Source organism: Chanodichthys erythropterus, chromosome 9, assembly GCF_024489055.1.
Source record: "Chanodichthys erythropterus isolate Z2021 chromosome 9, ASM2448905v1, whole genome shotgun sequence".
NCBI lineage: Eukaryota > Metazoa > Chordata > Actinopteri > Cypriniformes > Xenocyprididae > Chanodichthys > Chanodichthys erythropterus.
The window spans coordinates 36,912,865-37,057,043 of NC_090229.1; the positions used below are offsets into that span (position 1 = coordinate 36,912,865).

Consider the following 144,179-nt stretch of genomic DNA (forward strand, 5'->3'; position numbering starts at 1 on the left):
GCGTGAGGAGGGACCCGGAACTTCAACCAGTATTGCAAAGGCCGCATCCGTAAGAAGGCAGAGCTGCAGAATCGGGAAGGCGGAAGCCATCAGCCCTAGCATTCTCTGGAAGTACTTCAGAGGGAGACAGGCTCTGTTCCTGACCAATGCCGCGAGCTGCTGAATGGCCAGAGCGTGCTCTGGCGATACTACAGCCGTCATACGGGCTGAGTCGAAGACTGCACCCAGGAACATTATACGTTAGCTGGGGAGCAGTGAGCTCTTGGCAAAGTTGACCCTGAGACCCAGACACTCCATGTGGCTGAGTAGCACGGATCTGTGATGCTCCAGCTCAGCTCGTGACTGGGCTAGGATGAGCCAGTCGTCGAGAAAATTGAGAACCCGGATTCCCAACTGTCTCAGTGAGGAAAGCGCCACGTTCACGCACTTGGTAAAAGTGCGAGGAGCTAGGGACAGCCCGAATGGAAGGACCAAATATTGGCAAGCCACGCCTTCAAATGCAAATCTCAAGAATCGCCTGAGATGGGGGGGGCTATCTGGATGTGAAAGTATGCATTTTTCAGGTCCAGCAAGCAGAACCAGTCCCCGGGGCAAACCTGCGCGAGGATCTGCTTCAGCGTTAACATCTTGAACTTCCATCTCATGAGGGAAAGGTTCAGGAGTCTGAGGTCTAAGATGGATCTAAGACCGCCATCACTCTAGGGAATGAGGAAGTAATGGCTGTAAATCGCTCTCTGAGGGGAGACCATTTCTATAGGCCCCTTCTCGAACAGAGACATCACTTCGGCTCGGAGGACGTGAGCGTCGTCCGTGTTTACTGAAGTGGGAAGCACCCCGCAAAAACGCAGGGGTCTGCGAGCAAACTGGAGCGAGTAGCCTTGAGATATTATCCCCAGAACCCACTTGATACTCCGGGGATGGCCTGCCAGGCCCGCGTGACAAGGGGTTGAATGGTGCCGGTTGGCGGGCCGCTGGAAGGGGGCCTGCATACCGGCTAGTTTTTAGAAATGCTCATGCATCCTCATGAACGTGGCTTGCGGGGTGAAACCGGCAAACGACACGCTGAGAAACTCAGTAAACAGATATATGCTTCTTGGAAAAATATACATGTGTCCCACCTGAGTCAGGGGAGAGCATCAAGATATATTCCACAGAGCGGTGTCGGAAGTGAGACCGCTCTACCTCAATGAACATGGCTTGCAGGGCAGAGCCAGCAAGTCACATGAACAGAGGTCCAGCATAATGAGCATGTTAGTTCCACCAAGCACAAGTGAGCATTGAGCTCGCTTTCAGTGAGCGCATACATCCTCATGAACGTGGCTTGCAGGGGCAGGGCCGGCAAACGACACGCAGAGAGACTGGAATAATATGCTACATCAACTGATATGCTGAATATAAATAACATAGGTCTCACCTAAGACAGGTGAGAGTGTCGTTATATTTCTCAAAGGACGCTTGCAGGGCAGAACCGGCAAGCAACGCGCTGAGAAATTCAGCAAACTCGGCAGAAATACGCTGTATCAACTGTATATATACACATATATATATATATATATATATATAACATATGTCTCACCCGAGACGGGGGGAGAGCGACATGTTATATTTCTCAATGAAGCGGCTTGCGGGGCAGAACCGGCAAGCAACGCATAGAAAAACTACAGAATCAGCTCCATTAATACAGTATAAAAACATGTTTCTCGCCCGAGTCGGGGGAGAAGGTCACGTTATATTTCTCAATCGACGCGGCTTGCGGGGCGGAACCGAAGAGCGACGCGCATTGAGATAAGGAAAAATACACTCACACAAATAGAAAATGTATCATGAGTCTCGCCTAAGTCAAGAGCATCATGTCAAATTCAGCTGAGAGATTGTTAACTTCTGCAAAAATCTGCTATATAAACTGAATGTTTATAACATGGGAGTCACCCAAGAGGGGGAAAAGTGACATGTTATATTTCTCAAACGCGGCTCGCGGGCAGAACCGGCGAACAACGCATAGAGAAGACTGAGTGCATACAGCAGAAAGATGCTCCATTAAATTAAGCATATAACATGTTTCTCACCCAAGCTAGGGAAGAAAGACATGTCATATATCTGAATTAACGCGGCTCGCGGGGGAGGGACCGGCGAGCGACGCACATAGGGAGAAATAAACTCACTCAGATAGAAAATGTATCACGAGTCTCGCCTAAGTCAGGGGAGAGTATCATGTCAAATTGAGCTGAGAGGGCGAGAGCTCGCATCCTCAACGAGCGCGGTTTGCGGGGGAGGACCCGGCAAATAACGCGTTCGGAGACGGCATTTGAAGCAAACGCCAGCAAGAAAGTAGAAAAATAAGCTCTGTACTCACCTGACGGAAGACGGCAGGGAATAAGCTGAATGCTCTCAGATGCTGAAGGCGGCACGAGGGCGGCGCGGTGAACAGCTGCTAGAGAACGAAGATCCGCGGAGCGATTGGCTCTGCATGTGCCACAGTTGTGGCGCGGCATTGAGGCAACGCCGCCGCCATGAAAACGGCGATTGTAGCTCTTTTAGAGCAGCGAGAGCCGCTGGGAAAGCTCTTTAGAAAGCGGCGTTAAGCCGCGGGAAAAGCTCTTTGAACGGCGCCGGATGGCGGCAGGAGACGCGCTGAGAGGCGGCCGGAAGCGGGAAGCGGGCGGCTCGAGAGCGGCGCTCGAAGCGGCAGTCTGCGAGGGCGCCGGCGCTGTCTTCGTTCGGCGGTCTCAGCTCAGTCCGCTGCGGGAGCCTCTTCAACGGCGGCGAGAACTTCTCCCAGGCGAGCTTCTTCCAGGCGGCGAAGGCTTCAGCCGGAGATCAGCGAAGAGTGATATGAAGTCGTCGCTGAAGGAGAGAGAACTGAAATCCTATGGCGACGCGCCTGCTTATATAGCTACCCCGCCCATTTCGGCGGGAATATTCGCGGGCTTTGTCGCCATAGGCCGAGCGGCTATGCCGCGCCGTCATTGGTTCAACAACTTGTCTATGAGTGAACCAATGACGATGCAGTTACACTGCGTTATTGAAAAAGGCTTCAGTAACGGGGAAAAAGGAGACCTTTCCCCATACGCAGTACGAGTGAAGTATCGAAAGGGAACCAGTTTATCAGTCAAATATTAACTGACACACCCTGAATCGGATCGATCGGACGAGCATGAAAACCTTCCCACGCCTGTGGAGGGAGACAACACTGATCTGAGAACAGCTTATCCTGCTGTTTGCGTCACACAGGAAGAGGAAGTGAGTGAGTGTTTGAGATTAAGGATGGAAACAGAGCTACAGAACGTAGCATTTATTTACATGAAGTACAGCTAAAGGCGATGGACGGGTTTTCCCTGCTAATGTGATTGTGATCTGAAAGACAGACTGCCATTATTACCAAGGTGAGGCTTTTTAAAGCTTTAACATTAGCCATATTCATAAACATCACACATACAGCATAACAATTAATATATAGAAAAACCCTAACGAAGTATAGCTGCTGGTTATTATTATTATTTTATATGACGAAAAATAATGTAAAGTGAGCGTGAAATATATTTCACATCTTTATTTGATTCTGTCAGCCACAGAAAATAATTCACTACTCAATGGTTACTCAATAGTGTAAGAATGTACACATACATTAACACCTGGGTTTTATTGATCAACGTATAATGCTAGTAAATGTTTGCAACAAAACATTTAATTTACATGATTGTTTCTCTTTCTCTAAAGTAAACGTTTTTTGCTACTGTGCCTTTAAGACTAATATATGTAAATGAATTTGACGTTTATTAAAGAGACAGTTTAACCAAAAATGAAAATTCTGTCATCATTTATTCACTCTCAAATTGTTCCAAACCTGTATGAATGTCTTTCTTCTGCTGAACACAAAAGAAGATATTTTGAAGAATGTCGGAAATCAAACAGTCGTGTTTGACTTCCACAGTATTTTTTTTTTCCCATACTATGGAAGTCAGTGGGATGCATCAACTTGTTTGGTTAACCATACTCTTCAAAATATCTTCCTTTTAGTTTAACAGAAGAAATTCATACAGGTTTGGAACAACTTGAAAGTGAGTAAATGATGACAGAATTTTTAATTTTGTGTGAACTATCCCTTTAAGTTGCTGAGTTCTTATGTGTATATTAAAGGATTAGTTCACTTTCAAATAAAAATTTCCTGATAATTTACTCACCCCCAATGTCATCCAAGATGTTCATGTCTTTCTTTCTTCACTCGAAAAGAAGGTTTTTGATGAAAACATTCCAGGATTTTTCTCCTTATAGTGGACTTCAATGGCTTCCAAATGGTTGAAGGTAAAAATTACAGTTTCAGTGCAGCTTCAAAGGGCTTTAAATGATACCAGACGAGGAATAAGGGTCTAATCTAGAGAAACCATCAGCCATTTTCTAAAAAAAATTAAAAGTTATATATGTTTTAACCATAAATGCTCATCTTGAACTAGCTCTCTTCTCTATTTGAATTCCAGCAGTGTAGACACTGCTAAGTGTATTACTGCCCTCCACAGGTCAGAGTTTGAACTAATTGTTATATACTTTCACTAACATATTGTATATGACAATTTAGTTAAACTCTGACCATTGGAGGGCAGAATTACACTTAGCAGTGAAGAAGAAGAGAGCTAGTTCAAGATAAGCATTTATGGTTAAAACGTATATAGCTTTTTAGAAAATGACAGATGGTTTCTCTAGATAAGACTCTTATTCCTCGTCTGGGATCATGTAGAGATCTTTGAAGCTGCACTGAAACTGTAATTTTGACCTTCAACCGTCTGGAGGCCATTGAAGTCCACTATATGGAGAAACATCCTGGAATGTTTTCATCAAAAACTTTCATTTCTTTTTGACTGAAGAAAGAAAGACATGAACATCTTGGATGACATGGGGGTGAGTAAATTATCAGGAAATTTAATTTGAAAGTGAACTAATCCTCTAAACGTAGTAAACCTTAGAATAAATGTTGAACTCTTTCATACAGAAATCGTGTTTTGTCTGTAACGTTTCCTCACAGGGTTGAAGGCCTAGATTGGGGACATTGCCCACATGATGTTGGACCACTCCGATGTGAGTTTGACCCCAGAGGAGCGGGTGCGGGCCTTGACGAAGAAGGGCAGCACGGTGGACATGAACGAAGCCGTGCCCGTCCGCAGATACTTCCGCTCGGGCATGGAGATGATCCGCATGGCCCACGTGTACGGCGAGGAGGGCAACACAGAGCACGCCTTTGTCCTCTACAACAAATACATCACGTAAGAAGACCTCTGAACGCTGCTCTAGTGCTTTCCTTTCTGTGTTAAAGTGATGCTCCACCCGGAAATGAAAGTTCTGTCATTTACTCATTACAAACTTGTATGACTTTTGTTCTTCTGTGGAACATAAAATATGTTTTGCTTGGGGTTTTTTGTCCTTACAATGAAAGTTGATTGGGTCTAATGTTGTTTGGTTGCTTCTTCTTTTCTGTTCTCTGCAGAAGAAAGTCATGAGGATGAGTAAATGATGACAGGACTTTAATTTTTGGGTGGAGTGTCCCTTTATCTTGAATGGGAGTCTCAGTTATGGGAGTGTGAGTGATATTAGTAATGTTCCAGTTTAAATGCAACAGGTTTAACTCCTGTTCTTTTTAACCCGGCAGGCTTTTCATTGAAAAGCTTCCTAAGCATCCAGAATATAAGCTGTCTAATATTCCTGAGAAGAAGGAGACGTTAAGGGTAATGTAGTCTAGTGAAGTCTAGATGGGAAATTATTGATTTGAATGTCACCAGACTGATCATTATTCTCATCATACCATGGTAGTTGTCTTAGTTTGTCTGTTGCTCCTCACACAGAAGCTGAAGGAGACGGCTTTTCCTCAAGCAGAGCTGCTGAAGAAACATTTACTGAGAAGATATGAGAGAGAATATGCCGAGTACATCAACAAAAAGGTGAGGCACGCTGGTCATATTTCACCCCAAAATCAAATATTATATTTTGCATGAAGAGAATGACTCGAAAATTAGGACCAGTATTGTTTTTGTGCATTGTCACTTTATTTCCGTGACGGTTTTAACACAAAAATTTCTTCCCCTATTATCTTTATCATAATGCACATTTATTTACCTATAATGCCTCTTTCACAAGATGTAATAGAAGTCTCTGGTGTCCCCAGAATGTGTGAAGTTTCAGCTCAAAATCCCCCACAGATCATTTATTATAGATTGTCAAATTTGCCCCTATTTGGGTGTGAACAAAAACACATCGTTTTTGTGTGTGTCCCTTTAAATGCAAATGAGCTGCTGCTCCAGAAGAGGGTGGAGCTTTAACAGCTCAACAACAACAAAGCTGGAGAATCTCACACAGCCAAAATGAGGATTGTCAGTAACGGTGTTCAGCCTTATTTTGTGCAAATCCAGTGTTGAATTGACTCTCGTTTGTGAAGCAGTTTGGTGTAAAATGACGGCATGACAACAACACTCGACTACAACAACTCTTCCTCTTCTCTAAAGCAGCCCAACATGGCCCCGCCCCCTTTGTTGTGTGTTCTCCGGGGCGGGGTTTATGTAAATTTTATGGTTTGTGATGTCACCAACCCAAGAAAAGTCGTTGTAGTCCCTACCAGCCGTTTGTTGTAGTCCTTAAAAAGTGATTCCTGTAAAAGAAAATATCTCCCTTTGCATTGATCTTTGAGCGTCATAACTTTGCAGATGTTGTTTATGCTCAAACAGCAACATTACACACTAACCAAAGTTAAAAGTGTGAAATCATAATCAACCACCCATTTAATTTTCAGTTTCCATAATTCCACATGAGTGGATTCTATACACATGTATAAAAACTTGAAAAAAAAAGTGATTATATTGTTACAGTTAAACAATAAGAACCATTATTAATAATTGAGCACCAATAATAATAGTATATAATAATTGAGTAATAATTGTCATATTAGAATTATTTCTGAAGGATCATGTGACACTGAAGACTGGAGTAATGATGCTGAAAATTCAGCTTTGATCACAGAAATAAATTATATTTTACTATATATTCTCATAGAAAACTTATTTTATATTGTAGTAATATTTCACAAAATTACTGTTTTTACTGTATTTTTAATCAAATAAATGCAGTCTTGGTGAGCAGAAGAGACTTCCTTCAAAAACATTAAAAAACTTTTGACTTCCAGTGTACATATTCTACATTAAATTAAAACATTAAAATAAAATCTTAAAAAAAAAAAAAAAAAAAAAAAAAAATATATATATATATATATATATATATATATATATATTAAAATAAACTAATTATATATGTATTGCAGTAATATTTTATTCTTTTTAAATTAATGATCAATTAGCGTCACACACCTGTAGGTCATAGATAGGTGCGTAGGATAGAGGACTTGTGTAGTCAAAATACAAAAAAACAAGGAAAATCCCACACACTATCAACTTGCAAAACCGTAAAAAAGTTCTTTATTGGCAACGTTTCGATCATATGATCTGCATCTGGCATCAACCTGGCCTGATGAAGATCATACGATTGAAACGTTGCCAATAAAGAACTTTTTTACGGTTTTGTAAGTTGATAGTGTGCGGGATTTTCCTTTTTTTTTTCATTCTTTTTAAATTAAAAATATGAGTAACAGTCTGTTATGTTTTAAAATAATAGTCAAATAGTAATTTTCTGTATGTGTTATTGATTTTGGGAATGAAATATGGATGTTTTTGGTGCGTTTCATCTCAAATTTAAAGATGCACGTGTTTAATTTGATGAATCTACTTCTGTCATCCACCAGCGTGCGGAAGCACAAGCACTGGAGCGCGAGTTGTCTCGGCAGCGAGAGCTGGAGGCGGAGCGGCAGCGTGTGGCGGACATGCAGAGGAGGCAGCTGGAGCAGGAGCAGTTCAGCATGTTCGAGGAGATGATCCGGCAGAAGGACCGTCAACAGCGTGTCCACGAGTTCAACTCGCCAGCGTCCCCACAGCACGACACGCTGCTCATCCCTGGGATCCAGGGTCCACCGCTGCCCTACCTAGAGTCCCCCACTCCTCCTCAGAGTCCGCACTACCCCTCGGCCAATAACAGCACTCCGTCAGCTCCCAGCCCGGCTGCTCCCCCGACCTTTGACCGCTCACTTAAACCGGGTCACCTCAGCACCAACAGTACGGCTCGCTCTCAAACCTCACTAGACATGAAGCAACCTCTGTTTCTGTTGTCACAGTGTTTGTCTTTGTGTTTCAGCTACAATGGTTGATGGTTTACGGCACATTGCTGTTCCCGCTGAGCTTTGTGGCAAATTTCTGCGAATAGCCAATAACAACACCATAAGAGCAGTGGAGACCTGTGGGATACTCTGTGGCAGACTGGTATGACTTTATTGCGATATCAAGTTCCGAAACACTTAAGATTATTTCAGATAATTTGATGTTATCAACAAATTGCGATGAAGTATGATTAACTCACCCTTATCATGCCGTCCCAGATGTATATGACTGTCTTTCTTCTGTGGAACACAGAGATTTTTAGAAAAATAGTCCATAAGTGTGCAGGACCCCCAAATCTGATGCTTCAAAAACCACACAAAATGAACATGGCGGAAATCCTTGATGTAACACTTTGCGAAAATAAATCTTAACAAATGTCAGCATGTTGTTATTCATGACATAAGCATGTTTTGTATTGCAAGAAGTGATGTGGGAGCACTGAGGACAGTCACTTCTCGCACGAGTTTCACAATGCGCTTGCTTCAGACTTCACAATATGCTGACATTTACCTCAAGTGTGAGCTTATAAATGCACGTATGGAAGTTGGCCGATGGTTTATAAAAGTTAAAAATTGGATTTTTCTCACACACACTTATTGTTTTGCTTCAGAAGACATTAATTAATCCACTGGGTTGTTTGGATTACTGTCGTGTTTTTGAAGCATCAACTTTGGGGGTCCCATCCACTCAATTATATGGGCTCACAGAGATGGATTATTTTTCTAGAAATCTTCATTTATGTTCATCTGAAGAAAGAAAGTCATATCCATCTTGGGCGGCATGAGCGTGAGTAAATGATGAGAGAATTGTCATTTTTGGGTGGAGTATCTCTTTAATGTGAGCTTTCAGATGGACACGAACCTTCGTATGACATCAAAACGACAGATTTTTAAAATATCAAGTAAAACTACAAATAGGACTGGTCAACCAATAGAATTCGTGCTTTTGGCCATGTTCCCAGAGCTGCCGCTGTTACATAAAACTATATTGCTGCATCCTACTTATACTACATCCTAGAAGTATGTACATGTTGAATAAAGTCTTTATTTTTGTTTTGTTTTTTTGCGCACAAAAACTATTCTCGTCTCTTCATAACATTAAGGTTGTACCACTGCAGTCACATGATTGTTTTAAAGGTGCCCTAGAATGCTTTTTCACAAGATGTAATATAAGTCTAAGGTGTCTCCTGAATGTGTCTGTGAAGTTTCAGCTCAAAATACCCCATAGATTTTTTTTTTGATTTTTTTTTTTTTAACTGCCTATTTTGGGGCATCATTAAATATGAGCCGATTCAGCGCGCTGCCCCTTTAAATCCTCGCGCTCCCCGCCCCCGGGCTCTCGACTCTATAATCGATTCATAAACAAAGTTCACACAGCTAATATAACCCACAAATGGATCTTTACTAAATGTTTGTCATTCATACTGCATGCATGCATCGATTCCTGTGAGTATAGTATTTATTTGGATGTTTACATTTGATTCTGAATGAGTTTGATAGTGCTCCGAGGCTAAAGCTAATATTACACACTGTTGGAGAGATTTATAAAGAATGAAGTTGTTTATGAATTATACAGACTGCAAGTGTTTAAAAATGAAAATAACTACAGTCTCGTGTCCATGAATACAGTAAGAAATTATGGTAACTTTAACCACATTTAACAGTACATTAGCAACATGCTAACGAAACATTTAGAAAGACAATTTACAAATATCACTAAAAATATCATGTTATCATGGATCATGTCAGTTATTATTGCTCCATCTGCCATTTTCTCACTATTGTTCTTGCTTGCTTACCTAGTCTGATGATTCACCTGTGCAGATCCAGACGTTAATACTGGCTGCCCTTGTCTAATGCCTTGAACATGAGCTGGTATATGCAAATATTGGGGGCGTACATATTAATGATCCCGACTGTTACGTAACAGTCTGTGTTATGTTGAGATTCGCCTGTTCTTTGGAGGTCTTTTAAACAAATGAGATTTATATGAGGAGGAGGAAACAATGGAGTTTGAGACTCACTGTATGTCATTTCCATGTACTGAACTCTTGTTATTCAACTATGCCGAGGTAAATTTTCAATTCTAGGGCACCTTTAACAATGTCTTTAGTACCTTTCTGGACCTTGAAAGTGTCTATGGACGAGTCATAAACCTCTCGGATTTCATCAAAAATATCTTAATTTGTGTTCTGAAGATGAACGAAAGTGAACTGTGGGTGAACTAACCCTTTAAGTTTATATGTAATCTCAGTGTTTTAACACTGTACTTTATAAATCATATTTCTAATCTAGTTGTCTAATAAACCTTTGGATAAAAGTATTGGGACACACCTTAATTATTGAATTCATGTGTTTTAATCAGATCCACTGCTGTTATAGCTGCAAACTCCATATTAATGTCTGTGTAATTAGAATGCGATGTCATTACAGTCCCTGTTGGCATAATGGTCAAGTGTCCCAGTACTTTTTTCTGTGTAGTATTTTATGCATATATTTTTGGATAGGCTTTATCAATACAATGCATTAAGACATCTAAATGGAGCATGTGTGTGTGTGTGTCTGTTGCAGAATAGGAACGCGTTCACGGTGACACATGTGATCGTGCCGAAACAGTGTGGCGGTCCAGATTACTGTGACACAGAGAATGAAGAGGAGCTGTTTCTGGTGCAGGATCAGCACAACCTCATCACCCTGGGCTGGATACATGTCAGTCTCAACCTTACATTTCTGCCTTCTCTGCTTATGTAATTCATATCAACCATAGAGATCCAATAGCATGCAGTGTCATGAAGCGAGTTTGAATATCATGTTCACCTCCCACTCCCTATTGTTGAGCTGCATGAGCAAGTAATGATCTTAAAATGATTATTTCCCCATATGTCCGTCAGAGGCTTACAGTTCTCTCAGATGTGTGACAGATCAGATCTGCTCCACAGACGCACCCGACTCAGACCGCCTTCCTGTCCAGCGTTGACCTGCACACCCACTGCTCATACCAGATGATGCTGCCGGAGTCCATCGCCATCGTCTGCTCTCCCAAATTCAACGAGTAAGTCCAGCAGTGAGAGAGACGAAGTGGCACCTAGTCGCACAGTTTGATTTCAAACTGAAGTTGGCTTGAAGAAACCAGGCCAGAAAGATGGAAAAAGTTTTAAACCCTTAAAGTTTGAATGTTTTTGGTTTGAAGACGTTTGAAGTTTAACGTAGTTTTAAAGTTAGTTTATTACCTTCAAAACATATTACCTCACAAGAACAGTTTAACATGTTGCTAGCATGATTTTGCATGAAATAACATGTTGTTAACATGAATAAGCATGTCAATAGCATGTTTCAACATGTTGCTATCATGAATTAGCATGCTAACATGTTTTAACACTGTTAACATACATAAACACGTGTTTAACATGTTGTTAGCATGTTGTTAACATGAATTAATATGATGTTAGCAATTACCACATTGTTACCATGTTAACATATTCCTAGCATAAATTAGCATGTTTGCTACCATGATTTAACATTTTAGCATGTTCTTAATTTGAATTAAAATTTTTTGTTAACATGATTTAAAATTTTGCTAACATGATTAGCACATTGTTAACATGTTGCTAGCATGATATAACACGTTGCAAGCATGTTGCTAGCAATGTGCTAACCATGATAGAATTATTAACATTTTGCTAGCATGATTTAACATTTTGTTAACATGATTGAACATGTTAGCATGATTTTGCAGTGAAATAGCAATTTGCTAGCATGAATGTCACTAGCATTATTTAACATTGCTATCATGAATTAGCATGCTAACATGTTGTAACACTGTTAGCATAATCAATTTTTTATCATGTTGTTAGCATGATTTTAGCATTTTTTGCCAACATTAATATGGTGCTAGCATTATTTAACATGTTCACGTCAACAATTAGCATGTTGTTACCATGTTAATATATTGCTAGCATTAATTTGCATGTTTGCTAGCATGATTTGGCATTTTCATAATTTGAATTAGCATTGTTTGCTAACATGATTTAACATGTTGTCAAAATGATTAGCACATTGTTAACATGTTGCTAGCATGTTTTAATGCGTTGTTATCATCAATTAGCACGCTAACATGTTTTAACACTGTTAGCATAAATAAACATTTTTAGCATGTTTTATCATGTTAGCATGATTTTAGCATTTGTTGCTAACATGATTTGGCATTTTGTTAACATGACTTAATATTGTGCTACCATTATTTAACATGTTCAGTTCAACAATTAGCATGTTGTTACCATGTTAACACATTGCTAAAATAAATTGGCATGTTTGTTAGCATGATTTAACATTTTAAATAAGAACATGTAGTTAATGAGATTTAAGATGTTTAGCACATTGTTAACATGGTTAACACATTGCTAGCATTATTAACATGTTAAAATGCTAAATCATGTTAGCATGATTTAACACATTGCTAATGTGTTGTTGATATGGTTAACACATTGCTAGCATTTTGTTAGCACGGTTTTGCACATTGCTAGCATATTGTTAACATTATTAGCACATAGCTAGCATATTGTTAGCATGAATAGCACACTGCTAACATTTTTACCATGTTGCTAGAGTGATTTAACACGTTCCCTCAACAACTGTCAATGTGAGAAAAGTGTGGTTTTGTCAGTGCCGATAGCCTCGTGGGCAGCGCGACAACAGCGTTGCGCATCGGGCGACCCGAGATTGAGTCCCGGCTCACGGACCTTTCCCTCTTTCATTTCACTTCCTGTCTACATATGAAGAATTTGGTTCCAAAACATTATAACTCCATTTTGATTAATTTGAGTAAAAAGAATGAATTTTTTCTACAAAAGAAGAATTTTTTGTAGGTACTGGGCTGATAAATGTGTGTACCGAATTTCAAAACCCTAGTGTAATGTAGCGAGCGGGGCTGTACATTAGATGGCGCTATCGAGCCATTTTGCCACGCCCAATTCCGAAACCCATAAAAGACGTACATTTTCACCACTTCTGACGCGTGTGCAAAGTTTCATGAGTTTTCGAGCACGTTTAGGCCCTCTAAAATGCGATTCACTTTTGGAGAAGAAGAAGAAGAAGAAGAATTAAAGCTGCAAGCAGCGATGAAAGGGCCCTCGCACCCGGGCTCACCGCCACCCGTTGGCCTCAGAAAAAACAGCGAACAGTGGGCGACATGCATGTGAGCGAGTAAATACAGGAGAATTATGGCAAAATCATGTAAAAGTGCCACACTTCCTGCTGCCAACAGGTGGCGCTATAGCTAACTGAATATTGTCATATAGATGTCTTTAGGCCAGGACTCTTATCACTCATGTGAAGTTTGGTGCAGATCAGACATAGTATGCCTGAGTTACAACAGCTAATATCTGACTTACTGTTCGGTTTCGGATTTCGCTCCAAGAAAAAAAGAAAGTGGCAAGATAAAAACCACTATTTTCTGTTTCAAACTTTCACATAGCATCTTTTGGTTATAAAAACATTAAACATTCAAATCTACATTTTAATTTTACAAGGTTTATTATAAAAATTGATTACTTTCCCAATAATATAATAAATCCATGACACTTTTTTTTTTCAAAATGCAATTAATCCATCAATATAAAAGTTATTTTTCAAATTGAAAATACACAACAAAGTAAGTTGATTCACATATATGACAGAGTCTAAACTTTGTCAATCTTATATACAGGCATTTTACTAAAAATACATTCAGCAGTCACTCCCAAAGTGAATTCAACGTGTCATCTTGTTAATGTTATAAATTAATTATATATAAAGAGTATCTGGTATCTAAAGAGTATCTAAAAACGGCTTTTAAAATCTGTTCATGATTCAGTTTTGGGACCGTGACAGAAGTTTGATGCTGTCGTGGAACAGCCGCATTTTTCCTCCTCCCGACTCGAGTGCCTCATCTTCTCAATCTCCTCACATAAATGATTAGATTTCGATGACTTGCGTTTCTTCCCCACCGCAGAAACCACCACAGGTTCATCAATGCAGCCAAAATTATCGTTTTTCTGTTTTAGTTGATCACAAAGTAATGAAAACTAGGAAGCCGGGTGTATTCAGAGCACCGCCATTATGATTTACAGTGCGTGGAATGGTGCGCTGTGATTGGTTGAGCTGATATATCGCATTCTGCAGAGAAGGGAGACTGGCGTTTGTCGCGTTTTGGAAAGAAGGGGAGAAAACATAACAGAAATCGTATTTTGCGCACAATTAATAATTGACTTTTCAATACCGAGCAGATACAATACTTATTTTGGTGGAAACTCGTTTTTTTTTTTTTTTTTTTAAATGGCGTTTATCGCTTTTTGGAACCAAACTCTTCCTATCATAATAAAAGGCAAAAATGCTAAAAACAAATCTTTAAAAAAGAAAAAAAGTGTGATTTCATTTTATAGGGTAGATATAAACATTATAGCGAATAAAAACAAATCTGAATGACTTTTTGAAAACATGACTTACTTCGTGACATACGGGTGTCAGAGAGAAATTTGTGCAGTGCTGCGTTTAGCATATTTCTGCTTTTTTATAAGCGCCATCTACTGTCAGGGAGTGCAATTGCATTTTCATTGAGCCTGTGTGCCGTATTGGTCTTGTTGACCAATGTTGACGTGTGCGCAGGACCGGCTACTTCAGACTGACAGACTATGGCCTGGAGGAGATCTCAACCTGCACGCAGAAAGGCTTTCATCCTCACCCCAAAGAGCCTCCTCTTTTTACGGTAGTGACATCAACTACACCATTCATTCATTTGCATGTGTTCTGAAATGACATGAAATGATCCGTTCGATGTTTTCCCTCAGGGCGGCAGCCACATTATAATCACAGAAGGCACTGTATCGATGCTTGACCTTCGATGAGCCCTCTCTGGTGTTTACACAGCAGTACCAAGAAGCTTATTTTTCATACTTTTAAACAGCTTTCAGTGGTGGAGGGATTTCTTGAAGAGACGGACATTTGCCTACAGCAAGCACTTTTTGGAAACTATGAACACACATCTGTTGGGAGCTCAGGAACACAAACTCCTCCACAGGACTGCAGCTCATACATGTTTCAGTTTGCTTTGTCCTAATGATCTAGTGAGCAGTAAGCTAATATTTTGTGGTTATTTATGCTCTGATCATGCACACTAACATATCTCATCTGTAGAAACCGCATTAAAGCAAAGGGTTTTTTAAACTACTGAGTATCTTTGGGAGCAGCTGAACGGGTCAGTCCTGTCATGAATGCAGCAATATCACCTTAAATATTTTCTAAAAACAACTTTTTGATAAGATCAATAAGTAGTCCATGATGATGTTGAATTTTTGCTTCTGATTGGTTCACAGACTTTCTGAGGGGCCGTTCACACAATGCGTTTTAACATTTAAAGATGCAGGGCAAAGGAATGAAAAAAATTAGTAAGGTCTTTAGATAGGGATTTTAAAGTCAAACTTGAGCCATGTGTTTAGAATGTCGTTGTCGTGTGAGATGCTACAAAAAGACAACGCATTTTTGCATTTAAAAATGCAAGGTATAGAAAGTTTAACTACTTTAAACTTGACATGGCATTCTAAACACGGCTCATGCGTGAGACGGCAAAAGATACGAGACCTGAGCACTGGTCAAAGGGTGATTCACACTGAATACCTTTTTGCGTTTATTTTTAACTTGAGTTGCATTTTCAGAACACTTTGTCGTGTGCAAGATGCTGAAAAAGACGATCACAGCGGTCAAAGGGATGATTCACACTAAATAAATTTTATTGTTTAAATGTACATCATGTAACTTTTTTTTTGTTCAAAATTAACAAATTTTAATTTATTATCAATCCCTCTTCCAAATCGTGTGTGTCTTACACTTAGGCTTACCATGGTGAATCAGAGTAAGTGTATTTTAGACCTAGCAGGATGGTTTTTGTGGGAAATTGCGTATATGCATCACTCGCCAGTGTGTCTTGTCATATCCCTAATTAGAGAGACGTTTCTCAAGGTGCATTGTCGTGTGTCTGGTGTGGGAGTGGCAGAGGTTAGTTGTCACAACGAGAGAGAAAAATTGACATGGAGCTGCTAAATGTCCAAGGAATCAGCCATTTTAAACAAATGCTGAACAAAGGAGAGTCTGCTGGTGAAAAGAGAATGAGACACAGATCGTAATAAAACAAGAATAAACATTGGCTTGGCTTTTCAGAGATGACGAGAACTGAGGGATTTGAAATGTAAAAGCAATGCAGAGACGATGCCATTTTTATTACTCAATGGATAAATTGTCATATGTAGCTCTCTAAGAAAGTTCATTGTAAAGCATCATCTATTGTGAAAGCTCATATTTATCAGCACAGTTACGCAGACCTGAAGCACAAACAAAATGTTCTTCCACAAAATGCAGTTTTGTTTTTTAACCGCAAGAGTTACATGGTGTACTTTGAAACATTGAAAAACTTTGTCTAACGCTGCATTTTTATAATAATGTATAATGTGCAAGAATCTGAAAAAAATCTGGGCCTCATTTATAAAATGTTGCGTAGAAATGTTCCTACATTTGATCTTGTCATCATTTCTAGTAAATGCGCATATGCCTCTCTTTCAGATGTAAAATCTATAAATCGCAAATGATCTTGAACTTGCGCGCAGCTGAATGGTTTGTTCTTCGCCTTGTAAACAATGCCTAATGTAATTTACATTTTAAAAAGACCACCAGTCATCGTCCAAATCTTTTATTTCAGAATAAAGAGCTGTAAGAATAGCTCAGATTTCCAAAAACCTGCAGTACTCTAACAAGGAAAAGTGTGCGCAGACCCTGACCCTGACATGGAGATAAGCACTTTTCCACGTCAAAGATTGTTTTTAGAAATACGAGCGTTGGCATGAATTTAAGCGTATGCACACTCTAAGATCAAATCTGTGCGTACACACACACACTTTATAAATGAGGCTCCTGATTCTCAACTAACACATTTTTGTGTTTAAAAACACAAGACTCGGGCAATAGAATGGGGAAAAAAAGGTATAGAGATGTTTTTTTTAAAAGTTCAACTATTTTTAACTCCGGCATTGTTTTTAGAATGACGTTATTCATGAGAAGCTGCAAACAATGGCATGGTCAAATGTTCGCCTTTTTGCATTTTTATATAGAATAACTGGTCATGTAGCGCAGTGGAATGACTGAAAACATTAGTTGTGTGTGAACGGCCCCTAAGGTTTTGATCATCTTTGTTTAAGTTTTAGATCCAGGTTTGTTTGATATGCAAACAGTTTCACAGTGTAATATCACGAAATGAAGGAAGTAGTTGTTGGGGCACAACCCTGAAATTTATTTGCTTTTTTTGTGTAAATCTTTGTGATGTAAATTGTTGCGTTGAATTGTGAGGAATTAGCAAAAACACGTTCTGCTTGTGTTTAATGAAAGAGGCCCATAATATAGATGTATTTGTGGTAAAGGTGATAAAGGCAGAATGACTGAAGTTGGACTGTGTAATTATTAAAACATTGCACACATTGTGCATTCGTTTAATTATTCCTCATTCCTTACTGTAACTGACAAAGACATATGGAGGACTCATATCACTACTGCTTACCTATTATTGATGTAATTGTTAACTCTCATTGTTTATTCCTTTTATACATGGCTTTCCCCTCTTTTAAAATATGAACTGATGAACAAATCAGTCAAATGCTAAAGAAAGTGACAGTCTCATTTCTTTAATATGGAATTGGTTGCTGTTAGTACAATGTATAAATATTAAGAACAGACACAGAAAGCTAATGTCATGAGAATTAAACATGAAAACTGTTCTAAAGATGGGAACACTGAATCATAAATTAAGTTTTTTTTTTTAAAAAAAAGAATTCATTTGTTATGATTTACAGTATTTGTAGATTTAAAGATGATTTTTTTTGCTGTATGTGCAGTAAATCAGTTTATAAGCAGCACTCAGTTCATATCGCCATCAAGACTCATTCAAATGCTTTTCAAGGTTTTGGACAGGAAGTTACTCTCTTTGATCACAAAATCCTGAAATGTTTCTTGCATCATCCATCCCCACAAATTAAAGTCCCTGGCGGTCCAGCACACAAACACAGTTCATTTGGCCTCCTTGCCAGGAGTCATCTGGCATCGGACAATGATTTTCAGAAGGGTCACATCAGCCCAGCCAGTCCAGGTCATCCTCATCATCACTTTCATCACCAAAGAGAGGGGCGGGAGGGGGCCGTCCTTTTAAACTCTGAGGACGTTCACAGACAAGTATGAATCAGATTACATATTAGTTACTGACCAAACACTTTAAATGGGTGCATTTACTGACTAGTAATCTCCACTGTTTTCATACTCCCCACACCTACCACTGGTTGAACAAACAGTCCCGCCACCGAACTCACACCATTGGTCCAATATATTATAGTTTTGGGCTGGTTAGGATACTTAGAGTTAAATAAACTCTGCTCAGATTACATATGGTCCCACTCTACAGAGTGTTAAAGTAACATTAAAGCAGAGTTAAAACTAATGAGATGATTAAGTGAAGATTGAGCATTAGTGATGAACACCTGCTGTTAACAAGCAGAATCTCTGAAGAAAAGAGAAACACAAGAACTGACTTCAGTCACAGCTTTAGATGAAATCAACTGATGATAAAAGACATTAAATCTCTCAAGATCTGATTAAACAACTCCACAAACAGCATTACCAGCTTTTTCTTATTACCAACCAGACTGACTTTAAGTTTATTTATGTCATATGTCTACAGAAGCTCTTATTGAGAATTAGATATTGATGTTTTATCGGTCAAGAAAAAAAATGATGCCACCATTATGGAGATTAGCGTTTGCTTTAGATGGGCCCGTAACCCTTCCCTTCTTTTGTTAGATTTTTCTTTGCAACAATGCATATGATGTTGAAAGCATTAAGATCAGTACTTTACAGTGAGCAGATATTAGCTGCATTTATCATGATTGTATCCAAAGTAACTAATCATATGTTCTGTCGTTTACACATTTACGTTTTGCGTTACCAACCCTGTGAAACTAGAGCATGAGAACAAAGTGCAACAAACAGTTCTTGTGAATGATTTTAAAACCATAGTGCATAAAAGAGAACTACTGCATGATTTAAACACACACAGACATCAAGAATCAGCAAATGAATCTCAAAAATGGTGACAATCAACAAAACACTTCACGCTGTAATGCATGCATAGTACAATACTCCCATCATGCACTGCAGTATGAGTAACTATTGTCACCACTGTTGAGGATAGTATAATAAGTGTTCATGTCGGTCAATAAACTGAAGGAAGAGAGAGAGAGACCACTTTGTGACATTCATTCAAATCTTTTACAAACAGAAAATAAGCTGACCATGGTCAGTGCTTGCTTTTTGACCAATAAAACATCAACATCTAAACTTCTTTTAATCCTCAACAAGAGCTTCTGTAAACATATGGCAGAAATAAACTTAAAGTCAGTCTGGTTAGTAATAAGAAAAAGCTGGTAATGCTGTTTGTGGAGTTGTTTAATCACATCTTGAGAGATTTAGGAAAAAACATTGCTGGTGTGCATCTTGAGACAAAACGATGCCACTGACATATTTTAAGAGATGTCAGTACAAGTTGCTTCCAGCTAAGGCAAATGAAACAAGCATTTTAGTCTGGGACTAGCTTAAGCATTGTCTGTGAAACCAGGGGATAATGTCTTTTCTTAAGTCTTGTGTTTGTCTTTTCTTCAGAAATTCTGCTTGTTAACAGCAGGTGTTCATCACTATTGCTCAGTCATCCATTAATCGCTTGATTATCTCATTGACCTTAACTGCTTCAGTGTTACTTTAACACTGTATAGAGAGGGACCATAAGTACTCTGAGCAGAGCTGATTTAACTCTGGGGATTTGGCTGTGAATAACTGATTTAGATTTAGCTCTTCGCTAAATCACATTATTTATCATGAAATATTAAGTTAAGCATTTTTTTGTGGGAGTAAAATAAGTTAGTTGTCACAACAAGCGGAAAAGGTTGAGCCGCTAAATCTCCAACCTCCGGAGAATCACCCATTATAAACAAACACCAGTCTGCTGGGAAAAGAACGAGACAGAGCTGGAAATAAAACCAGAATCAATGCTGGCTAGGCTTTTCAGAGATGAAGAGGACTGAGAGATTTGAAATGTTGTAAAAGCGACGCATGATTATGGAGTTTATTACTCAACAGGTGAGTAAGGTCTTTTATTGAACAGATTAATTGTCATATGTTGCTCTAACAGAGTTCATTGTAAAGCATTATCTATTGCGAACAGTCTTTTCTTTATGGTTGTAGTATTTCTCTGTAGTGCTTATTAATGGGTAAAGCTACAGTAAGCACAACTAAAACAATGTTCTTCTGTTAAATGCATGCAGTTTTGTTTTTTAACCGCTAGAGGGACAAAAGTTACATAATGTAGCTTTATATTGCATTATTCTTTCACGATATTACTGTTATTGTATTTTTGTTCAAATAAATACAACCTTGGTGAGCAGAAGAGACGTCTTTAAAAAACAAAAAAATCTTACATACTGAAAACCTTTGAACGCCTGGTGTGACAACTTACATTGTAGAAAAATATTGGCAAAATACAGTCTGTATCCAGTCTGATGAAAATTACTGCATTTTGGATAAGTAATTGTGTGATATTTTGGGTAATATAATAGTAAATTATAATAATATAACACTGCAGTAATATTAAAATATGTTAGTACTGTGAGGGATGCACTGATATTTAATTATGGAATCTATGCATCGCAATGCATTTTAAATTTCAGAATAGAATCTTTTTATTACCATTTTTTTAATTTATGATGACTTTCATGTGCTATTGTACATGAAAGGAGCCATGAGTTGGTTACAACAGAGCCGCTTTCTTGTTCCTTGTGGGCATCAAACTAACAACCTTGCATGAACCACTACAGCACACATTAAGCACATTCATTCACACTATATTGAGAAATACACTGGGGAACTGTCAATATTAGAGGATCTGGAACTTTAATGACACATACAAAGACAATATTTTACTTAAATGACAATAAAAAGATTAGTTTGTGAGAATGAGCAACAGAAGAGCAGCAGGTGAATGTGGAGTGTGTGTGTGAGAGCGCTGCTCACCAGCTCCTCCTCCTCTTCATCGGCCGCTGTGGGTGCGGCTGCGGGTGTGGTTACGGGTGGAGGTGCGGGTGCATGCGAGACGGGACTCTGGAAAAATGGTTCCTCTCCATTTTCCTCTTCTACCCTCTCAGATGAACTGAGAGAATAGCAGGATGAGCACAGATGGGACAGGAGACAGAAAGGAACAGGACAGAGCATTCAGAAGACAAACACATGCTCACAGTGACGGTTAGAGCGGGTGTTGTGTTAATTCAAGTTCATTTACAGTGTTATACAGTGCTGAAAAGATTTCTGAGGTTTACCAACAATCAGAAACTGATTTAAAGGTGCAGTATAACGTCTTTTTTAAAGATGTAATATAAGTCTAAGGTGTCTCCTGAATGTGTCTGTGAAGTTTCAGCTCAAAATACCCCATCGATTTTTTTAATGATTTTTTTTTAAACTGCCTATTTTGGGGCATCATTAAATATGCAACGATTTAAGCTGCGGCCACTTTAAATGCTCACGCTCCCCACCCCTGGAGCTCGCGCTAGCCTTTAACAGCATAAACAAAGTTCAAACCGCTAATATAACCCTCAAAATGGATCTTTACAAAGTGTTCGTCATGCAGCATGTCTAATCGCGTAAGTATGGTATTTATTTGGATGTTTACATTTGATTCTGAATGAGTTTGATGGTGCTCCGTGGCTAAAGCTAACATTACACACTGTTGGAGAGATTTATAAAGAATGAAGTTGTGTTTATGAATTATACAGACTGCAAGTGTTTAAAAATGAAAATAACTACAGTCTCGTCTCCGAGAATACAGTAAGAAATGATGGTAACTTTAACCACATTTAACAGTACATTAGCAACATGCTAACGAAACATTTAGAAAGACAATTTACAAATATCACTAAAAATATCATGTAATCATGGATCATGTCAGTTATTATTGCTCCATCTGCCATTTTTCACTATTGTTCTTGCTTGCTTACCTAGTCTGATGATTCAGCTGTGCACATCCAGACGTTAAAACTGACTTTCCTTGTCTAATGCCTTGAACATGGGCTGGCATATGCAAATATTGGGGTCATACATATTAATGATCAGTCGGTGTTATGTTGAGATTTTAAACAAATGAGATTTATATAAAAAGGAGGAAACAATGGAGTTTGAGACTCACTGTATGTCATTTCCATGTACTGAACTCTTGTTATTCAACTATGCCGAGGTAAATTCAATTTTCAATTCTAGGGCACCTTTAATTAGATGGGACGTCAACAAAAAAATTCAATTTTTCACAGTAATACATGCTGTGTATGTTTGTTCCGTGAAACAGAAAGGAAATATTTAACGTTCTAGCTGCTCTCTTTCACATAATGATATAAAATAAGAACAGATGCCATCAAGCTCCAAACATGACAAGAAAAAAAAATTAAATAAGAGTGCTCCATATGATTTGTGCTATACTATATTTCAAGTCTTCTTAAGCCATACAATAGCTTGAGTGAGTAAAACACCAAAGTTGAAGTCGTTATTCACTTCTTTAGAAGACTGAATAAAATTTACAAGTCAAATGAACTAGTTTAAAGGTGTTTTCTGTCCTGTTCGTAGCTCAACCTGCTCACTGTATGGAAAAGAACAGCTTGAACACTATGCAAAATATCTGGGTCCAATGACAAATGAGTGCAAAATAACAAAGAAAAATTGATTATTTGTATTCATGTTGGTTCGTTATGGTTTTGAAAAACATTTAATGTAAGAACAGTTAAAATCTTAAGACTAAAAATGTCAATCTTATGAATAATCTTAATCAATACATGAACACAGCTTAATAATTAAAACAAATGTTTTGAATAGGGGTACACTGTTAGGATTTTTTGGGCAGATACCAATACTGATTTTAACAAGCAACTATTGGCCGATACTGATGTTTGTCACTTGCTCTCTTCTTTTAACTTTTTATCATTAAAATAGATTAGTCTTTGATCATGTTTTAAATGAGCAAAGATCAAAAACACATGAATTAAGGGTTATTTCACCCAAAAATGAAAATTCCGTCATTAATTACTCCCCCTCATGTCGTTCCACACCCGTAAGACCTTCATTCATCTTCAGAACACAAATTAAGATATTTTTGATGAAATCCAATGACTCAGTGAGGCCTGCATAGCCAGCAATGACATTTCCTCTTTCCATTAATGTACTAAAAACATATTTAAATCAGTTCATGTGAGTACAGTGGTTCAATATTAATATTATAAAGCCATGAGAATATTTTTGGTGTGCCAAAAAAAAAAAAACACCAAAATAACGACTTCTATAGTGATGGCCGATTTCAAAACACTGCTTCGGAGCGTTATGAATCAGCGTGTCGAATCAGCGGTTCAGAGCACCAAAGTCACGTGATTTCAGCCATTGACAGTTTGACACGCGATCAGAATCATGATTTGATACGCCGAATCATAACGCTCCGAAGCTTCCTGAAGCAGTGTTTTGAAATCGGCCATCACTATATAAGTCGTTTTTGGCGCACCAAAAATATTCTCATGGCTTTATAATATTAATATTGAACCACTGTACTCACATGAACTGATTTAAATATGTTTTTAGTACATTAATGGATCTTGAGAGGGGAAATGTCGTTGCTCCCTATGGAGGCCTCACAGAGCCATCAGATTTCATCAAAAATATCTTAATTTGTGTTCTGAAGATGAACGAAGGTCTTACAGGTGTGGAACGACATGAGGGTGAGTAATTAATGACATAATTTTCATTTTTGGGTGAACTAACCCTATAAGGTACACTAGCTAGTTTACTGCTGCAACATCAAAACATTTCTAATGAATATGGCACTGACACATCATCATAAAATATGTCAGTGCCATAAAATGTTTAAAATGTCTCAAGATGCACAACAGTAATGTTTTTTTCTAGGGTACGTTTATAAAAGCTGCTTAAATGTCCTAATTGAATTAAAGCCTAATCCTGGCTTAATGTGAAACCAGGCCTATGATTCTTAATTTGAGTGAACTGTCCTTAAACGACCTGGGTAACTGTTGTAGATGTTCATACCTGTTGATCGTTGCAGGTGTGGCACTGGAGTCCTCGTGTAGAGCAGCAGGGGGTGGCGGCGGGTTCTTGGGAGGTCCGCCTAACGTCAGTGTACTTTCTGCTTTATCTACAGGCCCTGCGACACTCTCATCAACTACCTTCACTTCCTGTGGACTGATGTCATCAGGCATCTTTGCGGCTACTTCCTGTGTGGGTGTGAGGTCACTTTCAGCCTCTTCTTCGTGTGTCGTTTCACAGTCCTGATCTTGCACATTGTGTTCTGTGCTGACATTAACTTCTACTTCCTTCTCTTCTGCAACTTTGTCTTTATTGCTTTCTTCGACAACTTCCTGTTCACTTTCGATTTCCTCCGTTTCTTCTTCCTTCTTCTCTTCTGCTGGTGTAATGTCTTCCTCCTCCACTTGTGGCAGTCCATCTTCAGGATCTGTGTCCGTCGGCTCCTCTTCCTCTCTCTGCCCGTTCATATGCGCCTGACTGTGCTGTGCGTCGCTCTCTCTCTCCTCGTCATCCTCCTCTTTTTCACTGTGTTCAGGTGAAGATCTCTCAGTTTTAGTGAGGAGCTGCAGTGTGACACTCTGTGAACGGAGGGAAAAACACTGTGACATTTCTATCTGCAGCATGAGGTGTTTGTATGTCAGATTCTGAGTGTTTCACAGACCTTGATAGTGTTGACCAGCACTCGGAGAACAGCACTTCCTGAGTAGGTCTCGTTCAGATCAAACTCCCCTCGGAGCGACTGAAACACTCCATTCATCACACGCTTCACCTGAGAACATCATGACTATAATGATTATATAAAATAAAAATAAAATGCTTTAAAATAAATAAAATAATAATAAATAAAGGGCTCAGTGCATCTATTACAGCGCTATAATAGTTTAATATTACAGCAGTATTATATTATTTTAATACCAAATATATCACATGATCTTTCAGAAATCATTCCAATATGATGATTTGCTGCTCAAGAAACATTTCTGATTATTATCAATGTTGAAAACAGATTTTTGTGGAAACAATGATACATTTTTTCATGATTCTTTGATTAATAGAGTTCAAAAGAACAGCATTTATTTGAAATAGAAATTGTTTGTAACATTATAAATGTCTTTACTGTCACTTTTGATCATTTTAATGCATTCTTGCTCTGAATAAAAGTATTAATTTCTTGCAAAAATCTTACCCACCCAAAATTTTTTAACAGTACTGTATATATATATATATATATATATATATATATATATATATATATATATATATATATATATATATATATATATATAAATTAATAAAAAAGAGGTTAGTTCAGAAATGTCCAACAAATTTTTATGTTAAAATTATTTAAATGAATTTATTTAAACAAAATAAATAAATTGTCAATGTACATACTGTACTTTTTTATTCTTCCAACTTTATTTCAACTATTTTTTTTTAATCCACAAAATTAAAGTAAATGTTATTAAAAGAACACATCAACTGAATTTACAGTACAACAACACCAGCAATAATCAGTTAGAAAAAACAAATGTTAAAGACTTCTATAAAACCAGTTTAATTTATGCCACACTTTGTTCTGAACTGAGAGCTTCTGATGCCTTATATGAACAAGGTATGGTAATAATAAGGTGCATGCTCTATGATCAGTGTCAGTATAATCCAGATGTAGTTGGAGGACAGTAAGTTCACCTCTTCTGCTGTGTCCGTCTGCTGCTGCTTTGAAACGCGCGTCTCCTCCTGCTGCTTCAGCAGCGCCGCTCTCTGCTCCAGCACACGGTACTGAAACACACAAAACTGCTTTCACTACAGGAGCCATGGCATGGATCCTCCCTGCTCTTATAAAGTAAAGCACCCAGCTGGCACAATATAATGCAGGCTGTTATTGAAGACTGAGGCGGAGAATATATTATATGTACTACAGTAGTCAACATGGATCAAAATAAGTTCATCAAAGTTGTCCTAAGAACTAAGTTGTCCTAAGAAGGTTTTAGGGACAACTTTGATGAAATTTTTGGATCCACTTCAAATGTTGACTACTATATATTGTACCTGATAATAAACCCACCATCTATAAATAACTGCAGAGGTCATAACAAAATCTTCAACAAAGTCTTAGATACAGCAGAAAAAAAGATCAGAGAGAGAGGGTAAAACTGATTGCATTAAACTCAATTCACAGAGTTGTAAATGAGGAGAGGAGGAGCTTGAGGTGGGTGTGGTTTTCCTCAGTGTTTCACCTTTTCTCTCAAGGCCTGTAGCTCTTCTCCCTGGTCCTGCTGCTGAAGTAAACGCTGTTCCTCTGAATCACGGGACTGTTTGAGTGCATTAAACTGAAAGATAAATAAGAGTGTTAGCTGGATTAGTTTAGTGACTGTCGAAGTGATACAGATGTGGACTGCTGAGGACGTCTTTGCTGCTGTATGTGTGCCTTCATCTGCTCTAGCATTCACAAGTTTGGAATAATTACGATTTTTTTTACGTTTTTGAGTCTCTTCTGCACATCAAAGCTGCATTTATTTAATTAAAAATACAGCAAAAAACTGTAATATTGTGAAATATTATTACCATTTGAAATAACTGTTTTCTATGTTAATATATTTTATAATATAATTTATTTCTGTGATCAAAGCTGAATTTGCAGCATCATTACTCCAGTCTTCAGTGTCACATGATCCTTCAGAAATCATTCTAATATGATGATCTGCTGCTCAAGCAACAGTTGTGGTGCTTCATATTTCTGTGGAAACGGTGATACATTTTTACTTTCAGGATTCCGTGATGAATAGAAAGTTCAAAAGAACAGCATTTATTTGAAGTAGAAATCATAAATGTCTTTACTGTCACTTTTGATCAATTTAATGTCACTGAAGGATAAAAGTATTTCATTTCTTACTTGTATCAGTTTCCACAAAAACATTAAGCAGCAAAAACTTGAAAAAAAATTCAGAAATGTTTCTTGATCATCAAATCATCATATTAGAATGATTTCTGAAGGATCATGTGACACTGAAGACTGGAGTAATGATGCTGAAAATTCAGCTTTGATCACAGGAATAAATTACAGTTTACTATATATATTCACATAGAAAACAGTCATTTTAAATGGTAATAATATTTCACAATGTTACTGTTTTACTGTATTTTTAATTAAATAAATGTAGCCTTAATGAGCAGAAGAGACTTCCTTTAAAAACATTCAAAATATTAATTATTTCAGACTTTTAACCTGTAGTGTGTATGTGTGTGTGTGTGTATATATATATATATGTGTGAGAGTGAGTATGTGTGTGTGTGTGTGTGTGTGTGTGTGTGTGTGTGTGTGTGTGTGTGTGTGTGTGTGTGTGTGTGAGTGTGTGTGAGAGTGAGTATGTGTGTGTGTGTGTGTGTGTGTGTGTGTGTGTGTGTGTGTGTGTGTGTGTGTGCTTTTGTTTATATTACATTGTGGGGACCAAATGTCCCCATGATGTAATATAAACCTGAGTTCACCTACATCGTGGGGACCAGCCAGCGGTCCCCACAATGTAAATGGGTTTATAAATCATATAGAATGAGTTTTTGTGAAAAAGTAAAAGTTTGCACAGTTTCCTGTGAGGGTTAGGTTTAGGGGTAGGGGCAGGGTAGGGGGATAGAATGTACAGTTTGTTCAGTGTAAAATGCATTGAAGTCTATGGAAAGTCCCCACAATTCACAAAAACAAACATGTGTGAGTGTGTGTGTGTGTGTGTGAGTGAGTACCTTCTCCTGCAGCTGTGTGAGTTTGAGCTGCAGTGCATCTCTGTGCTCTGTGAGTTCAGTCGTCTCTCTCCTCTGCTGTTCACGTGCCGCTGCCAGAGCCTGATCACACTTCACCTGCCACTCCTGCTCCAGATCCGCCTGCAACTGAGACAGCTGCACACAAACACACCCACAGTCACGAAACTACAGCTACAACACTCAGTCAATGTAAGGAATGGGTCACGACTGATTCTGATCGGCCACGGATGTATTCTTGTCATCATGCGTGCAAACACATTTACCTGTTCTGCTGCTGCGTGGTCAGTGCTCGTTCTGGCTTTACGTAATTGGCTCCTGAGGCTGTCCATCTCCTGCTGGCCCGCCCTCCTCACCTCCTCCAGTTCCTCATCACAGCGCTGTCTCTCGGCCTGCCACTTCCGCTTCCTCTCAGAGAGAGTCTAAACATACATTTCAATGCACAAGATTCTCCACATGAGGATTCAGTTATTCTCACACATGTACACACAGACAGAGGCATCAACAACTCACTCGCTCCAGACTGTCCTTCTCTGTTTTCATGTCCTGCAGCTCTTCCTCCATGTTGTTGAGTTTGAGCTCCAGTTCCTTCCGCTTCTGCTTCTCCATCTTGTATTGACCCTGTACTCTGTCTGCCGTCTCCTTCAGCTCTGAAGCACACACACAGACACTTACACCATGGATGCAACCAGTGTTGCCTCACTGCCCTATCAGGCAATGACTCTGCAGGCAGTGTTTGTGTACGAAGACACCTCACGAAGACAGATTTCTGAGGCGAAGTAACGGTTTAATGATCTACAGCAAAATAGCGCAAGCTTTGATGATAAATATGCGAATATTTAATAACTATAAAAGTAATTTCTTGCTAGAAATGACATCAGAAGTGGTAAACGTTGGTCAAAAATGTGCATTTACACACAAACTGACCAGAAACCACAACTTTATTTTTAATTCTACTGTCACAGAATGGAAAGCACAGGATTGTGGGATATCAAAGGCAATGAAGGATACATCTATGCTGCCTTTAAAAATCGATTAGATGAAGGCATCACATGAGACAAGAAGTGAAGCTAACTTTGGATTCAGACGTGCCTTGATGCCTTCCTACCTTGGAATACATCCTCTGAAGGCAGCATTTTTACGTCTTCAGACGCAGCCTGTGTCATAATCTAGTTTCCCACTGCCAATAATTTTTCTGTTCTTACGGAAAGCAAAAATGGTGCCAACATAAAACAAAACAAAACCCAAAAGAATATGTCCTGGTCATATTTCTTCCCAAATAAAATATAAGAGAAAAGAATGAAATTATATATTTTTTTCTAAACATTATTATTTTTTGGCACTGTGACATTATTTTCAAGACACTATTTTATCCTCACATTCACATTATTGTTGTAATGCAGACAAAAATGCAATGATATACTATTTAAATAGTAAATTATTTATACATAACGATATTATTTGTATTACTGCCTTGGTTTTTTAACTAAATAAAAAAAATCTCTGCAATTTTACAGAAATTGATTATGAATAAGCTTTAGATTACATTTTGGCCTGGTTTCACAGACAATACTTAGCCTAAACCAGGATTAGCCCTTAGTTCAATTAAGATATTTAAGTATCTTTTATAAACTTTCACTAGAAAAACACATCACTGGTGTGCATCTTGAGACAAAACAATGGCACTGACATATTTTAAGATATGCCAGTACAAGTTACTCTCAGTTAAAACAGCTCAAACATGTATTTTAGTCTGGCACTAGCTTAAGCCTTGTCTGTGAAACCAGGGGATTATCTTTATATATTTAATAGTGCTGTCAATCAATGAAAAAAATTAATTAATCGCACATTTTTCCAGTAGCCCCTCACTGCAGAACACTCGAGATCCAAGGGGCGGAGTCGGTAGGTTAAGGTATATGGAAAGTGGGAGGAGTTGGATCTAGAACCAGGGGGTAGAGATGGGTAGGTTTATGGCTATAGAAAGTGGGAGGAGTTGGATCTAGATCCAATTCCGCCCCTTGGATCTTGTGTTCTGCAGTGAGGACCATCTCCATTTTTCTGTAATTAAATCGCAATTAATCACACCTTACGTTCAGGTTTTTAATATATTTTTTATACAGTAATAATTTCAAAGTTAATCTCCAAATTAATGGTGAAACAACTTTAACAGAAGATTTTAAATATTTGATCGAACTGGTAAAATTATCAAACACTTCACAGTCTTCACTGCAGAAATTATAAATTAAATATGTATTAATGAGTGGGTGATTTTCTCTTTGTCTTTTGTTCTTTGATTAACATTAATAACAGACAGCAGCAGGTTTATTAGGATCTTTAAGATCTGACGCACATGATATGTATTTGACACGCATCCTATTGTTTCACAACTCTTTACATTTTTTTTTTTTTTTTTTTTTTTACTGTGTACAAGGATACTCGACAAAGCAGGCATTTTGGCATACTTGTGTGTTTTTGTCGGTTCAAGTGCGAAAGAGAACTCAATGTGGCCGGCTTTCTGTGCGCTTGAGTCTTGTGTGTGTCTGTCAGCATGCCAGTACAGATTTAAGTTCTTCTAGAAGGAAATACTGTTAGCAGTAGAGATATTTGAGAGCTGTTATTGCATTATGAACATCAGATTCTTCTGTAGTGTCCTTTTGTATTGGTGGAGAGCAAGTAAAAAGAGTGATTTTGTGGTAAAAAAAAAAAAAAACATTAAAAAAGGTGCAATATGTAATATTTTCTGTCCGCTACAGGTCACTAGAAGCATATTCAAAACAAAGGCGTAGCTTGATGACGGCAAGTTTGAGCGCAGAATCTTGGGACATGTGGTCTCCACCTCAACGGCCGGTGCAAAAGAATAGGGATAGGACTCGGGAAGAAATCATGTTCATGGATGTGATTATTAACGTTACTGTAGTATGAAGCAGAGCAGGAGCGAGTGTTGTGGAGCTGAACGAGGAGCTGGAGCGATTGATCAACACACGCCTCACGAGCAGCGGGACTTTTATTATGACACAGTTGCCGGCGCCACTGCCACTTTTCCGGTCATGAGTATGAGGAAACGCAGCTCTGTTTATCATATTAGATACATTTGAGAGTGTTGAAAATGATGTTATAACGTTACTTTGAGCGTTCGCTCGGCGGCTGCTGTGAGACACTGTTACAGACAATAGACACTGTCTATTGCGCATTATTACACTTGAATTGTTTTATAGCGTTTGGGATGATGGGGGAAAAAAAAGATGACGAAAAAAAAAAATGCTGCATTAATTCTGTTAAATATTTTTAATGAGTTAAAGGGATAGTTCACCCAGAAATAAAAATTTTATGTTTATCTGCTTACCCCCATGTTTCAATGAGTGCGAGACATCACTGCCGCTGTCAGAGCGCGATCAGACCTCACTAACCAAGTGCTGAATGCAGTTGTACATAGTGGTGTATTAGAGGTAAAAAAATTATATAAATACTGTTCGGTTTCTCACACAAACCGATAGTTTCGTGTCTTAGGACATCAATGTGTCATCACGAGCCGCAGGGTTTAATTTGGATTTGTCTGTGCATGTTTATTTTTACTCTTATAGACGAAGTTCCCATTGACACGCATTATACGACTGACAGACGGCAATGGTTGGAGTTAAAAATCATCATTTGTGTTCAACTGAAGAAAAAAAGTCACCTACATCTTTGGATGTGCTGGGGGTAAGCAGATAAACATAAATTTTTCATTTTTGGGTGAACTTTCCCTTTAAACTGAAAAAATGTATTGCATGCATTAACATGTTAATTTCGACAGCCCTAATAATTATACTGAAACTAAGTGTAACTTAATAATAAGTCATCAAATAAAATTGCACATGTTCAATGGATTTGTAAGGGTATAATAATTACATAATATCTGAATCACACAAAAAAATAATTATTATAAATAATCATCGTTAAAAATAAAGCCAGATGATTTTGTCTTTAAAAATAATTAATTACGTAGTGACCTTTAAACTGAGGGAGTGGCTTTATTGCATCAGACATGTGTCAGTTTGCTCACAGCTGATTGGTCCAGTTTCAGTTTGAGATCAACATAACCTGCCTTGGAGCGCAAATTACAGCCCGTTTCACTCGTGGTCAGCAGACAGTGTAAGCTCACCCAGTGTCTGAGCCTCCAGCGCTGTGATCTGTGTGCTGTGCTGCTGAGCGTCCTGCAGGGCCGAGTTGAGTTTGGCCTGTAGTGACGCAGCCTTCTGCTGCTGCGCGCTCAACTCCAGCTGCAGCTCCGACACGCGCGCTGTAGACGACGCCAACTCCTCGGTCAAACGTGCCTTCCAGAGAGATGAGGAGAGACTGATGTTAAACCAGCTAAAACACAACTCATGATACAGCAGGACGACTCAGATGAAATGATGATGGGACTATAATGGAAAGACAAAAAAAAAAAAAAAAAAGATACAAGGAAAAGAAAGCAGTGACAAAAAGAAAAAATATCGTGATAGAACTATCTACCCCTGCTGAGAGCTGAATGCTGATTGGTTAGTGAGTTGTGCCTGTTCAAAACAAAGAGTGAAAACAGAAATGGGAAATGCTTCATTAGGCATAAACGATGGGAAAGATTGTGAAGACTATTTGCTTGTTAAGTCGTGACGTAAGGAATGCCATTTCTGGGTCCAAGCCCCGTCTCATTTCACTTGAGAATGCCATCTCGACGGCATTTATTTATTCATATTAAAGTTTTAAACATACACAACAGTCGCTCACAGCGTCACAGACATTAGTTTATAAGATGAATCACTGTCTGGCCATCTGGGATTTTGTTATGGAGATAAAGGTCATGATTTTCATTTTTTGGTAGTATTACACCACATCATGTGTGTATATTAGCACTATTTGTTGTTTTCTTGTGGTATGAGATAGAGTGTTTGGACCCGGAAGCGCTGCAATGTGACGTCAGACTTCACAACCGGATGAAGAAATGGATGAGGCGGGACAACGCTTTTGCTCACCTGATCCCAACTCAATTCCAGTGGCAGTGCATGCTGAGAAAAGAGAGCAGTCACCACTAAAGGCTCTCAGCCAATCAGAGTAGCGTTAATTAACCAATCATAGCAGAGATACATAGCTTAGAAGGAAATAGTGTTAGCAGTAGAGATATTTGAGAGCTGTTATTGCATTATGAACATCAGATTCTTCTGTAGTGTCCTTTTGTATTGGTGGAGAGCAAGTAAAAAGAGTGATTTTGTGGTAAAAAAAAAAAAAAAAAACATTAAAAAAGGTGCAATATGTAATATTTTCTGTCCGCTAGAGGTCACTTGAAGCATATTCAAAACAAAGGCGTAGCTTGATGACGGCAAGTTTGAGCGCAGAATCTTGGGACATGTGGTCTCCACCTCAACGGCCGGTGCAAAAGAATAGGGATAGGACTCGGGAAGAAATCATGTTCATGGATGTGATTATTAAGGTTACTGTAGTATGAAGCAGAGCAGGAGCGAGTGTTGTGGAGCTGAACGAGGAGCTGGAGCGATTGATCAACACACGCCTCACGAGCAGCGGGACTTTTATTATGACACAGTCGCCGGCGCCACTGCCACTTTTCCGGTCATGAGTATGAGGTAACGCAGCTCTGTTTATCATATTAGATACATTTGAGAGTGTTGAAAATGATGTTATAACGTTACGCTGAGCGTTCGCTCGGCGGCTGCTGTGAGACACTGTTACACACTGCAGTAAGATCGATCCATTTTACAATATCATATTAAATGCTGGATGATTGTGTTGATAAATGACATGCAATTCATTTTAAAAGGTATTGTATGATGGAGAAAATGCTGTATTACTGTTACTAAGAATAAAGCTGCATCTGATTATGCTATGTTAGCTACTTCACAAAATAGTGTTTTTCTCTGAGGCATGGTAAAGCATGAGACTCGCAAAACATCAAGAAAATTAGATTTAAACAATAAGACTAAACGTGTTGAGCTATATAACAATAATTAGTTTTCTGTCTATAAATATATCAAAACAGTTGTTCCCTTGCCTATTAAAAATATTAAATATTAAAGCGTCTTTGGTGTTTCATGGTTTCTACAAAATTAAACCAGAAACCGAGGGTAACGCGGGTATAACGTCATTGACAGGCGACTCCTCACACGTCCCGGAGCCTTGGGTAAAATTGCAATTTTCTCACGATTTACAAATAGTTGCAAACATTTGGGATATTGTAAGTACTCAAGTGAACAAAATATATAACACTGGCCTAGTGGTTTTTGGATATTTTACTGCAAAAATATTACATATTGCACCTTTAAATCAGGAAAAACATCTGCTTAGAAAGACTGAAAAAAAAAAAAAAAACATAAAACTTTGATTATATCATGCTGCACCACGAAATATACTTCATTTTTTACACAAGCACTTTTTACAGCCGAACGTATTGTCCAGTGTCAGCGCTATTTTTCTGTCCTTATGGAAAGCAAAAAATGGTGCTAAAAAAAAAGAAAGAAAAAAAAAAAGAACAGGTCCTGGTCATATTTCATCCCAAAACAAAAAAAGAGAGAAGAATTAAATGATTAAAAATAAAGTCACCATTAAATCAAAAATGACAGTTCTTATTTTTATGGTATACTGAAGTTTTTATAATAAATGATTTATCTGTGTAGATCATAATTTTTTTAATTCATGTGCCTGAATCAGAATATCTTCCCCTCCCTCTTGCAGTGACATCTCATCTCTTCTCTGATGACGAGGGCGGGGCAACCTGTCACTCACAGGAGATCCACCAATAACAAACCACAAGCATCCTATCAGTTCCCCTTAGTCTCGCCCTACATTGCTTCTTGTTCCAGAAGCCGTTTCACTTGCATACATGTCACAATAGGGAAGAAAAGACTATCACAACTTCTGTTTCAAGCCAACCTTTCTTTTTAGCATTGTGAGTGACACTCACTTGATGTATGCGCAATAAAACAGTGCCAGTTTCAGTGTCTGCGCTATTTCTCTCCAGAAGTTATAAGCGATAAAAATGTCTTTGTTCTGTTTAAAATAGAGTTGTGAGTATCTCTAAACTGCCTCACACAAGCTCTTGGTAACATGGCCGTCTGTTATTGTTACGTCTCCAGGTGTTTGTTGTTGTTGTTCCATTTCATCCATTTCTTTTTGAGTGTGAAACAATGTGTGATTGCGTGTAATGGATTGGACTGTTTAATAGTGTTACCTTGTCCTGCTCTGCCTGCAGTATTCTGGTCTGATTCTGTTCACTGCTGTTCTTCAGAGAGTCGTTTCTCTGCTCCATCATCAGATTACTCTGCTCCACGTACCTACACAAGCACAAACTCCCTTTGAGTCAAAGCACACTAGGTTATTTTGACATTTCTATCCATTTCTATTGATAGTGATAGTCAAAACAGGAAAAGAAGAGACAAGAGCAGATAGCAACATTGATAAACTTAACTTCTAAGGCTTCACGGTATAGGGAATAAATATTTTTTGTTTAGCAATATTTTGTTTTTTTGCTTCATAAAGTAGTGGGCAAAAGTGATGTCTGGACAGGGTTGGTATGGAGATTTGTTTTTACTGACCCTACAAATTCAGTTAAACCATCAAAATATGAGGAATAAACACTACCGCTCAAAAGTTTGGGATCGGTAAGATCTTAAATGTTTTAAAAGAAGTTTTGTCTGCTCACCAAGGCTACATTTATTTAGTTAAAAATACAGTAAAAAACAGTAATATTGTGAAATATTATTAAAATTTAAAATAACCGTTTTCTATTTCAATACATTTTACAAAGTAATTTATCCCTGTGATCAAAGCTGAATTTTCAGCATCATTACTCCAATCTTCAGTGTCACATGATCCTTCGAAATCATTCTGATTCATTCTGAACAGTTGTGTACTTTTTTTTTCCTTCAGGATTATTTGATGAATAGAAAGTTCAAAAGAAGCATTTATCTGCAATATAAAGCTTTTGTAGCATTATAAACTACCGTTCAAAAGTTTGGGGTCAGTAAGAATTTTTATTTTTTTGAAAAGAAATTAAAGAAATGAATACTTTTATTCAGCAAGGATGCATTAAATTGATCAAAAGTGACAGTAAAGACCTTTATAATGTTACAAATGATTATATTCAAATAAATGCTTTTCTTTTGAACTTTCTGTTCATCAAAAAAACATTGTACACAAATATACTGGAGTAATGATGCTGAAAATTCAGCTTTGCATCACAGGAATTACATTTTTAAATATTTTCAAATAGAAAACAGTTATTTTAAATTGTAATAATATTTCACAATATTACTGTTTTTACTGTATTTTTAATTAAATAAATGCAGCCTTGAAGAGCAGACGAAACCTCTTTTAAAAACATTAAAAATCTTACTAATCCCAAACTTTTGAGCAGTAGTGTATATATAATAAGTTTAGTAAAAACACTAAAATAGGTATTTATCTTGACAAAACTATTTGGGAAAAAAAGGCAAGCTACACTTTATCATGGAATATGAGTTTTTTTTTACTATGCAAAAATTGCACAGAAAAACAAAACACTCAAATAGCAAATAAAGCTTACAATGACTACAACATAATTACTTATTATTTTGAGTTTGAGTTTTTTTTATTTAAAGAGACAAACAAAAATCCCTGATATTCCATGACTTGGACAAAAAGAAATTAGAATTCCCTGACTTTCAATATCTGGAATAGACATTTTAAAATTCCATGATATTCCAGACATTCCATGACCCCGTGGGAACCCTGTATGTGTCTGGCTTCTGTTTTTCAGAACAAATACCATAGAATCGATATAGTTTTACCATAGTAATGAGGTGGCATGTGTGGTTTTACCTGTCGTTATTTTGATCTACAAATGTATGATATTATGGAAGACCAATTTTAATAAAATATTTCAATTTTACCTTATAAAAACTAGGTTGTTAAAATGTTTACATATGTTCCTATTTTTGTCTGGAGCCCTGCGATATATTGTGAAGCCCTATTTTAAACCAGAACATTTAAAGAAGGAGATAAAACTGTAATACAAAAAGGGAAGATGGCATATATAATGTCTGACCTCTGGTTCTGATTGATGAGCTCGCCGATCTTGCGGTTCTGCTCCTCTATGCGTGAGCTTTTCTCAAACACCTCTTTCTTCAGACACTCATTCTCCTGAATAAATGATGTTCATTGAGTACTGAGAACTGTGAATGAAGGTACGATTGACCGATCACTGCGAATTACCTGTATGATTCTCTGAATGTTGTGCATGATCATGGCTGTTTCCATGGACATGTTCGATAAGCCCAACGAAACGCTGCCTTGCTTTTGTAGGTCATCAATCTGGAAAAGTAGAGAGATTTCTCAAAAGGTTGTTCAAGTGTAAAATGAAGTTACTTACAATTATCTGCCAATAATGTACCAACCTTTGAGGACAAGTGGTCCAGTTTGTCTCCCACTTTCCCAACAGCCAATCGGATTTCAGTGTTGTGTTGTCGAGCCTCGGTCATCAAGAAGGATGTGACATCACTAGATCCTTAAAGAGACAGGCATCATTTATAATCCCAATCTTAACTTTTTGAATGTGTTGACATCTGGAGCTAATAAACAACAACCTAATGCAATGTTTTTGTCTAGGTGGTGAGATGCTGTTGGTTGAACAGGTTTTGTAGTGATCTTTACCTTGGTAAGGCACAGTCTGTGTGGGGTACATCTGGCTTACAGGCTGCAAAGAGGAAGTCACAGTCAACGGATGTTTAATACTTTAAAACTTAAATAGTTAAAGGTTTGTTTGACTCCTTAAAAAAATATGAGCAATAATAATATTGATGCTGGTCAAGCATCAACATTTGTTATCAATTATTTAAGTTATAAAAACATCAGTTCCTTCAGGATTTTGCGATTCTATCTCAGAATTAAACGCAAAATCAAGGCAGCTTGCATCTTATTTCTGTAATCAATACCGTCAACTGTTCTGTCATTGTAAAATGAGCAGGGATGGATCGACCATACGGAGCACCGGGACACATGGTTATATATACAAAAGAAAGAAAATGAGGCCCATACGAGTAACGGAGATCTCTCTAAATCACTCATTCACAACCTTCACTTGTCTATTGTCTTTTCAACCCGTGTGCTTCCCAACCAAGAGAGATGCAAGCCAAAGCTTTGTTTACATGTTAAGAAATTTAAGTTTCTACAGGTTTAATGATACTATTAAACTACTATAACAGTATATAACACTGGATATAATGTATATTAGTCCACATATTGCCAGATTTCACCAATAGATTTAATACATTACTTTACTGAATAACCACTTTTTCAATATTTCTAGTGAATGCAATCACTAGCTATATTTCCATCCATCTAAATTTCTACTTTTGGGGTACTGAATAAAATTTTTAAAAAGCACTGAATGGAAACGGCAAGATGACCAAAAATTATAAAAATGTGCATATAAAATGTTTGTGCTAAATTGCGGTGGATTCATTTTTTTCGAATAAAAAGCGTTTATTGTGTTTCGTCTGCTGCTCTGAGACGCAAGTAATTAATGATGGAGGAAAAAACTTCCCCAATTGCAGCAACTTCCATTTTAACGCTGCTTTATTCACAAATGTTTTACACAATATATACACACAGAAAACGACTATGTTGTATTCTGCTGTCAGGCCAGTAGATGGCGATGTCACTTTGTAAAGAAAACACTATGTGCATGTAGACTGAACATTTCCCAAGAAGCAACAATTTATTTTTTTTTTTTTTAAAAACATGGGATGGAAATGTTACTTTATTCACAAATGTTTTACACGATATTACAATTTTGTGCACAAGTTAAATTCACAACTTTGGATGGAAACATAGCTACTGATTATACTATTATATATTGTTAAAAAAATGCAAAAACAATAGACAATGATATAACTGTTAAATTGTCCCGCCCCTTAACTGTTAAAAACATAAAATAATAATTTAAAACAGTCCTTTGTGTTTTTCACGTACAGACAATGTTGTCAAAACAATCCCGTTCACATGGAAAGCGACTAAAATGTTGTATTCTGCTGTCAGGCCAGTAGATGGCGATGTCACTTTATAAAGAAAATAGACTGAACACGTAATACGCATGTGCATGCGCAGCGTTTTCACAAATTAACGTTTTTGTAGTTTAAAAGGAGACGATAACAGTATTGTTTTCAAAACCTTTGAAACACGCTTTCAAACGTTCGCGTTTTCAGGCCCCCAAAATGCCACTGTCATGTAAATTAATGACCAAAATGCATAAAAAGTTTGAAAGCGGTGTCGTGTAAGCGGCCACTTAGTGACTATTGCTTTTGACACAATTCAGCATTTTTACCATAGCAGAATATTTAATACTGCCACTAACACTAACTACACATGCACATCATGATTACTGGTGGGTTTTCATTGCAAAACAACAAAAAAAGTGCAGCAAACATCACTGCAATATTTGGAAAATCCGCAGCAAATTCAGTGATTTTAGGCAGCATAAAGTCCTGGTAAAATCCTGATGGGACTAACTGATGCAGTTACACAGCAATAGGGAATTACCGACCTGAAAGGCATGTACGACTCCCGGCATCATGGGTTGTGGATTGGCCGTTGCCAAAGAAACAGGTAAAAGGGCCGTACCTGGAACAGAAAGAGCACTGAGCATTTGTGTGCTGTTTATGTGGTTTCCTGCTACATTTCAGCTAAAACAATTACTATTTTTAATGAATTAATCTACTGGCCTTCATAAGAATATGATTTGATACATGTGTGTTACCCTGCACTGAAGGCGGAGGGGCGGAGGTCATGTGTACAGGCTGTGGCGACGGTGCACTGCTGCGTTCCTTGAGTCTGGACACACTCGGGTCCTGTAGCAATAACAGGATCATCTGTAAACCTTCACAGGCACTCATGCGCTCTCTCACATTTATACTTTATGTCTTTATTAAAGGTAAAACACAGATTACAGTGTCAGATATTTCTCTTTTGTGTCTGATAGGAGACAGTGTAAATCCACTGTAATGAAACACAGTCTTGCCTCGAGTTCGGAGTCACTGGAGTCTGGCTGTGAGGGTGATGAGGCTGGGCCGGCGATGAAGGGCAGCATCGGCTGACCCATTCTGGCCATGCGGGAGATCAGTTTAGCTTTAGTGGCATCAGGATTCTGGAGACAATGCAAAACATGTCAGAAAACATAAAGATAGAATATTGATATAGATAGAATATTAAAATTCTAGTTTTACTAATTCTGTTAATAAAGTCTATACAATTTTGTTACAAAAAAAAAAATTTTTCAAGTGAATTTCGGCATCAAAACAATATAATTAACAACTATGAACGATGGCTATTTAGTCAGAGATTTGCTAAAGATTGCATTTAGTGTTCTTATATATTAAATAAAATACCACAGTTTGGGGTCGGTAAGATGTTTTGAGTCTCTTCTGCTTACCAGGGCTGCATTAATTTGATCAAAAATACAGTCATATTATGAAATATTTTTACAATTGAAAACAGCCGTTTTCTATGTGAATATTTTTTTGTAATGTAATTTATTCCTGTGATCAAAGCTGAATTTTCAGCATCATTACTCCAGTCTCACATGATCTTTCAGAAATCATTCTAATATGATGATTTGCTGCTCAAGAAACATTTCTGATTATTATCAATGTTGAAAACGGACATGCTGCTTCATATTATTGTGGAAACTGATACATTTTTTTTAGTCTTTCAGTCTTTGAAAGTTGATGAAAGTTAAAAAGAACACCATTTATTTGAAACAAGGGATCTTTTGAAACATTATAAAAGTCTTTACTGTCACTTTTGATGAATTTTCTGATGAATATCAGCCAATAACCAGTATGGCACAGATATATTGTACATACCTATTTATTATAACTGTATGTCATTTATTTTTGGCCTTTTGCCATTTTTATTGAAAGCAGGAAAGTATCTGGATATGTTCAGCTACACTGAACAAAATTATAAACGCAACACTTGTTTTTGCTCCCATTTTTCATGAGCTGAACTCAAAGATCTAAGACTTTTTCTATGTACACAAAAGGACTATTTCTATCAAATATTATTCACAAATCTGTCTAAATCTGTGTTAGTGAGCACTTCTCCATCCACCTCACGGGTGTGGCGTATCAAGATGCTGATTAGACAGCATGATTACTGCACAGGTGTGCCTTAGGCTGGCCACAATAAAAGGCCACTCTAAAATGAGCAGATTTAGTCTTAGAAAAAGTCTTAGATCTTTGAGTTCAGCTCATGAAAAATAGGAACAAAAACAAAAGTGTTGCATTTATAATTTTGTTCAGTGTATATTACAACTTGCAATGCCCATATGAACACTTGAAGCTCAATGTGTCTTGTGCACTAAGCCAGCTATGCTTACTTCAATAAAAGTCTGCATTACAAAAAAGCTAAAAACAAATATGTGATGCACCTGAAAAGAATCAAAACTTACACTGAGCTGTTCACTGAGGGAGTTTGATTTTGTTCGAAGCGGCGGTTCACTGTAGACAAACAGAGATCCTCAATCAAATACTATTAATTTAAAATATGATCTAAAATCAGGCTCCATCAAGAAGCCAGTCGGGCTCACCTGGGTTTGCCGGGTTGTGGGGCAGAGCTGAGCGGCTGGTTTAGCTCAGGGGGGCCCAGACTCTCAACGCTGGGAGCCGGAGATGGAGCCGCCGAATCACTCGAACTTCCATCCTTTGCAAACTTAACCTGCACATGCATCAAGAGAGAACACATATGAAGAGTGCAGGGCAGTATCTCAATTTGCATACACTACAAAGTATGTACTGGGTCAGAGGATGGTAAAGGACATACTTTTGTTTATGTTTTAATGGGGTCCTATTATACTTTTTTACATGTTCATCTTTCTTTAGTGTGTAATGTTGCTGTTTGAGCATGAAAAATGTCTGCGAAACCCCTCTAGCGGGAGATATTCTATATATCAGTGCGCACTGTCTCTGAAAAAATGCATTTATTGAACATTCGAGCATGAAAACCTACTCTAGTGTAGCCTAAAAACAAGCAAAAACTTTGAAAAAAGGCATAATAGGTCCTCTTTAACACTAGAAGTCCCAGAGAGCAGCCATTTGGCTTTTCTACCTATAAAACCCGCAGGACAGCCGATGGGCTGGAAGTCTTTAGGCTAATATCCTTAATCAGCTGTGAACAGTTGCTTTTGTTATGTAAACAATGTGGGGCCATGCTGAGCCACTTCAAGGAAACTTGTGTTTCACTTTGCCATCTTAGGGAGAAATCAACACACATGTTTTTTTTTTCCTTTGTTGCTGAGATCTATTGATAAAAATAGTACAAAATAAAATAAAGAAACCAACCATTTGTACACATATTTACAAATAATATTAAAAAGTGAGTGAGTACATTCCAGCAATCACTCACAATCCTGGCACTGCCTGGCAATATATTATAAATACATTTTGTATATATTCATTATATATTAATCTTATATTTGAAATACATCATAAGTCCATTTTTAAAAGTGTTTGAAAGATGGGTTCAAGTGTACTACAAGTGGTAACTAAATACATTTTTCTATACAGAGATAGTATGTTAAAAGCACATTTTAGTTCAAATTCACGGTGCCTCAAAATAGCACAGTTGAGTACACTTAGATGTTCTTAAGATTATCTTAAGAAGTACTAAAGAAGAGCTTTTAGTATATTAAGTACAAAATAAGTGCACGGAAATAGAGCACTGGACATTATGGAAGTGTATAAGTGTACTAAAATAAAGTGTATTTTACTGCACTTTTTTTCACCTGGGTAGACACCCCAACACTTTCCGTTTGCATTAAGATTATTTTTATTACCACACTGGCAGATATTGATAATTTTACTTAAGTAAAATGCACTTAATTTAGATCCCCCCAGGAAACAAGACTAAATATCATATATAATTTTCTCATATAGAAAATCCATCTTGATTTAAGATTTTTTTATTTTTTATTTACTTGAAATAGGATAAAAAAAAAACTTAGTATGAAAAGCATTTTTGCAGTATGAATGAGTGAGTTAACTTTTTAAACATCACTTCATTTCAGGGTTAATATAGTCAGAGTTTTCACTTAACCTCCTTTCTGAAACCGGCCCATGGTCAATCAAGTTCTCTGCTTTTAGCAGCCCTCCCTCCCCCACACATACAAACAAGCCACCAGCAACCATTCACACACACACACCCCCAACCCCCCTGCAGATTGCTCAGGTAATGACCATATTTACACATGAATTGATGCTAATGATAGCCAAAAGACTAGCCAGTTAGCATCCACTTGGCTAAAGGAGAGTTACAAATCTCTGGGACTTCTAGTGTTAAGACATTGGAACATATAAAATCATAAAAACCTAACACAACTTTGTCAATCATGAGAAAGTAAATCTAAGAATGACGTACCCGGCGGATCTCTGCTTCAAAGACTAGTATGCTGTCCGGCGGCACGCGATTGGGAACGCCCTGCGATCCGTACGCGAGACTGGGCGGAATCACCATGAGACGCCTTCCACCTTTGCGCATGTTTAACATCCCCTCTTCCCAGCCCTGAGAAACGGAAAGAAATCACTTTAGAGTGTCGTATGTGTGATAATGACACATAAAAGTCAACTTCCCCTTCACCTTGATGACCTTCCCAGCCCCGAGCTTCAGTCTCAGCAGCTTGTCTTTATTCAGATTGGAGTCAAACATCTAGAAAAGAGGAAAATAAACAGATAAAGCTAAGTAGCAAGAAATAAAGCAAATTATCTACAAATGAAGTGTAATTGTTTATTATTTTTTAAGAAATTAATACTTTCATTCAGCAAGGACACATTAAATTGCTCAAAAGTTACAGTTAAGACATTTATAATGTTACAAAAGATTTATATTTCAAATTAAAACTTTCTATTCATCAAAAAAAATCCTGAAAAAAAAAAATGTATCATGGTTTCCACAAAAATATGAAGCATTGATAATAATCATAAATGTTTCCTAAGCAGCAAATCATCATATTAGAATGATTTCTGAAGGATCATGTGACACTGAAGTAATTCAGCTTTGATCACAGGAATAAATTACATTTTACTATGTATTCAAATAGAAGTTATTTTAAATATTGTAATAATATTAATCGGAATTTGGTCATATTCTAACTATGTTTGCATCATGTAATTAACTTGCTTCACATATAGTACGTTTTAGATTATAATGGCAGCTTATTAACTTCCCTAAGCCATGTCCATTTTGACACCTGTGCGCACATAAACGTGGTAAATGATAAACATCTTTACCTGTCCGATGGTGTGGTTTTGCAGCAGCCAGCCAGAGTAGGCCACCTCTAAAGAGTCTCCATTCTCCACAGCCTGACCCTCACCAAGAAGAAGATCCTGGGTCAGGACAGAATCTACCGGACCGCCGCAGTTCACTTTGGCAAGACAAACCTGAAACAATGACATTGCTGCGTAAGAATCTCCTCACACAACACCAGGTGACCAAGAACCCGTAAAATACAAACCTCTTTAGAAAAGTCTGTAGCCGCTTTCTCCGATTCAAACATCAGTGACCAATTCTGCCTCTGATCATCATAAAACGTGCAGTAGTTACTGGGCTGGACCTGAAAGTGAGAGAGATCATTACAAACAACATTCAGAAAACAAACATGATGCCTGTCTTTAACTGTGTGAATAAGAGCTCACAGTGAGGATGAAGCCTCTGTGGATCCTGGCAGCCGTCACCTGCTTCTGTTGACTGACATACAGCAGGATCTTGTACTGAAGAAGAGTTCAGACATGTGTGTTATAAAACATTGCCATTTAAGACTCAGTCAAAAAACATGTGATCATTCTAACCTCTTTAGTTGTGTGATTTCCAAGGACCGCAGCTCCCAGCTTGCCTTGTTTCGCATACTGTCCGTTAACACTGCACAGAGAAAACAGCGATCACTGCATTAATCTGCAAACTAACCACAGACAATCAGTGCTCAAGATAAATCTAAATATGTCAATTCTAGAATGTACTTTGCTTTGGAAATCAAGTTTACAGATCATATTTCATGCCCTATTCTTAATTACACAGAAAATTAACCTGTTAACTATCACCACCCTTTCTGAGCATAGATCTGAACTAATATGGATGTAATTCATGAATGCTTTTGGGATACAGAACTATGGTCTCTTTTAAAGAAGCCACATGTCTAACAAAGTTGTGTTCCAAATTTGAAGTTGATGTGACAAAAATTGAGCCTGCTAAAAGGTTTTGCTGACAGCAAACGGACTAAATAACAAATATACAATTTTCTTTTCCAACTTACTATCTGTAGGCATGCACTGCAGTAGCAAAGAGAACAGCAGGAGGACTCTGAGCAGAGGCTGGCTTTTGGGTTGGGGGTCCTGTAAAAACATTGTCAGAAAAATTTGCATTAAAGAAATTCACGAAACAATTTTGCCACTTTTGCACAGCACAAACATCTGTGTCCACTAACCACTTGAAATCCAGTTTAACGGACACAGTACTGAAATTATGTTGAGTCTTTAATATTTAAGTCATTCACATTCAAAGACGGCTCCTATGTAAATTAGGCTCATTATAAATTGCACTTTATTCACAAAAAACGTCCAGTGCAATCACGCTATTATCGCCAAATGAAACCTGGCCTTAAATGAATGTAGTCTAAGCTAAAAGGAGTTTGCAGTTCAAAGTTAGTGAATTAAGAATATCAGTGTTTCATTTTAAGTGAATGACCTTCATTTCACTTACCATACTTAATGAACAAGAATACATATCATTGTTAGTGAATCTACTGCCCGAAACTGCCCAAAATAGGTGTGCCAAGCTTGTAGCATCATACTCAAAAAGAGTGTTGTGCTTTAACAAAGTATTGAGCAAAGGCTGTGAATACTTGTGTACATGTCATTATTTTGTTTTTTTTGTTTCGTTTTTTATTTTTAATAAATTTGCAAAGATTTCAAACAATAAGGCTGTAACATAACAAAATGTGGAAAAAGTGAAGCGCTGTGAATAAATTTTCGGATGCACTGTATATGCGTATTTTGCAATAATTGTAAAATATATTGGGCATACACGAGCAGAACGCATTTTTGTGTAAATCGTGTGTAAAGTGGTTCTGCCGTAAATTTTCGGATTCATTAAAATGTTCGTATTTTCCAAATGTTAGTTGGTACGAAAGAAATCTACACCTGCTCCTAGCCACGCGTAAACAGTGCGTTTAACATCCGAACGTTTTGCTCATTAATAAGGCTGCATTTTAATTCACCTTAATAAGGTACATTACACAGCATTTTGAAAAAATATTATATATATTACATAAGTTTTTTCTTTTTACTTTTATTGTGAGAGCCAGTAATAGCATCTGCAAACGGAGCACTTTAATCAAATAATTAATTGATTTCAATAGGGCTGGGCAAACTAATGGCCCCATATGGCCAAAATCCTTCGTTTGGTGTCATAATATGATGCCCATATATAGTTGTCAGTCGGATTTAGTGGGCGGGATTTATGGTAATTGAGAATGAACGTGCACGCGCGTCCCATTTACGACTGATTGGAATTCATTAACACACACACACATTTCACTATCACTTCTGACGTTTACGAAGTATTGGTGAATCAGGAGAAGAGTTTTCGGGAAGGTCTCATATTTCTCACAAATCACTCACATATTTACTCGTATATTTCCGAAAACTCTTCTCCTGATTCACCAATACTTCGTAATATAAAAATCAAAATCTTTCAATCTAGGGCTGTTCAACGATAACCGTGGTTATCGTGTACAAAATAAGAGTCTGTGTTTACGTAATATATGTGTGTTTGTTCTGTGTATAATTATTATGTATATATAAGTATATACACATACATGTATATATTTAAGAAAAATATAAGATATTTCTATACAAATATTTACATTCATATATAATTTAAATATATAAAAATATAAATATATTTATATATTTATACATACATGCTTATATTTCGTATAAGCATGTATGTATGTGTGTGTATTTATATATACATAATAATTATACACAAAAACACACATATTACGTAAACACAGACCCTTATTTTGTACACGATAACCACGGTTATCGTTGAACAGCCCTATTTCAATCATATTTCAATCTATATTCCTCCATCTTTATTTCGATTGTCATTCGCAATGCTTCATGGGATTGTAGTTCTTTCCCCTCATTAAAAGCCATCAAGTTCAATTTCAATGGTATTTGTGATTTTCAAATACCATTTTGCTTCTAATAAATCTTTGTAATGTTGATAATGATTCACCTCACAGCTTGTTGCATGGCTTATAACTCTTGAACAAAAGGAGTGCTTCAACACTGGCAAAATGGGCTTTCATTAAAACTGGGCTGCCTATACAAGCAGAAAGGCGAAAAAAATTGAAATCAGTGCTATCTTACTAGAGAAAACAGAAAATGGCCGTTGTCTTCCTTTTGCCAAATAGGTAGGAAAACCTCAACACCCATAATGCACTGGGCATGTTGCCATCCAAGGCCACTCCCATTGTGCTATGATTATGCTCACCAGAGTCAAATACCGCCTTGTTTTAATAGGAAATACTTCTTAGCAAACTTTTAGACATAATTGTATCGACTTGTATTGTTCCCGCAGGTGCAAGAATTCAAAGTTTAGCAGAAGTGAGTTACTTCCGGTTTCCGGTGAAGGATCCAGCAGGCTGTAGGCAGCAGCGAAAGGCTGCAAAGAATCATAAATATGGAGAGAAGGCCTAGATGGAAAATCTGAAACACCTCTGTGTTTGTAGTCATCATTTCAAACTTGATGACCATGAACAGTGTTTTAGGCCAAATGAAAGGGAAAAACTGAAATAAACTGCTGTTCTGTCAGTTCTGTCCGAAGCAAAACATAGTCATAGTATGATACAATTTTCAATGATAAACCTACCCTTACTTTAACACAGTTCTGTTAATAACCCTCTGTTGATCTGACTGTCCGTGGGCGGGGATACAAAAATGCCCAAGTATAATCTGTAGTTTTCACGAAAGCAGTTAAAAGTCCGCTGAATGCCACATTTTCATCATCTGACGGACTTTTATGCCAAGCAATTGCTAATGAACTCAAGTTGATGAATTATTACAAAGTCTACTTTATGGCCTTAATATAAAACGTTTTATATGGTTGTAAGAATCTGAAGGATCAGCCTGCAATAGTACAGACATTTCAAAATAAGAGTCCCGGTGTATTTCGGGCTTGTTTATAATTAAAAGTCACACGCTAAGTTTTTTCTTTTTGGCATTATTGGTATTTTAGTTACACAATAAATTGTATCTAATTTGATTTCCATTTAATTCATAGTAAATTATTGTAGTCTCCCCCACAGGAAGAAAAGACTAAGAACATTATTTGACACACAAATTATTTTTAATCGTAAAATCTGTGTCCCATTCACTGAGAGAGACACTATATGACAGCAAGGAGAATACAGGAAAAGGATAACCATTTAAATGCTGTAATTTTGCATAATTTACAATGCATAATAATGCATAATATCAGTATGTAATTAAATGTAATAGTATGCTATGTAATTAAATGAATAAAAATAATGTTAAAAATCAAACATTATTTGTTTGTCACATGTAGTAGACCATTTTTGTGCCGTGGGTAATAGGAGGATTTTTCACCTGGCTACCACGAAAGTATATTTCAAACCTGTGGGAAGCACTGACTACCAGCACTGTAACAATACAATGCGTGTTAAAAAAATGCTGAACTTACACTTTAAACAAAGACTTTCTTATGAGAAAAATACTTCCAGAACAAAGGAAATTAAAACAGTGGGCGGGCACTGATGCACTCTAGAAGACATCCTGACATGTAAATAGGGATGGTTATGTTTTGATGCATTAACCAGTCTGAAATCTGAACGCTCCAGTACATTTGGAAATCTTTCGTTCTGACACCTGCTGGACATTTTCATGGTTCTTTAACAAGTTATTTTACATCCCCACAAAAAAAGGAAGTAAAAAGAAAAAAAGGAAACTTTGAATCCTCATGATATGAGCACTTTAAAGTGGCTGTGTCCACTCGCAGAGGTCCCTCTAGTCTTACCTGAGTTGGCAGGGTTCTTGCGGGGCTGTTTGGGTGCCGTGTACTGGAAAGACTCATTCCCCTTGCTTGCTGCCTGATCCAGTCCAAAGAGAGAGGCTAACTTTGCTCTAAAAATCACAAAAAAGCAGCAAATTAATCCACTATTACACTAATATCACGAGTCTCTGAACGATGCTCAGTTCTCAAATTAAAGCTGACCTAATTTTGACTTTGAATATGTTTTTGATAAATGAAAAATGAAATAAATGAGTACAAAAAAGTACAACCTGTGTAATATCATCAGTAAGCTACATACAGTAATAAACACATACGCCACTGACCCACGGATCTCTCTCCACTTGTAGTCATTGTCCTGCTGTCCTGCCATGCTCAGCTAGGCCATTTTGACCTGTTGCCTCAGGTCAGCAAAGCTAAAAGCTATGGAATGACAACCAGCAAATTTCTCCACATGTGCATGTGAGCTTTGTGCCACTTTTCCAACTCTGTAATATCAGATCTCACAGGAGCTCCTCGTGACTGTGGGCGCCCCGTTCCCAGACTGTGGCCCTGCTCTGATCCGGGTCGTCTAACTACCAGCATGTGAGCGGCATTAACACGCAGACTCTCCACCTCCCCACAATCCTTCCTAACAGCTTCATATTCCCTTGTTAACACACGTGCATGCTAGGGTTGGGCGGTGTGATGATATATCGTACCGAATATGAACACCAGATATTTTCAGAATTTACTATTCATCTACTGCACTGTTCTTTGACAGCATTTATATAGCATTTATAGGAGGGTGAATCTCACAAAAACATGTCCAGGTCATATTTACCTTAAAGGGGTGCTATGATTTCACTTTTTTAACTTTAGTTAGTGTGTAATGTTGCTGTTTGATCATAAACATCATCTGCAAAGTTACGACACTCAAAGTTCAATGTAAAGAGAGATATTTTATTTTACAGAAATCACTGTATAAGGACTACAACAAACAGCTGGTAGGGACTACAACGAGCTTGGTGACATCACTAATCCTAAAATGTACATAAACCCCGCCCCCAAGAACACGCAACAAAGGGGGCGGGGCCATGTTGTGCTGCTTTAGAGAAGAGGAAGAGTTGTTGTAGTCGAGTGTTGTTGTCATGCCGTCATTTTACGCCGGACTGCTTCACAAACGAGGATCAATTCAACACAAAAGATTTACATGACGACACATGCTAGTGGATGAGTTGAATCAACTCCACAGCAACTACATCAATTTATCCACTAACCATTCAGAAACGTCTAAAAGTTGTAACTTCTTCCTGAGTCTCTCCATCAGTGTCGACTCTGGTTTGAACAATGTAAGGCTGAACACCGTTACTGACAATCCTCATTTTGACTGCGTGAGATTCTCCAGCTTTGTTGTTGTTGAGCTGTTAAAGCTCCTCCCTCTTCTGGAAAGGGGGCGGGAGCAGCAGCTCATTTGCATTTAAAGGGACACACACAAAAACAGCGTGTTTTTGCTCACACCAAAATAGGAACTAATTTGACAAGCTATAATAAATGATCTGTGGGGGATTTTGAGCTGAAACTTCACAGACACTTTCTGGAGACACCAGAGACTTATATTACATCTTGTGAAAAGAGGCATTATAGGTCCTTTTTAATAAGAATTCATGTATATTTAATTCATACAGTGAAGACTATTCAGTATTTTATTTTTTACATTTGATAATTCAATTTCTGTAATTATAACTACATTTAAAAAAAAAAAAACTTAATTTAATTTGTTTAACTCATATGTTTGTTATAATGCATTTGTCCTATATTATTTGTAATTTGCTTCTTTGTTAATATTTTAATAACAAAATTAGCTATATCTTGATATATTTTGTTATCATGAAATAAAATTGCGTGGAAATGTATAAAACAAGACTAAAATAAATAAGTAAAAATATAAACTATACTAAAATAACTAAATAAACGATTAAATAAATAATACATCGAACAATTAAGTACTATAATGAGTAGAAAAATATGTAATAATGTAACAAAGGATTAGTCCACTTATTTCAAATAAAATGTTCCTGATAATGTACTCATCCCCATGTCATCCAAGATGTTCATGTCTTTCTTTCTTCAGTCGAAAAGAAATGAAGGTTTTTGATGAAAACATTCCAGGATTTTTCTCCATATAGTGGACTTCAATGTCAAAATTACAGTTTCAGTGCAGCTTCAAATGATACCAGACGAGGAATAAGAGTCTAATCTAGAGAAACCATTGCTCATTTTCAAAAAAAAAAAAAATACAACTGTATATGCTTTTTAAACACAAATGATCGTCTTGCACGTGCTTCCGCTTTCCATATTCTTCAAAAAGCTTACGCTGTATGTCCTACACCTTCCCTATTCAACTTACAGAACGAACGCGGCGAAGAACGAAGCTGCACTGAAACTGTAATTTTGACCCTCAACCATTCGGTGCCCATTGAAGTCCACGATAAGGAGAATAATCCTGGAATGTTTTCATTAAAAGCCATAATTTCTTCTCGACTGAAGAAAGAAAGACATGAACATCTTGGATGACATGGGGGTGAGTAAATTATCAGGAAAAATTTATTTGAATTAAGGGGACTAATCCTTAAATCAAAGAATATTTTGACATATTCACAGTATAAACTGGGTTTTTATACAAGGCAAAAGATAGGTGCCTTTAAATTAAACACATAAAAATCTCTGAATGTCCAGCATTACATAAACCGAAGTTAGTTCAGAGAAAACTAGCAGGATTTGTTTACAGATGCCACTTGTTTTGATATTTTGTTGTTTAATGCAGTCACACTGAGACATTAATAAGTGTTTAGTGTTCTGATGTGTTTAGGGCCACTAGTGGTCCGGTTTATAGAGAGATGATAGTTTTGAATATAAACTAGATTACTTCACTGATTTAGTGAAACTGATGAAGGAAACACCCAACAGAGTTACCTTCAGCACGACTGCTAAAGATCATGTGATCGAGGAAGTCATGCCAGAACAACAAGTGATGAATGTTGGAAAAATCTTTGTTTTTAACACAACAAACGGTTGACATGTCTGTTAATGTACACAAAAGTTTCTCCAAGTTGATCTGTCTGCCATAGCAATATATCTGCTATATCAACAGCCAATGAGTGACACTCACTTTCGGTTTATCTGGCACCATAACTGCACTAGAGCTGCTTCTTTATTTCTTTATTTCTGTTTCTTTAAACTTTATTTATGTCAGTAAGCTGAAGGAGAATGATGTTTTCCTGCATGATTGTGTCTTTGTCCGTCAGGAACTCACCCTCCAGTGGGAGACAGAAAGTCTCCGTCCTCCTCGTCTGCTGCAAACATTCCTCTGGCTGATCTTCACACACTTATATTACAGATATGAAGCGACGATCGCCTGCACGCGGCGAGTAAATATTAACATATAATAATTCTTTCCAAATCGCTTCCTGGTTGTGCTGGTGTCAGCTGACCCGCCACATGACCACACGCGCTCTTCGTCACTCAGCACTTCCACTCACTCAAACTAGCGCGAGAAAACAAAACTGGTCATGTTTGGAAAATATTATAAAATATATAATATTATAATTTATATTTTTTTTATATAATTTATGATTATATGATATTTATGTAATTGTTATAATGGTACTTTAATTATCCTTTATGTTGTTATTTTTTATATTATTATTTATTTATTACCATGAGAAAATGTACATTACCGTATTTGGTTTGGTTTTTACGTGTTGTAAAACGCGATTTGCGGAAACTGCGTAATAATCGTCATAATCTTTAACGATGATGAACGAATCTACTTTATTTGTATTACAGCTGTTTTACAGTTTTGTATTAAGTTTGTTTTTCATATCAAATACCATTGATGATTAAAATAATTACAATAATTAAATATTATCCAGTTTGCATTAGCGCGTGGAAAGTTAAAGTAGCCCAGTGAACTTCTGCTGTTGCTAAGCAACCAAACTTTACACAAGCTGAGGACTGCGAGTATGTGCTGTGATATTTGTTTTTAACAGATGAGGTAAGTGTTTAAAAGAGCATTTTATGTTTGTGTAGAGCGATTAAACTCTAAAAATACGTCTTTTCACTCACAAATCTGATCAGGTTCAATGTACGTCTCTGAAATATTTAATATATATATTTAATATATAATATTATAAAAAATGTCATTTTTTATAGACTAAAACTCACATAGAAATATTTAATATTATACAATATTATACAAAATATAATATTCATAGTCTAAAAAAGTATCTTTTCACTCACAAATCTGATCAGGTACTTTGAAAACTCATCTAGAAATATTTATATAATATTATATAAAATATTTCATATTTATAGACTAAAACTCATCTGGAAATATATAATATTAGGTAACACTTTATTTTACAGTGCCATAGTTACACGTTACTACATGTACTTACTATAGTAATAACAGTAAATTATGCATAATTACAAGTAACTAACCATAAACCAAACACTAACCCTAAATGTAACTCTATAGTAAGTACATGTAGTTAATTACTATTACTCAGTACTTATTTGAGTAATTACAATGTAACTGTGGCACTGTAAAATAAAGTGTAACCTAATATTGGTAACATTAAATATAATATTCATAGGCTAAAAAGACATCTTTTCACTCACAAATCTGATCAGGTTCGATTTACTTTGAAAACTCATATAGAAATATTTATATATTATATAAAATATTTCATATTTATGCACTAAAACTCATAGAAATATAGAATATTCTAGTATATTATATAAAACTCACAAATCTGATCAGGTTCAATGTACTTCTCTGAAAACTCATCTTGAAATATTTAATATTATATAATATTTTATAAAATATATTATTCATAGGCTAAAAAAGCATCTTTTCACTTACAAATCTGATCAGGTTCGATTTACTCATAGAAATATCAAATAAACTCATACAAATATTTATATAATATTATATCAAATATAATATTTCATATTTATAGACTTAGACTGTCTATCTAGAAATATATCATACTATAGAATATTATATAAAATATAATATTTCATATTTACATATTTAAAAAATTTATAATATTATATTTTATATAATATTCATAGGCTAAAAAAGCATCTTTTCACTCACAAATCTGATGAGGTTCGATGTACTTTGAAAACTCATCTAGAAATATAATATATATTAAATATAATATTATAAAAATGTAATATTTATAGACTAAAACTCATCTAGAAATATTTAATATTAGATAATGTTTTATAAAATATATTATTCATAGGCTAAAAGACATCTTTTCACTCACAAATCTGATCAGGTTCGATTTACTTAGAAATATTCAAATAAACTCATATAAATATGTATATAATATTATATCAAATATAATATTTCATATTTATAGACTTAAAATATCTATATAGAAATAAACAATATTATAGAATATTATATAAAATATAATATTCATAGGTTAAAAAGACATTTTCACTCACAGATCTGATCAGGTTTCGATGTACAGTACTGTGCAAAAGTCTTAGGCCACCATTAGATGATGTTTTAGCAGTGGTATAATGACCATATGTAATTATTTCTCAGTCTCTTTATTAGAATATAACCAGAAAATGCAGGAAATTTGTATGCAGTATTAAAAAAACTGAAAAAACGGCTTCTATATGCTAAAGTGGCTCTCTCAAACATAAATGATTTGGAAAAAGACTGGAAGGCCAATTAAACTTTCAAAATATAATACAGTTCTCAGTGTTTCTTCTGGAAGAAGTCCAGGAGGTCACACTAAATACAGATTTTTGCTTAAAGAAGCCATTTTTTTTTTTTTACATTTTGTGTATATTTTTTCTTTCTTTTCTGTTTGTATCTTAATAAAGAGACTGAAAAATGGTCACTGTACTTGTTTGAAAGCTCATCTGTTCTCACTCATCTTCCAGTGGTCTGGATGGAGCTCACTGTTTTAGGGCGCTGTGTTCGCACCCGTGCTGCTGGGACACTGAGCACAGAGGAATCACACGCCTCACTCCAGCACGCGTGAAGAGATGCTCTCTCAAAGAACGTGCGTTTGCCTGATCACTTCTGTGCATCTTCTGCTGGATACTGCATAATAACATCCAAGCTCCTGTTCATTATAATTTTGCCTGTATATGCCATAATGTTATTCTGCTTTCTTGTAACACCAGCAGAGCTCTTTCCATCTCTGAGTATTGTCAATGTCTCTGAATGGGCTGGACGGAGGAGACCGATTAAAGAAAGCGCTGACACAGATGCTTCTTTGGATGATCTCACCAGACAGACAAAAGACCCTGGAAAGATGAAGAGGTGAGTCTAATACATCATAGCATTAGTGAAGTCATCAAAACTATTATTACTCCATCTCTGGTTATTTTCTGGCAGGGCAGATCTTTCCTTCCCAGAATCCACGCTGCCTATTTCCAGCACGCCCACTGATACTCAAAACAAAACAAAGGTATGTGGAGGTTACACTTGACTTCCAAAACACACATTTCCAAATCTGTGCTGTTTTTGATAAGTATCAAATTATGGCTTGTTTGTGCAGTTACACACAGTTCACATCAGTCCTTTCATGGGCTGCTCTGAGTTGCCGCAGTGTCCAGTGGTCACATGGATACCCAACCCGCGCCACAAGCCTCAGTGCCTCCACCAAAACAAGTAGGCCTGACCTCACAGTAATTATATCAATAATTGCTTCCCATTGCAGGTTCTATATGGAATCTTGAAGGGTTCTGTCATGTATAGAACCATCATGGGATCCATTTATGGATTTAGTTTTATATCATTATTTTTGTTTTAATTCATTTTAATTACATTTTATGAATTAAACAGCTCGAAAGCATTCTTTATCATTTGAAAAAAAATGAATTAACCTATTACACATGAAATTATGCAATCATTTAAGACATTTCTTCTTATATGGGTCATTCTACAGAATTGGTCTTTTTCCACAAATTTTGTATGTATGCAAATTGTATAATATCCAAGGTATACATTTCTAGTAATTGTACAGTTAATTCTCATATTGTATTTTCAGAAAGTTTTGGAATATTTTTCCTCTCCCCAAATGTGTCACTACCGAAACACAATAATAAATAATTTAATAAGAAGGGTTACATTGACCTATTAAGATTTTGTTTACATCTACCTTGAAAATATATATTTAGCTATTTAAAAAAAAAAAAGTTTTCACAGGTAAAATCAATAACGATTACTATTTTAATATTTCAAGTGTAATGTATGAGATTTGTTGTATTTTGAATCCAATCTTTCTTTGTAAAAGTCATAAAGTTTATCAAACTGATCTCAAAGTGAAGGATTCATTAGTTTGAATAAACATTGAACCAAACACTATAATAGCATCTTAGTTGATCATTCAGTATACTTCATTTTTGACAAAACATCCCATGTTTCGGTCATGACTGCACATTTTTGACAGTTTTGTGGTAGTGACCACAAAACATTACAGAAGTTTAACTCCCATACTAAAACACTAATGATTTGCATAATAAAACATACTAAAATACTAATTTTTATAACTATACTAAAATTTTGTGTGTTCCCTTTTGTCACTACCAAAACTATTGAAACATGGTGAAGTTTCGGTAGTGACAATTTTAGGTGCTTTTGAGCTGCTCAGAGATGCTAATCAGCATGGTTATCTAGCACAGATCTGAACAGTTGTACACACATAAAACTACATTTTATGGAATAACACCCAAAAAACATTTGCTTAATCGCAGAAAAAAGGTGTTTGGTAGTGACGTTCCTTACAGTTACACAGATTTTTGAACACATTTAACTCAGAATGGTGGATCTATCTACTCTGAAAGAGAGGCTGTGAGAGGAATATTTCCTGATCAGAAATGTAGAAGTGTGTTAAAATCAGTCTCAGACAATGGACTCAAACATACATGTTTCGGTAATGACATGAAAATGCGGGACACATTTTTTTACATAAAGAAAAATCATTTCATGATTTAAAAATAAAAAAATTTAACTTCACTTTTTAAAAAAATCAAAAAACTATATTTTTAAAAAAACAACAATGGAAAAAAATGAAAAAAATATTTCAATAGACCCTTTTCACATTTCCAGGTTTCTCAGAAGCGGAAGTCATCATAGTTGGGTAAAATTCTATAGCGGTGAATGAGAGAATACACTAAATATATTGTTTGTGTTTCCATTTGCTCAAATAGCGAAAGAAAAACTACACTTTAGTGTTTTCACAACTTTCAAAAAGAGGAAAAAAATAAAGAGCGATTGATGAGGGCAGTCAGAAGTGAGAAAGATGTCATTTTTCACTCCCATAGCTGCTGTATTAGAAACACCCTCACAGCAGCATTAACTAGATTTTTGTAATTTCATGCAAAGATAATATAATACTAAGCATAGTGTTACAAATGTACATTGGTTTGAAACAAAATGAAAATATAAGTAGCAGCAGCTTGCACCAGTTCTGTAGAATGGCCCATATAGAATCTTTTTGGCATTAAGTCAGAAGTCAGGAAGTTCTAAATAGAACCTTTTTCTGAGAGTATACAGACTGGTTATATAAATCATATAACTAGTATTGCATGTTAGTATTTATGAGCATGTGTTGCATATTTAATAGTCACATGTATCTTGTAATCTTTTATATTTGCAATGATCTTTATTCATATTTAACTGATGTTTGGCATGCTCTTCACCTGATAGGTCTAAATCTCCAAACATCGCTATAAAAGAGTTAATCTGCCTTCCATCTTGCCAAATGTCCAAGTCATCCAAAGCGGTGAGTAACTAGACAATGTGATACAGTTATACTGCCATAATAATATGAGATTATAGAAAAAGAAAAGGAATTGGTAAATGCATTTAATATATTTACTAAAAGAATTTATAAAGAATTTAATTTATTAGTATTAATACATATTTGATATATTCCACTATTTAAAAATAAATACATAAAATTATCTGTATAATTATTGAAGTATATGTTTTTAAATAAGTGATTATTTAAAGTAAATAATCATTTATTATTGCTTTTATTTTATGTGGCACACTTATCCTTCCATTTGTGCAGAATAATTCTGTTGTTTTTGTTTGTTGTTAATATTCAGGCTAACCTGCGGAAGAGGTATGTTGGTAAAAGGAGGGATCAGAGAGGTAACTGTACACTAGAGGGCGCTGGCACTCCACGGTGGGTGGGCATTGGCTTTAACCCCATCCCCAAACCCACCCCACATCACCTCTCCCGCAGCATTCCCTTCAAAGGTGAGCAGATACAGCTGCCCTTTGCCTTAATGACACATATTAAATAAAATAATTCTCAGGTTTGTAATTTAAGTGGAATATTAGAGCACTTCCAGCTTCTCAAAATGAATGCATGTGGCCATATCAGGAAAACAGCCAATAAGGGCTCCAGAGCACAACAGCACTTTGTGTTATTTATATATAAACAGCCACAGTATAGTACAAAATGACTATTATTTAGGGTGTGTTGAGTGTTCACACCTGTAGACTAAAAAAGAAAATGATACATTTAGTCCTGGTTCACTTAATGTTCACACTGTCATTTTTAAAACTGAAGCTAAAGAAACAAAACAAAACCAAAAAATGGCTTTTATGAAGTATCCACCTTATTCCTACGCCCCATGACACTTTGCTTGAATTATGGGTGTAACTTCTGTTACACTGTAAACAATCAGTGAAAGGCTCACTCTATGAACGCAATAAAACATTTATTTTAAACTGGGTACAATGAGATGACATTATACTCACTCTTCAACCATCGAACATTAAAAGGACATTTAAAGTGTAAAAGCATTAACAAGGTACTTTTAGGATGTGTTAAATTTCACTGTTGTGTTATGTAACATGTTGCCTTAATCAAAACTGTTCATTAACTTCAGCATGGAGTGATACTATTTCAAAGTGATTTCTGTCATTTTGACAGATAATTAATTGTATTTACCTGTGAAAAACCTGGAATTTGAGGAGAAAACAAGAGATTCTTCGATCATTCCAGTGAATTTTTAAAGTGTTAGTTCACCCAAAATTTAAAATTCTGTTATTAATTACTCCCCCTCATGTCGTTCCACACCCGTAAGACCTTCATTCATCTTCAGAACACAAATTAAGATATTTTTGATGAAATCCGATGGCTCAGTGAGGCCTGCATAGCCAGCAATGACATTTCCTCTCTCAAGATCCATTAATGTACTAAAAACATATTTAAATCAGTTCATGTGAGTACAGTGGTTCAATATTAATATTATAAAGTGACAAGAATACTTTTTGGTGTGCCAAAAAAAAAACAAAATAATGACTTATTTAGTGATGGCCGATTTCAAAACACTGCTTCAGGAAGCTTCAGAGCGTTAGAGTGTGTCGAATAATGATTTGGATCGCGTGTCAAACCGCTAAACTGCTGAAATCACGTGACTTTGGCGCTCTGAACCGGTGATTCATAACGCTCCGAATCTTCCTAAAGCAGTGTTTTGAAATCGGCCATCACTATAGAAGTCGTTATTTTGTTTTTTTTTGGCACACCAAAAATATTCTCGGGGCTTTATAATATTAATATTGAACCACTGTACTCACATGAACTGATTTAAATATGTTTTTAGTACATTAATGGATCTTGAGAGAGGAAGTAGCATTGCTGGCTATGTAGGCCTCACTGAGCCATCGGATTTCATCAAAAATATCTTAATTTGCATTCCGAAGATTAACGAAGGTCTTACGGGTGTGGAACGACATGAGGATGAGTAATAAGTGACAGAATTTAAATTTGTGGGTGAACTAACCCTTTAATGGGATATATCGTAAATTAAATTGGGAGAACAGTCCACAAATGTGCAGATTATGCTGTCCTTTTTCATACTATTACAGCAGAATGCAAAGTAAAAAACTAAATAATCACAAGGAAAATAATGCAGTGACTGAAAAGTAGATATTCTTGTTTTAACGTCACTTTAAAATACCAAGCGTTACGTTATCCTCGTGATGTCTGAAAATAAAACAGCTCGTTCAGTCAAACTGACGGATACGTTTATTTGTAGGGCAACCTTATGATTTGAAATTATGCGTTGCAGTATTTTTGAATGGAAGTTCCCCAAACCGGAAGTGCAAACCATAATTCAAAATGGAGTAGGCTCATCAGGAATAAAGTGGATACACTGCAACAGAACTGATCGATGCTGTGTGCTGGGCTAAATGCGCTCGTTGTGTGTGCGTACATATGATGTCTTTTCACTAACTGAGAACTCAAAAAGAGCTTATCAAATGTGTAAAGGAGTCAAAACAGCAGGAATTCCACATAAACACAAATCTGCTGCAAGAAGACGATGAGAAAAACAAGGTATTCTTGAGCATTCTGTCCTTTTTAGGGTCACATCTTGTGACATCATGTTCGTTTAGATGTGTTTGGTCCATGTTGTGTTCATATTTCAGTCGAACCGCACCAGAGTTCGTTTGGAAGTGGATTGAGGTCAAACTTTTCAAAGGTCTCAGTCTGCTTGTTTGGTGCGCACCAGGGTTCGGATGGCAGCGTTCACACTTTATCAAATGAACCGCACTAACAGAGCAATTGCACCAGGGTTCATTTTTATTGAATCAAACCTGCCAAGTGTGAACACACCCTTAAAAAATCGAATTCCGCTTTGATCCCAGAGGATTCAGTATTTGCTCTGCTTGCACCAGATGCTTCACACATAGATAGGGTGAAGCCGGGTAAATTTATAATGTTCAATTTCTCAATGTGCTCTTTTATGTAAAAAACAAAAAACAAAAAAACAATTTACCAGATTTCATAATATGTCTGTTTTCTTTCCTTTTCTCTCTGTCTCTCCCACTCATCTATCCACAGATAGTGGGTGTGGATCACTGGACCAGAAACTGCCAAGCCTAACCACACCACACCCAAACCATAGTAGTGGTCTCAGTCCAGCCTTAAGCCTGAGTTTAGGATCAGTGAGGTGCTGGAGAGGCAACTGAAACTGACCTTTACATACTTGAGCCACACTTAGATGACAAAAGATTTTAACAGTAAAAATGTGCAAAATCTGTTCCATAAGAGTTAGTTGTGTCCAGTGAATGAGTGCAACTTTGTCTTGAAAGACTATTCATGTTTTAAGACTAACTTTATTCGTGAATGATTATAAACAGCAGGTGACAGGCCAAATCAGGGTGATTCAAATCCTAACTGAACTGAACTGATTTATTCTAAATGATTTCTCTGTGCATCATCATCATTTTTGTTAAATTCATGTGCACTCATAATCTTGAATCAGAATATCTTCCCCTCCCTCTTGCAGTGACATTTCTTCTCTTCTCTGATGACAAGGGCGGGGCAACCTGTCACTCACAGGAGATCCACCAATAGCAAACCACAACCATCCAATCAATGGACTATATGCACAGTTACTTCCTGGTTGTCGTTAAGCCAGCTCGGGCATTTCCGGTGAACTGTTATCTGTTCATTCTGTAGTCGCTGTACATCGACACAAAACCATCAATGGTTGACTTTTTAATGTTGTATTCATATTTTAATGCAGTTATCACATTTACCTAATTTGCCAATAAACCAGTTTTAGTGATTGCAATAAAGACGAAGCTATTGGGACGTTTAAAAACGCTGTGTCTGTAATTAGACACACACACACATTTTTTCCCCAGCGCTTCAAATGTTATTTTTAATGTGATGACCACAAACATTATCTGTTCATCCTTCTGAGATTGTCCCCATTGTAAAACCGGACATTTAAAAATGTAGGAAATTCAACATTTGATAGAAAACACTTATTTAAAAATAAAAGACAATAATTAACACTTTAACCAGCAGGTGGCGGCAAAGTAGCATTTATTTGTGCATATATCAGCCATTTCCTCTAATCATTTTTCACTTCATTTTTGACTAAATATTAAACTTTATAAAATAACTAGGTTTAAAAATACATTTTGTCAATGTGAAGTATGAAATACTCAAAAAAATCTCATGAAAAACAATAACTTTTCTTGTGAATGACACAGAAAGCGAGCGCCGCTCTCTCTTTGTAATCACAGCAGCTGTCAGTCAGTGCAGTTCAAGATCAATTATTTCAGCACACTTGTAAAAACACACATTTTATTCAATGAATCAAACTAAAGTGCACCATAAAAAAATAATTTTTGAAGCTTTTTTTCACATAAAAGTGTGAAAACTGATGGTCGAATTGAATTTAGCCGAGGAGGAACACTGAGGTACATCTTTATTTATTTATTTTTTATGCTGTCTTACGTTTGAATAACTAAATTAATGCTATGCCTGACTATTTAAGTGACTATATTCTGATTATAAACTAAGTATAACACTACTGATGCTCAACACACCAGCACATGACTCTCACCGGAAGTTTTCCAGCTATATTAATGCGGAAGTTCTAAAGAATTGAACTGAAGATAAAGGTTTAAATCACAGGTATTCCAATTCTGTTATTAAAATGAATTAGTACACAGCTTATTAAAAAAAACTCTACAAATCCTTGAGTAGCTCTAAGCTTTGCTTAATTTAATCATTATTGGTGCAACCCACCCTTAGTGCTTTCAAACGTTTGAATAGTACATAAATAATAATAATAATAATATGCATTAGTGAATCATATACTAACTAAAACATAATAAAATTGTTATGCATTTGTTGCTTGCATTAAAAAAAGTAATGCAAAACTTTCTGTGTCCAGATGGTGTAGTTTCTAAATCTAACAGCAGAGGTTAACAGGGTCATGCTATTAACAAGCCAAACCTTGACCCTTCAGTACACACACACACACACACACACACACACACACACAGCTGCAGCGTCCACCCCGGGCCGGTTCTCACACCCAAGCGTCTGTCTCTGTTCCAGGTAACCTCCCGTCTCACCGCACACATGACCACACACACCCAATGCACTTGTTTTTCCATTAGCACAGAGTGTGTTTATACAGGAGAGAATGGGCAGAAACACTGTGAGAGTGAGTTCTGTGCGCTGGGATTTCCACAGCTGACATCCAGGAGAGGATACGGGTTGTTCCTCACCGGTCACAGATGCTGAGGCACTATAAACATAATGTTTGTGGCACAAGCCAGGTGTGACCCAAGAACTGTGCACCGACTACAACTCTGGGTGACGTGCGACATCCACCCAGACGAGTAGATCATTTACTGACGTGTGTTTGTCATGAGGTTCCTCCCAGTGTGCAGGTGTTTCCTCTAATTATGCATCTGAATCATATCATTTATTATGGCTTCAGAATGAAATATTCATAAATACAGTACAGTGTGTATTATATACACTGTCTGTTATAGTAAATAAAATTATGCAATAATAATGTTTGATAATCATATGTAATTTAATATGAAATAATTATGACAAAAGCAGTGTGTAATTAGTGGTGCCTGCATCACTATTGTTCTCTTGCATACTTATTCTTCTACTTCTGGACAAACCTTTGGCGTTACTCGTCCCGCACTGTTCATCATAGACCCATGAATGAGGCGTCCAATCAGTCTCTCAGGGTCATTGTGAAGCTATCAAGCCACGCCCTAGCAACCATTTAGAGCACCCTAGCAACAAGTTCCATAGGCTTCCATTCAATAAGATCAAAGGGATATCTTTAGATAGAAGTGTCATAGAAACATGAGGGTGGGCTCGTTTGAATCAGGGCAGCAAACAGCCAATCACAAATCACCTTAACTACTTCCTTGCTACACCCTAGCAACCATTCAGAGCACCCTAGCAACCCAAATACAAAGAGGGATATCCTCAAATCTAAATGTAACAGAAGCATGGGGGTTGGTTTACATCATTCATGCAGCATTTGGAGTATCATCATTGGTAGCTGCCGAGCCACTCCCTAGCAACCAAATAGAGTACCCTAGCAACTGTTTAGCAAGACCTATATCTCTGCATCAGAACATCGTATTGAGATGGGGTTGGCTCCTTTGACTCACGCTTGCAAACCAGAATTACAACGCGCTACACATGCTAGTAGTGAATAGATACATGCTAATTGTGTTAGCATCATGTTCGCTACATGTTAATTGTGTTAGCATTTTTTTTACCAAAATGCTAAAAACATGCTAATCATGTTATCATGCTAACGACATGCTAATTGTGTTTGCATCATGCAAACAACATGTTACATTTGTTGGCATCATGATAACAACATGCTAATCATGTTAGCATCATGTTAACAACATGCCTATTATGTTAGCATCTTTTTACAAACATCCCTACAACATGCTAATCATGTTAGCATCATCTTAACATGCCTATTATGTTACCATCTTTTTACAAACATCCCTACAACATGCTAATCATTTTCACATCTTGGTAAAAACATGTTAATCGTGTTAGCTTCTTGTTAAAAACATGCTAGCAACAAACATGTTAATCATGTTAACATTATGCTAACAACATGTTAATCATGTTAGAATCTTGCTAAAGGCATGCTAGCAACAAGTTAATCATGTTAACAATGCTAACAACATGCTAATCATGGTAATCAGGTAATAAATGTTAGCAGATGAAGGAAGTGTATGGCAAGCACCACATTTTCTTCAGGAAATGAACATTCTAGTTATAAGTTTGCTCTTACTTTTACATGACTTTTTTTTTTTTTTTTTTTTTTTTTTTTTTGAGGTGAAAAAGACATAAACTGCTCGAACACACTCTAAACTCGTAAGAAGGAACTCCAACACTAAACTGAACAAACACAGCTCAGAAGAACAAAGAGACCCACAGCTCTTCTTTTTTTTACCAAAATGCTAAAAACAGGCTAATCATGTTATCATGCTAACGACATATTAATTATGTTAGCATAATGCAAACAACATGTTAAATTTGTTGGCATCATGATAACAACATGCTAATCATGTTAGCATCATGTTAACAACATGCTAATTGTGTTAGCATCTTGCTACAAACATGCTTATAAAATGCTAATTATGTTAGTATAATGTTAACAACATGCCTATTATGTTAGCATCTTTATACAAACATCCCTACAACATGTTAATCATTTTCACATCTTGGTAAAAACATGCTAGCAACAAACATGTTAATCATGTTAACATTATGCTAACAACATGCTAATCATGGTAATCAGGTAATCAATGTTAGCAGATGTAGGTAGTGTACAACATTTTCTTCAGGAAATGAACATTCTAGTTATAAGTTTGCTCTTATTTTTACATGACTTTTTTTTTTTTTTTACATTTGTGAGGTGAAAAAGACATAAACTGCTCGAACACACTCGTAAGAAGGAACTCCAACACTAAACTGAACAAACACAGCTCAGAAGGGCAAACAGAGCCGCAGCTCTTCTCCTGAACAGAACTGCAGTGAAGTGTTACGCACACAACGGGCCGAGACGCGTCACTGACTGCCAGTGTTTGTTTTGAACAGACGCTCAAAGCCATCAGACTGACCACAAGCCCCTCTGACCTTCAAACACGCTTAAAAGAGACGTGATGAAATCACAATACCAGAGAGATTTGTGTGGTTGCTTGGAAGAGGACCTCACAACTACTGTACTCTTAAGGCCTGCACCAACAACAATAACTATAGAGATAACTGTGATGATTACTACACTTATGGACAAAAGTATTGGGACATACCTCTTAATTCTTGAATTCAGACCCACTGCCACAGGTGTATAAATCAAGCCATGCAGTCTGCATTTACAAACAGTTGTGAAAAATGAGTCATTCTAAAGTGTTCAGTGAATTCAAGCTTGGTACTGTGCTAGGATGCTAACTTTGTGAAGTCATCCCTGTTAGATATTCCATGGTCAGCTGTAAGTGGTAGCAAAGAATAAACACTAACAAGAAGCGACACGTTCCATTGCAACACCGGCGCCCAGCAGCAGCCCTGCGTTTCCGCCATTTTGGGGTGAAAGCGAGTCGACAGTCCACTAGTTTCTATGGCAACATTAGCTGCTTTGTTAAAACAAAACGTACATTAAAGCTGAAATCCAACCTGAATGATGACAACACAGAATAAAATACTATCACTAGTGATCATCAAATCCTTTTAACAGTTTATTTTACACACTTTTTTCACAAAACCTTTACTCTCTAGAAACCCAGTCAGTTTGGGTTAAAATTCTTTAAAAGGCTTATAAACACTTAATTATTACCAACATATGAAATTAAATTAAGGACATGCATCAGAAAAATTGGGAATGTTGGACAATAAATATATGAATATAACAGCTGCAGTGTTGTCTAATGTCCGTTAAAGCAAAAGTGTCCAAAAGTGTGAATTATGTGATAACAGACACAGCAATGCATCATGTGTTATAAGATCATTATGTTTGTAGCGTGATCCATTAAAATGTACAATATAGCCTATTTCAATTCAGACCTATATTATTACTATTACTCCACTAGGTCTGAAATATATTCTTCGCTGCAAACATGATGATCTTAAATGTATTAATTATTAATTTACTATTAATAAATGTGTAAAGTTGCATAAAATGGAAATACTTAATGAAGTAGGCTAACTACTTGGATTCCTCAACTGGTAAAATAAAACATAAGACAGCACAACATTTACTGTAGGATCATACAATTTACTGATGATTTCATTAGAAAAATTTTCTATTGCGCTTCTGATTTGGCAGTGAAATTCGCTGATTTTGGGTGTGTAAGATGAAGGATTCAATGGGCCAGTTAGTATTTTCAGCCCATAATGGCGGCCGCGCTACCGGAGCGCCATCTAGTGGCTGTTACCCAAAAAGTATCAAAGTGTCGCCTCTTGGGTTCTAAGCTCTTTGGTGGTACTATTGGAAGCATTTAGAAACAGCAGTGGAAGACCATGTAAAGTCACAGAGCGGGTCAGCGAGGCACATGGTGTGGATAAGTCGCCAACGCTCTGCTGATTCCACAGCTGAAGAGTTCCACACTTCCACTGGCATTAATATCAGCACAAAAACTGCGCGGCGGGAGAATGATGGAGTGGGAGTCCATGGCCTTGGCTAATTTTGTAGGGCACCAGAAGCAAATGCAACATTTTTTTTTTTTTTTTCTTGAATCATTTTGATGATTTTGAGTGCAGAGCTGGGTAGATTTTTTACAAATTGTAATCAGTTACTGATTCCACATTACATGACAAAAATTGTAGTTAGTAACATAATTTGTTACATTACACATTTTAGGTAGTGTAATCTGACTACTTTTTGATTACTTTTAGATTACTTTTGACAACTCATTAATCATGTTATTGGAATGAGATAATCTTGTACCATATTGATATAAAAATACAAAAAAATACACATATATATATATATATATATATATATATATATATATATATATATATATATATATATATATATATATATATATATATATATATATATATAAAATGTATAAAAATACATATAAACAAATATATAAAATATATGATATAAAAATACAAATAAAAAGAAAATATATTCCATTTGTGAACAACATGAAGTGTATTAAATATTACATTAAGTCAGGTTTTCCCAGACAGGGGTTCGTACGGAAGAGGATTAGGGCCAAGCAATAATAAAAAAATAAAACCATCTCGAGATTAAAGTTGTTAAATTTCGAGAAAAAAGTCAAGATAAAATGTTGAGAATAAAGTCATTAAATTATGAGGAAAAAAGTCGTTAAATTACGAGAACAAATTTGTTAAATTATGAGAAAAATGTCATTAAATTTCGAGAAAAAAATTGAGATAAAATGTTGAGAATAAACTCATTAAATTACGAGGAAAAATTCGTTAGATTACGAGAACAAATTCGTTAAATAACGAGAAAAAAGTTGTTAAATTTTGAGAAAAAAAGTCGAGATAAAATGTTGGGAATTAAGTCATTAAATTATGAGAAAAAAGTCATAAAATTACGAGAACAAATTCATTAAATTATGAGAAAAACGTCATTAAATTAAGAGAAAAAAGTTGATAAAATGTTGAGAATAGACTTTATTCTCAACATTTTATCTTGACTTTTTTCTCGAAATTTAACGAGTTTTTTATCGAAATTTAACAACTTTAATCTCGAGATGGTTTTAATTTTATTATTGCTTGGCCCTAATCCTCTTCCGTAGGTTCGTATACACTACTATTTAAAAGTTTGGAAACATTACTATTTTTAATGTTTTCGAAAGAAGTCTCTTCATCAAGGCTGCATTTATTTGATCAAAAATACAGAAAAAAGTAATATTGTAAAATATTATTACAATTTAAAATAATGGTTTTCTATACTTTAAAATATGATTTTTTTTTTTCTGTGATCAAAGCTGAATTTTCAGCATCATTAAATCCAGTCTTCAGTGTCACATGATCCTTCAGAAATCATTCTGATATGATGATTTATTACAAATGTTGTGCTGCTTAATATTTTTTTATAATGTGATTTTTTTTTTCAGGATTCTTTGATAAATAAAAAGTAAAAAAAAAATATCAGCATTTATTTAAATAAAATCTTTTGTAACAACATACACTACTGTTCAAAAGTTTGGGGTCAGTAATTTTTTCTTTCTTTTTTTTGAAATAAATGAATACTTTTATTCAGCACGGATGTGTTAAATTGATAAAAAGTGAAGATTTATATTGTTAGAAAAGATTTATATTTTGAATAAATGCTGTTCTTTTTAACCTTTTATTCATCAATGAATCCTGAAAAAAGTATCACAGGTTCCAAAAAAAATATGCAGCAGCACAACTGTTTCCAACATTGATAATAAATCATCATATTAGAATGATTTCTGAAGGATCATGTGACACTGAAGACTGGAGTAATGATGCTGAAAATTCAGCTTTGATCACAGGAATAAATTATATTTTAAAGTTTATTAAAATAGAAACCATTATTTTAAATTGTAGTAATATTTCATAATATTATTGTTTTTTTCTGTATTTTTGATTTTTGATGTTTCCAAACTTTTGACTGGTAGTGTATATATATATATATATATATATACATATATAATTTGATTACCTGCATGTCATGTGACAATTAACTGACATCAGAGAACCGTGAACTTAATTTTATTATTATTATTATTATTATTATTATTATTTTTATTTTATTATTGGCCTAACTTATTAACTTAAATTCTCAGGAGGTTCAACTGACAATAAAATTGGGGAATCCCTGTACTGCATGTAAATATGAAATGACATGAATTTGTACATTTTAATGTGTTTGAAACGCTAATGCATGGTTAAATGCCTGACTGAGTGATAAATATCCTCTCTTATATAGTGAAATATTATGACAACTATAGTGAGGACATTGTACTGGTCCTCACTAGTTAAAAAGGATTATAAATCGGCCAAAACATGTTTTTATTAAATCTAGTGTTTTGCACATGTTTCTGTGACGGGTTAGGGCTAGAAGTTGTGTTAGGCCATAGAAAATATCATTAACCTGATATATAATCAATGGAAGTCTATGCAATGTCCTCACTAATATAGTGAAACAAACGTGTGTGTGTGTGTGTGTGTGTGTGTGTGTGTGTGATTATATATATATTGACCTAATTGCAGCAGGTATGCTCTGACTTAGCGGAGGATAAAGGCGTCTTTTGATGGCCGGTGACTCAGGGAAAGTCTGAGAGCCTCCACAGGCAAAGAGATTTCATTCAGGCCGGCCGTCAGCTCTCATAGTTAAATTAGCGTAAGAACCAACCAAGCCGTTTAAGCAAATAGATGACCTGATGGGGAGAGCGGGAACACGAGTCATTAAAGTGAAATAAATAACTACTTGTGGGATTGTGGATTGTAAAAGTGCCATAACGGTGATGTGAACTTGTATTTCCCGATTTCATTGCTGTTTGCTCCTATTGCCATAATTGTCAAGCTAAGGGAAAATCAGGAACATCATACTGGTCAGCTCCTCTATGATACAGGCTACATTCATCTGAATACATTTAAAAACTTACTTGCAATTGCTTTTTAAAATAAAAAATGCCATTTGGATTAATGTAGATGTAGCCACAGACTGGGCCTAGAGGTGAAGGGGCTCACCCATAAAAAACGTCTTGTGAATCTGGATAGTTTGATAAAGATTTGGCCATGAGGTCAACGTTCACAAGCACGCTTTCACTATGTCCTGTGTGAGGATGTGTTTGTTTGCTGGAGCTCTCTGTGATAACATTTTTCCTCATGAAATCAACAGGCTGTGCTCTGTAAGAGGAACTGGCAGACTGGTTTTCCCCGCTCCGCTCCTCCGCAAACAGCCAGGCCTGTGTGAGAGCATGTTGCCTCACAAACCCCGACACTTTACCCGCTTTGAAAACACTGTTTACCTTATTTTCTGTGTGCTCAGCACTGCATATGAAGCCACCTCAGATTCACCAGTAGAATGACTGGGTTTTTGGACACTGGATTCTTATGTAAGTAATAATTGATGATGGGCTGTTGAATTATTAGAAAATAATGCACACCCGAGGGGGTAATAATATGGTCAGAGCAAGAGAGAGAGATCAAGTGTCTGTGCATCTCTTAACAGTGTTCGGCAGAAGCGTCTCTATTAATAGTGAAACTGTAAGTTTATCTGCTTCAAGAACAGCACCGTTATTATCTCGCTAAGGAGAAATGTCTATTTTACTGATAAAATCGTCAGAGCAGCGCTGACAACACGTGTGTTTGAGTGGGAGATAGAGCAGGGGGAGGGCTTTCAGGACATAATAAAACATAATTTTGAGGCAAAAACATGGAAATAATTTGTTGTTTTCATCATGTTGTTTACTATATGTATTTGCTTGGTCAGTGTCTTTGTGGGTTTTGTTTCTTTTGCTGTTGTCGGCTGTAAGCACCTTTGAAATGACTGAAATCATTTGGCGAAGTGATATGTAATGCAGTCAAGACCTGGAACTACTTTAGCCGTGCGTTTCCCTTTAAATAATTGCATTAGAATGTTCATCAACCAATCAGATTCAAGCATTCAACAGCCCCGTAATATGAGTAAGCAATGAGGTACGAGAGGCTGTGCTGTATTGTGAATAAGTCACTGCTGAAGGGCGTTGTTAAGCACTTAACTTAACTCTTTCAGCCGTAACTTATTCACGATACAGCACTAGCCTCTAGTACCTTATTGCTTTCATAAAACAGTTACCACACAATACAAATATTAAGGCCAAAAATATGTATCAGTGCAACTTTCATGAAGTAAACTTTCACTAAAAGCTTTCCTTCCGCCGGAAAAAAATAGTCCCTGACCATGAACAGCAACTGAAGTTACATTATAACGGCATTAGATGGTGGCAAAGACTCTTTATGAGTGAGTGAGTCAGTCAGTAGTGAAGACTTTTATATTGACAAGACTGAGCTGTTGTGAACACAGAACAAAACGCAACTGACAAATGCTTTGACTAGCGCTGTCAGTCATGGGAAAACCCCTTAACTGTTAAAAGGACAAGATATCGCAGCGGACATTTAAACTGATGTTTTATTATGAACATAAGACTGACCTGAAGGAAAATGCTAAATCTGAATGCAGGTAATAAATAATCGCTCAATCTAACTCTTTCTCACAATACTCTTCTAGTATTATAGTAGTATTATCTAGTATTATAATACAGTAAGCTTCAGTGAATATCAGCTGAGAACAAACAGTGTACGTTGCTAAGAGTGGTTGCTAAGGGTGTTGTGTAGTGATACACAGCTATTGACCAATCAGAATTAAGGACAGGAACTAACTGTTTTATGAAGTGCAATTAATCAACGTCCAATTACGAACAACACTTGTGGAATGAATAAAGGGTCTGACAAACCCATAGACATCCAGATCATCATTTTGCAACAAAATGGCAAGACCTGCCAAACTAGCAAGCTGTAATCTGATTGGCTATCTTCTCTGTCATTTCTTGAGTTCAGGGTGAGGTCTTCCAAAAAACACTTAAGTTTTAATTTTTCAAAAAAACTTAAATGCATATTTATAACACTCTACTTTGTATTTTATTACCTTTTATTTAATTACAGAAAACTGCTCCTGTGTGCATGTCTCTAATAGAACGGCTGAGGGAATGACGGCAAATTTGACATCCTTCTCTCTTCTGACCAACATAGTCAATCTCTCAGTCTCAATAATTTTTTTCCTCTTTTGGAAACACTATCTTTTGCTATTGAGGCAAATTGTAACACAAAAATTATTTACAGATTTACTAACATCATTTTTGCGGCTGACCTTATTGAATATGCATTTGTAGGAGTTTCCCTTTCAGACACAAAATTTAGGAGAGGAGAGTATTTAAATGCATCACGCAAGGGGATTTACTAATGTAATCATTTACACTTTTACATTTTTAAAAGCTAATACAGGTGTCAAATGCTATTTCATAATAAGGTGCTAAAGAGGATCTTTTCGTCGACTGAAAAGTCGAGAAGAATAACAAAGTGCTGTTAAGGGTAAAACTATTTGCACTGAATGAAATAATAAAAAAAAAATGATAACAAATAAAAGCTTGCAGTAAAAGCAGTATAACAGACTGTTTTTGTACAGGTACAACTGGATGCGAATGACATTGGAAGCCAGACTCATTCAAGTTACAAATGGCTGTGAAAAATAAGATGGAAGGAGAAAGGAGGGATTTTGTTTTTCAAGATCAAGAGCAAACATTTATGGACCTCAGCTTGCCAAAAAGAAGCACACTCATACTCTGAAGTGCTTTGCATTTTTGTGCACTTACACACACTGTGTAGAACTAATCTCTCTGCACACCTGTTCAGCTGGCTGAAAGAACAGTGAGTTATTGCTGTGCATCAGCGGTGATGAAGGAAGAGGTGATCTCAGAGGAGCTGTCATCACTGCTAATAGAGTCAGAGAGACACGCATATGTTGTACCTTCACGCATCCATCAGGCCAACACAAAGCCACAAATGTATAGAATGATCATAATAACTAGAAGCTAAATGAAAACTTTTTTGTTGATCATTAATTGAGATTATGGAAATATTATAAGGTATTTAGACTGGCCTGTATTTAAAAAGTAACTATCACTCACACTCTTGGAATCATATTTTCCACACAATTTAGGGATTTGGATTTGATAAATGTTTGGTTATCATTCCGAGGAACATCATACCATGTTTGCACTGTGTCTTGAGTTTATAATCTTTCACCATAGAGACTACAGCTCTGTTCCAAAACCAAGTGTGCTGCCTTTCTGTCTCCTGCCTTCTAAGGGGCCATTCGAACAGGATGGGTTCTTCCATTATTCCAGTATTCAAATTTTTATTTGACAGCCCTACAAGAATCCTATGAAGTAGATATTAGACCATGTTCTAAACAGATCCAATGCTATAACATTCCAGCGACAAGTAATTTGTCTGTCCACACCAGAAGTGACAGCCAATCAGAAGAGAGTGTGGACGGAGCAAGTGCACTGCTTTCTCACACTCTCAATGAAATGGATAAGTATTCAATTAACAATGATTTTAACATTATTCAAAATACATATTCAGTGAATAATACAAACTTTGTCACGAAATATACTTGTTTGTTCACATGAACTTCACAGGTCCAAGATCTGAGGTAAATTATCCAAAAGTTCGTGGAGCTCTGGCAACAATCCTCCTGCCTTTATGATGATTCTTCGAAGGACAAACACGACAGAGTGAAAAAATATAAATGCTGGCAAATGATAGCTGAGGTGCTTCAGCAAACCGGTGAGTACTGGAATTGTCTCTGGTGTTTCCAGAATGTGTGTGTGAAGTTTCAGCTCAAAATACTCCACAGATCATTTATTATAGCTTGTCAAATTTGCACCTATTTGGGTGTGAGCAAAAAATGCGCCGTTTTTGTGTGTGTCCCTTTAAATGCAAATGAGCTGCTGCTCCCCGCCCCCTTTCCAGAAGAGGGCGGAGCTTTAACAGCTCAACAACAACAAAGCCGGAGAATCTCACGCAGCCAAAATGAGGATTGTCAGTAACGGTGTTCAGCCTTACATTGTTCAAACCGGAGTCGACACTGATGGAGAGACTCAGGAAGAAGTTACAACTTTTAGACGTTTCTGAATGGTTGGTGGATACATTTATGTAGTTGCTGTGGAGTTGATTCAACTCATCCACTAGCATGTGCCGTCATGTTCATCTTTTGTGTTGAATTGATCCTCGTTTGTGAAGCAGTCCGGCGTAAAATAACGGCATGTCAACAACACTCGACTACAACAACTCTTCCTCTTCTCTAAAGCAGCACAACATGACCACACCCCCTTTGTTGAGTGTTCTTGGGGTGGGGTTTATGTAAATGTTAGGGTTTATGATGTCACCAACCCAGGAAGAAGCTCGTTGTAGTCCTTAAACAGAGAATTCTGCATTAAACTTTGATATTAGACAGCCAAGTTATAGTACAAGCCCATCTTGCAGGCGGTGAATTTCCTCTTACATGAAATACATGAAATGCTGCTCTAGAATTTTTTGGGACAAAGCCTACAACTAGATGAGCGTTTCACACACACACATTTGTCTTTGCAGTTTCTAAGTGTGTTTTCTAACATGCGTGATGCTCAGGAGATCTTCAGGACGTTCTCATGAGGAATGTGCGTGACCTTTGACCTGTTGAGGGGGTGTCAGTTGCAGGGCGAGGGCTCTGTGAAGCGCAGCTGATTCTACACACCCTGACTTCTGACACCTGCATGTGCGAGATGAAGACTTGCATTGCTTCAGCTTGATAGATCGTCCATGTCTTTGGAAATGTTTGAAGGAACACTTCAAAAGCGTTTTTAAGTGAGGCTTTTTTAATGTGGTTTTATTAAACATTACTTAATTGTGTTCAATCCTGCAGATGGATCGTTTAAGAGTTTATAATGTGTCAGCGTTGCTATAATATCTCTTTCTGTAAACATATCCTCGCAGTCTGTATTTCTTGTCCCGATGAGTCAGTCATTGAAGCACAAATTCCATTACAGTTCTGTGGAAAAACAAGCCTTCCATCATACACACTTCACACACCCAACGTCCTGCTGACTCACTGCACCCTCTTATCCATCTTTGGCATTATATGATGTGTTCATAAGCACACTGGTTTGAACAGAGGTCACTGGATTGACACAGACACAAACACACAAAGCCTTTAATGAGATTTCTACAAGTTCTGTGGAACACAGTTTCTAGTTTATTCTAGATTTGAACATTTCTGAAGAAAGTGTGAGTGAGTGATGCATGCTGTGCAAAACAACACTGCTCGAAAAAATTAAAGGAACACTTTGAAAACACATCAGATCTCAATGGGGAAAAATATCATGCTGGATATCTATACTGATCTGGACCTGGTAATGTGTTAGGAACAAAAGGATGCCACATCGTTTGATGGAAATGAAAATTATCAACCTACAGAGGACTGAATTTGAAGACACCCTGAAAATCAAAGTGAAAAAATGATGCAGCAGGCTAGTCCATTCGGCTGAAATTTCATTGCAGCAACTCAAAATGTTACTCAGTAGTTTGTATGGTCCCCATGTGCATGAATGCATGCCTGACAACATCGGGGAATGCTCCCTCCTCAGACCATCACTGACCCACCACCAAACCGGTCATGCTGAACGATGTTACACGCAGCATAACGTCGTCCACAGCTTCTCCAGACCAGTTCACATCTGTCACATGTGCTAAGGGTGAACCTGCTCTCATCTGTGAAAAGCACAGGGCGCCAGTGACTGACCTGCCAATTCTGGTGTTCAATGGCAAATGCCAGTCGAACTCCACGGTGCTGGGCAGTGAGCACAGGGCCCACTAAAGGGCATCGGGCCCTCAGGCCACCCTCATGAAGTCTGTCTCTGATTGTTTGGTCAGAGACATTCACACCAGTGGCCTGTTGGAGGTCATTTTGTAGGGCTCTGGCAGTGCTCATCCTGTTCCTCCTTGCACAAAGCAGCAGATACCGGTCCTGCTGATGTATTGATGTGCCATCCTGGAGGAGTTGGACTGCCTGTGCAACCTCTGTAGGGTCCAGGTATCGCTTCATGCTACCAGTAGTGACGCTGACTCTGTGCAAAACTAGTGAAAAACAGTCAGAAAAGATGAGTAGGGAAAAAAATGTCAGTGGCCTCCACCTTTTCTCACAGTTGTGTGATATAAACTCACAATTGCGAGTTATAAGGTCAGAATTTTTTATAACTCGCAATTCTGACTTTAACCCCTGGTTTCACAGACAAGGCTTAAGCTAGTCCCAGACTAAAATGCATGTTTGAGCTATTTTAATTGAAGTAACTTGTACTGACATATCTTAATGCCATTGTTTTGTCTCAAGATGCACACCAGTTATGTTTTTTTTCTAGGGTATGTTTATAAAAGCTACTTAAATGACCTAATTGAACTAAGGGCTAATCCTGGCTTAGTCTAAGCCCTGCCTGTGAAACCAAGCATATATCTCGCAATTCTGACTTTATAGCTCACAATTCTGACTTTTTCACATAATTCTGACTTTATAACTTGCAATTCTGACTTTATATCTCGCAATTCTGACTTTTTCAAATAATTCTGACTTTATATCTCGCAATTCTGACTTTATATCTCGCAATTCTGACTTTTTCAAATAATTCTGACTTTATATCTCGCAATTCTGACTTTTTCAAATAATTCTGACTTTATAACTCGCAATTCTGACTTTTTCACATAATTCTGACTTTATAACTCTCAATTCTGACTTTATATCTCACAATTCTGACTTTTTCAAATAATTCTGACTTTATAACTGCAATTCTGACTTTATATCTCACAATTCTGACTTTTTCAAATAATTCTGACTTTATATCTCGCAATTCTGACTTTTTCACATAATTCTGACTTTATAACTCTCAATTCTGACTTTATATCTCACAATTCTGACTTTATAACTGCAATTCTGACTTTATAACTCTCAATTCTGACTTTATATCTCACAATTCTGACTTTATAACTGCAATTCTGACTTTATAACTCGCAATTCTGACTTTTTCAAATAATTCTGACTTTATAACTCGCAATTCTGACTTTATAGCTCACAATTCTGACTTTTTCACATAATTCTGACTTTATAACTTGCAATTCTGACTTTATATCTCGCAATTCTGACTTTTTCAAATAATTCTGACTTTATAACTCGCAATTCTGACTTTTTCACATAATTCTGACTTTATAACTCTCAATTCTGACTTTATATCTCACAATTCTGACTTTTTCAAATAATTCTGACTTTATAACTGCAATTCTGACTTTATATCTCACAATTCTGACTTTTTCAAATAATTCTGACTTTATATCTCGCAATTCTGACTTTTTCACATAATTCTGACTTTATAACTCTCAATTCTGACTTTATATCTCACAATTCTGACTTTATAACTCTCAATTCTGACTTTATAACTCTCAATTCTGACTTTATATCTCACAATTCTGACTTTATAACTGCAATTCTGACTTTATAACTCGCAATTCTGACTTTTTCAAATAATTCTGACTTTATAACTCGCAATTCTGACTTTATAGCTCACAATTCTGACTTTTTCACATAATTCTGACTTTATAACTCTCAATTCTGACTTTATAACTGCAATTCTGACTTTATATCTCGCAATTCTGACTTTTTCACATAATTCTGACTTTATAACTCTCAATTCTGACTTTATATCTCACAATTCTGACTTTATAACTGCAATTCTGACTTTATATCTCGCAATTCTGACTTTTTCACATAATTCTGACTTTATAACTCTCAATTCTGACTTTATAATCTCACAATTCTGACTTTATAACTCTCAATTCTGACTTTATATCTCGCAATTCTGACTTTTTCAAATAATTCTGATTTTATAACTCGCAATTCTGACTTTATAGCTCACAATTCTGACTTTTTCACATAATTCTGACTTTATAGCTCACAATTCTGACTTTTTCACATAATTCTGACTTTATAGCTCACAATTCTGACTTTTTCACATAATTCTGACTTTATATCTCACAATTCTGACATTATAACTGCAATTCTGACTTTATATCTCGCAATTCTGACTTTTTCAAATAATTCTGACTTTATAACTCGCAATTCTGACTTTATAGCTCACAATTCTGACTTTTTCACATAATTCTGACTTTATAACTCTTAATTCTGACTTTATATCACAATTCTGACTTTATAACTCTCAATTCTGACTTTATAACTCACAATTCTGACTTTATAACTGCAATTCTGACTTTATATCTCGCAATTCTGACTTTATATCTCGCAATTCTGACTTTTTCAAATAATTCTGACTTTATAGCTCACAATTCTGACTTTTTCACATTATTCTGACTTTATAACTCTCAATTCTGACTTTATAACTGCAATTCTGACTTTATATCTCACAATTCTGACTCTATAACTGCAATTCTGACTTTATAACTCGCAATTGTGAGAAAAAAAGTCAGAATTGCTTGATAAAAACTCACAATTGCGAGAAGAATCATCACGATTGTGGGATAAAAAGTCGTAACATGCTACTGTGGAATACAAACAAAGATATTCTGAAGAATGTTGTAACCAAACAGTTTTTGTAGGCAATGACTTCCATTTTAGGGACAAAAAACTTGGTGACATTTCTCAAAATATCTTCTTTTAAGTTCCACAGAAGAAAGTAAGTCTTGGAATGACATGAGGATGAGTAAATGATGACAGAACTTTCATTCTTGTCTGAACTAACCCTTGTGAAGAAGTACATTTTATCATACATTTAAAAAGCGTATTTATTGTGGATGAAATATACCTTATAACAATATACTTAAGTGTGAACTCAATGTAAGGTTTTTGGACACTTAATTCCATGTTAATTGCAATCAAATGAAAATGTGTCACAGTTTATACAACAGTTTGTTCTGGTTCTCGAATCTGATATCTGAGAGGTCTTTCCAGCCATGCAATATTTTACCAGTATCACCACAGGAACCGTTTCTCCATTTGAATAACTCCGCTTTCAGCATTCTCAGTGAGTTTCATGGTGGACGAGCAAACCCATCATTTTTTTTTACAGACACTAATTTTATTGTGTCACAGAATGTAGTTTGTTTTAGGTGAAAATGTAGTTATTTAGAATATGTGATTTATATATAAACATAGCTTTTATATAAAACATCGCTACTCATGTGATATTGTTTATTTAAATCCAATTAGTTATCCCTTCAGGTATCCCTTCAAATATAAAGGTTTCCTCAAAATAAAGATCCTTCAATGGATCTTATGTTCTTGAGGTGGCTATATTTAGTTCCTCAGATCATTATTTTGGTTTCAGGGCTCTTTACTGCCAGTACATTGATATTTTCTTAAGAACTAGACAATAAGGAGGATATTATTTAACCTGTGGAGGTGTGCAGTACATAACCTTGTCCACCTGACCTCTCCTTTGGAAATGTTTGTCTGGTCCAGTAACAATGGCTGGGATTGGGCCAGACTGTCTAATAACAAATGTTCACAACACCCTCCCTCTCTCTAACCCTGGTTTTAATGACCTCTTCTCTCCGTCATCATTCATCGTGAGAGGGCCAGTGCACATATCCTGCTTTTGTGGGACAAGAATCTCTGGAATTCTGGCCACCTCCTTCCCTTCTTCTTCTTCTTCTTCTCTCCAGGCTGACACACGGCTCTCCCAAATAGTGCAAGAATTACCACTGAACTGACCCTCCTTGTGATTGCTATGTCTGGGTATTTGCGTAAAGGGCTGCGTGTGTGGTGCATACCACACACACTCACACACATACACACACACACACATGCACACAAGCTGACAGATGCACAATCATTCTCACACTGTCGGTTCTAAAATCCTCCAATACCTGCTCTGCAATGTCTTTATGCATTCACACACACACACCTGTTCCCCTCCTACCTGCAGATCATGTTTGGCTTCACTCCTCACCTGTCTCTCAAAGTTACTCGCTCACATTTCTCACCCTCTCATATAATTCATTCCACAGTATCCAAACCCCCACCACACTGAATTCAGAGGACAATAAACGTGTATTTATTCAATTTTATAGTAACAGCTATGATGCAGAGCACCTGTTTAGTTAGTGTCTATCACTGCACAGCACCCATAGTAGATGACAACTATATAGTTTACAAGATTAACCCTTAAATGCACGAATGTTTCTCCAATCATTATTACATATTCAGGTCTTTAGCAACCCGGATCTATATCTAACAAGGGTTGGATCTCTAACTGCCGCAGTGGTATAAATCTCTCCTGATATTTTCATAGCAATTGCAAAAGAATGAAATAAAGCACAATTCATTACTTTTTTGATCTTCAAAGGGTTAAATTTGAGCAGATTCTTTTTCCCATCATGACAGTCATCATCAGAGCTCATTTCTCCAGTACATTCAGCATCTGGCTCATATTCACAGTCTCAACCATATTCTCAAAACTATCATTTTCAACATCTTTAAAATCAGTCATTTGATTGATCCGTCAGATCTTCACCAGATCCACCATCAAGTGACAATATGCAACTTACATGCACCAAACTTTCAATGTTTTTATCGTCTAATAAAGATGCAACAAATGTCAATAAAATGCCTCAACATTTTTGAGCCTCATTAAACTGTGTAATGCACCAGTCGTGGTGCTTCTGAAGAATCGATGCTTCGAAGGGAATCAAGAGTTGAATCGATTCCATGAGACAGGTTCGGGCTGTGTTTCTTGGTAAGCAAACTTCTACGTATCCAAGAGAAGTTGTAACAGCACTTCATTTAAGTATGAATTGTAATTTTTATATATATATTTTTTGCCAAGGGATGGCAACTAAACAATAAAATAATGTATACTAATCAACACGACTCATGATTACACTATTTTCAGGAATGTGTTTGGGAACCCCTGGCTTAAATGAATATCACCCACTGTTCAGCAAAGTTAACAAAGGGCTAATAAACTTTTTTGTGAGAAAATGTCTAAGCAAAACGTTAAGGAGGGATCTTGCCCCTGTCCTATGGCATGTGGGTATTTATTCTAGGATACTCACATGCATCAAATATCTAGTTCACTCATGAAACTGTATATGAAACAGGCTGATGGTGCTTTACATGCAATCTGCAAACACATCATTACCGCATGGCACAAGCTGATTGGCCTCTGCTGATCCTGCAGCCAATGAGATTGATTCATTGTTAGCTGTAAGCTGGTCCTGCAGCGTGATTCCTCTGAACCCCTCCACCTCCCCAGCTCCACCTGCCTAGATCTGCTACAGGATTTATGTATGTCTATTTATGCAGCAGCAGCAGATCTTACATGCTCACAGCAGCATTTATTAATTTACTGGGGAAAAAACATGAATTGACATTCCCAGAATTCCATGTGTGATACATCACATTTTATGGTTCTTCATTGAAATTATGTTTCTTCTTAGTTTTTTTTTTTTCCCCCTTTGGTTTTATGTAACATCTTATGTTGTTAAATTAATGTTTATTGCATTAAAAGCTACTTGTAATGAGCTTTACCCAGTTTTCTGTATATTACAAAAGATACAAAACAGATTTTAGCACTTCACTAGGATAGTACTGTAGCACTTTATTTCGATAGTCCACTTTAGAGATTCTACATGTCAACTAGCAGTCATTAGTACGGTGGCCGAGAGAGCTCAACGCTATGCAACCAAAGAAAACACATGCAAATAGAAAAAACACCAGCAAATTCATCGCAAACAGCGATGAAAGGGCCCTCACACCCGGGCTCACTGCCGCCTGGTGGCCTTAGGAAAACTGTGAACAGTGGGTGATATTCATTTAAGCCAGGGGTTCCCAAACAGGGGTGCATTTCTGTATTTGGTTGTGTTGTGATTTGGCTGCATTTTGCAGCACATGTGTTGTCAAACTGATGAAGATATTTTCTTAATTTGCTGGTGTTTTTTCTATTTGTATGTTTTCTTCAGTTGCAGCGTGTTGCTTTTTTGGCCACTGTATATTAGAGTATTAGTAGACTGTCTGCTTAATATCTGCTAACACTTTATTTTGATGCTCCCAACAGACATTCAACTGACTATAAATACTTATATTAATAATCTACTCACCCTAACCTAACAGTCTACTAATACTCTAATGAGAGTATAGAAATAAATTGTAACCTGTTATTATATTAACATTACATCAGTTAGTGAAATAGTTTTTACTGTAAATTTAAGGTAAATCCATAAAACCTAAAATGTTGCTACCATATTTTTAGGGTAAAGTTCTGGCAACTACAGCTGATGGCTTTTTACTTTAACTTTGATTTGTTTTGTTTTTTTACACTGCATATTATTCTTAATCAATCATATTGATTCAGATTTGAAATAAAATAAAAATATCTGCAGAAATGGCGCAGAAGTGACGGCCTGAAAGTTCTAGGGCTGTTATATGAATTCTATGAAAGCAATCTCTGGAGATCTTTCTCCCTTCCCATGTTTCTCTTCCTGGGTTTCATAACACAAACCTGAGGCCCAGTGGAGAGCTCTTCCTGCCACTGAATACAAAACACTTTTCATGTCTTTACAAGATGACAATGAGAATGTTTCGTTTTTCCTACCAAAACACGGGAACCTGTGTGAACGGCCGGAGTTTCCAGAACGAGGAGGAAACAGTTGGAGGGAGTGAGAAAGTGCAACAGGAAGCACTCAGAGCAGGAGGTGTGCGAGGGTATAGAAAGTGTTCGAGTACGAGTGTGTAAGCTGAGTTGTTTATGGGGATTTTCCTTCGCATCTGCATCAGGACTTCCCATCCAAACGGAAAGCGCTTGGAGTTCCCTTCTCAATTGTTCCACTTTTATAACATTGTTTTTTTATGCGCTCCAGTGCGACTTTTGTAACACATAACAAGCGGCCAATTAAATTGTGTGGTCAGGTGAACACCCTACATGAACATGTTTGTTAGCTCTGTATTAAATGTCTTAGTGGTTTTGTTTCATTTCAATGTCATTTGTAATCCACACTACTGAGACTTGCGGTCTCATTTTGCAGTTTTGCATTCACACCCTGGTCCCTAGAGGTCCAGCAACACAAATAAGGGACCCCCTCATTGTAAAGACACACTCCCACTGCTCTGATCCACACTGATGATGTCAGAGACCAGCTGCTCTCTCTCTCTCTCTCTCTATAAGGTGTCCTGCGTCTTTGGAAATGCTCTGTAAAACTGACAAGGCATCTGAGTTTGAGTCTTGCTGTACCTTTAGTACAGTAACTAGTCCGACTGAAGCGCTCTGTAACTGCACTAGCTTTGAATAACTTACTTAATAAAATAGACGAGCTGGAAGACACCCTCTGAGATCTTTGGAGAGCATTAGAAAGTGGATAAACCTGCTTTTTGCATTGGGGATTTTTTTACTTTTTTGATATTCATTTTTAGGAAAGCTTGGAAATGTGTTCTGGAAGGAATCAAAGGACAGTTATTTGCATTGTCTTGTTTGTTTTATGCTCATCTGAAGGAGAGGTGAGTCGATTTGATCCTGTATGTTGCACACATGTACATTCACAGATATTGCAGAAGAAATCTGTTCATCTTTGATGGTTGTGTCATGTTGGACAAAATATTATCTTTGGGAAATTACAAACAGTCCATTATTGTTTTTGTACTCTGATATGTCCTAATGCTCATTTATTTCTCTTTATTGAGCATACAAATATTTACTTAACTTCAGCATGTCATCATTGTCATTCTATCTACTTTAGTCTAAAAAAAATAAAAAATATAACAGTGTGTTAATGAAGCAAACTGACATATTAAGATATCATGTGGTAACAGCTACATTTTATGTGATTCTATTTATTTTTATTTAAGTGTATAAAAGCGTCATTTTTGGTCAAGTTTGGAGTCAGAAAGACAAGAAAATAATACTTTTACTCAGCAAGGATACATTAAATAGATCAAAAGTGACAGTACAGACATTTCTAATCATACAAAATATTACTATTTCAAATAAATGCTGTTCTTTTGAACATTCTATTCATCAAAGAATCGTGAAAACAAAATGCATCACAGTTTCCACAAAAATATTTCACATATTAAGTATTAAATCATCATATTAGAATGATTTCTGAAGGATCATGTGACACTGAGGACTGGAATAATGATGCTGAAAATCCAGCTTTGATCACAGAAATAAATTGCATTTTACTATATATTCACATAGAAAAGAGCTATTGTTAATTGTAATAATATTTCACATTTTTTTTTTATCAAATAAATGCAGCCGTGCGAGCATAAGCGACTTCTTTCAAAAACATTATTAAAAAATAAATACATTTATTTTTAATTTTAAACATTTTTTAAGTATAAGCACGACCTTTTGACTTTAGGCTGCATGAGGAAATATTTCTATGTAGATCACATCAGGCAGAAATAACTCCTAATGGTAACAACGGCACAGTTTATCTTACAGTGTTTATTTATGATTCAATTCTACAGTCACATTTCAAACACAGACAGCTAAGTGAGTGTATTTTATAAACACAGCCTAACCCAGTCATGCAAACTTACAAAAACATTGGCCTGACGACTCCTACTGTCATGAGTCACTAAGTAAAAGCCTGTTCTCTGATCTCTCGCGCTGTTCCCGCAGGCGGCCCGGGGCTGTTCCCGTCCGTGCTCGTGTCCCCCGTCTGCGCCCTCCTGTGCGCTCGGAGTGAGCTGGGTGTTGGATGAGTGCGGCTGCTGTAAGGTGTGCGCCCAACAGTTTAACCAAGACTGCGGCCCTGACCGACCCTGTGACCACATCAAGGGCCTGCGCTGCCACCTGGGGGCCGAAGGAGACCCTCGCCGTGGACTCTGTAGAGGTGAGAACAACACATGCCAGCTCTGAGACTGCTGTCAGAATAATGGCTGTGAATGGGTGATTCTTCAGTTGGGGGAACTTTTCTGTTCCCCATGGTTATTTTTATGATTAAAAAATATAGTTTTAAAGGACACCTTATAATAACTTTATTTACTTCTTCCTATTTTTTTTTTTTTTAAGTAGAACGAGTATAGGGTAACTTCTCTATAATAAATTGAGAAATTATGAAATATGTTATATAATATTAGATTAACTTAATAAACTATAAGCTTTTATTAAAAAATAAAAATACAAACTATGTTCAAATTTAAGGCAGTTTTCCCTTTCACTGCAATTTGCCCTAAGAATGTAAAAAAATATAATAATAATAATAATAATTTGGTGTTTTGTTTTTAATTGTAATACATATTAATAAATAGTAATACATATTAATAAATTAATAAATAGTAAATAATTGATGTCCCCGATACTGAAGTCATTTCCATTATGTCAGTCATCATAGAAGAACTGTTTACTATTATTATTTAAATATATAATATATATATAATGTATGTATGTATTTACCAGTTGTACATTAAAAACTTTTATTTTAATTTTTATTTAAATTTTAAATAAGAAACCATTTTTTTTTATTTGTATATTTATTTGTAACTTATAGTTACATGTAGAAAGGGTAATCTCACTTCTCCTATAAGTAATGATATTGAAATATGTTATATAATATTATTTAAATTTAATATAATAAACTCTATACATTTATAATAAATGTGTAAAATATGTTAAAATCAGGGCATTTTCACTTTCTCTGCAATTTGAACAAAGAAGATAATACATTTAATTTAGTGTTTGATTGTGAAAATTTAAATAAATAATAAATAGTAAATGGATATATATATATATATATATATATATATATATATATATATATATGTGTGTGTATATATATATATATATATATATATATATATATATATATATATATATATATATATATTCATTAGCTTTATAAGCCAGGACATTGCTAGTTTTATTTTTTAAGTGCTTTATTTGAAAGTATGTTTTTTACATGTATTTACACTAGTAATAACAGTAAATGCATAATTAAAAGCAACTAACACTAAATGGTAACCTTGTAACACGTTACATGTAGTAATAACTATAAATTATGCATGATTACATGCAACTAACCCTACAACAAACCTAATCCTAACCATAACCTTTACTCAGTACTTAAAATGCATAGTTACACTGTAACAAGGACACCTTTAAATAAACCCAAAAGTGATTAGGTTATAATGTTATGATATTAAACAATCTGCATATCAAAGCTCCATCAGAGGCTCTTGACTAAATGACTGAACTCATGAAAGCTGCTGTGTGTCTGTCAGCTGACGCTCAGGGACGTCCGTGTGAGTTTGGTGGGCGTGTGTATCAGCACGGAGAGGATTTCCAGCCCAGCTGTCAGCACCAGTGCAGCTGTATGGACGGTGTGGTGGGCTGCATGCCTCTGTGCCCACACAACATCCCTCTGCCCAGCACACACTGCGCCAACCCTCGCCTGGAGACGCTGCCGGGCCGCTGCTGCGAGGAGTGGCTGTGCGACCATGATAACAGCATCAGTGAAGAGCCGCCGGACCCCCGTCCTCAACACACCCCGTCCAACCACATCAGCAAACTCCTGCAGAGCCCCGACAGCTTCCCGTCCAGGAGGAGCTCCTTTCAAGGTATTGTTTTCCATTCTAGTATCACTGAGATGCTATTATAGTTTTCATTAATAATTTTGACTTTTTATTTATATATTTTGTGCAGTTTTATTTGTTAAATTTATTAATTAATTTAATATTTAACTAAATTTAGTGTAGTTTTAGTAAATTAGTTGTTTATATATTTTTTAAAAAATATTTCTAGTTTTTATTTCAGTTTTAGTTCTAGTTATTTTAGTGCATCACCTTAAATTAAACAAAATGATAAATGCTGCCTTAGCAACTGGATTAAAAAGGTATAAGATTTTTTATTTTATTTTATTTTATTTCAAGTAATGGAATTGTTTTTATGGTTATGGTTTTAGTTTTAGTTAATTATAATAGCCCTGGTTCATAACCCTCAAGTTCTCTTGAGATTTATTTTACTCTTTTCATTATTGGGGTCCCTGAGAATAAATTCAAGTAACATTTAATAATGGAAAAATAAACAATTATTATATATTAGAAATAATATGTGACCCTGGATCACAAAACCAGTCATAAGGGTAAATTTTTTTAAATTGAGATTTATACATCATCTGAAAGCTGAATAAATAATCTTTCCATTGATGTATGGTTTGTTATGATAGGACAATATTTGGTCGAGACTGAAAATCTAGAATCTAAGGATGCAAAAAAATCTAAATATTGAGAAAATCGCCTTTAAAGTTGTCCAAATTAAGTCCTTAGCAATGCATATCCACTCACAAAAATAACTTTCTGATATATTTACAGTAGGAAATTTACATTTCATGGAACATGATCTTTACTTAATATCTTAATGATTTTTGGCATAAAAGAAAAATCTATAATTTTGACCCATACAATGTATGACACATACATAAAATCATTTAAAAAATAAATACTTTTTTATTATTATTTTTACCATTATTATTATTATTATTTTTTTATTTATTTTAAAGTACTTTAACAAAATTAATAACATCTCTATGCATGTTTACTTTTAAAGTTTTTTATGGAAGAAGTTTGATCAACTAACTCTCAGAATAGAATTAAACAGCATTTAATTGATAAGAATGGAGTGTACATAGGCTTTAGGTACATCCCATGTACTTATGCAGTATATGAATAGTGTGAGTAGTGTGTTCACACTGAAAAAAACCCTATAGCAGATCTAGGCAGGTGGTGCTGGGGAAGGTGAGGAGCTAGGAAAATTCCCATGGTGCACTGCACTAAGTTGAGCCAGTTCAGGACGAAAATAAATAGGTTACGTAGATGGAGCAAAAAGATTGATTGGCAAAAGCAGCTGGCTTCAGGAGAGCCAATCAGCTGCTCTGTAGAGTTTCATGACTGAACTATGTATGTTCACCTAAAACATATCTGAGCCGAATTTCACAGAGACTTGGGTTTGGCTTCTTTTAACTATGCGAGTGCCTAAATACCCATAATGCCCTAGCAGTGTGGCCAAAAGTGCCACTCTGAACACTTTAGCAACATTTAAACTACCTTAGCAACCACAAAGGTGAAATGTGTCATTTATGGCTTTCTTTTCTCATTAACCCTGTAGAGTGGTCATCTGTGCCGGTGTCTCTGGTTCCCTTCCCAACATCCGAATGCTTCCCACAGACCACTGACTGGTCAGAATGTTCTGCTTCCTGTGGGTTTGGCATCTCGAGTCGAGTGACCAATAGTAATGCACAGTGCCGGCTGATTAGAGAGACACGCCTTTGCCAGATCCGAGAATGTGACATCAATCCAGCTATGAAGGTGAGATATATGTAATGTGTACACATACATTCATCTATACATATATATCTATATACTTTGGTCCTAAAACTTCCACAGAAGATATATGTTTATTTATATATATATATATATATATATATATATATATATATATATATATATATATATATATATATATACTGTATATATATTTGAATGATTTAAATGATTCCAGAAGAAGCCAAAAACTCAAGCTTTGATTGTCACAAGGCATGAACTGGATTAGAGTTTTGAGTGGATTTGAAGCAATTTCTACAGAAAGCACACTATAATCACTCTGCTCCAGATTGAAACAATAATAACCCCTTTACCCTCATTCACTATTCCCTACATTATTCCACTAATATAGTTCACTCGAAGGAGTGAATGAAAACGAGTGAGTGAATCTAATTAATTAGACTTAATTTAAAAAAAAACTGATTGCCTTTAAAAACTAAGTGAAATATGATTTGTATGTTGTTCTGACAATATAGTTCACTTGTACTAGAGTTCTAGTAACTTAAAAAAAGATCTGTAGAGAGTACTTGATGATTTACTTTAGATTTTCTCTTGACTTTGTATAGCTGCCATTGTTTTAACCATTAAAGTCTGTGTGTGACTCAAACATGGTCAATTGCAAGATGTTTCACAAATTTAGAGGGATTAATATCAACCCACTTGATTATATCAATTCAACATTCAAGAGGACTGGGAAATTAATGAATGCAACTAGAGAAAAATAACTGCAGAAGTTGAGGAAATTAGTCTATTAAAGGATTAGTAAAATTCTGTCATTTATTACTCACCCTTATGTCGTTCTACACCCGTAAGACCTTTTAAAGATATTTTGATGAAATCCGATGGCTCAGTGAGGCCTCTATGGACAGCAATGGTACTTCCTCTCAAGATCCACAAAGGTACTAAAAACATATTTAAATCAGTTCATGTGAGAACAGTGGTTCAACATTAATATTATAGTCAGGGGCGTAAATTTCATCGGACAGTAGGGGGGGACAATAAACATAAAATTTCTCAAGAGCAATTTTTGAAGGGGACACAAATAATACAGCCACAATTTTACTTATAAAGGATATATGCAGGGGTTAAATTGAGCCGGGGCCGTCCGGGGCTGAGCCCCGGCACATAGGCTTATCAGGGTTCGACATTAACGCTTAATTTTTTGAAGGGGCAAGAGAAAGAGAGCTTTACTTGTCCTGATTAAAACATAAATAACAAAAATAGTTAGGGAATCACCAAAACGCAAGCATGATTCTATTACATTTAGTTTAAGTGGCGATTGATAATGGATAATATAAATATTTAATAATAAATATTTTATTAATGAATGATTCAGCGTTTTGAACGAATCGGTTGAGTCAAAGATTCAGTAATAGCCTATTCCAAAACACCTGCCTCATTCTTGAATGAATCAGCCATTTGAACAAATCGTTAGAATGAATGACTAGGACAGTCACTTGCCGCCACCTACTGCCAGTTCAGTTTCATGTTTAAATTTTCCCAACATTTCTTATTTGTATATTCAAAAATATTTAAAGAATATCATAACATTATTTAATGCAGTTGTAATTTTTCAGTGTAAATTATTTAATTTGATTCATAACAGTCCTGCTTTATTTTTCTTATTGAATTTATTGATCAAATGTAAAAAAAAAAAATGAAATAAGATTAGGGGAAAAAATGCCCATGGGGTAAATATCACGAATATGCAGATATAAATATGCAAAAGCTGACGGAACACTGTTGAGTATATAGCTTCAGAATAAATTATATTTACACCAAAAAAAAATCCACATTTTTTCCAGACAACTTTTTTGGTCGGACAAGTGACCAATTTACTTGTCCAAAATATTGTATTGATATGCTCTCCTTTAGGCCCACAGAAAGATTTTGTTATCAGATGTAGCTTTGCACACTGCCAACATCTAGAATGATTTTGATCTGCATTTTAGTGTTCATAGCAGAGGGCTCTGTCGACTTATTTTTAGTTTGTCAATTGATAAGATTTTGTAGGCTTTGCATACTCATGTGCACTCCTCGAAAGCCTGAAACCACAGAGCCCCCCCACATAAGAAATGCCAATTTAACCACTGGATATATGTAACGTAATGTTACACAGAAGAAAACCTTACTACTATTAGTGTAGCAAGTAACTAGACTGCCATTATGCTCAAAGTTTCTCTTTGGTTCAATAAAAAAAACTTACTAAATTGACCAAAATATTCAAAATCATTTATTTATTGGAATATTTTTTAAGTTTTTTACAACCAAGTCATCAAAATACAATGAATATACTTTGAGCAAAACCCAACACACAACAGTAAATCTTCTAGCCTTATTACAGTTCACATATTCTTATCACACTGTTAATTGTTGTTGGTGTGGGTGACATAGTATCCAACAAGCTATTGTAAACAAGCTACCAAACACGCTAGGTAACATTATAATTGCTAAAATAGCGGACTCACGGAAAAAAAATCATGTTATCATCTTGCTTTTGTTATGACTAATTAGTCAGCGTCGTCAGCATTAAAGCAAAAATAACCACTACATCCGATGTTTTTGAATAAAATAGCCTTAACAGCCGACTTACTAGAGCTCCTCTCAACTACCGTCTGTCTTCTCTCCCGCCGGCGCCGCCGGATTTCTACACGCACGAGTGTGACGTGCGCGGTGGACCAAACCACTGTGAGGCAAGGGAGGGGTGACTCAAAATGTTTCTAAACTTAAAACGCCTGTTTGCGTTTGTATTGCGTTAATTCTTACACAAATATATCATTTATTTCAATACTTAGAGTGGTATTTAATTATATTTTTTGAGGGGACAGCACTCAGATAGGGGGGGTCATGTCCCCCCCGTCCCCCCCTCGATTTACGCCCCTGATTATAGTCCAATCCCGATTGTTTCCACTAGCTGTGAGGTGAAGAACCACATGTCCCATGATTCCGGGCTCAAACTTGCCGTCATCAAGCTACGCCTTTGTTTTGAATAGGCCTCTAGTGGACAGAAATCTTACATATTGCACCTTTAATCAAAGATGATTAGAATAATACCTTGGAATGGAGGTATTATTACTCTAATCAATTTTTTCTTGATGCTTTGTTATGTCATTTAGAAAGGAAAGAAGTGTCGACAGACAGTGAGGTCTCGGGAACCAGAGCAGATCACATTCGCCGGCTGCTCTACGGCTCGCCGCTACCGGCCCCGTACGTGTGGCTCGTGTGTGGATGGCAGTTGCTGTCAGCCGTCCGCATCCCGCACGTTGCGTCTCCGATTCCGCTGCCCGGATGGCGAGAACATCACACGAAATGTGATGTGGATCCAGCGCTGCCGGTGCAGCAAACGCTTCTGCAGGCTTCAGAGGGAGCTTTCCTCACCCACCGTCAGCCTTCACAACGACATACACACCTTCTCTCACTGAACACACACTACTACATTCAACGCGCCATCATTGCATAATGGCTAAAAATCACTTTTTTTTTTTTACACCCGTTCTCAGGGATGTTACCTGAACTGTAGAATAGTAAACTTCTCCTCTGTCAGCTGCCGCATTTCAGTGCTCCATGTCACCGCCGATTTGTATTGCACTTTATGTGTTTCTCTTTTGCTTTGGCCCAGTTCTGGTGTGAAACTCATGAAAATATGTCCAGGTCACATTTCTTGTCAGATTTGCCCTCCTCTTATGCACCTGTTTGACCATGTGTTCACTTCTGCTTTTATTTATTCTGAAATTTTTAGCTTTGAAGTGTTTTATTGAATCTCGAAGGATAAGTGAATATATTTGGCTTCAGATGAATGACTTCCTGTCATTGGAAGGTTAAGAAAATGCACTAGTATTGAGGGAGGTGAGATTGTGTTACAGATATTATGTACATCACTGAGTGAGATACCTGATTATTAAGGGATAAAATGATGTTTTTTTATATAATGTTTGCTTTTAAACTAATATATTTTCTGTCCGTTCTTTATACTGCAGAGTTTTTACTCTGTATACAGATGTCTTTTGCAATTTTAACAAGTTTATGTGTGGAAGAAAGCAATGATGGAGACTGTTTTAGTACAGTGGAGACTTGCTTTGTCTTTTGTACAGTGTACAGGCTTCACTATAGGTGGAGTGACTCTTTGAGACTGCTTCATTTTTCGGGGCATACTTTAAATTCTAGACGCTCTCTTGTATAGGAGTGAAGGACTATTTGTATAGTTAAGATGATGAATATAAATTACTTTGCTGATCAGTTTGTGTCACAAAAAATAAAACATTTTGAGTAAAAATGCTTGTAATCAGTAACTAGGGTTTCCATCTTCTGGAAAGGAAAATAAGGGAGAATCGTGGTTCTTTATAGGAGAATAAGGGACACTCAAAATATTTGTACTGTACCACACAGTGTATGTCATTTCAGCATTTGCACATTTTTGCATTATATGCCAACAGTTCAAAAAATGGCAAAAAAAAAACTTCTTGCATTTTTCACCCAAAGTTTGCATTTCTGTAACTCATATTACAGATATCTTAAAGTCCTTTTAGATTCTAATTCTTAACAAACTTTTCTTTTCTTGATTTTTAAGGCCCAATATGGTTAGTTTCCAGAGATAGGGATCTCAATGCGCCTCTATGAGTAAATTGGTACACATTTTCAAAGGTCGCACATTTTTCTGAAGAACAAATAATGTTGAAACTAGAAATGTATCTCAACACAACTAAACATTCCTGTCTGAGTGCCATAAATAGTATTTTTCTAAAGTTTGTGTGCCTGTAATTCTAAAAGTATTAAAGATATCTCAATATCCGTCTATATTGTCATTCTTAATAAACTTTTATTTTGTAATCTTCATTTTAAAGGCCCTATAATATGGTTCAATCCAATAGATATAATGTGGCTTCATGTTCAAATTGTTGAATTTTACCCATTTTCTATATATAGCTACACAAATGGATATTAAACATCAACCTCTATTCAAAACCATGAACTTTATAAAAAAAAAAAAAAAAATGTCAGTAAGATAGGCCTACATACTACATAGATGGCATAAAATAATAACTAAACATCTTTTGAAATTTCAGCCAATAAAGCATTTTTTAAACAATGGCACTTAAAAGTTTGAACTAAATTTTGTTGCAACCATGTATGAATAAATGAAAATGCACAGTTTTTAATTAAAGAGAAGGAGAGAACTTACAAAATTAGCCTAGTATGTGCTGCTTTTGGTGCTTGAGACTTTATTATTTTGTGTTTCAATAATGAGGTCCAAGAGAAGGATACGCTGCCTACAAAGGAACACTCCACTTTTTTTGGAAATAGGCTCATTTTCCAACTCCCCTAGAGTTAAACAGTTGAGTTTTACCATTTTCGAATCCATTCAGCCGATCTCCGGGTCTGGCGGTACCACTTTTAGCATGGCTTAGCATAGTTCATTGAATCTGATTAGACCGTTAGCATCTCGCTCAAAATGACCAAAGAGTTTCGATATTTTTCCTATTTAAAACTTTACTCTTCTGGTGTAACATTGTGTACTAAGACCGAAACTCTTACTGAATTAATACTTAATAATGAAGACTAATACTGAAACTCTTTGGTCATTTTTGAGCGAGATGCTAACGGGCTAATCAGATTCAATGAACTATGCTAAGCTATGCTAAAAGTGGTACAGCCAGACCCGGAGATCGGCTGAATGGATTTGAAAACAGTAAAACTCGACTGTTTAACTTTAGGGGAGTTGGAAAATGAACGCATTTTCAAAAAAAGTGGAGTGTCCCTTTAAATACGGGACAATTCCATATTATATGGAATGGTTGACAACCCTACTTCTGTGGTTCTCAACTAGGGCGCCTCAGCAAACTTCTAAGGGTGACTTAAAATTATTTTTTTATTTCCACCCTCAACACCTGTTGTTTTATTAAAGAACATAGAAAAACTAGATGAGTAGAGTTTGATGACAAACTGCCAGATAGACAAAAAGAAAGTCAGATGAAGACAGGAAAACAAGTAAAATCTCAGACCATATTATTCCCCTTTCATTTGACCCCATTAAACAGTCCCCATAAAACATTCAGACCTCACAAAATCACAAAGAACCTTGCTAATCAAATAGGCTACTGTAGCTAGCATAATAGTAAGTATTTCTTAACAAGTGTTGTTAGGCAATGTTAGCATTTTTTATAGACATATAACATGTTTTAACATGTTTCTATCATGTTTTAGTTTGCCACTAGCATGTTTTAGCATGCTAATAACATGTTGCTAGCATGTTCCTAAAGGTAAAAAGGTCCTAAAGGTCAAATTTCTCAGGCATTTTACTATATTGATACAGTATAAGATTTTGAGTCGATTGTTTTGTGCTGTTAGCACTACATTTGTTCTTGCTTTCATTGTTTGAAAAATACAGCAATGTGAACATCTTTTTCAGCACAACTTTTAAACAAATGATGACAGGACTTTTATTTTTGGACTATCCCTTTAAACGTACATACTGTATCTGAGAGAAAGAGACGGAGACTGTTGGTTGAGGTCCTAAACTCACTCCCTTGGCTTTGCAATACAAACATCACAGCCGGCTTTCAAATTCCACACTCTCTTCTGCCAAGCTCTTCCTCCATATGCATATAGCCCTCGATCGTGTCTTTATGCAGTTGAGAGGATCACTAAAACCCAAACCACAACCACAGTAAAGACCATAAGTTCGATAACTATAATGATAAAGATATAGTTCTAAAAAACAAGAAAAGTTCTAAAGTTCTAAATATAAAATAAAAGCAGAGTCCACACCACAACTAACGATAACGACACAGAGAAACAATATTGTTGGAATCACTTTCAAAACGATTTTTTTTTTCAGCTGATGAACGACAAAAACATTGACAGCCAATCAGAATCCGTCCTGCTTTAAAGAGCTCGAGCATTTAAAGAGGCAGGCGACAAAAAAATACAGCGCGCACTTAGAATAAACAGAACAATATCGTTATTGTTATAGTAATCATTCTTGGTGTGAACAGACCTTAAGTCTGAAAATGCCTGCTTAATTAGAAGGTAGTATGTTGAGGTCGCTGAAAAACAGTTGAAACAAATGTAAAGTATCAATGTTCTTAATTCAGAATATGGACAATACATTTTAAGCATGTTATTAAAATGTTTTTTTTTTTTTTTTTTATTAAAAAAAAAGTTAAAGTAGGTTCATAGAACTGCTTGCCATCACCATGGACACGAGCCTGTCTGGATTCCCAGCGTCATCATTGACGTAAAACGTGCCTATTTCTGAGATGTTTGCTCTAAGGGCCTCACATATCCCCAAAGGAACTTGTTTGCCAAGTCGGAGTAACTGATCTAGACTGCTCTTAGAAGCCATTGAAAACTTTAATATATGTACCTTGACAACAACAATCTTTAAACAAAGAGAAAAGACTCCATAGCAGCACAATTTGTGACAAAATAGCTGGATATTTGGCTTAACAAAGTGTCATGTGAAACAGTAAAATATTCAAACATTAGCAGCACTTTTCACGATTCACAAAATAGTGCTTGAAACTCCTAAAAGTTCACTTTTTTCCCCCATCAATAAAGCTGAAAATGAAAATGTTGTTCGTCCACCTCAAGTGGAAAACTAAATAGTTTATGAGCCGTTTATTTTATGTGTCAACATTTTAAAGGTGCCATAGAATTGAAAATTGAATTTATCTTGGCATAGTTGAATAATAAGAGTTCTGTACATGGAAATGACATATAGTGAGTCTCAAACACCATTGCTTCCTCTTTCATATGTAAATCTCGTGCGTGAAAAACACCATGGAAAAAAGGGAAAATCCCAACATAACATTGGCTGTTACGTAACAGTTGGGATCATTATTATTTACATCACCAACATTTGCATATACCAGCCCATGTTCAAGGCAGTATTAACGTCTGGAGCTGCACAGCCGAAACATCAGAAGTTCATAGAACTGCTTGCCATCGCCAGCTGGACGTCAACCAATCTGGTTTCAAGAGTGGCCATTCAACCGAGACTGCACTACTGTCGGTCACTGAATCCTTGGGCTGATTCCAGATCATCAGTTCTCATTCTGCTCGATCTATCTGCTGCCTTTGACACTGTGAATCATCAGATCCTGTCCACTCTCTCATCACAGTAACTCACTTCACTGGTTTGAATCCTATCTCACACAGGTAGGTCTTTCAGGGTTGTCTGGAGAGGGGAGATATCCAAAGCACATCAAAAGATCACAGGGTTCCTCAGGGTTCAGTTCTTGGACCTCTCCTATTCTCCATATACACTACATCACTGGGTCCCATCAGGCACATGGTTTCTCCTACCATTGCTATGGTGATGACACACAACTCTACCTTTAATTTCAAACAGATGATCCCACAGTAGCTGCACGAATCTCAAACTGTTCAGCGGACACCGACATGAATTGACCCTTCCAGTCTGAGTTTGATTGACAAGCGATGATTTACGTGGAATCCGCCATTTTGTCCGACAAAGCAGTCAGGAGTTAGAAGATTAACCTTGGTGGACTTGAACTTGAAAAATGGATACCCCATTTTAAACAACATTCCTTCTGATGTTCATTCATGTTTATTTGATGCTATAAATGAACTAGTAAGAAGAGATGATCGATTCACGAGCCACATGAGCTAAGGCGCTACAGCAATCTGTCACAACACATTAAAGAGTCACAAAACGGTCTTTATCATTCGAATTTCTTAAAAAATTACACAATTTGAAAGCTGGGACTTTGTTTAATATCATAAGTAACCTGCTCTGTCTTGTTTCAGCTGTAAATATATACCTCAGGTTTTGTGTCAAATCTATTTGTACCGTCAGTCGCAAAGCTCTTTCCCCTTTTGGATGTGTTTTGTGTGTTTTTCGCGGCATTAACGCTGAAAATCAATGCTGCCGTCCAGTCTTTTGCCACTCAGTGGGCGTGACCGCAGTCGTAACGGTCGACGGTGACGTCACGTGCATAAGAACGCCACCTGCTGCTCAACCTGGAAAAATCTGAGCTACAATAGGTAAACGTGGATTTACTTATTGTATATTTAACAAAAGTTATCATGAGCATTGTAATGTTTGAAGCAGATGTCAAATGACAGATTTTAAAACGAGGGGTTCATTCATAAATCCATAAGTTCTTCCCTTTATGCTGTGGAAATACAAACCAAGGAGCGCATCGCTGAAAAGGGGCGGGGCTATATGTTTTTTTTTTAATGGTCGCAAATTCAAATAATGTAGAAAGTTACCTACACAAATGGTAGCTATGCGATTTCGGACACAGCTGAAGCTGTATTAAAATAACATAAATATTACATGAAAAATTTACAAAATTAGAAACGTTCCTTTGACAACTAACTGAAGTAAAGTAAGTACTAAAAAAAAAAAAAAAAAAAAAAAAAAAGCCTAAAAACTTTCTGATCAATCAGGTCAAGCTGGCTTTGGGTGCAGCACAGAGAGTGAAGATCTGATGCAGACTAACAGCCAGATGAGAGTTTCAGCAGGGATCTGACAGAGGAACTAGAAGCATGTCGGAAACCAGAACAGAAGGCCACAGGGTTAAAGGCCAGCAAACACACATAAACTTTTACCTCAATAAACAAAACAGGATGGTTAGCGACAATGAGCATATGATACTTAAACAGGAAACACATCAGGCTAATCTCACATTTGGATAAAATAAGACTTAGTGGAGCAGTAGGGTAAATTAAGACTTCCAACATTGAAATGAAAAAGAAAAAAACATGTTTAAAATCCACAAATAATGTTAACGTTAATAATCAACTGGCAGATGAAGTCTGCATCTATCGTCTGCTTTACTTATGTATTCAATCTCAGTCAACACTGACCCCTAGTGGTACCCACAAGAACACACAGGTGCAAAAGCTGTAAAATGTGACCTTAAAATTAGGGCAAAACGCTCTTTCCAGTAAAGGTTATGAATTCAGAAGAGAGGTTATGTGGCTGTTTCTGTTGTATTTGCAATTTTTGCTTGAGAGCTTTAGGAGTCAAATATGATGATCGATGGAGCGTCAAGCAAACTACTTTAATAGCAGTATGTTGCACATTAAACCTACTGAAAATATGTGCATGACTGGATTGTTTTATCAACAGAGTTGGTTTTAATAAATAGCATGTTAACTTGTTATGCAAATTATATTTGGGTTCTAAACTACTGAATCATGACTGTAATTAAGACGCATGAAATTACAATAAACACCCATATTAATAAAACTTAATCGAAAAAAATATTTTCACTAGGAGGCCTCAGCAAACATGACTTAAAATGATTTAAATTATTAGTATTAATATAAACAATGTTAATCTTATATATTAAAACAATATATGTTAATGTATTAAAACAATAACAATTAATATTTCCAATAATATATATATATATATATATATATATATATATATATATATATATATATATATATATATATATATATATATATATATATATATATATATTATTTTGCGGCATTTATAATAATGTCTACATATAATATTTATAATTTATACATATATAATAAATACTATATATTTTTTATTATTATATTTATTGTATTATATATATATATATATATTTATAATAATAATAATAATAATATATATATATATATATATATATATATATATATATATATATATATATATATATATATATATATATATATATATATATATATATATAAAGTATTGGAAAATATGTATGCTGAAATATTTAAAAAAGATATATAAATTAAAAAAAATTATACAAATGCCACATAATATTATACACATTATATATTATATAATATAATGCTGAAATATTAAAAATATTTGTTTCATCTGGTTTACTTAGTCTACTGTACTACACTCTTGCTCAAGTTTTTAATGGACATGATTGTCTGCCCTGTTTAAGTTGTCCATTGCTTGATTATGGAAAATATAAACATTTTTATCACGTGACGTGAGTCCAAACTGGGTTTTAGATGCGCATGATGTCTCATTTAACTTATCTTGATGCAGACAGACAAAAAAAAATTGTCAAAGGCAGCAACAATTTCGATTTCTATTTTCTATATTAAAACAATATATGTTAATGTATTAAAACAATAATCATATATGTGTTGGGGCAGAACCACATGCTAAGGAACACGTGATGACGTAAAAGAATCAGTAAATTGGAATTTTGAAGCGGTTTTTTTTAAACAATCCTTTTAAAGTGATATATGGTTTTATATTTTTGTAAAGAATGACAGACACATATTTATTAGGCTTGATTATATTGATTATATTGATTATTCTGTTATATGCCACGCCCCTAAATGATCAAACCTATCAAGGTGAAGTGTGCTGCTCTGTTACGTCACTCCAGCGATAAAAAAGACCCGCGACGCTGTCGCCGCTGAGCTTCACGCGACGCTGGTCTGCTTGAAGAAGTCTCTATCGGAATAACGCCAAGGTCCACACGCGCGAGCTCTTGTTTTGGACTGCTGCAAGATGCAACGGAACCAGTAACTCTCGCGCACGCCGTTCATTCACCATCTAAACAGACCGCGATGTGCGCGTGAGGAGCAGCAGGAGAACTTCACATTATAAAGTGTCAGAGTCACTGCGGTCTGAAGCGCTTCCAGGTGAGTCGCCTTGTCCACACGGGCCAAAATGAGTGGATACTGCTATTTATTTTCATTATAAATTCAGGTTAGACGAAGTTGCAATGTGTGAGCTGAGAATTTAAAGTTTAAAATGCACTGTGGATTCAAGGATTCATTACAAGTTTTCTGGTTCCGTTTCTTTTCTTGCGACTTGTAACGTTAGTTATTCCAGATAAAAGAAACAAAAGTGTATATATATATATATATATATATATATATATATATATATATATATATATATATATATATATATAAATAAAAAAATTAAAAAATAAATGTATAAAGGAAATATTTATTGGAAAAAATAATATTGGAAATATTATAAAAAATAATACTGGAAAAAACTGTATATATTATATATATATATAATTTTTTTTGCGACAGTTATATAATTTCTACATATAATTTTTATACATTTATATAAATAATTTCTATAATATTTATAATTTCTACATATATCAAAAATAAAATAAATAAATAAAATATATACATATAAATGTGTGTGTATATATATATATATATATATATATAATATTATATTGTATTATCTATGTATATATTTATAATTTTTAAAAAATATTTAAATGCTGCATATATATATATATGCTGAAATATTGGAAAAAGATATATAATTTAAAAAAAATTATATAAATGCCACCTCTATAATATATATAATGCTGAAATATTAAAAATATTTGTTTCATCTGGTTTATTCAAGGTTTTAATGGACATTGTCTGCCCTGTTTAAATTGCCCATTGCTTGATTATGGAAAATATAAATATGTTTTATCACGTGACGTAAGTCCAAACTGGGTTTTAGATGCACATGATGTCTCGTTTAACTTTTTTTTTTTTTACACTAACTTATCTTGATGCAGACAGAAAAAAAAACTGTCAAAAGACAGCAACGATTTCTATTTCCTTGAACAGATCTCATGATTTCCACACTCTAATTCCTGGTAATCCTCTCACATCTGAGTGGTTAGAAAATATAGAAAGACATGACATCCAGCAATGTACGGTATAACTGTCCTGTATCTCATTGTTGATCAGTGTCTTTGCATGCATCACTGAGTAGTTTAGGTGTAATCGCTTATTTCGCTTCACCGCCTACAAATATTCATTCATCAGAGGTACTCAAAAAACAAAAACATGTTTATTGACCACTGTTTAGTATATTAGGAGGGAAACATTCCCCTTAGTGTCTATGGTGGTTCTGGCACAGCTGTTCCCGTTGCATCAATTATAGAAAGAATTCATCTTCAAATCAACTGATTTGCACACCATACAGTTTGTTGATCCCACAGCTTCTGATTTGCCTCCCTCCAGCCGTAGCTATGGTGAACAGCCAGGTCGCAGGCGGCGCGTGTGTGTCCCGATCGTGCGCGGGCTGTGGGGGTCGAATCGCTGACCGTTTCCTGCTCTTCTCCATGGAGCGCTACTGGCACACGCGCTGCCTCAAGTGCTCGTGCTGTCAGGCTCAGCTGGGAGAGATCGGATCCACCTGCTACAGCAAAGGAGGCATGATCCTCTGCAGAACAGACTACATCAGGTCAGACGCAACCCAACATCAAACAGCCTGAGACATGAGCATTTCATTTAGATCTGTTGTGTTACAGTAGATCTTTTAGATTTAAAAACTTAGTATTTCTGTAAGGCCCCAGCCGGGATCCTAGCTCAGAGGTCATGACCTTTTCAACTACATCCAGCAATTAATCATATTGACATGATCTGATGGTCAACTTATTGAAGGAAATCTGGTAATACTTTACTTAAAGCCTTTATAATGCATTATAAAAGTATTTTAATGCATTAATTATGCCTCGTAATGCATTATATGTTCTCATGAATAATTGTAACCATGGTTATAATACATTTTTAATACTTATCTATTCATTGTCACACCTTTAGAGAGTATAATGCATTAAAACGCGTGACAATCAACCAATTTCAGATTAAACCAGAATCTGCAAATATTATAATGCATTTTTAACTTTGGCTACATTTATTCATAATGTACATTATGAATACCTTTTGTAATGTGTTATACATAAAGGCTTTAAGTAGTGTTACTGTAAATCTCTAAAAAAATGTATTCAAAATATTTAGTGTAAACCCTGTTATTATAATAAAGAAACCCATAATGTTCCTTAAAATTTTTACATCTAGGGAGTAACAATTTTGACCTTTTCTAAAGCATAGTAGGAAGACAAATAAATAATCAAATTTCATTTTCACAATTTTTACATATTGTATTGTTGAGCCTAATCATTCCACCCTGTTAGTCAAGTTTTTGTGATATATCACTAATTACAAACCAGCATTTGATCCTGTACTAGCTGGTCCTATACTGAGTTATAGCATGATTTAGGCTTAATTTCCAGCCCTGTTACTTGTAACCATGTTTACATTTTACTATTTAAAAATGTGTAAGTCTGTAAAAATGTGTAAGTGTAAATTCTATTGTCTGTTTAAATTTGATGTTTTTGTTTATTGCTTAAAAAACACAAGATCACAGAAACCAGGATGTTAAACTGTTTAGATGTGCATCTCATTTCAGTAACAGGGTTGAAAATGTAGAAAACTACATAATAAACCGAAAATGTGGTTTTGCTTGAACCCTTAATTTGTAGTCAATATAACTACTAAGCACCTAGTTTCACCTATCAACCATAAAAATGCTAAAAAAAAAAAAAAAAATCTGTTTATTGAACACACCTTTAGAGTGTATAATGCATTAAAACACATGACAAACAGCCAATTTAAGATGTACAAAGAATTTGCAAATATAATGCATTTTAACTTGGCTTACAGTTATTTATGAATAGATATATTATGAATACCTTTATAATGTATTATATATAAAGGCTTTAACTAAAGTGTTACCATAAATGTCTTTAACTCATTTTAATAAATAAAAATGTATTATATTTAGTGTAATATATAATAATATTTAGTTTAAACCCTGTTATTGTGATTCTCCCCCCCCCACACACACACAAAAAAACAAACTAACAAACTTAAAATTGTGACATCCAACATAGTTTGGACCTTTTCTAAAGTGTAGTTGGAAGACATATATAATCATATTTTATTTTCTAAATTTTTACATACACATTGTATTGACTCTAATCATTCCATCCTGTTACTCAAGTTTTTGGGAACCAACACATTTTTCTTTTATTTGGGATCTTTATATAGGGATATATAGGTTCATCACTTATTACAAACCAACATTTGGTTCTGTACTAGCTGAATTAGCATAATTTAGGCTTAATTTTCAGCCCTGTTACTTGTAACCATGTGTACATTTTACTGTTTAAGTCTGATTAATTGTATTGTCTGTGTAAATCTGTTGTTTTTGTTTATTGCTAAAAACACAAGATCACAGAAACCAGGATGTTAAACTGCGTTTAAACATGTGCCTCATTTAATAACAGGGTTGAAAATATAGAAAACCGCTTATATAATAAACCAAACATGCGGTTTAGTTTGAGCCCTTAATTTCTTCTCAACTATATTCTAAGCAACAAATTTCACAGATCAAGCATAAAAATTCTGTTTTGAGTTGCTTTTATATTTTAATAAGTTATTTAATTGCTCACTGGACCATAATTTCATCAGGTAGTCTGCAAAATTAAGAAATGGCAAAACTCATCTTACACTATTAAAATACCACGCATGAAGTGATTTAGTTTTAACATCTAATAATGAGTGTGAAAAAGGCTTTTAACTCATAGACCCGTATTTTTTCACCTCCACATTTAGTAGTGACCACGTTCAAAATCTTAATCATTATAACAAAGACGCAAGTCGATAATGAGGCCGTTTGAGTCTCCACAGTCATTTGCAATTCAAAAGTTGTCTGAAGCTGTAGTTGTCATGCTATGCTGACAAGCATTTTGTTCTTGTGTTGATTTGCATTGGTCTCATTTGCATCCACTGAGTGCTGATGATCTCTGCAGATGCGTTCTCTCTCGCACGCTCCCACAGAGAACATCAGAGACGCCGCGTGCTGTCGTAGATGTGCCACACACCATCGTTTAATGTTCAGCCTGGTGTGTCAGCTCTGTGGGAGACTACGCTGCTGAAGTCATAGCTGCAATAAAAGCAAATTCAATTTCGAAAGGGTTTTTAATGTGCTTCTTCTACCTCATGTGTTCCAGGTTGTTTGGACACACAGGGGCTTGCAGCGCATGCGGTCAGTCCATTCCCGCCAGTGAAATGGTCATGCGGGCACAGGGCAACGTCTACCACCTCAAGGTCAGTTATGTGAAGCATTGTAAAGGGGTAGTTCACCCCAAATAAAGATTCTGTCATTTACTCACCCACATGTCTCTCCAGATCCTGAGTTGGTTGAACACAAAAGATGATGTTTTGAAGAATGTTTTTGTCCATACAATAAACACTTTAGTTTAAGGCGTCCTTGTTGCAGAATTTAAGTACTTAGTAATATTGTAGAGCTGTGCGATTAATCGTAATTGATTTTCGATTTTAGTTATGAAAACAAGATAATCGAGGTAAACGATTATTGTGCCGCTGCTGCATTCAGTCCAGCACAGCTTCCTTTCCTTCACAGCGGTGTGCTTTCATTCCTCCCTAAAAGCCCAAACCTAACATCCAAATAAGCCGAATAAGTGAGTGTTGCAAAATGCAGTCTACTGTTGCTAAACTGCGGGACGTGTTTGAGATTAAACATTGTGATTAAAAGTGCATTAAGCTGCAAAAGAGACTCAGGCGGCAAATGTCTTAAGTAAATGTACGCAATGCGTGTGTAACAGTATATTAGATCCATGCAGCTCTTAAAGTGACAGTAGCCTAATAAACTTGCTGCAGTTTGTCATTAATGATAATCAATCAACAAATGACAAAGAAAAATCTATATTCTATATATCCTAATTATTCTGTATATCATAATTATTGTTGATGTATTTAATTTTTCCAGGAGCTCATTGCTTCTACCTTAAAATTAAATGCTAACAGTATTTGTAAATTAATTGCACAAATTATTACATTATTTGCTAACTGCATTCTTTAAATTGTAATGTTGACATGCATTCTCTGTAAAGCTGCTTTGATACGATATGTATTGTGAAAAGCGCTATACAAATAAATGTGAATTGTTGAATTGAAAAATCACTCCCTGATTTTGACTGAATAACTTCAGTAGCTTTAATAAGGATTAATCTATATTTAATGTGTATAGTAAGACTATGCAGTGTTATATGACAGTATATGACTATATATGTTTTACTGTTACACTGTTATTTTACATATGATTATACAGTTTTTGTTGTTGGATATTATCTGAATACCACAGTGCATCTTCCTGAAAAACTTAAAACAATGTTTAATTTGTATTTTTGTTCTGTTGTATTTATTTGTCTGTTTTCTTATTTTATTTTGCTCTTATTGTATTGATGACTGTTTACTTGTCTTCTGTAATTATTTTAAAAACCTTTTTCTTACATTAGTTGCTGAGGTATCAATAATTGTGAAAATTCACTGATATTTAAAATTACTCATCGTGAAAAAAGAATTTGATTATATCACCCACCAATAATTGTGTTAATTGTGATTTCAATATTGACCTAAAAAAATTGTGATTATTATTTTAGGGATTAGTTGCATGTAATTGTGCATGATTTACCGTTATTATTACAGAAAGTACATGAAATGTGAAGAGTTCAGAAGCAAAAACCTCCAAGTCCGTCTGACATGTTTTCTTTTAAATGAGCATTTTGGTTGCACTTCATTTTTTTAATGTAAACACAGTCGTTTATGTCTTAAGTAAATGTACGCAATGCATGTGTAAGTTTATTAGATCCATGCAGCTCTTAAAGTGACAGTAGCCTAATAAACCTGCTGCTGTTTGTCATTAATGATAAACAACAAATGACAAAGGAAAATCACTCCCTGATTTTGACTGAATAACTTCAGTAGCTTTAATAAGGATTAATCTATATTTAATGTGTATAGTAAGACTATGCAGTGTTATATGACAGTATATGACTATATATGTTATATAACACTGTTATTTTACACATGATTATTAATTTTTTTGTTGTTGGCCATTATTTATCTGAATACAACTGTTAGTGCATCTTCCTGAAAAACTTAAAACACTGTTTGATTAATTTGTATTTTCGTTTTCTTTGTAATTAGTTTCTTTGTTCCTATTGTGTTGCTGTTTACTTGTCTTCTGTAATTATTTTGAGGACTTTTTCTTACGTTAGTTAACCTAAAATTAGTTTTTGCTGAAGTATTGATAATTGTGAAATGTGATACTTAAAATGACTCGGATCGTGAAATAATATGATTTTGATTATATCACCTGCCAATAATTTCACCCACCAATTTTAATAGTGACCAAAAATAATTGTGATTTATGATTTTTGCCATAATCAATCAGCCCTAACAACATGTACTCACTATAGGATTAGGAATCGGGTTTGGTTTGGTTTAGGGATTAGCTGCATGTAATTATGCATAATTAATTGTTATTATTACAGAAAGTTCAGAAGCATCTAAGTCCATCTGACGTTTTCTTTTAAATGAGCATTTTTTACCAGACTCCTATGTTTAGGTTCAGTAATTTCACTTTAATGGCAATGAAAAGTTTTATTAGTCAGTTATTGAAATGCCTTATTTTCGAAAATGTCACTTTAGTCAATTCATTGGTATTTAGCGTAAAGCGTCCTTGGGTTCCTAAAAGGTGCTAAATAAATAAAGCATATTATTATTATATTATTATTAACAGATTTGATTGTCTTTTGTCCACCTCTGTGGACAAAAAGACAGTAAAACGTCCTTTTCTGTCAGTTTTACAGCAGCAAAATCTCCTGAAATCCTGCCATTGCCACTGTAACGATGGACAAAACATGATGATAACTTGCAGCTCGGGAATTGAAAGTCGGCTCATTCATCTTGAAATCATATGATTTGATTTGCGTCTTTCGATTGGTTTTTCTGTGGATTTAGAGGCTTTTGCTGGGGAAGTGGCGTTTAGTGGTTTCTGCCAACAAACCGGTATTTGTGAATGGGCTGACGCTGGGATTCAGCGGATTTGAAGCGAAAGTATTTGATGAACATATACTGTGTGTGGAGAGCATTTGCTCAATATCATTATCTCATTTATGATGAAGGTGGCGTTTAGCAGCTTCTGCATCTGAAATCTTCATGTATATTTGTAAAATAAAGTGTTACCTAAAAAGTTAATGAGGTCCGAAAATTGTATGGACAAAAACACATTTTTCAAAATATCATCTTTTATGTTCCACGGTAGAAAATCATACAGGTTTGGATGACATGAGGGTGAGTAAATGACAAAATTTTAATTTCTTTGGCAAACTATCCCTTCAGTTCTGCATTTTATGGCTTTCTCAGAGCAGATGCTCATTAGAGCTGAATTAAATGTGTGAATCATCATTATTTATTTTAATAGTATGGTACAAAAAAAAAAATCTCTCTGGACAAAGCCTAGCTATACCACAGCTTCTCATAATAATGTTCTCGTTCTCATCTAATAATCTTGTTCAGTCTCATTTGTTTAAAATTGAACTGACCTTGTTTGCACAAGGATGAACTTATTAAATAATTTTGAGCACTGGGCCAAGGCAGTTTGTTCAGTGAAGGCTAACCCTGACTAGCAGCTCTGCATGCTTTAATAAAACGCACTGCTAATAATTCAGCGCTTAAAACACGCCAAAGGGTATAAATGTACTCATTCCTCTCTCATCTGTTCCAGTGCTTCTCCTGTGCGACGTGCAGAAACCAGTTGGTCCCCGGTGACCGATTCCACTATGTAAACGGCACCATTTTTTGCGAACACGACCGGCCAGGAGCTGCACTCCTCAATACTCACCTGCAGAGCAACCCAGTCCTGCCTGACCAGAAAGTGAGTACATGCTTTTATTTTACTTTTTAAGGTCAATATGGTACAGTGCATGATTTTGGTCTTTTGTCTTGTGTTTTGTAGGTTTGCTGAAGGGCTCCCCGTCATCTTCGCCCCTTCCTCTCTCTATTTACCCTCATCACTGCCATCCTCCAGACACTGATCCTTTGAAGCACTTACAGTTTTAAAGCCTAAATTGACAGACTTAAGAGTTTCTTTGAGATGGAGAACGAGTTTGGGATGAGTGTCTGTATATCTCCATATCAACTGTGCTGGATTCTGCAGTATCTCTCATGGTGATATTGTGGCTTTCTCGCCCCCTCACCCCCTGAAAACAGAAGTAACACGTCTATTTTCTCACAGGATATCCTGTCTGTCTCACATCTAACCTCACAGAGAAGGCTTCATCTGACAGCAATGTACACTTTAAAGTCAACATGAAACTGCATTCACAACTTTTTTTTTTTCCATGTGTCTGATCTAAACAGGATATTTATCAAGAAAAAATGTAGGGCAGGACTTTAGAAAATAAAGAAATGCTATTACAATCAAAAATGGAGAATAAAATTGAAAAGAAAAGTTATTTCAGAGGCAACGTGAAAGTTATTACATTTTTTTGACGCTTTTCTTTCCCCTTTGTTTTCATGTGACATCACACCCTTATTAGGAACGCCCACCTGAAGGTCAAAAATAAGGCTTTCCTCCATTGTCCGCCAGTTATTTTCACCAGGTACTAACGATATTAAAAGTCCAAATTCAGTTTGTTCCATCCACCTATTTTTATGCACATTTTGGGATATCATATAAAGCACTAAATTGGCAAGATGCGCATAAAAAAAACGTATGTGCTCATTTGATTCAGTTACGTTTTTTTTTTTTTATCCAATAATAAACATGCGCATAAACTACAATGGAAATACATTTACCAAATAAATTCCTCAATGCACATCAAAAAAAGTCATGTGACTTTGCGAAGGGACAGCATAACGACAATAACCAGCAGACCGATCGTGTCGCACAGCATTTGAAATGTTTTGGTCGTTATGAAATGCCTGAGCCAAAGTCTGTCGTCAAAGTGGTTCGGTATAATTGCGTCCCAGAACTAGCTGCATTTCCATTAGTCTTTAAATGGCGCAAATTGAAATTGCAAAATTGAAAATACGCCCAATGGAAACACGTCAATTTCGCAAAAACTCGCATATTGCAAAAAAGTGGTTTTTCAGGCAATTTGAAAAAGGAATATTTCACACAACTTGTTTTTTCGCATTTACAGGTCACCTGGTGTACGTAAAAGTCGATCATTCTTTAAAGAGGGCGCAGTATGTTTGGACAGAAGATGAGTTCTTAGTTAAACTCATAAAAGACAGAAGAATTATGGGAATACTGGATTCTAAACCACAAAAATGCCACAATTTATCAAGACCTCTAAGCTGATAGGAGGGAGAAATATCCAGAAACACCTTGCCATTAATGCTTGGTTAACACGGCTCTTTCGATTTAAAAATAATGGCTAGCTAGATTATACTTAAACCTATTAAAGGTGCTAAAGAGGATGTTTTCGTCGACTGAAAAACCAAAGACTGTTAGTGAGTTTTTGAAATGAGCACATGCGTAAGAACAACCCCTCTCCTTCACAGCTCATTTCAAGAGAACGCCCCCCAAAACTCGTGCGCGAGTATTGTTTACCACCGGCATTTGCTGTGTCGTGTTAGTGGATTCATTATGTCGGACTCACCGCAGGTAACTCCTAATCTGCAGTTGTTACTCCTGTCTCCTGACAAAAACATTGCATGCAGCGCCTGTGGAGTGTGGAAAGTTACTGGAGTGCACAGCAACGCACGTCTCTCACAAGGAACGTCACGGCAGTGATTGACAAGCCAGAGGGCCAATCGTTTACGCGATGATCGCATAAATGATTGGCTGATGTTTTTAAGGCCCTACCTCGTGCACAGATGATGTATATTAATATTATTCCTTTCAGTGCACCTAATAAATAGTCTTTTATCAGTTAGTAAAGACAGTTTCAAGTAATACTGCAAAAATGTATAAAACAAAACATCCTCTTTAGCACCTTTAACATCTGTTGCCATGATTTTTGGAATGACTTATCGCGAGAGGAAAAAATTACGTTGTAAGATGCGGTCACACTGCACTTTTCGTTCCATTGACTTCCATTCAAACACATGCAAATACGTCAGACCGGAAACGCAAGCTCGTGCGGAAAAAATTCGCATTTCGCTGCGTTCCAAAGTTCAAGTTTGGTGAACTCTGACCTGCAAATTTGCATCACGTGAAGACGTGCAACCAGTAGAATATCGATTCCTCACGGCATGACCTCTTGGCTGAATTAAAATAATTATATTTTTGTATTTTTACATTTTGAATATATAACTTTAAGTTATGTTGAATTCATGTTTATAAAAAGACGCTGTAAACCGTGACGTCATATCACGACTGTTACAGCATCCGAAGAAATTTCGCACATTCAAAGTCTAGTGTGACCCCGGCTTTAGTCACATAACATCAGTTTAATGTTAACGATGTCGCAATATTTTTTTTTCTTTTTTAAATCGCATTTAGAAAACATTTTGCGCAGATCTGTAATGGAAACCCGGCTAGTGGTGATTTTTCCACTCACTGGATGGAAGCGCTGCTTTATTCACAAATGTTTTATGACTAATTCCAATTTTGCGCATAAGTTAAATTCACAACTTTGGGTGGAAACACAGCTATTGATGATGTACAGGCGAGCAGATGAACCCAGAATATAAACGCAACCATTTCTCATTAAGCGTTTTTCCTTAGAAAACCATTATATATATATATATATATATATATATATATATATAATATATATATATATATATATATATATATATATATATATATATATATATAATATATATATAAAATGCTTAACCATTCTGTGCTCATCTGCTCACCTCTATATACTGTGCATCATTAATAAGCTGTATACTGAATTTGATCTTTTAATATCACTGTTTTTAAGGCACTTGATAAGTGTTGATAAGTTTTATAACATCCAGCTGTTTTTAAGTGATTGAAATACTGCAGCAGGTGCTGGATATGGATCACAAGTGCCCAAAACTTGCATTTTGTTCACATATCATTGTTTTTCTTCTTTTGAGATGGAAAACTGACAGGCCTGTGCTGCGGTTCTGTGGATGTTTTGCCCTCCAGGTCTCCTCGTCAGTCACATGACTGAAAACTATGAATAGTGCACAGAGGTTACTTTGAAACCAAGCTGCTTTCTGTTGGTGAAGGTGGCGAATTTGCACAGATTGCTATTGAAATGACTGGATTTTGCTGAGCAACAATAAATGTGTCTGCAACTTAACACCTAAGAAGAGCATTAAGAAAGTAAATTGGGTCAGGAAATATTCGTACATCTTTTGGACATCGTTCAGGGTGTAGAATTGTAAATATGCTTTTATACCAACACTCTCTGTAACGGCTGAATTATCTGCTCAACATGTGATGTCTATTTAAGGTGTAATTATCTAATAAATGGGAAATACAACAAAACCCAGCCGTCAAGAATGAATTTGTTGTCCCTTTTTACCATCCAGATTTCACTGTTCATTGTTTATTACTATTTCTGCTATAGTTATTAGCTTTGGTCTCTGTGGTGCAGACCTGATTACCCAAAGGGTTGGTATGAATAGGGCTTGAGCTCGGACCATTACAGAAGCAATTAAATGTGAGCGTGGAGTGTGTAAGTTCATTGTGAGTGCCGTATCTGTGCTGCTGTTGCACTGGGGAGGCTGAACTCTGCTCTGATCCTGTGTTTGAATTTAATAAGGCCTAATCTGCCGCCTCGTTAATTAAGAGGCAGTCGCTCCTTTCCGTTCGCTGCCTCAAAACAATCACGCGCGTTAAATGTTTACCATGTCGCAATTAAAGTACACAGCACAACTTTCTCACCCTGTCTCTCCTCTCACAACCTCCTGCCCTTGAGGAAGCTGCTTCTAAACAAGTGGGAAATTGCTCTTCTCACTTTTATGAGATTTAATTGACATGCTGAAATATATTTTTTCAGAAATAGACTTTTTGTGGAGTTCAGACCCTGTCTTACTCTTGGTGGCACGTTTATAGTGTGTTATTTTAGTGTGAATTTGAAGTATTTTCCACATTGCAGAATTTTTTTACAGTAGCATTTCTACAGGTTATTACCTTTTTTAAATGACAATAACTTGACTAGTAAACATGTAATGTTATTACACTGACTGAACGAGATTTAATTGAGTTAAATGACTTCCTAACTTCCTAATTTCTATGTATGAGCATTATCACACGAGTAGCAGTGCGATATGGCCGTACGTAATCACAGCGTGCTGATATAAAGCCATATTGCACTGCTACTCGTGTGATATTGAGTTTATACAACAGTTCGACGGCACAAGTGATAAAGCAATAAGCCCCAAGAAGCCTTGGTTTATAGTGAATTTATAACAGCTAAGTGTTGTGTTGTTAGGCACGACGCAGAGCCATCTAATGGTGTAATAATGTAAGTCCATATCACAATATAAAGGACCCTTTCTCAATACCAAATATGGCATATTATTTATATAAAATAATATTTATTGAACAACAATATTTAAATGAACAACAATAACCATTATAAAAGACAACAGGAAATAAACACAAGCAAACAATTCAGTCAAGCATACAAAAGCAGTGCTCTAGTGCAGGATTTAAGTTCAATATAACCAAAATATAAAGTTATGAAACTTAAATTTCCCCTTGACCCAAATCGATTTGCTCTGAAACAAGTAATAAGACCAAAGATTGCCCATTTGATATACCCCAAATGAATTCTACCACATGCTTAAACACCATTTTCATAAGAGCCAGCCGCAAATTCCCGAAGGAGTGGCCGAGATGAAGCTGTTCTCGGCGGGTACATGAGCACTGAATGGTCGCTGACGGCCTGGAGCTCGCATCTGTGAAAACGTCTAAATAAATTGTAAAACAGACACAATGTTTATATATGAGTCACATATTTCAGGTCTAAACAACTATTCTCGCCTAAAAAATTCTTAAAGGTGCCCTAGAATCAAAAATTTAATTTACCTTGGCATAGTTGAATAACAAGAGTTCAGTACATGGAAATGACATACAGTGAGTCTCAAACTCCATTGTTTCCTCCTTCTTATGTAAATCTCATTTGTTTAAAAGACCTCCGAAGAACAGGCAAATCTCAACATAACACCGATTGTTACATAACAGTCGGGATCATTAATATGTACACCCCCAATTTGCATATACCAGCCCATGTTCAAGGCATCACACAAGGGCAGCCAGTATTAACGTCTGGATCTGTGCACAGACAAGGTAAGCAAGCAAGAACAATAGCGAAAAATGGCAGATGGAGCAATATTAACTGACATGATCCATGATATCATGATATTTTTAGTGATATTTGTAAATTGTCTTTCTAAATGTTTTGTTAGCATGTTGCTAATGTACTGTTAAATGTGGTTAAAGTTACCATTGTTTCTTACTGTATTCACGGAGACAAGAGCCGTCGCTATTTTCATTTTTAAACACTTGCAGTCTGTATAATTCATAAACACAACTTCATTCTTTATAAATCTCTTCAACAGCGTGTAATGTTAGCTTTAGCCACGGAGCACTATCAAACTCATTCAGAATCAAATGTAAACATCCAAATAAATACCATACTCACATGATCCGACGCATGCATGCAGCATGCATGACAAACATCTTGTAAAGATCCATTTGAGGGTTATATTAGCTGTGTGAACTTTGTTTATGCACTGTATATAGAGACGAGAGCTCGGGGGCGGGGAGCGTGAGATTTAAAGGGGCCGCAGCCTGAATCGGTGCATAGTTAATGATGCCCCAAAATAGACAGTTAAAAAAATTAATTTAAAAAAATCTAGGGGGTATTTTGAGCTGAAACTTCACAGACACATTCAGGTGACACCTTAGACTTATATTACATCTTGTGAAAGAACGTTCTACGGCACCTTTAAAACTACATTTTGTTACACAACAGCAGTAATATTTTTAGAAAATATGGTGGATTTGCTCAACCGCTATGACAGTCGCCACAAGCGGAATATTGCACGACTCTCAGCCAATCAGATTCGAGAACCAGAAAGAACTGTTGTATTAAATATATACACACACACACACACACACACACACACACACAGACACAGAGAGATGACTAATCTGCATTAGTCTTATTAAATTTGTTGTATTTGCATTAATACATTTTAATGTCTCATGACAGCAAAAAGCACCATGAAATTCATAAGGGCTGAATCTTGTAGGAAAGATGCAGCAATACGTTCTTTAAATTAGTGAGCTCCAAAATGGCCCCTTAATGCGCTTAGTTTTGAAAAAAGTCTTCCCTGATGTCGGTGTAGGTGCTGATACTGCATCAATTATTTATTTCACATTCTATTGAAAAGCATCAGGCAAATTCATTAACGTATGCAAATGATCACAATTGCAATTATCTTCATATCTTGATAAGTAAGGAAATCAAAACCTCGGCACAATTTGAATCCCACCGTGCCTCAACTTACACTCTGCATTCAAACCAATCAAGCTTCATCTGCATATTCCTAATTAACCACGCATATTCACATGCCAATTAGAGGGTCTGAGAAAAAAGCCTCTCAGTCAACAGGCATTATCCTCGATCAGGAAAAAGTTTGCAGGTGTATGAATTGCTATGCTGCTTCTGTCATGGAAAAAGTGTTTATACTCACTAATTAATCATATTAACACATGCAAATGAGTCTAATTGGCTGAGTTTCCATGGCTCATGCTGTGAAAAAGTGGGAAAGAGAAGAGTATGGATATTTTTAGCTAACAACGACCAAGAACATTTAGGAGCGCTTTGTTTTTCTTCTCAAACGTTCTGTTTCTAAATATCGCACAGGGATGCTGTCTTCCATTATAAAACAGTAATTTCACCATGCAGGACAAGTTTTTTATTGGTCCTAGAACAACATTCTATCAGCCAATCAGATTTTAGGGTTTTTTTACATCAATACATTTTCCTTTGATATTTGAGGATGTTAATGGTTAATGATTATTTTACACACCAAATTAACTTTATTTTCATATTAAACATCACAACAGATATTTATCACTTAATTTAGTGCATTTTTAAAATACTAAATTCATTAATAATAAATATTTATATAAAGTTTCGTCTACTATGGAAATTTCTCATTTTTGGGAATATTGCAGTATTTATTATAAATGATTTATCTGTGATTTATGTTAAATTCATGTGCCTCATAATCTCCTCCCTCTTGCAGCGACATCTCTTCTCTTCTCTGATGACGAGGGCGGAGCAACCTGTCATTCACATGAGATCCACCAATAGCAAACCACAACCATCCAATCAATTCCCCACGGACAAAATCAAGCTCCGCCCTACATTTGTTCTTGTTCCATATGTGTCACAATAGGGAAGAAAAGACTATTGCAACTTCCGTTTCATGCCAACTTTAAAAATAGTTCACAAAAGATGGGAAATGATGCAGTAAATAGGAGAAAAAATTTGAAAGATGTCCAATCCTGATGCAAGCATCACCCTGGTTCCCTCAACAAAAACCCAATACAGTTTTTCTATTGGCTTCTGGATTATTGCAGAAAATAAGCTTTGCGACCAACAAAAGTTTGTGATTTTTACATGTTTTGTCCATGATAATCTTCACAAATGAACAACTTTTATGAATTTTGGAGCCTAAATACAATCAGCAGAACTAAAAAGCTAAACTTCGAACAACAACACCACAGGCACTTCATTGCACCACTATTATGCTTCAGACAACTCTTTCAGTCTTTGTTTAAAAGCATTTCCCTGAAAGTTCAAGCTTGAATAGTTTGCAAGAGTGTGATTATTAACACAGTGAGGCTGTGAAAGCAACTAGTGAGTAGATGAGTTTACCTGTTCGGCTGATGATGTTTAATGACAACCTCTGTAGCGCCATTAAGACGCATGTTAGCAACCGCCTTTTACAAGACAAGGAAATGACATGAACTGCAATCAAACTCATGGCATGTGCCTCATAGCATGAAGATCTGGAGAGTGCATACTAACCGCTAGGCCTCAAGAGTAGCGTTTTCAGTCCTGAACTCCTAAGATTTTGTCTCACTCCTGCTAAAAATAAGTCACGCTTTATATTAGGTGGCTTTAACTTCTATGTACTAAAATATTAACTAGATGTTGTTCTGGAAAATTCCAACATTTACTGCGAGTGAGTGTGAGGTATGGTTAGGTTTGGAGTTAAGAGGGTTAGAGTTAAAGGGGACTTATAATGCCCATTTACAAGATGTAATATCAGTCTCTGGTGTGTCCAGAATGTGTCTGTGAAGTTTCAGCTCAAAATACCCCACAGATCATTTATTATAGCTTGTCAAATTTTTCCCCTATTTGCGTGTGAGCAAAAACACGCCGTTTCTGTGTGTGTTCCTTTAAATGCAAATGAGCTGCTGCTCCCGCCCCCTTTCCAGAAGAGGGCGGAGCTTTAACAGCTCAACAACAACAAAGCTGGAGAATCTCACGCAGCCAAAATGAGGATTGTCAGTAACGGTGTTCAGCCTTACATTGTTCAAACCGGAGTCGACACTGATGGAGAGACTCAGGAAGAAGTTACAACTTTTAGACGTTTCTGAATGGTTAGTGGATAAATTGATGTAGTTGCTGTGGAGTTGATTCAACTTAGGGTTACCACCCGTCCCACATTTTGTGGGACAGTCCCGAAATTAGGAGCTTTGTCCTGCAAGACTTAAGTAGTGTCCCGCATTTCATTTATGTCTGTAATTTTTGTTCATCCCTGAAATTACAATACCACAGTAAGAAATATAATAAAAACTGAGAGCATTTAAAAATCTATTTGTGCAGCCGTCATATTCTAGCTGTGAAAATAACCAACCAGCGCAATCATAGAGAGAGCTTTTACCGCTGATACTGGATAAGAACCTCAAGAGCTGTTCAAAGCTGCCCAAATCGATGATTTAAAGCATGTAATCATCCATCCTGATGTTAAATATTTCCAACGAACGGCGGCGATCAAGCGAAATGGTCGAGCACCTATAGAAAAACGAGATATTCTCCATTTGTTTTAACCAATACAAAATTGCGAAATTCAGTCACGACTTTCTTCTCACGTTAATATTTAATTTAATGCGGGTTCTATGGCGTCATTATATTGAAAAATGTCGAGCGCGCATCAAATGCGCGAGCAATCTCTCCACTCACAGGCGGATTCCCTTGCACAAAACTTGACGCGCTCTCGCTCAGATATCACATCTGCACGCTCAAACTTTTGTCCTCCTGCATGTGCAGCCGTGAATCTAGAACTGTCTTCTCTCCAGGATTTTATGTTGCCATAAGCACAACATTATAGTGTGGCACTGGGCACCCACCGACAGAAACATGAATCGGCGCATATGCCAAGTTTGCCAACAAATGTGAATCAATATTTACATAACGTAATAGTTGTAAATTTATCTGTCTCTTGTGTCCCGCATTGTCCCGCAAAATCATATCTACTGTCCTGCAACAGATCAATAGTCAGGTGGTAACCCTAATTCAACTTGACCCTCGTTTGTGAAGCAGTCCAGCGTAAAATGACGGCATGTCAACAACGCTCGACTACAACAACTCTTCCTCTTCTCTAAAGCAGCCCAACATGGCCGCACCCCCTTTGTTGCATGTTCTCAGGGGCGGGGTTTATGTAAATTTTGTAGTTAGTGATGTCACTAACCCAGGAAGAAGCTGGTTGTAGTCCCTACCAGCCGTTTGTTGTAGTCCTTAAAAAGTGATTTCTGTAAAAGAAAATATCTCTCTTTACATTGAACTTTGAGTGTCGTAACTTTGCAGACGTTGTTTATGCTCAAACAACAACATTACACACTAACTAAAGTTAAAAAAGTGAAATCATAATCAACCACCCCTTTAATGGTTTTGGGGTAAGGGTTGGATTACAGTTAGGGGTAAAGTTAACAGTGAATTGTATCAAATGGCTAAGTACATACTAGTTAAGGCCACCTAATATAAAATGTAACCAAAAATAAGTTATATTTCATCCAGCTCCCAACTATTACCTAGTCAGATTCTTTCTCGCTTTGGTGTCATAGGCTATTTTTCCAATTCCCATACACACACAATGTTTCTGACCTCACCTTGTTGCACTTGTCGCAGCAGGTAAAAGGATGCCGCCTTCCCTTGCTGATGCATACAACCGGAAAACATTGCAAACATCCAACCAACCAATAGACCTTGTCCATTAAAACATGAAAAAAACGTTTTATTTTTAGAGTCACACAATGAGTTATTTCCTTCTCCCGCCTCCCACTCACACATGTTGGAATCTGCATGCTAACCGCTAACCCGCTGCGATGCTGCCAAATCTTATTTCAAGTATTTTGTTTTTGGCACATTTATTGGTACTGACAGTATAGGAGGGAAGAGGAAATAATCAGGGAACAAAATAGGAAGTGAGCTGAACCACACTTGCAAAACGCTAGGCTACAGATCTCAGAGCATTCGCTAGTTGTTTCAATCTCTATCTCGCCGAGTCTCGACGTTTGGACAAAACAACACTCACATCAGGCTCTTTGCTTCGTGATCCTACATGTAACATCAACTCATTAGATTTTCATATCACAGGAGGGTGCGGTCGGTTGTCGCGAGCTCCCTCAGGTCTCCATCAGATCGCTTTCTAGAACATGTCTCCTCAGTGTTAGCTAGTAATGAGCCACTTGTGCAGTGAATCAGTAGGGCCTCTGCGACAGAGAGACAGACTTGACAACTGTGAACTTCCCAGAGCAGAGAATGTCAGAGAAGGAGAGAGGGAGGGTGAAAAAAAGCCAGCTCCTCATCCAATCGGAGCGCTTTGAATAATTAAGGCGATCGGCTTAATTAGCTCAATTACGTTAATTTGACCACGGAACATGGCCATATGGTGAAAGGAAACAAAAGAGGGGGGAACTAATTAAAAGTAAAATAATGAGGATTTTAATTAAGCTTTTCCCCAGACGTCAGTGAGAGGGGATCTGGTGCAGGAGAGAGTAATTAAAGTAGTGTAGCGCTGGCAACATTTCTCTCTCTCTCTCTCTCTCTCTACTTCTCTTTCTCTCCCTTGCTTTTCAGTCACTCTCTCAGAACTGTGAGGGCTCAATCGGTCTAATTAAATCTGTAAATAAATTAGCTACATGGAAGCCTGCTTGAGTTGACACCCCACCCCCAACACAAACACTCACCCACACGCCTCTCCTATCTTTATCTCCATAGCATGACTTGCGGGTGGGGCGTAGGTCTACCTCAGATTTGTTTCCACCAAAATATTGCTTGCGAAAGTTGTGAAATCTTTGTGCGTTGTGTAGTTTACTTTAGAAACCCCACTATTGTTGTTTTCAGCCCTTTAGATTCCATTAAAAAACCATTTTCCTGCAGTAAAACTGATGCAAATTTTTTGTTGTCAAAATGTTTTTTTTTTTTTAATCAAATAAATTCTCTGAAATATAATATTCGTTTACTATGGTTTTACAGTAGTAATGGTGGTATTTTGACAGAAAGCATGGTTACTCTGGTACTTTTTTGGGGGTAAGTTTATCTGTGGATCAAAAATAACTCCCATGCTGGAATCAACAACCAAACTGATCTGATCGGCCTTACTATACCAATCTGCATCAATTCAGTTTTAGAGCAGTTCAGCTTTGGAAAGTTATTCTGCATCCAAATACTGATCTCTTCTAGACAACTACATTAATTAAATGAACATCAGGGCTAGTGGTGATGTAAATCTGAGTATCATCTGCGTAACAGTGATACCCAAGACTGTATTTACTGATAATCTGCCCATATATGTTAAATAAAATTGGGCCCAACACCGAACCCTGAGGAACTCCCTGTTGAACAGGCACGGTATATCAGATTTGTGATTACCCAAGCTAACAAACTGCGCACAATTGGTTAAATAAGACTGAAACCATCTGAATACTGTTCCAGAAAGACTAAGCCAACTATGCAACTTGTCCAGCAGAACAGAATGGCAAATGGTGTCAAAAGCAGCACCGAGGTCTAACAAGACCAAGATACTGCATGCACCAGAAGCAGACGCAATAAGAAGATCGTACTCCATACACTAAACCTAACCGATAGCGTCAACAAAAGCAAACGTAAGTTAAAAATGCATTTAATTTTAGCTTGTTTCTACTAGTCTATGAGCTTTTTAATCGTGACAAATACACAACGCTATCAATCAAGTTTTATACATCAGAAAAGCTGTACATATGGAACTGGTTATGTAATGCAAATGTCAAAATGCATATAATTTACAAATCATGCACTATGGTAAAAGTTTTTTGAGGTCAAAACATAGTATTGTGCAAGGAACTGTGTGCAGATAGGTCTTTAAAATTAACACAAAAGGTGTGGTCACACTTGGAAAAACTTTTGCCTTTGCACACAATTCCCAATCGCACAGATTCCTATTGAAATGACGGGATTATGCACGTGAAAATTGGCTGAACAATTGTAAATGTGACCGCAACTTTAATGTTGTTCAGCGTTTTGTTTTTTTGTTTTTTGACATTTGTCAACATGAAATCTAATTTATTTCTTAATATTTCTTAATGCACTTTTCTGGTGTTAAGATGTGGCCACATTTACTATTGCTCAAGTGAAATCCAGTCATTTCAGTAGGAATCTGGGAAATCAGGAGTTTCACGTGACATGAGGGTGAAAAAAGTTCCCAATGCAAATTTCCGTCATGTTCAAATTAGTCACGCAAATTCACCATGTTGACCTACAGAAAACTGCATGGTTTGAAGGTGACTTCTATATGAGCTGTGCTTCATACATCGCTACACTATTGACAATAGACAATGGACTTTTCTACATGCATGTCTCCAGTAACTGGTTATGTCGCTAGTTGGCGTTCACACTTTTACCTTTGTGAATGACATTCACTGATGATATTCTGAATCAGGTTTTTTTGTTGCTAAAAGCAAACATTTTGGAAGGATAAGGCTAAATATAAATGTATTCAGTACATAAAATGCTTAATATTAAAGATGAACGAGAAACAGTCAAACAGCTCTTTGTCACCATGGCTATTTATCTGCAGTGAAAGCGCAAATATAACGGAGGCCAGCTAGTAAGAGCCGTGCGTCTAAACTTCACTCCCCTGTCCTCAATAGGTGTGCTAGCGACTGATGCTAGAGGCTGTGGTTTTTGTTAGCGCACACGCCTCCCATACCAGAAACTCCCATTCGAATCCCGCTCGAAACGGTGCGAGTAGAACCGGAGGGGTCTGGATTCACGATAGCATTCACACAGAACCTGATTTAGTGTTGTCAAACATACCGACCACGATACCAAGGTGGTACTAAAATTTAAAAAAATGTGACACTTTGAGCGATGTTGAGCAGATTCATAAACACCTCTGATTGGCCACTGTGTTCACGTATTCAAATGCTCTCATGTGTTGATCATTGTAGCCAATCACAGACATATCCTATAAGCGCGCAAACACAAAGGCCAATCTAAAGTGTTTAATAATCCACTCAATGGTGCTGAAAGCATCAAATTTTTTGATTTCCGACTCAGTCAGTACTTTTGACAGCACTAACCTGATTTCACCAAATGCAACATGTTCCTGGATCAACATCTTTTTTGACCCTGGAGCAACATTCCAACCAACCAATAAGATTTGAGGCACAAGTTTATAGTTTATGTCAAGTTTAGGTTTACAACCAGGGTTAGGTGCTCCTACATCAGTGTTATTCCCTCAGATTTTAGGAATAACTTATGGGTAGGGTTAGGTTTAGGGGTGTGGATATGGTTAGGATTAAATTTTCAGACAGGAATGTTGTTCGAGGATCAAAAAAATATCCTGACCCAGGAATGTGTCTAACTCAGCAAAATCAGGACGTACGAGTCAGCACGGCGAGTACCAGACATATAGATGCATATGAAAATTTATAGGAAAGTTGCTGACCGCTAAAATAAGTATCCATCTTGCCGCTGACAATCAACTACAAGATGTGCGCTCCACTAACTTAAAGGTGCCCTAGAATTAAAAATTTAATTTTTCTTGGCACAGTTGAATAACAAGAGTTCAGTACATGGAAATGACATACAGTGAGTCTCAAACTCCATTTTTTCCTCCTTCTTATATAAATCTCATTTGTTTAAAAGACCTCAGAAGAACAGGCGAATCTCAAAATAACACCGACTGTTACGTAACAGTCAGGATCATTAATATGTACGCCCCCAATATTTGCATATGCCAGCTCATGTTCAAGGCATTAGACAAGGGCAGCCAGTATTAACGTCTGGATCTGTGCACAGCTGAATCATCAGACTAGGTAAGCAAGCAAGAACAATAGTGAAAAATGGCAGATGGAGCAATAATAACTGACATGATCCATGATAACATGATATTTTTAGTGATATTTGTAAATTTTCTTTCTAAATGTTTCATTAGCATGTTGCTAATATACTGTTAAATGTGGTTAAAGTTACCATCATTTCTTACTGTATTCATGGAGACGAGACTGTTGTTATTTTCATTATTAAACACTTGCAGTCTGTTTAATTCATAAACACAACTTCATTCTTTATAAATCTCTCCAACAGTGTGTAATGTTAGCTTTAGCCACGGAGCACCATCAAACTCATTCAGAATCAAATGTAAACATCCAAATAAATACTATACTTACGCGATTAGACATGCTGCATGACAAACACTTTGTAAAGATCCATTTTGAGGGTTATATTAGCTGTGTGAACTTTGTTTATGCTGTTAAAGGCAAGCGCGAGCTCCGTGGGCGGGGAGCGTGAGCATTTAAAGGGGTCGCAGCCTAAATTGGCGCATGTTTAATGATGCCCCAAAATAGGCAGTTAAAAAAAATTAATAAAAAAAAATATATATATGGGGTATTTTGAGCTGAAACTTCACAGACACATTCAGGGGACACATTAGACTTATATTACATCTTTTAAAAAGACGTCCTACGGCACCTTTAACTCCCATTTGTTGTTGCTTCCGAAAGTCACTCTTCATTTGCATAAAGTTAAGCTATCTCACATTTGTCGTGTCACTGGACATGCCTATCCTGTTGCTCATGAAATCGCCAGCTCTCCTTTGAAATGAATGGGATCGTGTTGTTGCTACATTTATTGTAAACGGGGCTTAAGCCTTGAATTCATGACACAAATCTCCACCGGCCTCCCTGCGCATATACACTATCTGATTTATTATTTGTATGCTCGAGTTTGAGTCAGAGACTTCCACAGGCACGATATCAAACTCAACACTAAGCCTTCAATACTGCTCGCCAGTTTCCACTCCTGTTAAAAGAGTCCACCCGCAGGTCCACTCGCCATGTTGAACTCAACTCTCGCTTCAAGGACTGATTTGCCTGTGATATCTCATTACACCAGACCTTGATCACGTCCTCTCTTCTTCTGCATGCCCCCAGCCCCCAATCCTTTTTACTCACATTGATGGCACATTTTTAATTAGAAAATGCATTCAGACTGACAACAAAGTGATTTGCATATTAAATTAACAGCTACTTACATTCCATGGAGCCTGGCAGAGGAGGCAGCTACAAAGAGGGTGAGAGAAAATTGTCTACCCAGACTGCCATGTAACAACTTTTTATGTATCTTTTATTTGCATGCATCCTCAATTATGAGTTTAAATCCATAAACCGATGTGATATCATCTTAGTATAGAGTGACAATTTCAGTAACACTTTACAATAAGGTTTCATTAGTTAACATTATTTATAACTAACTTGCATTTTTGAGTTGCATCTGTTAATGCACTGTGAACAATGAGCAATTGTGTTTTTATTAACGAACATTAACAGAGATTAATCAATGCTGTAAAATCATATTGCTCATAGTTCATGTTAGATAATGCATTAATTAATGTTAACAAATGGGACCTTATTGTAAAGTGTTACCAAAACTTCTCTCCTCACCTATCATCGCAAATTTTCCCAAGTTACAACACCTTATCAAGCCCGGTATTTTTAACATGGGCCATATCTTTCTCCCGCATCCCTCTTGATTCCAGATAGGACAGTTTACAGTGATAGTGTCAGTGTTGTGTCGGTTCGAGGGCCCAGGAGAGCGCTGTTCTCGTCTCTTTCCCCTCGGGGAAGCCAGATGCTGCTATGTGCCCCAGAGACGGCGGTGTAACAGAGGACCCTGACTAAATAAAAAACATTAACAGCGACTACACGGTGAACATAGATTGGCTACTTCAAAGCACTCCCAAGTATCGGGTCACGATTAGGATGTTGTTGAAGCAGATTCGTCTCTGTCAGGAGAGTTTGACACAGAGCGTCATCCTGTTCCCTTTCCCCTGTGAGTGAAGTATACAAGACAAATAATTAATAAAGACCTACTGGAATTAATTGGACATTAATGTACATGGGTCATTCCTACAGTTTTTGACTGAGCAGGTTTTTGAAAAAAATCTTTTTTAAAATTCATTTATTTTTTTGACTTGTCAGAGAGAGAGAAAGTGTTTGTCATAAAAACACTACTGGTCAAGCTCAGGCTGTTGAATGCTTGAAGCTGATTGGTTAACGAACGTTCTAAGGTATGTAATTATTTTCAGGAAACGCACGGCTAAAGTAGTTCCAGGCTCTGCATTACATTTTCATATCACTTCGCCAAATGATTTCAGTTATTTCAAAGGTCCCTACAGTCAACAACCGCAAAAGAAACAAAACCCACAAAGACACTGACCAAGCATATAAATATAGCAAATAATAGGATGAAAATGAAAAATTATGTTCATGTTTTTTTTGCCACAAAATTACGTTTTATTATGTACAGAAAGCAAAGCCACTTTCCACCGGCCACTCGGCTTTGCGTCGTGGCTGGATTACCACGTCGAGTGTGCATTATTTTCTAATAATTCAACAGCCCTGAGTCAGTTATTCCTTACATAATCCTGACCAAAAATTTCACACATTCTGTGAAACTTGTCAACCCTGTTACATGACATTTTTACGATGCAGTGTGTAACAGGGTGGATGTTTTAAGATAATGAAGCTAGGAAAGAACATGCTAGCAGAAGATTTACATTTAGGATGAACTTTAATAGATATATAAATTCTATTTATAACATAAACATTTTCATGTCCAGTATAAATGGACACAGGGTGGACATGTTATGTTTTACGCTAGCAGATAAGTCTTCTAAAAATGAGGAAAAGAGAGAAAATGTTGTGACTAATTCTTACTTTTGTTCTTGGAGTTGCTTTCCCTCCAAGGAAATGATGTCACTTCTAACAAATCATGTGATTTAGGGCATACGCTTAAGCTTTTAAAAGGGACGTAGCACCAAAGTAACAGGGTGGACTGGATTTCGAAGGACATAAATTAATTTGATCTGTAAGTAAATTTCTGTCATCAATTATTCACCCTCATGTCGTTCCACACCTGTAAGACCACAAATTAAGATATTTTTTGATGAAATCTGAGGGATTCTGAACCACACATAAGCAGCAACATCATTGCACCTTTTGATGTCCAGAAAGGTATTAAAGACATACATTTTGTGCGCAAAAACAAAACAAAAATAATGACATTATGTAACAATTTGACATAGTGAATGTATTATTGGCTGGCTCCTGCGTCATCACATGCACGTGCTGATCACGTGAACAGCATTGATACGGTGTCAATACGGTGTCAACTGTGTATGACAACAGTTCAAATTGTTAAATAAAGTCATTAATTAGGGGCCAAGCCCCGAAGGGGCTGTAGCCCCTATTGTAATTGTACGTTTTCCCTTTTATTATTATTATTCTTCCTCCCGAATGGGAGTCAATGGCAGCCCTATCAACGGAACATGAGAAAATGATGAAATTTGGCACAGTTGTAGAGATGTTCATGAATAGTGATTGGACCAAATTTGGAGTCTCTAGAACCAACTCTATAGCGCCACCACCAGTTCAAATTTCAACATTCTAACGGTTTTAACATTTGAACTGTTTGTCATAGAAAAATTAAATTTAGTTCATCTGATTCGTCTCTTCATGCTGATGCTATTCAACTTCTTACATTAAGTCTCCGCCCATTACAGTAGCGGCCATTTTGAAAAGTACAGTATTTGTTTTTTTCGCTTCTCCTCCTTCAAAATTTGTCCAATTTTGTCCAATCTTTGATCAGATTATCTTTGGACTGAGCCGCACAGAAATGACTGAACAGATTTTTTTTATTCATCTTTGTTCAAAGGTTATGATGTCACGAAGTTAACGAGGTCGACCCAAAATTAGTATAGAGGCTGTATCTCGGCCAAACTTTGAGCAATCGAAACAAAAATTGGTACCCTTCATCAGAACCATGGTCTGAGGGTCTATGCCAAACTTGGGAACAGCGCCACCTACAGGTCATGAGATATGAAAAATGGCTATTTTGGCCAATAACTTTTGAACAGTTTGTCAGAAAATCAGGATTGGTGTCTATGGATTCCTTGGATCATGCCGAATCCGACGATACCGATTCTGTCAATATTGGATGAATCACGTGTCCGCCATTTTGAATTTTGTCATAAATTGCGATATCTTTTAAACAATTTGACATATCTTCACAAAAATTGGTATGTATGACCTTTAGAAGGTCGTGAAGGTACCTGAGAAGTTTCAGCACAGCGCCACCTACTGTTCCACAGATGTAATGATTATTTCAAAAACGCTTATAACTTTTGAAAACACTTTCCAAAATGTGTATGCTTCATGTCATTTTATTCCCTGGCTTATGCCGATTCCGACAATGTATCATTTGTCATTTTCCTTAAATGTACCTGTCTGCCGTATTGAAGTAAATGAAAAACAGTTTTTTCGCTACTCCTCCTACAAATTTTGGTCAATTTTGTCCAAAATCAGCTCAGATGATCTTTGGACCGAGCCGCACAGAAATGACTGAACAGATTTTTGATATTCACTACCATTTCCGAGATATTCATCTCTGAATGTGACCTTGCTTGTGTTTGTTGTCTTATGCTAGTTAGCTTAGCACAGTAATTGCTTAGCATGCTAAACTATTGCTATTCTTTCTAATGTGGTCTTCAGTCAACAGGTTAACCAAAACTTAGTTGGCATTAAATAACTTTGCATACTAATATGGTTAACATGCTATGAAGCTTTTTTTTTTTTTTGTGAACTCTTTCTCACACTGAAACCTCTGCTTAGCATACTGATGAACTTGCATGGCTGATTAGCTCAATGTGTTACGCCACGAATCCCGAATGCTCTGCATCGTGGGTTCGAAACTCAGTGTGACACATGCCCAGACCGCATGAGGTACTGTGGCAGGAAAAGATGCAGAACTTGTGTCTGTTCTAGGCATTCTGCCTAAAACCGGTCTAATCTGAAGCTATCACATGCAATTCCTTTATGTCCAAATTCGTAGTTATTCTTCTTCCCCCTGTATGGTAATCAATGAACCATAAGAAGGAAAATTATCAAATTTGGCATGCTTGTAGTAATTAAAATTAATTTGACCAACTTTGGAGTATCTAGGACTAAGTCTATAGCGCCACCACCAGTTCAAATATTCACTTTTGTAAAGGTTATAACTTTTGAACCCTTTGTTCCAGAAAAATGAATGTCAATACAACTGATTCCTCTCTTCATACTGATCACATTCAATATCTTACATTAAGTCTCCACCCAGTACAGTAGTGGCCATTTTGAAAAGTACAGTATTCCGTTTTTTCGCTACTCCTCCTTCAAAATTTGTCCAATTTTGTCCAAACTTTGATCAGGTGATCTTTGGTCTGAGCCGCACAGAAATGACTGAACAGATTTTTTTTTATTCATCTTTGTTCAAAAGTTATGATGTCACGAAGTTAACGAGGTTGACCCAAAATTGCTATAGAGGCTGTAACTCGGCCAAACTTTGAGCAATCAAAACTAAAATTGGTACACTTGATCAAGACCATGATCTGAGGTTCCATGCCAAATTTGGGAACAGCGCCACCTACAGGTCATGAGATCTGAAAAATGGCTATTTTGGCCAATAACTTTTGAACACTTTATTAGAAAATCAAGATCTTGGTGTCTATGCCCCTTCTGGGGCTTGGCCCCGAATTGCTGATTGCAGCTATATTTTTGTTTTGTTTTTGCACACAAATGTATTCTCGTCACTTCATAACATTAAGGTTGAACCACTGTAGTCACATGGACTATTTTAATGATATATTATAAGTAACCTTTATTTCAAAGTGAAGTTGAAAAAACATGATTGGCGACATGGGAATTTAACTGTCAAGTGCTTTTTGTAAAATATTATTCTTACTAATCATTAGGAATGTGTGTTAACTGGGGTAAATCCATACATGAAAAACCTTGTGGCATAAAAGTTAATTAACATTTATGTAAAATATGCAGTATTGTTTCATAAAAATCCACCAAACCCTCATATAGTATATTAAAGGTGCCCAAGAATGCTTTTTTACAAGATGTAATATAGGTCTAAGGTGTCCCCTGAATATGTCTGTGAAGTTTCAGCTCAAAATACCCCATAGATTTTTTTAAAATTAATTTTTTTAACTGCCTATTTTGGGGCATCATTAACTATGCACTGATTTTATCACCGTGCCGCCCCTTTAATTCGCCTGCTCCCTGCCACTTTAACCACATTTAACAGTACATTAGCAACATGCTAACGAAACATTTAGAAAAACAATTTACAAATATCACTAAAAATATCATGATATCATGGATCATGTCAGTTATTATTGCTCCATCTGCCATTTTTCACTGTTGTTCTTGCTTGCTTACCTAGTCTGATGATTCACCTGTGCACAGATCCAGACGTTAATACTGGCTGCCCTTGTCTAATGCCTTGAACATGAGCTGGCATATGCAAATATTGGGGGCGTACATATTAATGATCCCGACTGTTACATAACAGTCGGTGTTATGTTGAGATCCGCGTGTTTTCCGGAAGTCTTTTAAACAAATGAGATTTACATAAGAAGGAGGAAACAATGGAGTTTGAGACTCACTGTATGTCATTTCCATGTACTGAACTCTTGTTATTCAACTGTGCCGAGATAAATTAATTTTTCATTCAAGGGCACCTTTAAAGCAGTAAGTTGTGCTTTACAGTCATTTTACCACAACATGTTATTCCTTAAAATGTGATAAATTTACTGTATTGAGTTGCTTTTATGAAAATGTACAAGCAAGACGCACACAAATGTGTTTTATATTATATAATATTGTATTATTATTACTAAATTAAATGATTTAAAATAATATTTTTTGGAATGTATATTACTTTATTTATATTATTATTATTTGTTATTTAACATATTTGCTTTAAATAACAACATGCTTCAAACACAGCTCATCCAATCAGATTCTGGTGTCTGAACTGTGTTTTATGTGAAAAGGCACATCAGATGCTGTCAAATGTTGATGTATTACAGTCATTCTTTCTCGATTCATGAAAGATCAATTCGGTCAGACGTTACTGAGGTCATCATCAAACTGAGGCATGTGAAAGTACATATTTGTTTTTAAAAGGACTCCAATTTCTGTCCTCTTGCATACATGCTGTCTTGCACGTTTTTCTCTCGTTCTCCCTCTCTTTATCCATCTATCTATATCCCCCCACAGCCCAGGTGGGTTTGACTGTTCATTAGCACCCTGTGAAGAGGAACAGATGCAGATAGAAACACCTTCACACAAACACATGCAGACTGACATCAGTAGCAGAGCACACAATTAAAGTTTCAAGACAATGAATATCAGCAGGATTTAGATCACAATTAGAAGACATTTATTTCTGTGTCTTTCTCTCACTCTTTGTCTGAGCTCTCAGAGTTCTGTCTTCATTAAAGGTGAAGTTCATGCAAAATGTCATGCCAAACCTGTATGATATTCTTTCATCCAAGAAACACAAAATGAGATATAATGCAGGATGTTCATGCTGCTCTTTTCCAAACAACGAAAGCAAAAGAGAACTGAAAATGACAAAAATCACAATAATATATCATAAGTATAGTTAATATGAATCGTTCACTATAATGCAAGCCAGTTTCATTTTAAAGTCATTATTTGCTCATCTCTCAAATCTCATTAAAATACAATATGTGAAGATGCTTTGCACATTTTACATCATTGATGGAGAAACAGTGAATATGCAGAAATGCATTTTGTTTTTTAGTGAATAGTGATTTTCTGTCTGTTCTTCATCATACAGGTGAAGTATAGGTAGCCTACAAGTAATAATTGTATTGAAAAACTGCCAAATGGCAATTTTTTACTTCACAGGCATTTAAAATCTTGCTTTTACTGTATGGAAAACATCTCCTTTTGTTTCACACGAGGAGGAAATAAAGAGGTTTTGAATGACATGAGGGTGAGTAAATGATGGCAGTGTCTTCATTTCAGGGTGAACTGTCCCTTTAAGAGCGTTAGTAGTTTTGTAGTGCCCACTTTCACACGTAAGTTTTGTCTGGTGTCGATGTGAATCAGTTTCTTGTAGTTAAATGTCAGTTGGTTTGGCATTTGAGAGAGAGATATCTTTCGCAAAACGGTGAAAAGAGGAGCGAGCCCTTCCTGGGGCCTCCGAACTCTCTGTCACGGCTCTTGCTGAGGTGTTCACAGCTGCGTATGACACAGACGGGGTGTATCTGAAACAGACAGGCATAAAAAGCCAAGAGGGAAGGGTCATGTGACCCATGAACCGTGAGACTGTGAGAAAGCGGACAGACTCAGATGAGATAAGCCTAAGTTACTACAGCCTAATGTTCGCTATGGCTATCCTGGAAATGGCAGAGCTGGAGTGAGGCCTGAGAGCTGTGTGTGTGTGTGTGTGTGTGTGTGTGTGTGTGTATGTAAATGCCAGTACAGCTCCTCTGAGGGAGCCCCACCTCTCTGAACCACAGCTCATCGCTCTCGTTATCATCGTTCACACACCTGCTCACAGACAATAGGGGCAGTAAGTGTGTGTGTGTGTGTTTATAGTGGAAACAAGAACAGATCAAGCAAGGTCAGGAGAATCTCCATCCTAAACGCGTTGACCTCACCTGCTCTCATCTTTCTAAACAGTCAAACTGTGGTTTGTTTGTTCCATCAGTGAGTGTGTGTACATTTGACTGATAAACAGTCACTTCAGTATCTCTGTGCTTGATCTTTTTGGTTTTCAACTTTCAGTAGTGCATCTTACCTCAGTGATTATGCTTGTGAACGTGTTTGTGTGTCCTGTATCAATTATTGTAGACCTAAAACACATAGTGCATGTATGTGAATGTTACGAAAGACCCTAAAGGGACATGGGAGATGGGAGGAAAAGTTATATTTCAATGCTTTTGCGTTCTCCCAATGTTTTGCATTATCCGGAGAACTTTCGTTCACTCGCAAAATGTTTGCATTCTCCCAAGTAACTTTGTGTTCTCTCGCAAAAATGTTGGTTTTTACGAAGGAATGCAAAGTTCTCGGACAAATGTGTCTCTTTGTCTGTCTCTACAAGCTTTCATGCTTTCGGTTGCCAGATTTAAAATGCCCCTTTTCACAAGATGTAATATCAGTCTCTGTTGTCTCCAGAATGTGTCTGTGAAGTTTCAGCTCAAAATACCCCACAGATAATTTATTATAGCTTGTCAAATTTGCCTCTATTTGGGTGTGAGCAAAAATACGCAGTTTTTGTGTGTGTCTCTTTAAATGCAAATGAGCTGCTGCTCCCGCCCCCTTTCCAGAAGAGGGCGGAGCTTTAACAGCTCAACAACAACAAAGCTGGAGAATCTCACGCAGCCAAAATGAGGATTGTCAGTAACGGTGTTCAGCCTTACATTGTTCAAACCGGAGTCGACACTGATGGAGAGACTCAGGAAGAAGTTACAACTTTTAGACGTTTCTGAATGGTTAGTGGATAAATTTATGTAGTTGCTGTGGAGTTGATTCAACTCATCCACTAGCATGTGTCGTCATGTTCATCTTTTGTGTTGAATTGACCCTCGTTTGTGAAGCAGTCCGGCGTAAAATGACGGCATGACAACAACACTCGACTACAACAACTCTTCCTCTTCTCTAAAGCAGCACAACATGGCCCCGCCCCCTTTATTGTGTGTTCTTGGTAAAAAAGTGAAATCATAATCAAGGACCCCTTTAAATGAAATCGACACTTCTTGGGCAAATACACAACATTTGAATATTTTGTGAGGGAATACAAAGTTTCTTGTGAAAGCACAAAGTTTAAAAACGGGTGAATTTTAACTGAATATTTCAATTTAATATAGGCTTAATTTATTATTGACATGTAGCCATTTATAAGGTTTCTTAAATGCATAAAATAAATGTATATTTTCTCATGCATTCTTGTAATGATATTAGCCAATTAGCATCATCAGCTCCAGAGTAATTAATTACATGCCATTTTAGCTCATGTGATCAAGTTAAAAACTTCTATCCATGAGCAAATGTGTCAGATTTCAAACGGCATATTCACAGGGTTCTAGCGCTAGCTAAGCAATTGCCATTGAGATGACTGGGAATGCTTGTTTTCTCCAGTTATTATAAAACGGCTTGTCTTCTTTTCGGTGAACTACTGTCATGGCAGTGTAACTGTTAAAGCTGTTAAAGTTTGTTTAACTGCCCAAATGTTTAGCTAACTACCTAAATAATTACACATTTGATAGGTAGAGACATTTAAACCTCCCCGTAAGTACTGAGGTTCGTTACTGCCACAGTAAAACACACACACACACACACGTTAAGTATGTACAGCTTGCAGCTGGTCAAGCGCTAGTATACGCATTGCATATCAAGTATTTTTCAGCCCAAACATTTGATGCACTTATACATTCAAATTTAACAAACCTGTCAAATGCGTCTGAACCAACAGACAAAATCAGTTGGGTGTTCATGCATTTGTGCCCTTGTGTGTGTGTGTGTGTGGTTATTGTATAAGTCACAGAGGAATACTGATAAGACTTTTGGAGCCAGACTATAGACACTGTGCAGCAGACAAACCGATGACTGAGCAGATACTGAGGGGGACTGGTAATCTCTCTCTCTCTCTCTCTTTCTTTCTCACTTTTAGTTCTTTTCAAATAATTCACCCCTTTAGAAATCTTCTAAAACACGAAGAGGAGACTGGGGCAAGTTCTCACATTTTTAGCAGGTAATTAAACATTTAAGACAAGGTGAACAGTGTTTGGCAGAAGAATTAGTATGTGTTTCATCAGTCTGGAATAGTTCACTCCATAATGAAAATGTCTGTCATCATTTCATTATATGGGGAAAAGACAGTGTGAACATTTTGCAAATCTTCTTGTGTGTTCCATGCACAAAAGAAAGTCATATGTGTTTGAAATAACATGAGGGTGAATAAATGATTACAGAATTGTCACTTTTAGGTGAACTATCCTTTTTATGAGTTCATTTGTGGCAGTGTGTTCTTTACCTCAGGGCGACATCTTTAATCAATCTTCTCTTTCCACACTGTCAGCTATGGTGTGTAGAGGGGACAATCTCAGATCTGTGGGTTAAATTCCTGCTGCTGTGATAGCAATCAGGATAAGCAGGGAGGTAAGGAGGTGGTTCTTCCATAAACAGACACTTAAGAGGAACTGAGGCTGTGAATAATTACTGAGATGAAATGGAAGATGACTGATTATTATCATCATTAGATTATCCTCACCGTCATCTCTTATTGTAATTGTTGACACCATTGTCACTGACATCATCATCTTCCTCACCATTCTCAGATGTTACTTAAAGCACCCCGATTATGCTTTTTCGCATATTACCTTTGTGAATGTAAAAGGTCTGCAAAGTTTCAAAGTGCAGATAAATAAAGTTATTGTCTCCTAAAAAAAAAAAAAAAAAAAGTTTCTGAACTACCTGAAATGAGTCATCAGAAATTTCAGTCTTATGCTGCGTTCACGTCACCTCGTATTTACCGGATTCTTGAAATGACAACACTTGACGTTATATTCGGAGCTGTTCACGTCCTTTTGGTCCTTGGACTGGGAATTATGCATTTCCATGGCACCACTATCAACGCCTAAATGAATCTACAGCGGTCAGGTGGTACAGCGGCCACGTGGTACATGTGGGAGCTTTCAGAAAACTCCCAGCTTACAAGCTGTAATTACGAGCTCCTCGAGGACGTGAATGCTTTTTACAAGCAGGAATATCGTAACTACAGGAATTACGAGGCCGCGTGAGCGCACCTCTAAGCTGCGTTCACGTTACCTCGTATTTACCGGAATCTTGAAATGACAACACTTGACGTTATATTCGGAGCTGTTCACGTCCTTTTGGTCCTTGAACTGGGAATTATGCGTTTCCATGGCAGCACTGTCAACACCTAAATGAATCTACAGCTGTCAGGTGGTACAGCACGGCCACATGGTATATCTGGGAGCTTTCAGAAAACTCCCAGCTTACAAGCTGTAATTACGAGCTCCTCGAGGACGTGAACGCTTTTTACAAGCTAGAATTTCGTAACTACAGGAATTACGAGGCCACGTGAGCGCACCTTTACTTCCAGCATGAAACTTTTTTCCTGTGGGACGAGGGAGCCCGGTGGAGTCTTGAGGCTGAGGGTATTTCGGTGGAGCCGAGGGAGGGAGGAGCCACGGCGAAGGTGAAGCGTCGACAGGCCGTGGTGGAGCGTTGGACTCGAAGGCTGGAGGCGGACCCAGGAGAACCTCAGTCCACGGTGACACTAGTGGCCTGAAGTGTCGAGTCGGATCCATGCGTTTACGTGATGGAGTTGATGAGAGGCTGAAGGGTACCAGGGGAGGCAGAGATGATGGTTTGAGGCGGCGGGAGAGGGAGGTTGGGAGGGAACGCAGGGCTGGACAGAACCTGCAGGGGCACGGACAGTTCTGAGCTGGACGGGACCAGCTGGGAGACAGACAGTTCTGAGCAGGACGGGACCAGCTGGGAGACAGACAGTTCTGAGCAAGACGGGACCAGCGGGGAGACAGACAGTTCTGAGCAGGACGGGACCAGCTGGGAGACAGACAGTTCTGAGCAAGACGGGACCAGCGGGGAGACAGACAGTTCTGAGCAAGACGGGACCAGCAGGGAGACAGACAGTTCTGAGCAGGACGGGACCAGCGGGGAGACAGACAGTTCTGAGCAGGACGGGACCAGCAGGGAGACAGACAGTTCTGAGCAAGACGGGACCAGCGGGGAGACAGACAGTTCTGAGCAAGACGGGACCAGCAGGGAGACAGACAGTTCTGAGCAGGACGGGACCAGCAGGGAGACAGACAGTTCTGAGCAGGACGGGACCAGCAGGGAGACAGACAGTTCTGAGCAGGACGGGACCAGCAGGGAGACAGACAGTTCTGAGCAGGACGGGACCAGCAGGGAGACAGACAGTTCTGAGCAGGACGGGACCAGCAGGGAGACAGACAGTTCTGAGCAAGACGGGACCAGCGAGGAGACAGACAGTTCTGAGCAAGACGGGACCAGCAGGGAGACAGACAGTTCTGAGCAGGACGGGACCAGCAGGGAGACAGACAGTTCTGAGCAGGACGGGACCAGTGGGGAGACAGACAGTTCTGAGCAAGACGGGACCAGCGGGGAGACAGACAGTTCTGAGCAAGACGGGACCAGCGGGGAGACAGACAGTTCTGAGCTGGAGGGGACCAGCAGGGAGACAGACAGTTCTGAGCAAGACGGGACCAGCGGGGAGACAGACAGTTCTGAGCTGGAGGGGACCAGCAGGGAGACAGACAGTTCTGAGCAAGACGGGACCAGCAGGGAGACAGACGGTTCTGAGCAGGACGGGACCAACGGGGAGACAGACAGTTCTGAGCTGGACGGGACCAGCAGGGAGACAAGACAAGGGGAATTTACCTCCTCAAACATCCAATAAATCCAGAAAAGTTTCTGTGGACATGATGATGCCATCCACCGTGGTGATGTTGTGGTCGGGGCTCTCTTCCCAGCCCTCGAACTCCACTAACACTCCCTCGACGGCACACAATGCAACGGGCTCACGCACCTGGTCAGACACACCTAGCGGTTCACACCCCAGGGTGACGACTCCTTCGGTCCTCTCTTCAGGTTCGGTCTCAATCGTCCCGGCAGGTCGATCTCTGCGGTCTGTGGTGGGCTCTCATTTCTCCATCGTGCACGTAGTTGATGGCGGACAGTTGGTCTCTGAATGTGGCGTAGCTGGCTCGGCGGCTGGAGCGGCAGGCGAGAACGAGAACGGACAATGAGTGAAGGCAAACACAGGGTATAAATACAAGTGAGGGGGAGGGGGGGCTCTGGAGGAGGGTGAAGGGCAAAGAAGAAATAAACAAAAGTCCATAGAAAACAAAAATATCCCAAGGGGGACTGGAGGGTGGGAGGAGCCAAGGGGAAGCCTGGAGCAGGAGGAGGCAGATGTTGGTCCAGAGACCAACCATGATGAGGCCCCAGGGTGGGGTCGAGGATGAGGAGCACCATTGTGGGGAGATGAGAGGCGCCACCCTGAGGACGGCCGATGGTGAAGCCACCGATGATGGTGATCCAGGTGGAGTTGGAATGCCAGAGAGCCTGACCGACACTGCTGGATCTGGAGACCGAGCTGGAGCCGGGACGACGAGCATCCGAGGTGGAATCTGGGAGGGAATGCAGGGCTGGACAGAACCTGCAGGGGAATTTCATGGGCGTAGGTTTAGGGGGGGACGCTAGGTACTAGTCCCTATCAATATTTTGAGATGACAAATTTGTCCCCACCAATATTTAGCAAGCTCCTTTGAACTGCTATTTGGATCTTTGCACTGCTATTTGGATCGATTGTAACGGCCAGGATGACGACAGTACAAGAAACGCCGTAATTTGATTGGCGGCGGTGTATCTTACAGGCTACACGCGCGGGCCGGGACTACTTTTGTGCTTGCACTAGCAGCGAGCGAGCGGGGTGTGTGTGTGTGTGTGTGTGTGTGTGTGTGTGTGTTCTGACATATATTACATCGTGGGGACCAAATGGCCCCACGATGTAATAAAAACCTGAGATCACCTACATTGTGGGGTCCAGCCAGCGGTCCCCACGAGGGAAATGGATTAATAAACATACTAAAAGATGTTTTTTTGAAAATGTAAAAATGCAGAATGTTTGTGATGGTTAGGTTTAGTGGTAGGGGTAGTGTAGGGGGATAGAATATACAGTTTGTACAGTATAAAAACCATTATGCCTATGGAGAGTCCCCACTAAGGTAGCAATGCGTGTTTGTGTGTGTGTGCGCGCGCATGTTGACGACGCCGACGGTAAGTTACTAGGGCTGTCTCTCTGCCACATACAAAGGCCAGAGTAAAAACATTTTTTAATATTCCGTTTTGTTGCCCCTTTTTGTACTTTGTAGATGCCACGGGACATAAGAAGCTTTTTCATAAAGCAGAGTCAGAGTGTAAGTAGGCAAAATTACTAGCTAGCCACTCAAATAAACTAGCAGTAGTGACTGGCTTTCAAATGCAGATTCTACTGTGGAAAATAGTATTAACTGGTGATAGTATGTGTTACCCAGGATGATAGAATGCTACGTTAGCAAGTAACTGAATGTCAATTAGCCAACGGTGTTTTTTGTAAGTATAAATACGCTATTAACGTACATAGTAAATTATGTTTGTTTGTTAATAAACCGTATGGTTGTTCAGCATTTCACATTCCCAGGTATTAACGTGAGTGTACTGGAGGGTAAATAGTGTTTATAATAGAAAAAGGTTATTATATTTATTTGTTTAGATTTTTGTCCCCACCAAAGCTGAGACCAAACCTACGCTCATGGGGAATTTACCTCCTCAAACATCCAATAAATCCAGAAAAGTTTCTGTGGACATGATGATGCCATCCACCGTGGTGATGTTGTGGTTGGGGCTCTCTTCCCAGCCCTCGAACTCCACTAACACTCCCTCGACGGCACACAATGCAATGGGCTCACGCACCTGGTCAGACACACCTAGCGGTTCACACCCCAGGGTGACGACTCCTTCTGTCCTCTCTTCAGGTTCGGTCTCAATGGTCCCGGCAGGTCAATCTCTGCGGTCTGTGGTGGGCTCTCATTTCTCCATCGTGCACGTAGTTGATGGCGGATAGTTGGTCTCTGGATGTGGCGTGGCTGGCTCGGCGGCTGGAGCGGCAGGCTCGGCAGCGGCTGGCTTCCTCCTTCTGGACCCAGCGGAGGTAGGTGGGTCCAGCAGGACACAGGGGAACAATTCACTGGAGGGGTATGTGGAGGAAGACGGAGCTTGACAAACTGGCCAGGCCAACCTTGTTTCCGGGGAGACTGGACGAGAAGATCACTTAAAATCCCAAACCTCCTCTACAAGGAATTTGGAGCCATTTAAATACAAAACTAAATTAATAGTATAACTCAAGGAAACATAATAGTCAGGTTCATCAAAGCAGATTGTGTTCTTGTCCAGTCCGTCCAGAAACAGGGCGATCAAACGAGCATCTGACCAGTTTTTCAAATAAGCTAGCTCTACAAACTCTTCCACATACCTCTCCAGCGAACATCCCACCTGAAAGAGCCCAACGAGACGCTCCGCTGCCGACATCGGTGAGGGAGGCATGGGAGAATCTGCAGCCTCAGGGATGAGGAACAAACCCATAGTGTTGTTGGATCTCCAGCGGTATCGGTCCGTTCTTCTGTTACAGTTGGTGTATGTTAGAGAGATGAGGCATACTCGGAGATCCACAAGATGGGTTTTTAATAATAATCAAGGAGCGAATGCACATATACACATAAACATGAACGAGAACAGACAATGAGTGAAGGCAAACACAGGGTATAAATACAAGTGACTAACAAAGGAACTAAACAGGGTGATGGGATAATAAACGAGACACAGGTGGATCAAATGAACTAATCAGACAGACTGGGGAAAAACTAGGTCACAGGACACAGTACATGTAACACATGCATCTGTAAATGCTCAACAAAAAAAAAAGAAAAAAAAAGATCAGTCACACTGCAATGACCAAACCTGTCTGCATTTTATTATAGCTGCTTTAAAGGGAATGGATTTAAAATTTAATTAAAGCCACAAAAAAAAAAAAAAAAAAAAAAAAAAAAAATGTACAAAAATAATTGGTTAGTTGGTTGTTGCACAAAGTTGACCATCTTGACCAATCCATTGTACATATTCTCAGAACCTGAATCTTGTTTTTGTAATGACAGTATTTCAATTTTGGGATGAACTATTAGTTTAAAGTCACATCAAACAGAAGTTGCCATAATCTTCCATATTGTGAATGTATATCTGAGTGAAACAGCTTCACAAACAAGAACAAATGTAGGGCGGGGCTTGATTTTGTCTGTGGGGAATTGATTGGATGGTTGTGGTTTGCTATTGGTGGATCTCATGTGAGTGACAGGTCCTTGTCATCAGAGAAGAGAAGAGATATTGCTGCAAGATGGAGGGGAAGTTATTCTGTTTCAAGATTACGAGGAACATGATTTTAAAACAATAATGTTTGCACCAATATAAATAATTTATAATAAACAATGCAATGTTTCATAAAAAATAAGAATCATCAATTTTGATTTCATGGTGACTTTGAATAACCTGGTCACTTTAGCACTACAGGCTAATAACACACAGTAATTCAATGTAATCTCTCTAAAATGGAGTGAACAGATGAAAGTGCAGAAGGAGGAGGAGGTGGGAGAGAGAATAAGGGTGAACGAGTGAAAGAGTGGTGTAGATGACGGCAAGTTGGGGACTTTGTTTATAACCGAGATGAAGTGGACCATCACAAAAGGAGTCAAGCAGAGGATGGAGTAGTGATAGAAAGACTGATTAGAGGACAGAAAAACAGTGAAAATGAGGACAAAGAGTCATAGTTACATTCCATACAGAGTAATACAGAAATGTTGAAAAAGCCTGTTGTACATCTACTGAAACATATCTGACTGTTTGCATTGCAAAGATTCTGAGCATAACTTCAATATCTGTCCGACTGATGACAGGACAGTCTGCTGGGCAATAAAAAGGAGTAATGAAACCAAGCTATCGGTGCCGCCATCTAAATAACGTGCTACACTTAGCATTGAGCGCAAAAGATGAGTAGTTGGCAAGGTGATGAAACAACAAACAAAGGCAACATGACTGTGGTCTGAAGCAGCAGCGATTTTAACTGAGAGGCTGAACATCACGCTGATGAGATTAAGCTTGATTTAGCGTGAAACCTGATTTATAGAGTATATGTAAAATCCAAATGGACGATGAACAGAGGACAATGGGCAAGTTTGGCCAGGTTACACCCCTACTCTTTCTGAAGGACATCCATGGACTTTTTATGTCTACAGAGAGTCAGGACCTTGGTTTAACGTCTCATCTGAAGGATGGTGCTTTTTTTTCGGACAGTATAATGTCTTCATCATGCAAGGGGTAAATGTGACTGCACAATTTACTCTCCACTTATTTACCATGGCCGAATGAATGAATAATGAATATCTGTTTACAAAGGACAAATGACTACCAGAAGGAAAAGTGTTTATCCATTTAAATAATTATTTAATAATTATAAAAGAATTATTTCAGACTTGATTATTCATAACCAGGCATTCCAGAGAAATAGTGTTTAATAATAGTGTAAAAAAAAAAATATGCAGAATTCTCACCTCACTCATAGTTCTGATTGGAATACACCACACACTGTACAGTCTAGCCACAGAAGTTTGGGTTACACTTTATTTTAAGGTGTCCGTGTTACAGTGTAATTATACACCGATCAGGCATAACATTATGACCAATTCCTAATATTGTGTTGGTCCACTTTGCTGCTAAAACAGCCTTGACCCATCGAGTCATGGACTCCTCTAGACTCCTGAAGGTGTGCTGCGGTATCTGCACCAAGATGTTAGCTGCAGATCCTTTAAGTCCTGTAAGTTGTGAGGTGGAGCCTTCATGGATCTGACTTGTTTGTTCAGCACATCCCACAGATGCTCGATTGGATTGAGATCTGGGGAATTTGGAGGCCAAGTCAACACCTCAAACTTATCGTTGTGCTCCTCAAACCATTCCTGAACCATTTTTGCTTTGTGGCAGGTGCATTATCCTGCTGAAAGAGCCACAGCCCCCAGGGAATACCGTTCCCATGAAAGGGTGTACATGGTCTGCAGCAATGCTTAGGTAGGTGGTACGTGTCAAAGTAACATCCACATGGATGGCAGAACCCAAGGTTTCCCAGCAGAACATTGCCCAAAGCATCACACTGCCTCCGCCGGCTTGCCTTCTTCCCATAGTGCATCCTGGTGCCATGTGTTCCCCAGGTAAGAGACGCACACGCACCCGGCCATCCACGTGATGTAAAAGAAAATGTGATTCATCAGATCAGAACACCTTCTTCCATTGCTCCGTGGTCCAGTTCTGATGCTCACTGTTGGCTCTTTCGGCGGTGGACAGGGGTCAGCATGGGCACCCTGACTGGTCTGCAGCTATGCAGCTCCATAAGACACAAACTGATGCACTGTGTATTCTGACACCTTTCTATCAGAACCAGCGTTAACTTCTTGAGCAATTTGAGCTACAGTAGCTCGTCTGTTGGATCGGACAAGCCTTCGCTCCCCATGTGCATCAATGAGCCTTGGCCGCCTATGACCCTGTCTCCGGTTCACCACTGTTCCTTCCTTGGAGCACTTTTGACAGATACTGACCACTGCAGACCGGGAACACCCCACAAGAGCTGCAGTTTTGGAGATGCTCTGATCCAGTCGTCTAGCCATCACAATTTGGCTCTTGTCAAACTCACTCAAATCCTTACGCTTGCCCATTTTTCCTGCTTCTAACACATCAACTTGATTCACTTGTTCACTTGCTGCCTAATATATCCAACACGTACTTAAGGTTAAGGTTAAGGTTTAAGGTTAGTGGCATGCTTTTGCGGTAGCTACCCCAAGGCTATGAAACAATTTATCAGAGTATGTTAAACTATCATCAACTTTGAGTGAATTTAAAAGACATTTAAAAACATACATTTTTATATATTAGCTTTTGATCATGTAAGAGTGTCAAGGTATTGTTGCTGTAGTGATTCGTCTTAAGGTTTATTATGCAGATGTTTTAAATTTGTGGTTATTTACTTTTGTACTACTTTTATTTTCATCTGCAGTACTTAGTACAGCACTGTGGTTAACCATGTTGTTTTATTATGTGTCTTAAAAATAAATTGGAATTGGAATGTAATTATGCATAATTTATAGTTATTACTACAGTAACTACATGCAATGCGTGTAACAGGGACACTGTAAAATAAAGTGTTACCGTTTTTAAGTGTTTTTAAAGTGTTACTGTTTAAGTTTCTATATTTCACCACTTCCGAAGCTCAAATCGCACCTGAAAATTCTGCATACTTCAATAGTTGGAACTCCACAAACCTACAAAATTTTAGAACCTTAAAGGTGCAGTGTGTAAATTTTAGCGGCATCTAGCGGTGAGGTTGCGAATTGCAATATAGAGAAGCTACGGTGGCCAACACAGGACAAATATGTCATCGTCTGAGACAGCAGACAGTAGCTAGTCAATCAAAAGCACTCTGTAGAGCAGATTGTCCGTTTAGGGCCACTGTAGAAACATGCCGGCGCAAAGTGATGATTTAACATGTAAGGGGACCCGCGGTGTATGTGCGTAATAAAAACATAATGGTTCATTATGTCTTTATACGCCACTGAAAACATAGTTATGTATATTATATTGCATTTCTGTCAGTAGATCCTCCTAAAATTCACACAGTGCACCTTTAAGACATTCATGCAGTTGAACTGGTTATTGTGTTTCTAGATATTTAAGATTTGAAAAATAAAGTGCTTTGGATGTTTATGTGCATATGTGTGTGTTTCTGAGAATTAGGGAGAGAGAGAAATAAATTCATATCAATTGAATATATTGGCAGATGTTAGAGTGGTGCGCACACACACACACACACACACACACACACACACACACACACACACACACACACACACACACACACACACACACACACACACACACACACACACACACACACACACACACACACACACACACACACACACACTACCACCCAGTTAGTGTTTCTAAAGCTGAATTCACACATAATCCCAAATTTCCTGCAACATTCCAGCATGATTTCCATTCTTTCTGTGAGGCAATCTGTCCACCCACCACAACTACACAACACAACTGTGCACACATCTTAGTAGCACAGCCTTATTCTCCAAATCTCCAGAACATTCTTTTGGTTAATTTAAGCTGCAACAAACAAACTAGTCTACACAAGTAATATAGCATTCTCCCAGTCCCAAGAGACGCAGACATTTACATTCCTCATAGTGTAAGCATTGAGGTTTACAGATCAAACTGAATAAAGAGAATTAAGCTCTCATGAACAGGGAGGAACTCACATTCCTGCCACATGCGCTTGAGCAATAATAACGAGGACAAGCTTATAAAATATCTTGAACTCATCGCGTGAACCACTTCGGAGCCGTGTGAATCACACCCTGAGATCAGGTTGCGTTGCGTGTCTTGTTCTCTTGTCTGCTGTGCTTTGTGCTCCAGCCTTCTGTGGGCCTCTCTTCCATTGTTGCCCTACACCGAGCACCACTTTTCCAGCCTCCCATCTGGGCTCTGGGGGTGGGGATGCTTTCTTGAAGCTGTGGGGAGGCTTTAATTGTGTAGGTGAGGCCGTTCTTAAAGTGCAGCAGCTAATTGGCTGTAAATGAGTCCATCTGCTTTGATTTGGAGTTGCAGTGAGTCTGCAGTTCTCATGGTCTTTTTATTCTTTCCAGTCTCTTTATCCACACTCTGCTCTTCCTCCACTGGGGTCGATATGAAATCCAGATTTGCCCTAAATGGCTGTGATTTTAACAGTAAAAGACTGTAAAAATGCTGCGGTGAAAAACTGTCAATTGGTTTACAGAAAGTTTCCGTACTATATACGGTGAATAACTGTAATAGATCTAACGGTACATTTAATGTAATTTTACAGTAAAATACCGTTAAATTCACAGTTTTTGGAAGTGAAAAATAACAATTCATTGTAAAATATACAGTGAAAAACCGTAAATTGACATTTCCACAATTCCCTGCGTGACACTTCATATTTGATATATTTTCGTTGAAATAACTGTTTCT

General features: G+C 37.1%; 6 protein-coding genes across 9 annotated transcripts; 5 read left to right on the forward strand and 1 right to left on the reverse strand.

Annotated features, from left to right (window-relative positions):
- Positions 1-3,244: 3,244 nt before the first annotated feature.
- Positions 3,245-17,719, forward strand: stambpb (STAM binding protein b). Of its 3 annotated transcripts, XM_067395507.1 has the most exons (10): positions 3,245-3,383; positions 5,018-5,255; positions 5,639-5,714; positions 5,832-5,927; positions 7,775-8,141; positions 8,221-8,345; positions 10,814-10,951; positions 11,182-11,294; positions 14,885-14,984; positions 15,067-17,719. In XM_067395507.1, the coding sequence occupies exons 2-10, from the start codon at positions 5,050-5,052 to the stop codon at positions 15,121-15,123; spliced, it is 1,278 nt and encodes a 425-aa protein (XP_067251608.1). In that variant the 5' UTR covers positions 3,245-3,383; positions 5,018-5,049; the 3' UTR covers positions 15,124-17,719. The 3 variants fall into 3 exon arrangements, with proteins under 3 accessions (XP_067251608.1, XP_067251610.1, XP_067251611.1); XM_067395509.1 differs by lacking the exon at positions 15,067-17,719 and having other exon boundaries at positions 10,814-10,989; positions 11,134-11,294; XM_067395510.1 differs by lacking the exons at positions 14,885-14,984; positions 15,067-17,719 and having other exon boundaries at positions 11,134-11,289.
- Positions 17,720-17,913: 194 nt separating this feature from the next.
- Positions 17,914-52,755, reverse strand: fkbp15b (FKBP prolyl isomerase family member 15b). The gene is made up of 29 exons (XM_067395506.1): positions 52,557-52,755; positions 49,268-49,374; positions 45,480-45,558; positions 45,019-45,088; positions 44,866-44,940; positions 44,685-44,783; positions 44,461-44,610; positions 43,811-43,879; positions 43,592-43,735; positions 41,766-41,893; positions 41,628-41,676; positions 40,197-40,322; positions 39,936-40,026; positions 39,723-39,799; positions 37,832-37,874; positions 37,576-37,685; positions 37,394-37,492; positions 37,227-37,321; positions 35,373-35,475; positions 32,316-32,487; positions 28,688-28,824; positions 28,441-28,596; positions 28,160-28,312; positions 26,662-26,754; positions 26,114-26,203; positions 25,086-25,193; positions 24,428-25,002; positions 21,371-21,506; positions 17,914-18,467 (listed from the first exon to the last, which is right to left on the reverse strand). The coding sequence occupies exons 1-29, from the start codon at positions 52,604-52,606 to the stop codon at positions 18,387-18,389; spliced, it is 3,465 nt and encodes a 1,154-aa protein (XP_067251607.1). The 5' UTR covers positions 52,607-52,755; the 3' UTR covers positions 17,914-18,386.
- A 282-nt stretch (positions 52,756-53,037) lies between these two features.
- On the forward strand, positions 53,038-61,883 carry LOC137026673 (uncharacterized). Of its 2 annotated transcripts, none has more exons than XM_067394088.1 (8): positions 53,038-53,297; positions 55,214-55,335; positions 55,460-55,598; positions 55,674-55,746; positions 55,837-55,949; positions 57,990-58,065; positions 58,394-58,547; positions 61,144-61,883. In XM_067394088.1, exons 1-8 carry the CDS (start codon positions 53,293-53,295, stop codon positions 61,269-61,271), a joined length of 810 nt encoding a protein of 269 aa, XP_067250189.1. In that variant the 5' UTR covers positions 53,038-53,292; the 3' UTR covers positions 61,272-61,883. The 2 variants fall into 2 exon arrangements, with proteins under 2 accessions (XP_067250189.1, XP_067250190.1); XM_067394089.1 differs by having other exon boundaries at positions 55,463-55,598.
- A 21,521-nt stretch (positions 61,884-83,404) lies between these two features.
- Positions 83,405-93,300, forward strand: ccn1l2 (cellular communication network factor 1, like 2). The gene is made up of 5 exons (XM_067394090.1): positions 83,405-83,689; positions 84,819-85,032; positions 86,420-86,755; positions 88,302-88,501; positions 91,633-93,300. Exons 1-5 carry the CDS (start codon positions 83,618-83,620, stop codon positions 91,936-91,938), a joined length of 1,128 nt encoding a protein of 375 aa, XP_067250191.1. The 5' UTR covers positions 83,405-83,617; the 3' UTR covers positions 91,939-93,300.
- A 6,624-nt stretch (positions 93,301-99,924) lies between these two features.
- si:dkey-90l8.3 (LIM domain transcription factor LMO4-B) lies at positions 99,925-108,917 on the forward strand. Its single transcript, XM_067394092.1, has 5 exons — positions 99,925-100,123; positions 101,474-101,696; positions 104,311-104,407; positions 107,892-108,041; positions 108,123-108,917. The coding sequence occupies exons 2-5, from the start codon at positions 101,482-101,484 to the stop codon at positions 108,129-108,131; spliced, it is 471 nt and encodes a 156-aa protein (XP_067250193.1). The 5' UTR covers positions 99,925-100,123; positions 101,474-101,481; the 3' UTR covers positions 108,132-108,917.
- A 15,456-nt stretch (positions 108,918-124,373) lies between these two features.
- Positions 124,374-135,942, forward strand: LOC137026495 (processed variable antigen-like). Its single transcript, XM_067393848.1, has 3 exons — positions 124,374-124,443; positions 134,435-134,579; positions 134,940-135,942. The coding sequence occupies exons 1-3, from the start codon at positions 124,374-124,376 to the stop codon at positions 135,940-135,942; spliced, it is 1,218 nt and encodes a 405-aa protein (XP_067249949.1).
- Positions 135,943-144,179: the final 8,237 nt, after the last annotated feature.

Coding starts and splice junctions, on each gene's coding strand:
- stambpb (XM_067395507.1), top strand. CDS start 5,050: ATGATGTTGGACCACTCCGATGTGAGTTTGACCCCAGAGGAGCGGGTG. Junction 5,928..7,774: donor CCGAGTACATCAACAAAAAG/GTGAGGCACGCT, acceptor GTCATCCACCAG/CGTGCGGAAGCACAAGCACT. Junction 8,346..10,813: donor GGATACTCTGTGGCAGACTG/GTATGACTTTAT, acceptor TGTCTGTTGCAG/AATAGGAACGCGTTCACGGT.
- fkbp15b (XM_067395506.1), bottom strand. CDS start 52,606: ATGTTTGCAGCAGACGAGGAGGACGGAGACTTTCTGTCTCCCACTGGA. Junction 41,677..41,765: donor CCACAACCCGGCAAACCCAG/GTGAGCCCGACT, acceptor GTTTGTCTACAG/TGAACCGCCGCTTCGAACAA. Junction 25,003..25,085: donor TGCTGGTCAACACTATCAAG/GTCTGTGAAACA, acceptor CTCCGTTCACAG/AGTGTCACACTGCAGCTCCT.
- LOC137026673 (XM_067394088.1), top strand. Junction 55,336..55,459: donor GAGATGCTCTCTCAAAGAAC/GTGCGTTTGCCT, acceptor TTGTAACACCAG/CAGAGCTCTTTCCATCTCTG. Junction 58,066..58,393: donor TGTCCAAGTCATCCAAAGCG/GTGAGTAACTAG, acceptor GTTAATATTCAG/GCTAACCTGCGGAAGAGGTA.
- ccn1l2 (XM_067394090.1), top strand. CDS start 83,618: ATGTGTTCTGGAAGGAATCAAAGGACAGTTATTTGCATTGTCTTGTTT. Junction 85,033..86,419: donor TCGCCGTGGACTCTGTAGAG/GTGAGAACAACA, acceptor TGTGTCTGTCAG/CTGACGCTCAGGGACGTCCG. Junction 86,756..88,301: donor CAGGAGGAGCTCCTTTCAAG/GTATTGTTTTCC, acceptor TTAACCCTGTAG/AGTGGTCATCTGTGCCGGTG.
- si:dkey-90l8.3 (XM_067394092.1), top strand. CDS start 101,482: ATGGTGAACAGCCAGGTCGCAGGCGGCGCGTGTGTGTCCCGATCGTGC. Junction 101,697..104,310: donor TGCAGAACAGACTACATCAG/GTCAGACGCAAC, acceptor CATGTGTTCCAG/GTTGTTTGGACACACAGGGG. Junction 104,408..107,891: donor GCAACGTCTACCACCTCAAG/GTCAGTTATGTG, acceptor CATCTGTTCCAG/TGCTTCTCCTGTGCGACGTG.
- LOC137026495 (XM_067393848.1), top strand. CDS start 124,374: ATGTTGTTGAAGCAGATTCGTCTCTGTCAGGAGAGTTTGACACAGAGC. Junction 124,444..134,434: donor CATCCTGTTCCCTTTCCCCT/GTGAGTGAAGTA, acceptor ATGAATCTACAG/CTGTCAGGTGGTACAGCACG. Junction 134,580..134,939: donor TACAGGAATTACGAGGCCAC/GTGAGCGCACCT, acceptor GGGCACGGACAG/TTCTGAGCTGGACGGGACCA.